We start from the raw sequence: 138931 nt of genomic DNA, 5'->3' as shown, positions 1-138931 counted from the left end.
ACCAATGCTTCAACTATTTTTCCGTTCTTCTCCACATGACACTTGTATCTGTCTCTACATTATCTTTTCGAGGTTTTTTCCATTATAGGGCATGCAACTTTTGATTCTTTGTAAAATCCAATTTGTATTTAAAATGAAAACTCAGGTTGGATTAAATGGGATCTCCCTGGAGAAAGATCCTCACTCCCTAAGTGGTGGCTACAAACGCAGGCTTGCTTTGGCAATCCAGTTAGTAAGTACTAAGTATATCTATATTAATTGACACTTATCTCTTTGCATGCTTTAACCAGTCTTTGATAACTGTATAACGGTGCTATTTGTGGCTTATATATGAGCAATTTATTTGCTTCGACGTTTAGGTACAAGCCCCTGATCTGTTGATATTGGATGAACCTCTTGCGGGGCTTGGTATGAATCTCATCCAGTTCTTTTTGGTTTCTATGTCCGTTTGTCTTCCTTGTATATTTTACGGTTTATGAAATATGAACAAAATGATCAAGTTGAAACAATCAGTAATCAAATAAGAAGCCTGCAAGTTTCTATAGATCTGCATATTAATTTTAGCCATTTAATCTTGTGCTAAGGTCTATCTGATCATAGCCAAAAGACTCGCTGAAGTTGCATGATAAAAGTTTTTCCAACCATGCTAGGGATTTTTCTTTTTGCTCTCTTTCTCGTCATCAGCGAGCAGCAATAATGAGTATCTTAGCTGCACAGCAGCTGTAGTAATACTCCCTCTGATCCAGGGCTTGGACCCATAATAACCTCCATTAAAATGTGGAAAATGCAGCAACTAATTACCAGGATTGGTTGGGTTTTAGTACAGAAAACAAATGGAAGTTTACTTGAGCCCATAACTTGCAAACTAAAAATGCCAATACTTAACCTTGTGACCATTCAAATATTAAATTACTTCCTGAAGCTCTAAGAATTGGGCATATTAGTATTTATGCCTCACTGCCCCTTTATGGTCTACTGTATTGTTTAGATTTTCAATTTGAAATTATCATTTTCAAAATGTTGGAGTAATGAAATGTGTTATATTTTTGTCAATGCTGCTATGGTGGCCAGATTGGAAGGCGCGTGCAGATGTTGTAAAGCTTTTAAAGCAGCTAAAGAAAGAATTAACCGTACTTGTTGTCAGTCATGACCTCAAGTAAGAATAAAAAATTCAATATATATTTTTTTACGTTTTCCTTCTAATCTTTTTTTTCTTTGCTGTTCCTATGGTGATCTTTTTAGCAATTACTGATGAAATTTCCTTGAAATCTCCTATTCCTATGTTTGATAAAAGAGAGCAAAATCCAACTGAAATGAAATGCTAAAAGGTTTATGTTCTTCAAATCAGTGGACGTTCTTGGCAACTTATTACAATCTAAATACGTATAAGATGCTTCCAAAAAAAAATCGTATCAAATTCTTGTGTTGCTCTTTTGTCTTCTCTACGTCTTGGGAAGAGTACAACTTTGTATTTTGAGGCTCGGAAGAGTACAACTTATTCTTATGTTTCATGTGCTGGGAAGAGTCATATCAGAAGATTCATAACTTTGGGAAGAAAATAATTTTTGAGGAATTATAGTTAAAAAAGTGCTAATCATTACTCTTTGCTGCTTTCAAGACAATGAAGCATATCTTATCTTAGTGTATATGTTCACCACAATATAAAACTTGGTCTAATATGCTGTTGGCACAGTAATGGATGGCTAGATATGTTCACCACAATGATTTCATTTAGAATGTGTCAAAAGGATGATTTCGTTTCCATAGAATAGGATCCATATCCTGTAATGCCTTATTGCATGCAGGTTTACGATTTTGCTTAATCATTTAGCTCAACAACAATAGAACCCGATAGACCGCATTTCTTCAAAGATAGAAAGAAAAACAAAAGGATCATTTGTGGTATTATACATCTTCTTAGGTGTTGCTCAAGTCCTAGTTGTGAGTGTTGACCCAAACCTGTCTTTGTGAGAAGAATCTATACACAGATAATGTTTCCCTATTGGACAATCCTTACAAGAAACCCAGTAATTAATTTCAGGCTCTTGGTAAAGTGTTTATCTTCTAGTAATTATTTTATAAGTTATTTTACCATATGAGTTTATCGTCTCTGTGAGCATTGACATTTAGTTTACATTTAATCATTTTGGCTTTGAGAACTCAGGATTGAAGTAGTACAAACGTTACTTGAGTTATTGTATTTCAATACAATATTCATTTTGTTCGATATGTCTGATGTGATGACTTACTCAACCTTATCTATCTGCAATTTTTTATCTATACTTGAACTGTTTTCCTGAATGCAAGAATTGATTCATCAGTTTCACAGCTTAAAATGTTGAACCTTAATCTTTCTTGCGTCTTTCGCAGAGAGTTGGCAGCTCTAGTTGATCATTCATGGAGGATGGAGATGGGTGGATTTCTGAAGGAAGAGCTGCTTCCAATATGACACGGGTCTATTCTTCCTACCTTACCAACATTTTATGGTATATGGTTACAAATCGAGTTCTTAGAGTCATTTACTATGAAAAAAATGACTAGTCAAAGTCCATTTAATTTTTCTCTCATAGTGCTTACTGCTTAATGTAGGCATGGATGCTAGGTATAGAGTTTTTCTCCATGTGGTACACACATTTCAAAACCTTTGGTCTTTCTTATGTTTTAAGTATAAAATTAGATTTGGCGGGATTATAGTTTATTGATATAAGGGTTATTTGTCTGCACAAATTTGAGGTGCCTAACAGCCTATAGAAAGAGAAGCTGTGATGTAAGGGGGCTTAGAGAACGGGGCATATGGTGCTGGAAAGGACCTTGCTTCAAAAATGTCTTTCTGTCTCACCTAATTTTCTAGTGATACATTAAATATAGCATCAATAAATATACCATTAAACAAGCTTCCTTAAATTGTAACTCGCTCCCTACTAAAGAAAAAAAATTAATTTTACTGTAAATATGAAATTTGATAGAGGGGCGAGAAGGAATATTAGCAGCTTCCATCTCTGGTTTTATACAAAGATAAAACTGCAAGTGCTTACAAAAGTTGATTTAGCCCCTTTGGCAAGTACCACCATTGATGTTTGCTAGCTTATCAAAATTTTAGGTGTAGAGAAGAGTAGCTGGTAATTCTAGGCTTACTTCAAATGAACTAAAAATTGGTAGATGAGTTAGAGGAACATCCACAAGGAGAGGCTTTAGTTTTAAACATCAGCAACTTATTTGCATCTGTTTTTCTCCCCACAAACCCTCTCTTTATTTTGTTCCTTCACAAATTAATAGAATATTGAAAATTTTAAGCATGAACTTTCAATTGTTGGTTAACATTGTGCTTTTGTACCCTTTTGCATATACCGGTAATTTTTACCACTTTGCCTGACGTTTGATTTGTGATCAATTGCTTTAACCAGACTCCTGATAATATATTATAGGTCTGGTCCTCCTAGCATTATTTCTTTTCATGATTAATACTATTTTTTATGAAGACTGAACAATTCCTTACAACATCAATGACACTAACATATAATTCAAATCATGTTTGCGAATTTGAAGTTTACATGATATTTAGCACCCACAGGCCACAATCATTTAAATACACGGGAAATAAGATTCTTTCCAGTTACTTGAGTCATTAACCAATCACTCACAATACACAAGAGTATAGGTAATATCAGTCGACACCACATTGCACCTCTATTTTAGCTCGTCCCCTACAGCTCCAGTACCAAGTCTACAAAATCAAGATCAGGAAGAATAGCAATTTATTTATTAGTACACTTTCAAAGGTAAATTTTTTTTGGCAGCAGTCAATAATATGATTGCATAACTTGATACTTGAAAGGGTAGTATCTAACAAAATCAACATCAGGAAGAATAGCAATTTATTTATTAGTACACTTTCAAAGGTATATTTTTTTTTTGGCAGCAGTCAATAATATGATTGGATAACTTGATACTTGAAAGGGTAGTATCTAAAATTAAAAGTTGATATTGGACAAACTTTGTAGGCTTATAACTGGATATTTAGTTTAAGCTCTAATAAATCATTTAACTTAAATGTTCACTAACAAAAATATTAATTATTGTTATTTTTAATTTGTAGGTTGACAAATGCATATAATTGTGATTGTTTTTATAATATTTTAATATCATTATTCAATGCAATACAGTACGATTCATATTGGATCTCGGTACTGATAACATTTAAGATCCAAATTCACACCATTGTGGTTTGATTTGGAGAAAATCAAAAGTTAACAGAGATTCTCAAAATTAGATATTTTCGGATCAATTATTCAGTTTAGTTCGGGAGATTCAGATCCATGCCTAGCCTTATGGATCATAGTTAAAATAAGCTATGTTATTTGAAAAGTTAAGAGGTGTAAGCACTTACAGTCTGCATCTGTTTTGATCCAGTGTTCTCGGTTTCCACTTGAATCACTGCCACTCAGAACATACTGTGATAGATTCAAGGTGTTCTTGTAGCATGGCATCTCTTCCATTGACTTTAATCCTGGAGAGAACTTTATATGTTCTTCATCCTGTGACTGGATGAATTCTTTTTCAGCTTTAGGGTTTTCAGGATGAACTTTTCTATGAAACATTCTTAGAACCTGCATATCAACACTGAAGAGAATCAAAACTCTGGTGGAACTAATTAATTGTAAATTTTGATGAGATTATGGTGATGGTATTTTGTTGGCTAATAGAAAGTTTCAGTTAGATGTGTACTGCTTGGTCATGGAAACGAGACATGTGATAGTCTATGCAGAGCTGGTAAACGCACCTTGTTAAACTTTTTCTTGGTTGAAAAAAAACTGGCGGCATTATTACTGGCAGCATGCTCCGATTTTGTTGATGAAGCATAAAGTTTTCTCAGTATCTTCTTGATGAGGTGTTTAGCAGGCTTATGTGCTTGCTTTGCATGCATCTTCTCATTCCCCTCCACTTCTGGACAAATATCCTCTGTAATCTTTGTTCTTTGAAACATCTCTCCAAGTGATGCCTTTTCCTTCTTTCCATCAACTCCTGTTTCCGGAAGTTCTATTAATGAGTTAAACAAGTATTCTTGAAGGGGAAATAGTGCTGTCTTTCCATTATCTTCAGTATTTGCTCCCTCCATTTGCATGCCGCTGAGTGTAATAGTGCTTACATAACTGCTCCTTGCCAATGATTCATTGAAACCTTCTTCTTCAGCTTCAGCTTCAAGAAATTTTTCTAGTTCATCATTAAGAAGATTCAATTCATTCTCTGTCACCTCTGTTTTTTCATCTACACTATTTTCAAAAGACAATGGAAATGTTGGTGTTGCCGGCTCACTGTTGATTGGTTTTGAACCAAGAGTTCCAATTGCAAGAAAGCCATGAAAAAGCTCAGACATGGCTGTAGAGGTTTCATCTTCATAGTTTGCATCCAATACCTTGGCTTCAATTTCAGATATATTTTTTCCTCCTTTGTTGTATCTAGAGTCAAACCTTGGTCCTGAATGGTGGACTTTCTCGTCAGGGGATGTTGTTGCTGAAAGACAAGAATAATAGGTCCCTGGAGATGGTCGTATTGTGAAAAGTTAGGATATGTAAATAAACTGTTATTTGTGAAACTATGTGGAAATACTGATAATTGATTACAAGGTTAGGTCTAATAATTTCTGATCATGGTTTGGTGAGAATCGTCTAATGTCTGAAATTCTGAAACAGGAGAGATAGCCACACTTAAACTCGGTTACTCTCTCCTCTTGAGTTATTTTTTATTTTATAGGAAGTTCTAGTATGCATAAATGTTTGTGCGTGTCAAAATTTAGAATATGGTTGGGGTACCTATTGTCAAATCCTTGAATGGCGGCGTGCTAGTATGCCGTAATTTATTGTGCATCCAACCTAGTAACTGCAAACAAAAAAATTACATAGATGAACTTGAATGATCACTAATATCTCTGCTATTTAAATTTTGGTCGAGTATAATGAACTTACCCTCATTTTGATCTTTCTTCAAACAGCTTGATGTTTAGATTGCTTTTGTTGATATAAGGGATCAAATAGAAAGAGAGATATAGATATGCAAGGGAAATAGGGTTTTAAAGCAAGAGAATAGGATCATCTAAACAGGATAAAAGTAAAGATCTTGTCATCATGATTGTTGAATGAGTTGGAAGTCAGTGGGTGATAGAAGGGTCTGGTATGAATGTCGGTAGAGAGAAACATTTAGATAGAAACAAGCTTTTAGTTGGCTGTTCTTTGTCAAGATCATATCAGAATTTGGAGTAGTTAGGAGATCTCCAAGTTGGTTGGTGCAAAAGTTTACCATGCATACTTGAGATGGCTGTTTGGAGACATGTATGGGTGCAGATTATTCATTTCTCAAAATAGGTGCAGTTTATCACGATTGCATCCATTATGTTGGCTATACATTAATATGTGCATCTGTAAACACATATATTTGCTAATGGATGCATACATAAATGTATAGATGGGCATGGGAACACAATCACATCTTCATACAGATTATTTTTCTGTGTAAAAAGTTTGTTTGTCATGTCTTTCTCACAAGGTTTTTTCGGTAAAAGAGCAGGGCAGTGTTAATAGTAGGACCAAAGAAAAATTGTGGGTCAAAAAGTGATTATGATGTGGGTCAAAATTAAAAATTTATAAATTATGCTCGCATGAACCCCACAGGGAAGGAAGAATCTTCTGAGCTATTTAGCAAATGCTTTTAGTAAAATGCTTCTAACTAAACGGTTATAGTATAATACACCCTGAAACTGGATCTTGTTTGTTGATATGTTTCTTATTATTACCATTGCTGCCATCATCAATCATCACTCTTATGCGTAATTCATGCTGTTTATCCTTGTTATGTGGCCATCTACAAATATTTTGATAGCTTAAGAGATGTGATTATTCTTTTTTTGCTATTAGACTATTCTTTTCCAAACAAGCTGTAATGTTATTTATGCGACCTATTTTGCTTCCTTGTAGGTCAGAATTTGAAGTCGTCGTTTCTATGAGAACCCCGGACAGGAGCAATATTTTTTACCATGATCATACTTTTCAGTCTTTTTATTTGAAGAACTTTCACTGACTCAGAGCCTGCTTTTGCATGACCCAGAGGCATTCAGCTGTGAGTTGATCGTGGTTTTTGTTATGGTATCATAAACTTGATTCAGCATGATTGTGACATCATTCATGACTTTAGTTGCACATCTTAAGTTGCCATTATTGCCCTTGATTTTTATAAACATTATTGAGGAGCCTACCCATCAAAGTTGCTGGCTCTGGTATGTTTTAACTTATCCTACAACTACAAGTGTCCTTTATACAGTTATCCTAGGCAGCGAAAAATGCTAAAGTCTGTTTCCACGCGGCGATATTCAATTATGAATTATATGAGTATAACTTGGAAAACTACTGATATGCACTGTTGATTATTGGGACAAACCTTGATTGATGTTCTTTATTGTACAGGATGACAATAACAGCTGCGATGGTGTTGCGAACCATTTTGTGCTCTGCAAGGTTGTTGACGCAGCAGCATAATAAAAATTTGTAAGACCTCAGCATTTAGTTGTTTGACCACGTGTCTATCTACCATTTATTAGGAGCCGATACTTGATTTCCTATTTCAAAAGCACGTTAATGTCAAATTATTGTGGAATAATTAAGAAGATGAACCGAAAATTATTGTGGAATAATTGAGTTTGTCATCTTCATAACGGTAGAGGTGTGCAAAAATCAAATCGAATCGAACCAACAAATTCTGTTAGGTTCAGTTTGAAGTTATAAAAAAGGTTTTTCGGTTTGGTTTGCTATTGGGATAAAAAAAGTTCAGTTCACTTTTCATGCAAACCAAACCGAACCGAGAAACAAACTGAACCAAACTGTTCTGTGCATCCAGGGATATGTTTCGATTGCACTGTTACGAAGATGACAAACTCAAACCGTGAAAGATCTCCTGGAAAACGTTGCAAATTGCGAATGCAGGAAAGCTTATATACTAATGACTTCTTCCTATTATGTTTTTTTCAATACTTATTAGTTTATCTCCAACTTTTTGTTCCTTTTCAATGTCTTCTTTCACATGAAAATTCCACTTTGCATAACATTCTAAGACTCGGTTCCTTTTCTCATATATAAGGGTGTTCGATTAAATTTTCATTAGATGAAAACTAAGTTGAAATCTTAAGCTAATATCTTATGATGATGTACTGGTGTATCTTTAGACTTCATCTTTTAAATTTGTGGTTACAAATATAGAAGGAATGTCATGTAGGATGAAAAATTCCTAGTAAATTCCTAGTTTAATGTTTATTATCTAAGTATAAAATAATTGGAACCTACGTAAGTGTTGGGATGAGCAGCGGTTGGTTCAGTCACTGATCTGTCCCACCCCATAACCCTTTGGTTATTAATTTTTTCGTTGATCAAATCAAAGTAAACTAACCTTTTTTTGGTTGGTTATAACCGATTGGTTATTGAATAACAAAAATAAAAGAATACATAAGGTGCTAGGATTAGAAACCATAACCCCTATGAATAAAATATATATTTTTAGCACTAGGACACATTAAGGTATATGATGCATATTCAGTATCTTATAGATATAAAAATATTTCGGTTGGTCCGGTTAAATTAAAATTTTCCACATTCAAAACCAAAATAAAACCATATAATATTTGGATTTCTTTGGTTTGATTTAGTCTGTCAATTATACTCGTAAATATATTTTTGTCGGTTTGGTTAAGTTAAAGTTCTAAACACTCAACCGAAATCAAATCATATAATTTACGCAATTTTCAATTTGATTAGATTTGGTCTGTCAACTCGGTTTTGATCGAATACTGCATAGCCCTACGTCGACTCATTGAAGGAATGATGTATATCATGATCGATAGGTATTAATAATAGTAATTGGGTGAACTAAAGTAAGAGCCAGTCGCATACTTTTATCAGGTGACTTGTCCCAGTAGCTTTTCATTCCATAACAAGATACTTGAGACAAGCTTGACCAAATGTGTCAAAACAGAGCAGTAAATGGGTTAGCTGGATATTGAAGGATCCTCATTTTTAGCTACGGAACGAACAACTATAAAACAAATTAAATTCACCACAAATTAAGCTTTCTTTGGACGGAAAAAAAGTACATTCTACTTATATGAAACACGCAAGAGACTTGATTCTCTTTCATTTCTTACGTGAAAATTATTAATCTCTTAATGCCGACGAGTGACACGCTTTCATCTTTGATCTATACAAAGATCTATTAAATAGAAAATATAATATAAAACGTATTGAATAACATATTTTAAAGAGATATTTTTTTTTGATGAATATTTTAAAGAGATATTTAACAGATAAAAATTTAAAAGTACGAAGTCTTTTTGATGGGTTAACCTTTTTTAATTTTATTATAAATTGTGCAAACAAAAAAAGACGAACACTAAAGTTTCAAATTTGTGAGACAGTTTGGATTGGTCTATTATAATTTTTATGCATCTAATCATGACCATATAGCGACCATGTGAATTCCACGAGCTGGTTTGTGAAATGGGTATGGTTTATCTAATTTCTTATTGGCACACGAGCTTGTATTTATGTAAGTTTATAGAAACATTTATTCCTATTGCCAATCGCATCGCATTACACCTAATAAAGGATTGGCTCCATCATAAATCAAATCCTACTTTCCACTCCAATGTTTTCCAAACACATATGTCCATTTTGTAACACTTTTTGCTTGATTCGAAAGCTTATCAACCCCAATATATAAGGGTGTGCAAAAAGCAAACCGGATAAAAAAAATCAAATCAAACCGAATAGGAAATAATAGGTTGTATCATATTAACTCCGCAACCCTACTTTTCAGATTTGGAAGGCGGTTTACAATCAAATTTTTTGTGTTATAGCATAGACGTCTTATTCTATGTCATTTCATCAAAAAAATTTCGAATCGTACGATTGTAATTGCTATGGTTTAGAGCTACTATATATTTCTATGTTGATTTCAAAAAAAATGAATAAAGTAGCTACCCTTTTTTTAATATTGGTTTAAACGTCGAACCGTGGCCGAACCATAAGAGCCATTAATTTAATAATTTAATGTAGTAGATCGGCTTGATTTGGTGTTTTTATATAATTAATATCTTATTATTTTTTATTATTTTACCAATCTATTCAATGTAATTTTTAGTTGAATTAGTCAAAAATATTGAAAATGGTCGAATTTAGGTCTTTTCAGGACTTTTGTGTTTGATCTTCTTTTAGATGGATCCGTCCATTGGATTACGGCTAAAAACCCACCTAGTACGTTTTTGAAAATAATAATTTGAATTGCGTGTGAATCTGTTTGATAAGAGTATCTCTAAAGATATTTTAAAGAGTAATTTTCCCTGAAGGTAACATTATCATTTTTTTATATTCTAACGACCAAATGTTAATTCATTTTAATTTGGTTACTAATTGTTTTTAATTTGATCATTAAAATGCAATTTTGTTTCGACAAGAGATTTTTCGGTTAAAAAATGCATATATCACAACTAGATTTTACTTTTTTTTTACCTAGAAACTTGATACATATGCTTAATTTGGTCGAAACATTCCCTTTTAAACTGAAATTATGCTCAAGAAATAAGTCAATAATGATTGCCAAGTGGAAAAATTCGGCCGTCGCATCATCATGATGACTAGAAAACCTTTGTAAAATAAAAATAAAGTTCAATACCAAAAAATTAAAGTTCGGTCATGAAATAAAGCGATAGTTTAGATATACCAGAAACAATTATCCATATTTTAAGAGACATTCTTTAACATAAAGAATATATTTTATAGAGTGAAGATATTATGGTCTATTTAATTCTTCAAATCATTTGAACCCAATCGAACATATCATCAATTAATGTTCTATTTTCATAATTTTAAGGGTTAATCGAGTAGTTTATACATAATATAAATAATCATTCAAGTAAACATGTTATACACACACACACACACACACACATACATTCATTTATGTAAATGTGTCGATTACATTGTGTTTCTATGACTTGCATTTAATTATTTTGAATAAATATATTAAATAGTTATATTGTTAGAATTATTTAATATTCTGATGGATAATCTTCTGTTGAAACAATTTAATTAGTTTAGTATCTATTTTATAACAAAAATCGTGTAATATCCAATTTGAGATTTTTGTATAGCGTAACGTCCTTTCAAATAAAATACCCGACATCATGAGACCAAAGATGTTTATGGAGCAAATTACTTTATGGTTCTTGAAGTATATTATAATTAATAGTTTGGTCTCTTGAATTAAAAATTAACTTAATGGTCTCTCAGTTTCAATTCCGCTAACTATAAGACCCCTCCATTAATTTTGACATTTATTTTTAAACAATTTGGTACTCCAGTTTTAATTTCGTGAATGATTTAGTCTTCCACTTTTAATTTTATTAAACGATTTGGTCCCTCATTTGTAGTGCATTAAACGATTTACTCCCTCAAATTAACAGAAGAGTCTCTCAGATAACGAAATTAAAACTAAATGACCATTAAGTAGACTTTTAAAATAAAAGATATCAAACTGTTAATTATGACATATCTCATGGAACTCAACCTAATTTGCTCGTGTTTATGATGAGCCCATTTGAAGATGGATTTGTGGGATAAACGCTAAATCAACAAGCCCATCAAAGCCCAGACTTTTGAACTGAGAAGCCCAAATTCTGCTTGGCCACTGACACTACGTCGAGCCGTTTTATGCTAATCCTTGTAATCTGTAATCATCAAACAAACAAAGAAGAAGAAGACAGAGCAGAGCAGAGCAAAAAAATTAAAAAAATAAGTAAAAATGGGGGGAGGAATGGAAGCAAACAAGAACAAATTCATTGAAGATTGGGGTTCGGCAAGAGAAACTCTCGAGCAGAATTTCCGTTGGACTCGTCGGAATTTTGCCCTAATCGGCATTTTCGGCATCGCTCTACCTGTTCTAGTCTACAAAGGCATCGTCCGAGAATTTGTAAAATTTCCTCTCCGATCTTTATGATTCAGATCCGTATTTTTAATTGTATTTTTAATTTATTGTTGTAGTATTATGTTATTGATGTTCTTCTTGATATGATTAAATTAGGGTTTGGAAATTTCTTCTACTTGAGATGATTGTCTGACTTTTATAGATAGGGATAAACTGTTATATTAGGGTTTTGATTAACTTGTATGGATAAGTTAAACAGTAGTACATTTGACTTTCATTTTTCATGTTTTAGTCGAACAAGTTATAATCGTCGATAAGCATAGCTGCCGTTGTACAAGTGCTCAGCCTGATCTCCCAGGAAATTTTGTCGGTCTAGCAGAGACTAGTTAAGAGTTCAATTAATCTGATCCTATCTGGTTATTCAGTGTTCTTGAACAACCATTTAATTAGATAGATAATATTCTTGAAGCTATTGTAAGAGAATCCGTAAATACTTTGAAAAGATGACCTTAATCATTGTCGCGATCTTAGGTTTGTTTTGTATTGTATTCCAAACTTTAGATAGACTGGTAACTGTCTGATCATATTTTCTCAGTTATTCTTTTCTCAGAGGTGGTTGAGTGTGCTGATTACTGAATTTTGTCTTATAGGATCAGAAATTTGATTGCTTCGTGCAATTGACCGTGGAACTTAGTTATTTTTTTATCTAAATTCTGTAAGAATATGTGGAAAATGATGATATTAAATTTAGTCTACTGGTGGTATCCAGTTTTTCCGAGAAACTGAGTGAAAATAGAATGTTAGGTTCTCACTCAAAATTAATTGAGTTAGAGTTTGGGGTTTGTGCATGTATTTTTAGCTGCTCAAAGTTACTTCGCCTAATGGTAATTGTTTAAGCCTTTCATTGCCTGTTTACCAAATCATATAGGTTCTGCACCGATGGATGAGTTAAAATTGCATTGGGTTTTCCATTCAGCAGCTAAATCATTGCCTTATGATTTTTTTAGCTCTCTATTACCTTTATTTGGCTATAATAGATCACCGCAATGCTCACGTCTGGGGAATTAGTGCTTTTATGCATGAATAAGTTTGTTCCCTGAACATGAGCAGGATTTGCACTCTTAGATCCAGTATGCTTCTGCTCTCATCAGAGATTACGTAGCAGTTTATTTGATTTTTGTAGATCATCCTGTAGCTCAAAACTGACGTTTGCTTTATTTCTTGTGCTTAACCTGTTACTAATTAAACGTTCTTATCATGCCCACCGACAGCACATGCAAGACGAAGATGCAGGCAGGCCATACAGGAAGTTCCTTTGAGTTTCTTCTACAAACTGCTTGATATAAATTGCACCTGAACTCAAGTTGGGCGCTCAGAGCTTTTTCTTTTTTCCATATCTTGGGATTGCTTTGTTTTTCTTTGTAGATCCGGAAGATTGTGCGCTTCTATGAAGCGTCTCGTACATTTTGAACTTTACCAATTTGCTGGGAATGCTGATGGATATGTGATTATTAAAATGTTCTAATAATGTTCACTTCAGCATCTCTTCTGTTTAGATTGAAGTTTCATCATCTGAAATATGAACTTGCAAATAACAATATTTTTCCCTTGTTTGAAACCTTTATTAACAATCTAATTCAAAGTTTAAGAAAGATAATTGCCTAATCGTCTGTTGTAGAGTCAGTTGCCAATGTCACCTTCAAGTTGACCTAAGTTTTTATACTATTTTTTTTATGAGAAAGTATACTACACTCTTTTTAATTGTTCCTGTACAATAAACTTATGCTTTGCAGGTTTAACTCTAAAATTTAAAAATTTGTAATTACAGAAAATTAAATGGACTGATAGTGATATAACAGCACCCTTTTATTTGGACTGAAGTAAAATTTTAATGTGTGCTTTATATTTTCTATTCAAACATTTGCCACAGTTTGAACACCACAAAGCTCCAAATCATCATATAGAAAATATGAGAGATTTATTTACTAATTGTTACCAATCTCCTATTATCGGATTTCGACTGGTAAGTTTCCGATAAGTTAATCCCGCACATTTTTCACTCCCTAGAATTCAAGAAGTGGATCTCACGTTGCTAACCTGTGCGATACCATATACAGTCCGTGGTAGGTTCAAATCCGGGATTCTATTGGAATTTTTTCGAAATTTTGAAAAGAAGAAGATAAAATTTATAGTAAAGCGAGGGCTATAGAGGTTAAGTTGATATTGTTAAAAGATTGTAGACGAATTAAATGGTGAGATGAAATTTAATCGGGACTGGTATTACAGAATTGTTAAGCAGTGTCATATTCCATAGGCTCAACGTCACAAATTCTTGAAGTCATAAAACAAAAGAAAACTCGTCAGCATAGTGAAAATCAATGCAAGCATATCCAAAGCCACCCAGTCCAGGAGGCCCATCTTCATCGAACCCCTAAACAAAAATATCAGTTACTTTGCCGCCAAGCCCAGCCCATCAAATCACGACACGTTCCTTATTACCCGCCAGCCAAATTCTTACATAAAGTACTGTTCCCCATTTTCAACCACCTTTCAATCTCTTAAATTTCCTCCTCTTCACTTCATAAACATTCAATCTTTTTTCAATTCCAAACACACCCCTCCTTTTCCTATGGGTACCGAGATCTCCGAGCCTCTGCTCCTTCCCGTCAGCCCCTCCGACGAAAAAACCGCCGCCGTCGAGTGCGAACACGTCCCAGAATGGGAGGAGCAGATCACAATCCGAGGGCTAGTAGTGAGTGCAATTTTGGGTACCCTTTTTTGCATTATAACACATAAACTCAATCTCACCGTCGGAATTATCCCGTCGTTGAACGTTGCTGCTGGTTTGCTCGGGTTTTTCTTAGTTAAATCTTGGGTTGGAGTGTTCTCCAAGTTAGGGTTTAGTGTTGCCCCCTTTACCAAACAGGAGAATACTGTTATTCAGACGTGTGTTGTTGCTTGCTATGGCCTTGCTTTTAGTGGTATGGAGATTTTGATTTTTTTAAATTTTTTTGTGATGATGAAAATTTTTTGAGTTTGATTTTGTGTTGGATTTGTTGTAGGTGGATTTGGATCTTATTTGCTTGCTATGGATAAAAAGACTTATGATTTGATTGGTCCTGATTATCCTGGTAATAAGATTGAGGATGTTAAGAATCCTGGATTGTCTTGGATGATTGGGTTTATGTTTGTTGTTAGTTTCTTGGGACTTTTTAGTCTTGTTCCTCTTCGAAAGGTACAATTTCCCCCCTTTTTGAAATAAAATTATAGCGCCCTAGGTAGCACCGACACTTCATTCGTTCAACCTATCTCGTTCCGGAAATGTTTCGGATACGAAACTTCATTTTTGGCTTCGGAAACCTTTAAATAACATTGTTTTGCCGTGTTTGAGTGTATTGTTTCCCCGTGTATGTGTCTGTGCTACCTATTGATTTTAGTAATTTTTTAGTATTTAATAGCTGCTTTTTAGAAATATTTTGTTTTTGAATTCATTATGTAGGTTATGGTGATGGATTATAAGCTTACATATCCTAGTGGAACTGCCACAGCTATGTTGATTAATAGCTTTCACACTAACACAGGAGCTGAACTTGCAGGGTATGTTTTTTTATGGATGGTATTATTAAGCTCCTTGTTGTATTATATAGTTACTCTTGAAAGTTTTTAGCTGCTAGAGAATGTTACTAGGAAATAGACTTAAACGAAATGTTACGGAAAGTGGAACTTTATTGCTGCTTCGATTGTTTTGTTGTTCAGTAAAAGTTGTTTTGAATTGTCAGTGAAGTAAGTGAAGCAAAAAAGAGAGAATGGTAAATCCTAATCACCATGTGTCGTGTGAACTTTTCACAGGAAACAAGTTTCTTGTCTTGGAAAATACTTGAGCATAAGCTTAATTTGGAGCTGCTTTAAATGGTTCTTCAGCGGAATCGGAGACTCATGTGGATTTGATAATTTTCCCAGCTTGGGGTTGGCACTATTCAAAAACACGTAAGCTTGTATTGCTTTCAGTTCTCATTCAAAGGAAATTTTGATTTGCCATGTAGTCGATGTTGTCTATTTATTAGCAAGGAATATAATTTCATCAGCATCCCTTTTAGCTTTATTTTTATGCTTTTGAGGATGATATATCTTTTCTAAAACTTAGTTATGGAATTCGATTTCCTTCAGTATGCTTGTTTGCTTAATTTTAGGCTGTGTTTATTCTCTAGTTCTTTTTTGAGCTTTTTCTTTAAGAAACTTTGCAAGAGGCTAGCAGATCCATTTTTTGATTTATCACCAACATATAGCGAGTTTATACAATGACGTTAATTGCTCGTTTGATGCTATTCTTTCAGGTTTTATTTTGACTTCAGTCCAACTTATGTTGGATGTGGTCTGATATGTCCTCACATAGTGAACACCTCTGTTCTTCTTGGGGCTATTGTCTCATGGGGCTTTCTATGGCCCTTCATCTCCCAACATGCTGGGGTCTGGTATCCAGCTGATCTCGGTAGCAATGATTTTAAGGGTCTTTACGGATACAAGGTACAGTACAGCGTTGTGTCTTTTATGGAAAAATCACCTCATGTGCATATAATTTGACTTATTTTTAGGATTATTTATGGAAAAGCAATGTCACAATTTGCCATCAGTTTTTCGACTCTCAGCTTTCTTAATTCGTAAAAAAAAAGTGCTTCATTGGTACCAAAATGAAATGTGTATTTGATATCAAGTTATTTTAACTTCGCATGTATGCTTGTGACCTGGTAAAATTCTTACTATTCTCTGGGCATTTTCCTCCCAAACTGTTGGATTGTCCACAGGTATTTATAGCCATTTCCCTTATCCTTGGGGACGGACTGTACAATTTGATCAAGATTATTGCCATAACAACTAAGGAAATTTGCAATAGCACCAAAGAAACCCACCTTCCGATAGTTGGAGAGATTCAAGGTAAGACATGATCTTTTTCTATATTGCTCGGCCCGTTTCTTGCTTGCTGTGGTTGTTTCTCATGTCGTGCAGTTATATATCTTCTACATGATTTTTGAAATGTTAATTTATTTCTCAGCCTCGTTTTGATGCCAAAATGAAAATAAAGCAAGTTAGCAACCACTCTATCACATTCAGCTGGCCTTAATAACAGTTTTGTGAAACTGTCAGAAAACTATTTCCTGTGTTATTTACCAACAACAATTGTTAACTTTGCCTTTTCTTGTTGTTGCTCGGCATGTTAAGCTGTTCTCAAAAACCGTTTTAGGAGGTTGACAAATGGAAGAGATGAAATAGGATCCTAAACTGAAAGCAATAACAGTTGTAATTGATGCTTTAAATTAGGAGCTCATTAACTTGAGCAAATTATGAGGTTTGTTCTGAGAAACTGACAACTTAGATAAAACCAAGAGGAGCTTAATTTAAAAGGATTCATTAAACTAACATATTCTTAAGCATATGCTTCTAGCTGTGATCTTTATTGAGGACTGCTGGGTGCATATAGAATATTAGCTGCTTCTATTTCAAAAAGCATTGCTTTCGCTTTAGATTGATTGTTCTAATGGTTCCTCGGCAGACAATGAGACTTCCAAGTTGATACAAGAACAGAAAAAGAAAGACGAGGTATTTCTGAAAGACAGGCTACCCACTTGGGTTGCAGCTTCTGGATATGTGGCACTTGCTGCTATATCAACAGCAACAATTCCGATGATCTTTCCACCCCTCAAGTGGTATTTTGTTTTCATTTCATACATTATTGCTCCAGCCCTTGCCTTCTGCAACTCCTATGGCACTGGGCTAACAGACTGGAGTTTGTCATCAACCTATGGAAAGATCGGTCTTTTCATTATTGCTTCGTTGGTCGGGACTGATGGTGGGGTTGTGGCTGGCTTAGCAGCTTGTGGTGTGATGATGTCAATCGTATCTACAGCAGCTGATCTGATGCAGGATTTCAAGACTGGTTACCTCACTCTATCGTCAGCCAAGTCGATGTTTGTGAGCCAATTGTTGGGCACAGCCATGGGCTGTGTTATTGCCCCGTTGACATTTTGGATGTATTGGACTGCCTTCGATATTGGCGCACCTGATGGTGCATACAAAGCTCCGTATGCAGTTATTTTTAGGGAAATGGCCATAATAGGTGTTGAAGGCTTCTCCGAGCTGCCCAAACATTGCCTCGCCATGTGTTGTGGATTCTTTATAGCTGCTTTAGTCGTAAATCTTCTTCGGGATATGACTCCTGAGAGAATCTCACAGTTTATCCCTATTCCAATGGCTATGGCAATCCCATTCTATATTGGAGCATATTTTGCAATCGACATGTTCGTTGGGACGGTGATATTGTTCATCTGGGAGAGAATAAACCGGAAGGATGCAGAAGATTACGCTGGAGCAGTGGCATCGGGTTTGATATGCGGTGATGGAATCTGGACAATACCATCAGCAATTCTCTCCATTTTCAGGATCAACCCACCAATCTGCATGTACTTCGGTCCTGCGTCGAGTAGATGAGCCAGGGTAATTGCTGTCTCTTCGCTCTGTTGTAAATATACATCATTTGAACCGTACTCTTCATTGAATTCTGTAAATGGCGGTGTGTTGTATGTTAGATTGTTTATGTTTCGAGCATGGATTCTTACAAAAAAAATAGAAAAATTGATTGTTAAATGTAAATAAGAAGTCAAATCTTTTACTGCTGAGTTTAAAAGCAGAATCCTGAAGCAGTCGTATCCTGAGTGGGTGGGATAATATTCATTGATATTCTGTGAACTTTCGTCTCTCGTTCACCAAAGTCTCTAAATTTTTAATTCTTTATTATATTTTCCCTCAACTTTTATTTTATATCAGCTGTGTTTTTATTAAAATTTCATGATATAATGGTACTATAATGTGAGCATGAAGCAAGTGTTTTAAAGTGATATTAAATTTGTTGGTTTAAATAGGACTCCAACCTACTTTCACAATATTAAATTTTGACGGAAAGAGAACTGGAGTGACGTCAATACAAAATAGATTGAGGGAAAATAGAGTGAAAAAATAAAGTTTACGGACTATGATTGAGGAGAGACGGAAGTTCGAGTAATGGAAAAACAAGAAAAGCAGTGTAGAATTTCAAAAGTAATGGAGAAATTGCTTTTATAAAAGCTCTCTTTAGACTGCTTGCTTTAAATCATCTCCAGGAGCATAATCATGTATTGTAACTGCGCATTTTTCTAAAGTTAATCTTGTGAAAAAAAAATGAGTCTGTCTTATGCCATTTTAATTGGATAAATAAACTAGAGATTTGAACTTCATAGAATTTTTTTTTGGCAAAACTTAGCATTTCTGCAATTCTCTATTAGGAATTTAGAAATATAATGTTTCTTTGACGAAATACAATTCATATTGCTAAAAAATTGTAGCTATATACTTAAAGGGGATTTTTTCCCCAACTATTTAATCTTGATAAACTTGATTTATACTTAAGTATTTGCAACATACAAGCTTGAGTTATTGTATAAAAATCTTGAATACAAATCACGAAAAACACTTGAACAATTCAGAACATATCGAAAAATATGGAATTGCCAAAAAACAAAAACAATAAAGCCCAAACATTAACATAATCGAATTCATGACGACAAACATTTAATACAAACTACCGTTATGTAACAAACAATATCAAAATATTTCAAAAACTAACGAGAACTCCACAACATAAAATGTATTGAAAAAAAACATATAGCTATAGTTTGTTATTCCATGCATAATGCATTCAATAGAAATAAAAGTTCCTACATGGCTATCACCATTTGTCGATCAAAGAGCAGGTTGATCGGTATTTTTACTTTGTAAAAATTATGGAGATCTCGAATTCGAGTTTTCGTATTAGATAGCTCACGTGCATTAAAACACGCATTTTAATTTTGTTATAGGGAAAGCAAGTTGGAAAATACATATAAAGCGGCCATTCTTGTATATACTCCCTGAATAACCGGAAAACACTTCATTGTGCACTGAAGGGACAACTACGGCAACGAAATACAGAAGATGACAAGTACAAATACTGAAATACATACACATAAGGTAGAGTAAATAATTTTATTGAATAACATTATTATTTTTCACATAAATCTATTTTTTTACTTTTCAACATAAGAGAGTGATTTTATAAACATAATAATGTTATTTTATCTCTTTTAATTATTATTTTAAAAATAACGGCGATTTTTTAATCTATATATAGCAATTCCTAGCTACTCAAATAGAATCCATATTCTTACACGAAATACAATACTAAAGTAATGTTCGATTCATTTGTTGTCGTCGTTTTTATGAGTTGTTGAACAATTTCATCGATCGATTTTAAAAATATTTCATTTTTTTAACTTTAATCATTAAATTAATTTTTAATCTCTTTTAATCTTTTAAATTAAACAGGATCCAGATCTTTTGCACATCAAACATAGAAGATGACAGGAATTGTGAGTTCATATGAATCCAATTTAAAATAAATGGGAATCCCTCCAAACTTTGATCCACTAATGAATATAAACCAACCATTTCCCACCCTTTATCTGCAGTGCACTTCTGATTACTATATATTTTGCCAATTGATGATAGTTTCCACACATGTCACTTCTTAATCTTGACATCTATCATGGCAATAATTAATTTCATAAATTCTAAAACTCTATATTGGTGACAAGAATTAGGTTCAATCAAATTGCTTTTCACAATTTTCTTATAATTTTTTTTGTGAAAATATAAAATTATATTATATATAATAAAAAAATTAAATATTAATTTATTCCCAAACTTTATAAGCAAATAACATTAAGTTGTTAAGTAGTTTTTGCCTGGTTGGTAAAGTTCCTATGTTATCCTTCAGAAATCCTGGATTTGACCTATATCACTGCAGACAGTGAACTAAATTAAAAATAAATTTTTTAATTAACTCCTGCTAACCATTATCAAATAGAGTAGGTTTGTCAATAAAAACATTAAGTTAAATTTTTTTATCAGTAATTTTTACTATTGAGACCAAATTTTAATCAATTAATTCTATTTTTTTAAAATTTATACATTTGAGTAATTGATAACTATTTAAAAATTCAAAGAGTAATTAATAAAAAAAATTAAGTTAAATGTTAGTTATTCTTTGTGTGTAAATTAATTTAGGAAATAAATTGATATTTAAATTAATATAAGAATTGAAAAAAAAAATAAGTTTGAAAAATCAAAGTAAGAGAAAAGGATAGGTGATAGAAGTGTAGATGTGACATAAGGATACTAATAGTGAGGTCCTTCTTATCAAAAGGAGGCATTCAGTTATGGATTCTGGCCTTATTCAATTATTTTTGAAGTGGATGCTCCTATTTTTAATTATTAATGAGATCGGGGTAGAAATTTTCTTATTTTATTATAAATTTTTATTTTCATCTTAAATATTAACAAAAACAATTTACAAAAAATAAATTATTTGGAGTTCTAGTTAGCTTCTCTCTAAATATTTTTTTGTACTAGTTCAATCTTACATGTTGGAGATTGTTATTGTTTTAATGGTTTTTTTTTTGTAAGATTTCAAGTTTGTGTGTTGCTCTTGATAAATTAAATTTTGAATTAACTTCTACACCATTATTTAATCCATTTTCTAGAGGTTGCAAGGTAGATTAGTTATTAAAATGTTAATGAATGTAATACAAATTTTTATCAGGTCGTCAGATTTATCTTGAACCTTATATGCAAAATATTTGTGATTTTAAGTTTGTGTAAAAATTATAATATTGATCTAGAAAAATTGTTTAGAGCTCAAATAGTTGAGAATCCGGATGAAGATTGAGATTGAAACTTAAAAGAAAGCGTTTTCGATCAATTCCGACCATAACGGAAGCTATGAATTTACCAGTGTGGCTCCTTCGCTAATTGATATCACATCATTGTAATGGTAATGTACGTAGAAATGGATTAAATGTGAAAATGAGAAGATATTAGAGCTTGACATATTATAATCGTATGCATCTTCTAAATTGTTCCTTTTTTCTCAATTATTAGTTTCTGCAGACTTAATTTTCTTCCAAAATAAATGCATCTCTCAACCACTCTTGTCTTCTTCAGTCTCTTGATCAAAGTTACTGGTTATAATTAAATTGTAGCAATCAAAATTATTACACATATTTTATATATATATATAATATAAATTTAAACCTCATGTCATGGTGATAGATAATTTTTAGCCTAGCCAGCTTAGCCAACATGAAATTTGAGAAGAAACCAACCTAACAACCAAAACCTAATATCTAGAAAGGAAGGAAAAAGAAAAAGAAAGTGAGTTGATTAAAGAAAAATAACATCAAAAAATATTATAAAATAATCAGTTTGTAATTGAATTAAAATTTATGATAAATTTTTAAAAATTCAAAATAAAATATTGTCATAAAATTGTCTGATGACAGTTTTTATCACAAATTCGTCTTAAGATTGTCTGACAAATTTCGGCATAAATTTCGCCATTACAAATCACTCGTTATTTATAGTGCAACGTCGAACACTCGAAAAGACGACGGCTCATCATATACCCTTGATTCCGGCCATGTTCTATACCAATAGTCCATGTTATAAGATCAAAGAAACAATTAAAGAGGTAATTTTGCTAAATGAAGGAGAAGAGAGCACTTTAAAAAACAACTTTAAATAAAGATATGAAGTAGAAGGCTTAAATGATTATGAAAACTTAATGTTGATCTAAATTGTATTTAATGGGAAAATAAGTCCTGAAGGACAAAGTTAATGAATATAAAAAAGCAAAGGCATTTTCCCATTTGAAGGTTTGAATTAATGGGATATATGAACATAAATTCAAAAATAGCATTGAAAAAAGGGACCTATTTTGTCTCCATGATGGGAAACACATATGACTACTAAAACAATCACCAACACACACTTATTCACCTTCCTTCATAATTATCATCATTTCAGTCTTCTCTGCATCAAACCAAAGTAATGAACTTATAAGACAAAAAAGATATAAATTAATTTGTGTAAAAATGATAAAGTCACTCTGTCTCCGTAATTAACAACTAACTAAACTCGAAACAGTCGATTTTTATTTTTGATAAAAAAACAGACTTTTTTCTATGACTCGTATATTCTCAGAACTAAAAAGTTACTTAATACTCTCTCCGTTCCAATAAAATTGTCCACTTTACTTTTATCACACAGTTTAAGAAAAGTAATTATTATTTATGAATTTTGTAAAAACTTTCTTACCTTTTTTTTATCATACCTCAATTTAATATAAGGTCCATTTGCAATTTACTTTCAATTTACTCATTAGTAGATTTTAAATAGGAATAATACAGAAAATTGAGTGTAAAATTAGTTATTTTTTGAAAGTTCACAAGAATTTAGGACAATTTTTTTTAAAGTGAACAACTCTATTGGAACGGAGAGAGTATGTAATTATCTTGGAAAGAAATGATAAATGACAAAATAATATTTATTTTATTTCTCAATGTGTTCAAGAAATCATGGATATATATCTCCATTATAGGTTATTTTATTTTTCAAATCAAAATATGTTCAAGCAATCAAGGATATAATCTCCATTATTGGTGAATAAAAATGTACATCCAAATCGAACCGAATCAAATTGAAATTTAATCCATTTGTTTCAAATTAAATAAACTAAATTCATATTAAAAAAACATTTGAAATCAAATCGAATCGAATAAATTGGTTTGGTTGGTTTTTCTGTGCGTGCCACTTGAACTTATGACACATGATCATTTAATCCAGTTTTTACTTTTTGACCAACTAACCCTAAAATTCTTTAGTTTTAAGTCAGATTATCCCATAATTGTATTTTTCAAACAGGTAAAATACAAATTGAAAGCGAGGGATGCGATTTTTTTAGAAAATTCCCTAATTGTTACGATAAAATTATCCTCAACTTATTTTTTTGCAATGCATTAATATGTTCTAAAAATGAAGAGTTTTGAAATTACTTATTTAAAAAAGTAAAATCGGATTAAATGTCCCTATGTCACAAGTTCAGGAGGCGCGCTGTTCCTTTGTTCTTTTTTTATTTTATTTGCACTAAAGCTTAACTTGATTGTCTATGTCTAAAACCCAACTAAACAAATTAATTCAGCTCATCTTTTAGATCGATTCTTTTATATTCAAAAACTAAATCAAACAAATAATAATAATAATAAATTTATAATATTAAATTGAATTAATTTGGATTTAGAATTAATTTTATATAAAATTACCATCTTTACACGTTTTTTTTTATTTTAATCATGTTTTTTAAAAAGTGTCAAATAAAATCACTACATTTTATTTTTTTACAAATCTATCACGAATGTGAAAATTCGGTGTATTTTTATTGACTGGACAACCGAAATCAACAAAGTAAGATGAAAGTATCTTTTGTGTTAATTAGGACCCAAGGTAGATTATGATATTTATTTGAGAGGAAAAAGACACCGGATTTTTTCATCGGTGATAGATTTGTAAAAAAATGAAAGGTGATGATTTTATTTCACACTTTTTAAAGGACATGATTAAAATAAAAAATATATAAAAATAATAATTTTATATAAAATTAACTTTTAGATTTATCGATTCTAGTTGGTTTGATTTTTTTTGGCACATTTTAATAGTAGTAACCAACGACTACATAGAAATTTCATGAAGTGGCATAAAAATTGAGTGAGTAAAAGTAAGTTTGGATTCAAATCACGTGTCACATGAAAATATTTCGGCCTAATTATTTAAAAAAACCCCACCTTGAAACAATTTTTCGTTTATACCCTGATCTAGGAAAAAGTTCATTTGTACCCTTTTTTTGATTTTTCGTTTTCAATTGTACCCAAATTTTATTTTTTGCCAATTTAATTAATTAAAGGATGAAAACATTAAAAATAATTAAATAGAAGGGTTATATCATCTTTTTTTATTTGAAAAAAATAAATAAGTTAAAAAAATGAACGATTATTTTAAGCTTTTTCTAAATAAAAAAAAGTTCAATTTAGTGCTTTAGGGTAGAGTTGAAAATGAAAAATAAAAAAAAGGGTACAAATGAACTTTTTTTAGGTCATGGTATAAACGAAAAAATATTATAAGGTGAGTTTTTTTAAATAATTAGGCCAAATATTTATCATTAGTATGCGTTTTCTCATATGTTGGAAAATAAAATAAATTAAAGTTAGTAATTCAAAGGTGCAATAGTTTTAAGTATTATTATATTTTACAAAATTTAAATAAAGACAATATAAGAAGATTAGATTAAAGACTGTGAATTATTAGAAATAAACAAGTATTTGAAAAATAAAAATGAATAATTATATTAAAAGAAATGGGTGTTTTTTTGAAAAATTAATTTCATTAGATATTAAATTTAAAATCTGTAGTTCTAAAAATGATTCTACTATCAATAAATCAAAGGTACTTTAGTAGGTCCTCTAAATTGAAAATGACTAAACAAATTGTGTTAACTTGTTAATGCATTATGGACATGAAAATTGATTGTTTCACCAAAATGGGTTACTTAGTGCTAATTTTGTTTAAAACTTTTTAACCATTTGATTAGTATTAATTAATAGGTGAGACTTTCTTTGATAGGTGATTTTTGTTTTATTTCTTAGTGCAAAGAGGAAAAAGATTTAATGATACAAAATCATACCTACACATGTAGCTACCTCAGCAATTCCAATCTTTTATCTCTCTCGGTAGGTCTGCATAAATTAGTATAATTAATTAATCGGAGATTGAGAGTTGAGAGATAATAAATGAACAAAGGTTCATTTCACCCTTACACATGACACGAAATATTAAATACACTCAAATTTATAAAAGTGGATCAAACAGACTCACAACTTAACAAATCGTATTAAAAACATCCCTAAAAGAGTGAAATACCACCTTCCCTAAACTTCGCAAAATCGGATCAATTTATCCCCCCCAGCCCCAGCCCCAGTTCCACCGGAAACCGCCGCATCCGCATGAAATTGTCGTCGACTTCGACACCAAGTCAACCACACCAGATACCACCGACCACTGTCGCTGTAAAAAAAATTCCCTACTGGAAATTCTTTTATACTTCACGACGAAGAACGAATTCCATGTGGGATCTGCTCTTCGCCAGATGGGTCTGCTCTTCACGATGAAGAGCAAACCAAATGTGGGCGCCAGAGTCGGTGGAAAAAATAATTCCGGCTATCGAAAAATATTTTTCTGGCAATAGTGATTGGTCAATTATTTATATTCCAAAATTTGAAAAAAAAAATAAGAAATCATTAAGTATTAATTTGAAGAATTGCAAAAAAAAAGATTATTTTAATTTTTTTATCATGGAGTGTGTGTTTCAAACGAGGGTTGAGAACGGATAAAAGTGGCCGAGGGATGAATTTGATCCGATTTTGCCAAGTTTTAGAGTTATCTGATCCAGTTTCACGGACTTGTGTATATTCGATACTTCGTGCTGAATTTAGGAGGTGAAATGATCCTTTGATCCATAATAAATCACTTTCGAGTTTGGACTGAAAATTGGGCATCTTTGTCATAGGAGAGAATTAAGGGAATTGGTGTCCTTTTCTTTGCGCTGTTTAAAAAAGCATCAAATCAAACTAGTTGGATTTAATTGCTTTGACAAGTGTGCATTTTGCCATAATTTCCTTGGCATAATTATTGGATAGATTAGTGGTATGTACCATATTTTTTTTTATATATGCATTACTACCAAATTTGATTTTATTTGAGGAAAAAGAATCTAACTTCAATCTTTTGAAATAATCATGTTGAATAAATTATTGAGTGATGCATTGCCCATAAAACTTCAACAACAAAAATACAGAAAGCATTGTTTAATGTTAATGAGTAATAATAAATTTTGACCAATTAACTATTACTATTTCTTAAATGATATATACGCCGGGTATTCAGTAGAATCGGATTCTTTACAAACATGAAAACATTCCTTCCGAAAAGAAAAATAGATAGTATAAGATTTTAAATTTATTTCGTCAAAAAAAGTTATTATCGAGACTTTAAGGATTATTTGTTTGATTCAAACGACAACAAAAAATTGATGTTTAACTCTTTTTTTTGATTTTCTTTCCTAAGCACCAAGACAATTATTCTAGTAATTTTATATGAAGTTTTAGTATTTTACCTTTACAATATGTTTTAATTTCTGGTCTACATAAATTAAACTATCGTACACAAATAAGCTTTGTACATAAACAAAGCTAATATTTTAAATGAATCTATATTTCTCCCAAAAATAATGAATGGAATATTTTATTAGTTGTTGAAAAAATTGCTAAGTTGAAACAAAAATTACTTATGTACTGTCAGAAATAACTTTTGAAAATTGATTTGGACCCACCAAATATATAGTATGCATGAAACTTCAAACAAACATGAAACAAGATCACATTCACAATAAAGAAAAGAAGAGGAAAGAAACCCATAATTCATGCAACTTTTATTTTTATTTGTTTGTTGATCCCATGCTTTAATTATTTTGCTACTTTAATTGTATTTTATGATATTTTTTCATAAACAATATTTTTTCTGATAATTATTTATAGAAAAACTTATTAATTAAAATTTTAATAATTTCATAAAATTAATATAAATTTTTACAATTTTACCATAAAATAAGACAAAATTACTCTGTTTTTTTTTAATATAAAACTAGTTATTCTTTATATGGACTTAGTTCATCTCGTATTAAACATTCATTTATTGTATGACACATGATAATATAATGATAATATATTAACCAATTAATATACTCCCTACGTCCCATTTTATTTGTCCACTTTCTATTTTCACACATATTAAAAAAAACATTAAATGCTAACAATTCTTTTTTTTTACCCTTTTTTAATTCTTGAGTTAATTTAGAATTACTATATTGAAAAAAGAAAAATAGTCAATACAATACTAACAACATTAAATGCCAACACAAATGTAAGAATAATACCATTAACATTAAGAGTAAAAGAGGAATATATGTGTTTATAATATAATTGTGACAATCATTTTGGGACATCTAAATATAGTATAATAGACAAATAAAATGGGACGGAGGGAGTATGTCATATCAATTTATACCAATATTTTACTACTATGGATATGGTATATAATAGTTGGTTCTCACAATTATTATTGTCATGTGTCACTCACGATAAATGAATGATTATAATTTTTATGTGATAAATTAGGTTTAAGTAAAGATTCAATCTGATCCCTTTATTTGTGATTTAGAATCAAATAACTCCCTTTCAGCTACTTTGATCAATTAAGAACAATACTCCTCAAGAATGGGGCAAAGAGTGAGTTAGAAGCAAACCCCACAAATCTACTCAAATGCAGCCAGATGGGAGCTCCTTGAGTTCCTTATAAGATATGGCACAATACTGTATAATTGCTCTTGTTGCAATAATGGCTTGCAAGGTAGACAACTACAAATTATGAAAGATACTGAAAAACCATAATCAAATTCAATTGGAATAGTTTTTTTTACTTACATACCCTTCAATGCACCTTGTCTGAAATGATGAAATGTGTTTTTAGTTGTAGTTCAAAGTATTTGCCAAAAAATCAAAATCTCACTATCAGATAAAGAGAAGTCAAAACTCAAAACAACCCCACAAATTACAGTGAAAAAAGTAACAATTAGAGTACAAAGAGAAAAGGTAAATAAAAGAAGAAGGAAAAACAGAAAAGAAAAAATTTGATTTTTCTTTTTGATTTTTCTTTATTGAAACTTGGAAGTGCATTGAGATTTTAATATTATAATCTGTTTTTCGTATATAGTTCCTGAGGTTTTCTGAACGAATTTTAATTATAAGACAATATTTTTAAATTTTTTACATTTTTGAGTAGTGGGTAATTCGTAGGAGACAAACTATAATTTTAAATTTTAAACGATTGTATGTATAAGTACAGTTGAATCTACGATCATATTTAAATTAAAAAAACATCTTATCAACTCAACTGCTTATTGGGGTTTATAATTGGTTTTGTTTGTCATGTCATCATCTTGAGTCTTCTTTTTCTTGCTAAAAACAGTGAAAACTCATGAAAGTTTAAGACTTTTGAATCCACCTTCTTCAATCCAAGAGGCCCCATCTTTTAATTTGTTTTAAAGTTGAGTTCTTTTTTCTGTTCATGGATCCCAATCCCAAGAACTCAACCCCAAAAAACCCTCATGAATTACCCAACTTCTTGAACCATCAAACCCTACCAAACCAAAACCAAACTATGGGGGAGAACAAACCAGCAAAGATCAAAGACTTTCAGATAGCAATTTCAGACAAAGCTGAAGAGCAACAGAAAAAACAGTTAGCGCCAAAGAGAAGCTCAAACAAAGACAGGCATACAAAAGTAGAAGGAAGAGGCAGAAGAATAAGGATGCCAGCACTTTGTGCAGCAAGAATTTTCCAGTTGACAAGAGAATTAGGCCATAAATCTGATGGTGAGACAATTCAGTGGCTGTTACAACAGTCTGAGCCCTCTATAATTGCAGCCACCGGAACTGGAACCATCCCAGCTTCAGCTTTGGTGGCTGCTGGTGGCTCAGTTTCACAGCATGGTGCTTCTTTATCAGCTGGGTTACACCAAAAGATTGATGATTTTGGTGGGTCCAGCAGTGGAAATTCTAATTGTAGGACCAGTTGGGGTATGTTAGGTGGCAATTTAGGGAGACCCCATCATCATCATCATGTAGGTTCAACAGGGTTATGGCCCCAAGTTGGTGGCTTTGGTTTTCAGTCATCATCTAGTGTTACTACTAGTAGTACTGGTCCAGTGGTGGCAGCAAATTTGGGGAGTGAAAATTCATCTTATTTGCAGAAAATTGGGTTTCCTGGCTTTGATTTGTCAGGAAATAATATGGGGGCTATGAGTTTTAGCTCAATCTTGGGTGCAACCAGTACTCAGCAGATTCCAGGGTTGGAGCTTGGTTTGTCTCAGGATGGTCATATTGGGATTCTGAGTCCACAGGCTTTGAGTCAGCTTTATCAGCAGATGGGGCAAGCTAGAGGGGTCCCTCAGCATCAGCATCAGCAGCAAAATCCTGCTAAGGATGATTCTCAAGGGTCAGGGGCTTAGATAGTTTGTAGTTTAGAGGATTTACTAGGCATTCTTGATGTTGAGAGAAAAACCTGAGTGATTTTTGTGTGATGCTTTTTGTATTGTATAATTGCTTTAAAGAAAAAGGAAACAAACCAAAAGAAATACTTGAGAGAATTCAATAGGATTTGGCTTTGTTTTCGCCACTTCGACAACCTTGTCTCCATAAACAGGTGCTTTTTTGAGTTTTTTTTATCTTGATTTTAGTTTTTAGTATGAAGTTGTTAATGTTTGTTATGGATCTTATATGCAGGTTGAATTGTGCACAGCGAAAAAGTTCGGATTTGGGCTTAACTTCTTATTAGTTCAGAGAGGTGTGTTGATTATAGTTTAAATTATTTTGTTCTTCACTTAATTTAAGATGGAGTGATGATCACTCTTTTTGTGAGATTTGCTTATATATTTGTCCAATTTACGTCATAGCACTACAAATCTTTTACTTCTCTGGTTGAAGAATACATTATTTTGTAAGGGAAGTGGCAAGTGCTTTTGACATTTGAGTGCCTTTTATATATATTTTACTTGCATCTTGTTTGCAGGAAATACAGTCTATATTTATCACCTTATAATGTTTAGATGAACCAGATTTTCGTCTCAGAAATGTATATCAAAAACTTCTTTATATCCGGGAACTAACTAGATTTGATATTAGACTATATGTTGCCTAAATTTTGAAATCTCTAATCTTGTTCTGTTCTTCTGTTATCTTTTGCATTTGCTATAGCTCATGTTGTTGCTCCCATAATGTTTGAAATATGTGCAAGTATTTTTTACTCTTAGATTCTCAGCTTTATGTAGGATTGCCTATCGGTGCTTTTTTTTGGAACGATACTTTTGATAGTCTTCATTTGCTTTCCAAATTGGTGAGTTACATTTGTCGGTCATTCTTCCACAGAATTCCCAGCTGGTTACTTTCTTAAGAAAGTGCAGTTGAGACGGTGCTAACGCTGACTAGCATCGGTCATGTGCCAGTAAGATTCCTAAAACTAGTTATTAAGAATTAACTTAGTCTTACACCGGAGCTTTTAAGTACATGTATCAACAACGTCACTAGCCTATGTCTCATATTTTTCTCCCAGTGAGAGACATATCAGTGAATATGAATAAGCTCTTTTAGGATTCAGGAAGCGATTTAACAAAAGGCATCGAGTCAAAATGTGAATAACGCTATTGAGCTTTCTTTCCGCTAAAGCTTAACAAGCATTACTCTTTGACTCAGATCAAATTTTGCAAACTTGTTTTGTTACATATTGTAAATTTTCATTAATGCTTCAATTATCTGTAAGCCGCATTGGTAGTATGGTACCTGGAGGAGCTGGTGGTATGGCGAGTTTTATGCATAAATATGTATCCACCAGATCAGAATGCTTCTCTCTGGATTCTTATAATGGCTAGTCGGAGTTCCTTAAATTGTGAGTCGAGTATTATTGCTTGATGATTGTAACCTGTATATTAAGCATGAAGTATTGGCAGGGAGTATCAAGTGGAAATAGATTTCTATACAGTCTTCGGACTTCAACTGTATTCAGCAAATTAGCTCGAGTTTTTGGATATGTCAATAATTGAGACTACAATAGTCGACATTCAAATAGCTTATATTTTTTCTTAACATGTTTGATCTCTAAAAAACCATGGCTACGTTATCAAGTTCTCTATTTTTCTGTTGTCATGATGCTCATTTGTTTTGGAACCACAATAGTTTTTGCTCATAATGAGTAGAATTACATGTGTGTAGGGGTAAGCATCGGCCAGTTCGGTTAAACTAAACTTTTCAAGAGGTATAACCAAAATCAAACCTACTTTTACTCAGAAATTCAATTGACTTGGTTGGTCAATTTGGTTCAGACCAAAGACTCCACACCCCTACTTATTTGTGTTCAAAACATATTTATCTTTATATTTCTGTTCTTTCGGGACTTATATATAGTTAATCTCAATACATTTCGCAGTGTGTTAATACGCAGTAGCATATAGTAAAGGTAATTGGTGCAGTGACCTGTGTGTCTATTTGTCAAAGTTATTCAATGTATGAGTTATAATCTTCAATATATATTCTACATGTAATGATTTTGATCATTGCATATCAAGCTTAAGCAATGTGAATTTCATGTATTTCACATGAAAGTAGTGTCAGATTGTAGGCAAATAGACTCATTATTTCTATGAATTTTCTTGTTTTATGCAAGTTTTGTTTAATTCTATCTGGTACTGTTATTGTTTTGGCTTACTGCAGATCCTACAGAAACTAAACTGATCTGCAGGTGACAAATTGTAAAGAGGAATAAGCTGACATATTACTTTTTCTGTAGACATTTTTAGCCTTTTTTTTATTGTCAATAAATGCAAGCGTACTGCAATATGTGAGTAATGAAAGTAGGGGTGTGCATTGGTCGGTTCTGTCACCGAACCAAAACCGAATTAACCGAAATTCATGTACCATTAAAAAAAATCATTTACTGCTATGCTATTAAATTGCGAGGTTGTGCCATGTCATATTTATAACAAGCTAATGGATATTTACGATATGAAATCTTTTAATTACTAAATTTTTTATTATTAATTTTTCCACGTGGCTAACGCGCCATTGGTTTGTTGCACGGATGACATGGTGCAACGGTTGCGTGTAATAATTTTTCTAGAAATTGCTACTTCTAATTTGATCTTCTCCTCCTAAATTTCACTCCATCTTCCATTTCAACCTTCAAAAGATATGTTCTATCTTTGCATACTTAGACATATTCATGGGCTGGATTTGGGGGAATTTGATTCAGAACTAACGGGCTTGGGGGTTCGAGTTTATGGAGGTTTACCTTTAATTTTTGGTAAAACTTAAAAACTATTCCAAAAAAATTAATCTTTAACATACGCTTTCTTTAAGTCCAAAAAAACTATTTTTACTTCAAAAATTATTTTTTTTACTTTTTATGCTTTTACTTTTACCTAAAAAAAATATTGTAAAAATATATCATTTAATTTACCGATACATCTTATAAGCATCGTTGATATACCTTTAGTACATTTTTGGTATGAAGTGTAAGAAGTTAAAGTTTTAGCTATGAAGTGAAAATATGGAGCGTAAAAAATGATATATGAAATTCTTAACCGAATATAGGCTGTTTTTAATTATTTTTTTTACCTTATTAATTAAAATTCAAATCCATTCAAAAAAAAAATTCAAATCCCTACGGGTTTGGGTAGAGCCGGACTTGAACCTAAAATTAGTGTTCAAATCCGGCTCAAGTGGATGGGCCTGGATGGGCTGAACGATATCCAGGCCCAAAACAAGTGACAATAAATTCCATTGCTTTTTATAATTTTAGAGGTGTGGAATGCATTTTTGAGATATCTGTTCTTCTGTAATGGAAGTTTCATATTTGGTTCTATTATTGACGATATCAAGTCTCTTATTCAAAAGTTTTCTAGCATTAATATTACTTTTACCTATAGATAACCTAATTTGGTCGTCACTCCGTTGCTCGGGGATCAAATTTCTATTATGGTCATTATGTTTGAGTTGGTATACTGCATGTTTTTCTTTGTAACTAACTTAGCTTTTATTTGCTTTTTTAATAGGGTTAATTGATAATTAAATCATAAACTTTAACCTAATTTACAATTACAACACGAACTTTGAAACTTGACAATGTCAGTAAACAACTTTCATTTTTTGGCAAATTGATACACCGACCAATCATGCAATGACACGTGGTGGTACATTACAATGTCCACGTCAGTGCTTTTTAGATTGGTGTACCGATTTGCAAAAAAAATGAAAGTTGGTTACTGAAATTGTCAGGTTTTAAAGTTCGTGTTGTAATTACAAATTAGGGTAAAGTTCGTGATTTAATTTGTAATTAACCCTTTTTACTACCATGTTCCCATTTTAAAAAAATAACAAACATGCATACGTACGTATGATCTGTATGTGCTCTATGTAACTACTTCACGATGGCAGGTTTGAACGTACTTAGACTTTTAGAGTATATAACGTGTAATTATTCACTTTACACATTTAATTTTCAAAATTTATTATTAATATACAATTTAATAATATAATTTATTTCGCTTTAAACATTTTATTTACGCGCTTTAAAAAGTTAATTTAAATTTTCGTAAAGTTATACTAAAATATATATCATTTATAATTTTTTACTAAAGCTATTAGGAGTCTGCCATTTATTATTTCATCTTCGTATCGAATATGACATGTCATTAAGAAATTTAAAAATATTCTAATTTTTTACTCTCATTTTAGTAGGGATTTTCATTTTTCAGTTCTATTACTACTTGACTGTATTTAATTATTAATTAATTAAAAAAATTAATGAGCTAAAATTAAAGTTCATTAACAAATATATGTAATAAATTGCTTCTCAATTTAGTTTTGTTAGTGTTCATTGTTAAAATTGAGTAACATATATATAAACTCCTCATCAGCAAACTAGAACTTGTGGTAATTATAAAATAAATTAAGAAAATAAACGATAAAGACATAAGAATCCTAAAAATATCTATAAAGGAAAAGTGCATGATGATGTAACTATAACTTATAAGTTGATTGATTCAATCTTGCAGCTTGCAAAATTGGACACTTGGATCCTCTACTTGATTATTCCAGAGGGACCCTGTTACATATTTTGTTTTATAAAATATTTCTTCAATGTTAGTTTTTAAATATAATTACAAAATATATTTAAATATTATCTATGAATCTATGAGTTTTAAATAATATATATATATATGTCATTTTTTTTATTTATTGGAAAGGGAGCATTTGTGAAAATTTAAACACACGATCTAGTAAAATGCTGCACAGCGTTTATATTATTTGAGTTATAATTCATTTGATAATAATATATATCATTTTTTTTGAAATGATAATATATTATTATTATTATTATTATTATTATTAAATTACACCTTTGACACCTATTATAGGTTCGAAATCAATTTGAAACTTGAATAGTAAATTTAAATTCAATTTTTAACTTTTTTACGGTATTTATATATGGTTCCAATTAAGCCATTTCGTTACTATCTATGCATCTGAACTAAATCTATCAGGCTTGAATATTCGTTCGATCCGTCAAAATCAGCCCATTCGTCTGAAATTTAACAGTTAATTCTTATTTAATCTGGTCCGAATCAGATCCTGTTATATGATTTTGATAGGCGAGCTAGGATTGTCATTATTATATAATTTTTTACGTAGTCCATAAAAACCCGATCTGAGTATAAAAAGTAAAAATAAAACTCAAACTGAGTTCAGACTTATATAAAAAAAATCAAATTTAATTAGACCCGATTCGAATCCGATCAAACCCGATCCATGAATATGTCTAGGCTACACCGCCAATTCCTATCCATATGATTATGGTGTCTTTTCTCATCCTCACTAGGGCGGCTCTTCAATTTTCATATAAAACTTACATTAAGTATTTATTCGAAAAAGGCATTTTCTTCCTTTATGCCCACCAAAGAAAAGAAGTCACCTCATCGGATATATATTCCACATATTTCTTCCACCGAATCTATATATAGCTGGCTGTTTCTAATTTTTTTTATTCAAAAAATATATACAGATTTTCTAAAAAAAACAAAAAAAATCAAATTAATCTATGTTTAATTCATTAAATATGTCCAAAAAAATAAATATTTTATACTATAAAATATCAATTTTTTTATGTTGGTTCATAAAATAACAACTTCACAAAATTAATATTTCATAATTTTACGGAATAAATATCATTTTCAAAAAGTAAAAAATAATTATTCTATTTTATACTATTACATTCCATGAACTAATCATCGTTTTAGATTAATATGAGTTTATTTCATAATCTACTAATACTAGTTATAATTGTTTTGTCCATAAATATATAAAGATTTGATCTATATAAAACAAATTAAAGTTTTTTCTTTTTTGGGAAAAAACAAATTAAAGTCAAAAAATATGTTACTATCATTTAAATAAAAGTATGTCAAGTGTGTATTATTTAAACTCGTTTGAAAATGATTTATTAGAAGATGGAACAAATCATTTATCTTTAAATTATAAGAATTTAGACAACTCCACGTTTATAGCTTCTATATCACTCCTCTAATTATCAATTGTTTTTTTACAAAAATAAATTTATCAGTTGTTTGATTTCATTGGATAGCGGTCCATATGTTCATACTTCATCTATCTACAACCCAGTCAAGTTGCTACACTAGTTCCTTATCATGCTTATTTTAAAATAATGAAATATAGTCACTCCAATCTTTGAATTAATTATAAAATGAGTTTATAACTTAAATTTTAATCCCTTTTAACAATTTAGTATTAACCGTGAGTAGAGAAATAATTTTACAATCCAGCTAACCAATTTGTTTATACGGCTGAAGTTTCTAATTAATAATCTTATACTCGAGAGTAGCAACTCACTAAGATATGGATTTTTATTTTTAGATTAATTGACACATTCAAGACCTCAAGCTTAAGGTGACCTTAATAGTATAATTTACTCATTCAAACAATTTAAAAATATGAACTCTACATAAAATTTATAAAAAGACACGAATAATTTTATAATATAATTTCGAATATCAAATACTGTAATTTAGTAAATAATTAGAAAAGGGCTTTGCATCGTTAAGCGGTGCTTCTTATAAAACCTTCTTTAAAACTCTAAACCATTGGTGTTTGGATTTGGGGATGAGGTGATTTTCTGATTCCAACCGGAAAATCACCTCTTTTTCTCTATCAGTACGTATCTGGAGTTCTTTTTTTTTAATGACTAATACCATTTCGGTTTTAAAAATCAGTGTCTTTTATCATTTATGTTGTTATTTTTCGCTAGTATGAGTATATATTTGAATCGGTAAAATTTTATAGTGTTTGTTTATATTTCAAATATAATATTCTTGATGATTCAAGTTTTTTGGTTCGTTTAGATGTTTTTATGTTTGTTCGAATTTTAAATTAAATATCTTAAATGAATTAAATTTTTGATTTTAACAAAGTCATAAAAGTGTAGTTGAAACAGAGCAATTAAAAAATAAATCTTTTAAAAAAACAAATAACATCATAGATTTTTAACATGTAAATCCTACATATTACTATAGCCTTCAAAATGCCATTTTTCATTTTATTTTTTTTCTAATAGATTAATTGTTCAATTTAGTTGATTTTTATTTTTTTATCAATTGATTTACAACGATATTTTAAAATTAATCCCAAAATAAATATTCCAGTTAAAAAATAATAGTTTAACAATATAATTTTAACGTATATCCTTCCATAAATTTCCCAATAGAAATATGACTTTCTTTTATTCCGTATAAACAGAAAAATATGTTTTTCTTTTATTCAGCGAAAATTTTAATTAAAAACAAAAATAAATATGACGTGTGCAGCAAATGGCGGTCACCTCACCTTACCCGCTGGAACATTGCCGCCAAAAACACCCGCAAAAAGCAGCCCATCAAAACTCGCAAACTACAACACTATCCACCCGACACGTGGACACCGCCACGTCACTTTTCACTTCCACTTCACTTTCTCACTGACAGTCCCACCTCCTAGTTACTTAACCGAATATTTTAGCATCATCTGAATTTGTTAACCGCTATCTTATCCACTAAAAAGCGGACACGTAACATATCGGTTACGGTTAAAAAGGGAGATTTAAAAGGTCTCTCATTTGCTGTTTTTAGTATTTTTTAGTTTTAATTTTTTTCTTCTGTCTATCTTATTTTTGTTGTCCTTGAATTTTGGAGGATGATTAATTCTGTTTAATTTCTTGGTTTTTCTTTTAAATTGTTAATTCTTCAAAAGGGTTTTTAATTATTTTTTTAGAGGAGTCATGGATGATGAGTATGCTAAGCTTATCAGGAGGATGAACCCACCAAGGTACTGATTTTTTAATTTGTTCTTGGTCGCAGGTTTTGTTGAGTTCTAAGGATTTGATCTAGGTAGAACAGATACTTCATTCAATCAACGTGTTCCGTTGTGGAAATATTTTGTACACTTGACACTTCGGACGCGAAATTTCACCTTTTATATAGAAACCTTAAATTAATACCATTTCGCAGTGTTTGTGTCATAAGTGTCCCGTGTCTGTTTCCGTGCTACGTAGGTTTTGATTATGTTGAAGGAGGAGATGGATGAGAATAAATGAAATAGATTAGCTAAATTTGTGAATTTTTTTGATGAAATAACTGTTTTTTATATTTTTCATTGCCAAAAATTTTATCAAAGTTTATGTCTTTGATCTAGAAGAAATTATGCAACTCAAAATATTGTTTTTACTAATTTTGTTAATAGCGACTGAGGATTCACAGCCCCTTAAGCAATCTTTCAGTTTAAGAAAATCTAAGGTTTTAGCGAATTATGTGCCTGCTTTTTCTTTCTAGGCCTAATCACTCAAAAACCCCTCACCTTTAAACTTTTTTTCAATTCCACCCCGACGTTGAAAATTTGTCAATTTTACCCACTTTTGAATTTTCCATTTTCAATTGTACCCCAATATTTTAATTTTCGTTAATTTTTTTACTTAAATGATGAAATCATTCAATTAATTAAGTTTAAACATGAAATTAAATTCTTTTTTATTCAAAAAAGTACAAATAAGTCCTTTATTTTTAAAAACTAACTAAAAACCATAATCAAATTAACACTAATTTAAATTCTTAATTAATTTAACTAAATTTAAATAAATTTTAAAAATATACAATTAATATATGCGAGACATGGAGAATGTTTTAAACAAATTTCCAAACGCAAAAGACGTTAATTTAATTTTTCAGGGTACAATTGAAACACAAAAATGCAAAATAGGGTAAAATTGACAAATTTTCAACGTCAGGGTATAATTGAAAAGGGGCTAAAAGGTCGGGGTTTTTTAAGACATTAGGCCTTCTTTCTACTTATCTTAGTTCTGCTTTTAATTGCTTTGGTTAGTTCAATTTTGAGTAAAGGGTCAATCCGGGCTCTGAACTTATGACTCGGAATCAAATTAGTCTAATGTTTTCTTCTTTGCAGAGTTGTAATTGACAACGATGCTTGTGAGGATGCCACTGTTATTCAGGTAAGCCTCAGGATTTTTGTTTTCATGATTTTGATGCATGTAGCTGCACAATATGTTACTCTAATTTCGGCTGGTTGATTGAGAATTTAAGTCTATTAAATCTTGGTCAAATTAGCTTATCGATGTAATTAGAGTCATCGATCTATTTGTTTATTTTCTCTGACTGTATTGAGTTATGCTGAGAATTGATTTTGTTTGTAGGTTGATAGTGTGAACAAGCATGGAATATTACTTCAGGTTGTACAAGTGCTTACTGACATGAACCTTGTAATAACAAAAGCATATATATCATCTGATGGAGGATGGTTTATGGATGGTGAGATTTCGTCTTCAATCACTTACGTTACAATGGAACACGAATTGGTTATGTTTCTGATGTTTTTCTCTCAATTTTTCTCAGTGTTCAATGTGATAGATCAAGATGGCAACAAAATCAGAGACAAGAAGACCATTAGTTATATTCAAAGAGTAATAATTTATATGCTGCTGCTCCTTTTCATTTGTTATGATACGTTTTTCGCTTAATTATTTGATCCCTGAGATATTAGTAAAGCAATCTTTGACTTGTTTATGTTTCATAAACACATTGTTTTTGACACGTCCTAGCATTTCGACATGTTTTTGACTTTGATTCTGTAGAGACTTGAAAATAATGCGAGCTTTGCTCCTTCATTGAGAGGGTCCGTTGGAGTGATGCCCTCGGAAGATCATACATCAATTGAACTCACCGGTTCCGACAGGCCTGGTTTACTGTCGGAAGTATGTGCAGTTTTGACAGATCTCCGCTGCAATGTGGTAAATGCTGAGATATGGACTCATAATGCAAGGGCAGCAGCTGTAGTTCATGTCACAGACGATGCCACAGGACATGCTATTAAAGATTCGAAGCGACTCTCAACGATAAAGGAATTACTTTGCAATGTTCTCCAAGGAAACAATGATTTGAAGGCAGCAAAAATGAGTGTTTCACCACCTGGGATAACAAGTTGGGAGAGACGATTGCATCAGATCATGTTTGCTGATCGGGACTATGAAAGAGCTGAACTAGGGAGTGACGACGAGGATAAGAGCTCAAGACCCCATGTTACAGTGTTGAACATCGAGAAAGATTACTCTGTAATTACTATGAGGTCAAAGGATCGCCCTAAACTGTTGTTCGACATTGTTTGCACTTTAACCGACATGGAGTATGTCGTCTTTCATGGAATGGTCAACACAGGAAAAATGGAGGCTTATCAGGTATGAATCAGGTCCGAAAACATCTTTCTTTAAGTATATGTATTTTATTAGCTACCATTATTTAATAGTTTATGAGAATTGATCTATTTCCGTCTCAGGATGGATCTTCGATCTTAATTGAGCTCAGCATAACATGCTATATTTCTTAATGCCTAGTTAACTAGTTTTCTCTTGCGTTAATCAGAATTGCTCCATTTTCTTGTAGGAATTCTACATTCGACATGTTGATGGCCTCCCCATAAGCTCAGATGCTGAGCGAGAACGCGTTATACAGTGTCTTGAAGCTGCAATCGAAAGACGAGCAGCTAAAGTATGAACAATGAATTTAAGCTATAACTTCACTTTCATCTCCACGATTTGATCTTTTGGTATTGACTTATACAATGCTTGATCATACAGGGACTTGAGCTCGAACTCTGCATAGAGGACCGAGTTGGGCTCCTCTCCGACATTACCAGAACATTTCGAGAAAACAGTTTATGCATCAAAAGAGCAGAAATCTCGACAATATCCGGTAAAGCCAAGGACACATTTTACGTCACAGATGTGACCGGTAATCCAGTTGATCCCAAGATTATTGATTCAATCTGCAGACAGATTGGACAAACTAAGTTACAGGTGAAACATAACTCAACTCTTTCATCAAAGCCTCCACAGGAAACTACATTCGGGTATCTATTGGCGAACCTGTTCAAAGCTCGAACGTTCTACAATTTCAAGCAAATCAGATCATACTCATAATTTATTTGCTTAAAGTTTTCATCAGTTTACATTTTGTACAGAAATCTTAGATGTATAACTCAGCAGAAAAAGATACACATAGCAGGCTTCAAGAAACAATGTCAAAGGCAGAAATTGGACTAATATAAGGTTTACACCAAAGTGGTTAATGTAAATATCATGATATTGTATAGAATTATCACAAGATTAATTACTAGATATTTGTAAATAGTAAGGGGATTATTTGTACATATATAGTAAGATTGCATATGATAATTAGTTTGTACAGATACTTAAGTTTAATGAAGAAAAGGTGTTGGAAATATTGTACATGGAAGTCTCTACCATATGATAATCATATCTTCAATACACTAAACTATCTTTTTATAATGTTATTCAATTTTTTTACAAATTTATCATAATTTTAATCTTTTATTGCAATTGTATCCCAGTTTTAATTGATTTAGAGTGTGCATGATTGCTGATATAATTGTGATGCCATGTTAGATAAGCTAAATTATAACTACACATGATTCATACATCACTCATAGAGTCGTGTCAGTAATTTCATACAACTCTAAATTGTGTTGAAAAATGAAACACAATTATATATGATTAAAATTAGAACAAACTAGTCAAATAAAAAAAGTTTTGTTAAAGTTTTAAATATATCAAAATATCTGTTTTTTTAATACTTGGCATTTTATCTATGGTCAATTTTTAATTTAATAATATTGATGAAGTACCCAGTAAACGGTTAAATAAAAATTAAAACACTCAAAAAATGTGTTACATATTCATCAAGGGAAATTATGTAGTGCAATTATTCACTACTAAAATTGCCTACTAAAATTAGCATTCGTTACATTGCTATAAGTGTTAATTCTCAAATTAATTACACTTTTCTTAAACTTAGATACAAGACTAACTTTTTATTAATTATGATAAAAAAAAAACTTGCTATTAATTGAAACATATATACATGATTCAAATTAAAATAAAAAGACTTATATAACACTTCAATAAATCATGAGGGGTTCTTTTACTAATTTGCCTCTTTTCCATGACGAAGAAGTTTTAAACTTCTAAAAAAGATTGGCGCGTTTAGCTAACTGTCAACTCACCATTTTCAAAACCATGAAATCCGCCTCCGAGTTCGCAACTCGGATAAGCCGAGCTCTTATCTCCGCATCAAACAACACAATCCCCGCACAAATTCGACCATGGACACAATCACTCGAGTCAATCCTCCACAAAATAGTCTCCCGTGACTCACTGAATCCGTCACTCGTTGCTCAGGTTATCGACCCATTTCTCTTAACTCACCACTCACTCGCACTCGGGTTTTTCAATTGGGCATCACAACAACCTGGGTTTACTCACAATTTACTCACTTATCATTCAATTCTGAAATCCCTCTCACTCTCACGTCAATTTAATGCAATTGGGCACGTCTTAAAACTGGTTAAAACCCAGAAATTGACTCTCAATTCATCAACTAATCGTAATGTAATCAGCTCTTTAATCAAAGGGAGAAAAACCCAGACCGCTTATTTGGTTTTTTATGAGGTTAAGTCACAGATTTTAGATATTGGGCCGGAAATTTGTAACTCGCTGTTAGCTTTGTTAGGTTCTGATGAGAATTTTGGTAATGGGTTGAAAGTGTTTGATGAAATGCTTGTGAGAGGAGTTGGTTTTAGCACTGTAGGTTTTGGGGTGTTTATATGGAGATTCTGTAGAGGGGGCGATTTAGGTGAAGTTTTGAGTATGTTAGATCGAGTTAAGAATGGTAATTCGGAGATTAATGGGTCGGTTATTGCGGTTTTGATTGTTCATGGACTTTGTCGAGCTTCTCGGGTAAATGATGCTTTGTGGGTATTGAATGAATTGAGGGTTAGAGATTGTAAACCTGATTTTATGGCGTATAGGATCGTGGCTGAAGCTTTTAGATTATCGGGGAGTGTGGCTGATGTGGATAAGGTGTTGAAGATGAAGAGAAAGTTAGGGGTGGCACCGAGGAGTAGCGACTATAGGGAGTTTATTTTGAGTTTGATTGCGGAGAGATTGGTGGTCGAAGCTAAAGACCTTGGCGAAATTATTGTTAATGGGAATTTTCCTATTGAAGTTGATGTGCTGAATGCTTTGATTGGATCAGTTTCCGGAATTGACCCTTGTTCTGCCATGTTGTTCTTTCGTTATATTACTGGAAAAGGGATGCCACTCACTCTTTTAACTTTGAACAACTTGAGCAGACATTTTCTTAGGCATGGAAAAGTTGATGAAATGTTGGAAGTTTATAATGTCTTGTCGGAAAATGATTATTTCTCTGATATGGAGAGTTATAATGTGGTATTCTCGTTCTTTTGCAAGGCGGGCAAGATAAGAGAAGCTTATGGGATTCTTCAGGGGATGAAGAAGAAAAGGCTTGGTCCAGATATCTCAATGTACAATTGTTTAATGGAAGCATGCTGTAGAGAAGATCTAATGCGTCCTGCTAAAAGGCTTTGGGATGAGATGTTTGTAACTGGATGCGGAGTGAATTTGAAAACTTACAACATCCTTATTGAAAAATTCTCAGAAATTTCTGAAGTTGAAGAATCTCTGAGGCTCTTTAATCACATGTTGAAAAAAGGGATGGCACCTGATGCTACAACCTACACATGCATTCTTAAAGGGCTTTGTCAAGAGACCAAGTTTGATGCTGCTGTTGAAATCTTTTGTAAATCAATTAATCAGGATTTAATGCTAGCACGAAGTATATTGAGCACTTTCATCATAAACCTGTGCAAGGAAGGTATGCTTATTTTTAAACTCAACCATATTTTTGTGTATGTGTTTGTATTTCGAGGTTCATTGGTTCAATTATATCATTTCATTGTTGTTATTTCTTTTCAATCATCATTTCTCTGTTGCTTAAGGCTTTACTACACAGTCTTTGTTTACTGATGTACTTATGGCCGCGTAGGTCAATTCCTTGCAGCTTCCAAGCTGCTTTGCGGCCCTGCTTATGACATAAGCCATTCAGATTCCCATGTTGTTTTGTTGAAATGTTTAGCTGATGCAGAAGAGGTTGCCGTTGCTCTTGAACATCTCAAGTGGCTTCAAGATACCTCACCTCCCGTGTTGCAAGTCATTTCTACTGAGCTTTTGGCCTTGCTTTCTTCTTCTTCAAAACCAGAATCTATCGTTTGCTTGCTTCAAGCTGTTTCTAAGCAATCTTTGGAATCCAATGGTGACTCTTGGAAGCATTTTTACCAAAATACATTCAATTGATGAAGCTAAGCTTGAAGTGTAAATTTTGTCTCCATAGAAACTGCATTTTGAGAATTTGGCTAGCATGTTATTTCTTCATGTTATTCCCTAATTTGGATGGACTAAGCTGAATCAAAATTAATCATCTGAAGATAAAAGGTAAGTAACAACCATCAGACTGTTTGAATATTTGTTTTCTTTCATTTTTTTGTGTCTAACTAACTACCATGCACATGTAGATCACATGTCATATTGCTTTCAACGCAAACTAAGCGACTCTACTATAAATTGGAAGATGATCTGATTCGTCATCTCTATCAGTTCTTCCACTATCCTGTCTAAAAGTCTGACCACTTTGCCTTGCTATATTGGTGTGTTGTTGCACCACCAAGATTGTGGTGTTCACCATGAACTGTGCTGAAGCAAACACATCTCCTATTGTTCCGAGCTCCTTGAGATCATTCCAATCTACAAGCCCTGATAATAGTTGTGATTTTTTATCGTGATGCTTACCCACTATGATAAGATCATAAAGGTCTTGCATTGATTTGATGACAGAAATAGTCCCTGTTCCGTCCATGACCACCTCCTCTATGTACATCACTCGGTAATTTCCTGCTGTAGCACTTCTAATTTGACTCACCATTTCATTATCAAGCTTCCTTTCAGTTGTATCATCGCTGGAAATGCTTCCGTTCTCAAGTAGCCGTATTATTGTCAGACTGATATTTGGATGTCCAGTCATTCGTGATGCTATGGCCAGTGCCTCCCTGTCATCAGGTCCGCCCAAAAACATAACAGCAACACGGTAATTAGAATGGCTGTTCAAGATAGATTTTGGAGCATTCAGGAGCCCATGGTTAACAAGGATTGCAGTAGAGCAAGGTGCTTTTTCGAGGATTTTCATGTTTGTCATCTTAATGTTTTTTCTGCTCAAATCAATTGCACCGTTTACTTGGAATCTTTTGTGGAAAGGTATTATAACAAGGGAAGCCCTCCTGTCTAGCGCCATTGTGCAAGCATCATCATACATTGATTTAGTAGGACAAATTGCAGTAAAAGGGTAAACCATAACAAGACCATGGTTTTTGTTCTCAAAGCTTCTGAATGCATTGATCACGTGTTCGGAGTGTTTTGCCTTCTTAGAGGTTCTTCTGCTCAGCTTGTGGGGGATGAGTAGGGCATTCACACGGCCAGCGAGGTCAATAAAGTGAAGAATGTAAACATATAAAGGGCTTCTTTTTGTTGGATTTAAGGCCTCAAGGAGGTCGATGGCAGCAGGAGCATCTTCATTGTCGTGAATACAAACTACCACCCTGAGTTCAAAGTTGGGTTTTAAGTTCAGTACCGTTCTTTTCCTGTAAACAGCATACCTCCTCGAAGGATCATATAGGCGTTTTATGACGGGTGTGATAGCACCTGTTATGAGCATCATGGATATGCACATTATCACAAAAGTCTCGCTGTCAATTGCCTGCACATAATTAGAAAGTCGACGCATTACATTAGTTGAGGTACGATTATTTATATATATTTATCAAGGATGCATTTATGGATGTTTGTTGATGATTATATGTAGTGTTCAATATTAATTGCACTTCAATGCGGTGGTTCAATACTGTTCATGGTGAATTTTGAACAATTACTATTTCTCCCACATATTAGCTTTCTTTAACTAAAACCCTTTATGAAGAGGTTTCAGACTTTTAAGTCATATAAAATATAAATGTCAAAGGGCAGATAGTGATATTTCAAAATTGAGGGGGAAACCGGTAGTTCGGACCTAAACTCATGGGGTAATAGTAATTAATCCTAAAAATTATGAAATAGTATTAACTTACAGTGTTTCTCTTCAACATTTTAAACAAGCCAAGCTCAAGCACACCCTGGACGTTCATGACAAGGCCGAGTGCTGCAGCATCCTTGGTTGGGATATTGGTGAATCGAGCAACTACAAATGTTCCGATGAACTTCCCAGAGGCACTGATGAGGCCAATAGATTGCACTATCAGGTAATTTTTCAACTTAATGCTGAAGATATCAATTACTAGTCCATTTTTAACCAGGTAGAGGGGCATAAATATCCAATTACTCAAAATATCAAGCTTATCTACGAGGGTCGAACCTATTGGTCGCCCTGCCGGTATAGTAATGCCAAAAATAAGAGGTCCTAAGTAAAGATGCAAACCGAGAGTATGACTGAGGAAACCAGTGACGAGAACTGTTAAAAGTAGCCAGATCACATAGCTCTCTTTCAGCGGCTCTCCCTCCGGATTATTCTTTACCATCCACATGACTCCAGGACGAAGGACAAAAAAAATAACAATGAGAAGGACAATTGTGTTAAATAGCGTTTGAAGTGCTCGGAAGTTGTCTCCTGGCGATTGTTGCAACAACACATTAATTGTCGTCACAGTGAAACTGCAAGCCCCGGCTACAAAGGAAGCAGACAAGGCTACTCTTCCGAATTCGGAATTTATAATCTTGAGCTCTGCCAAAAAGTAAGCAACCACTTGAAAAGAATACACAGACAACGCTTGTGCTACCGCCGGAAGTGATCGAGCAATATTCTTGTCTATATCGAAATGTGATAATATGAAAAAACTTGTGGAAACGCTGGATACCATCGGCACAGCGACCCCAAAGAACCCTAGAGCAGCAGCCTTTCTGTCAAGATATTTGAGTATCCACGGATCCGTTTGTACTCCGATAAGGAAGAAATACAGTATGAAGCCGAAAGAAGCCACAATGTCCAGCATTATGAATCCTCTCACCGGGAAAAATGTGTTTGCCAGAAAGGGACTCCTGCACATAACCGACGGACCTAGAATTATGCCTGTCTGAGAAACTGCAAATCAATAACCCGAAATAGAAAATTGCAGAAGAAAAACTGTACGAAACATTGAACAGATGAAGATTTGTAGGTTTGGGGCTTACAAGCATTTGTCTGACCACAATGGGCAAACCAAGTGGCCTGAAAAGTTTAGTAACGAGCAGAAAAGTTCCACAGGATAGAGTCATTTGAAAGAGAAGCAGAGGAACCCAATAAGACAAGGGATCTGAATGATTAAAAACTCCTCTTGAAGATATCTTTGCTAAACTTGTGCAAATTGTAGTTATATTCTTTTCTCCATTCAAATAACCTGCAAATATTGCTATATCTTCAGGTTCCGTAATAATCGAACCCATCGCGAATGATCGATGAGGACGATAATGATTACAACGAATCGACCAACCAAATGATCAAAATTTTCAAAGATATGAATGATGAAATAATAATAATATTACTTGTTCCTGGATGTTAACAATTAAATTGAGGTTTCTTTCAATTTAGCAAAAATAATTTGCTGCTTTTCTCCTCCATAAATAGTTGCTATTTTCTAGCAAATCATTTCTATGTTTAGGCTCCAACTAGACATCATTTCAATATATTTTTTTAAGGGAATATGAAGAAATTGGGAGATTTTTTTTTACCAAAGATTGGAATCATGAAATATGTAGTCAACCAGTCAAATATCAGAAAATTAAAGGGTAATCTACACAAATCCCTCAAAAGTAGTCATGTATAATATTTTTACCTCAGTTTTTTTATTTTTACAATGATCTCTCAAAATAATAGAAAAGTTTTCACAATTCTCTCATGACAAAAAATAAGCTGATTTTATGTTAAGTTAGGACAATTATAACCCTTCAAAGAAATATTTCACTACATGAAAAGACAACCTGCACGTGGTGCATTTCGTTACTTATATCCCTTCTTTGTCTCTGCCAATATGAATTGTGCATGTCTCATGCCCTTTTCACTGTTTTTATCCCAATTTCTTTTTCAATTTCAAACATTGTTTCTTTAAAGAGTAGTGCTATATAACCCTCATTTTTAACCCACCTGCTTTAACCCACCTGACGTGGCAACAAACTAATGGATGCATTAAAAATTGTTTTTTGAGATATACACTTTTGGAGGATAATTGGACGAATTAAATGCTGTCACGTAAGGAGGGACAATGAAGAAAGTACAAAATGGTGGGTTAAATAGCATTTTCCTTCTTTAAATGTTGCATTGTTCAAATAAAAACTGTTATCCACGTGGTAGAAAATCACTTATAGTGGATGTGTGGTGATTATTATCTACGTGGTAGAGATTTTGTTTCTTCATAATAATAAATAGAGATGATATCTTCTATTTATTTTTAATTTCATTTTTTGTTTGTAACATTATATGATGAGATTAGTCATAATCATCAAATCATATAATTAATATAAAATAAAATTTATTTATTTTCAAAAAATAAAGTCAAATAGTATTTATAGAGAATTGTTTAAAATAAAGTTACTATCTGAAATTATTTTATTTACTTTTAATATAATTTAATTGTAATTTTCTAATTCAATACGACACATATGATTTGATACATGCTATTTTATTTTATACTATATTTATATTAAGTTAGACATTGAGTTCATGCTGAATTTATACAAAATATACTTTTAAAAAATAATAATTAAATAGAGATATTATTTTTGATGTTCTAATATAAGAGAAATTTACTATTTTAATTTGATCAATTAAGTTAAAATATTACTTAATATTTATTTTATATGAGTTTATTTTAAGTTTATATTACGTTCATACCGACCACCGTAGAATTTTTAAAATATTTTATTTTAAATTTACTATTAGTTTATTTATCACTTTATAAATTTTATTTAATAGTGTAAATTTTTAATAAAGTAATTTAATTAGAGTAAGTAAATTTTAGATTTATAATCATTTATTAAAAATTTATTTTAAATTAGTTCACATTGAGTTCATATTAAGTTCACATTGAGTTGATATTAAGTTTATATTGAGTTTACATTAGGTTCATATTGAGTTTATATTAAATCTACACCAACCAATGCAAAAAACTTTAAAACTTTTGTTTTAATTTATTATTATTTTATTTGTCATTTTAAAAAAAATTATTTTTGAATTATTTTGATCAGACAAAATTAATTTTAAATTTATAACAATTTATATCAAAAATTACATTAAGTTGACATTGAGTTACATTACGTTCATACCGACCACCGAAAAAAAATTATTTTCAATTTACTATTAGTTTATTTGTCACTTTATAAATTTATTTTTAACCGTGTAAATTTTTAATAAATTAATTTAACTATAGTAAGTTACTTTTAGATTTATAATCACTTCACTAAGAATTTATTTTAGATTACTTTACATTGATTTGATATTAAGTTTACATTGAGTTGATATTAATTTTATATTGAGTTTACATTAGATTCATATTGAGTTTATATTAAGTTTATATTGAGCACTGCGGAAAATTTTAAAAAGTTTAATTTCAATTTACTATTAGTCTATTTGTAATTCTAAATTTTTTTTAAAAAATTATTAATAAATTAATTTGATTAGCCTAAATTAAATTTAAATTTAGACCAATTTACATAAAAATTTATGGTAAGTTAATATTGAATTTATATTAAATTTACACCGACCATCACGGAAAAATAGATATAGTTTACTTTCAATTTATTATTAGTTTATTAGTCACTTTTAGATTTTTTTTACATTTAATAAATAAATTTATTAGAGTAAATTAATTTAAATTATAACAAGTTTATTAAAGATTTATTTTATACAGTTTACTTTGAGTTTATATTGAGTTGACATTAAGTTGAGATTGAGTTTTCACTAAAATATATTAAAATTATATTAAATTTACAGTAAAACAATAATAAGTTCAATAAAAAAATTACTTTAACATAGTTTACTTCAAGTTAATGTTCAGCTTACATTAAGTTTTGTATTTTATTTACATAGACTTAGTCAAATTTAAAATTATAATCAGTTTAATAAAAAAATTAAATTATTTATTTTAAGTTGACTTCAAATTTTTATTAAGTTTACATTGATCACAACGGATCAGACCACCACATATCTTGTCATAAAAAATATATAAAATTATGCAAAATTTATAAAATTAATATTAATGATTAAATATTATTATAATAACATAATTTTCTGAGAAAAAGAATGAGATCAATTCATAAACTAAGGAATAAAAATAACAAATTGCATATATAATAATAATCATTTTAAATTGAATAAGAAGGTGTGGTAAGCTAAACAAATAAATAAGCAGGTTTAAGAATAAATTAATGAACAGGTGTAAAAAAAATTGATTGAGCAAGGAATTAAATGAGCAGGTGTTAAAAAGAAATTGAATGAGCAGTGGACCGGGATAACAATCATGTGGTTATGCATGAGTAAGTAAGGATATAATTATTAGGTGTAGTAGAAACATAATAAAAAAATCTACCATAGGGATAAAATAGGAATGACAATTATTAAAAGGTAGGAATGAAAACTTTTTTAAAAAATTGAGAGATTTTTGCAAAAAGAAAAAAGCTGGGTGATTAACATAAACATTTGGAATTTTGGGTGATTTGATGTAATTTTTTTAAAATTAAAGGTTAATAAAAATAAAAATAAGCCCAATAGCAAAGTAAATTCAAACTTTTATGGACTATTGTAATTTTATTTAAATTTTTTAATTTTTATAATAATATCCTGGTTTTATTATTTTGTTGAATTCTAGCTAATATTTTTCAATTATTATCATATTTATTTTGATAATTTAATTACGTTCATAAACAGTTATGAAACAATAATCAATTGATTAATAATCTATAAAAAAAAATTAAATACTACTAACATTTTGCTAAAAGATTTGCTATCAAAAATAACAAAAAACGAAAAAGATGTCCAGGAAACGACGTCGTTACACTCTTCTTCCAACTAATGACAAGTGACCGGTGACCGAACATTTGAACAAAAATAAAAACCGCCATCGAATCGAACCAATCGATCGGAGAAGAAGCAATAAGCATTTAAAGTTTTACATGGACAACAAAAACGTCGTCGTTTGCGACAATGGCACTGGGGTACATTCCGATCTTATACTTGATCTTGCTGGTCCTTTTAATTCTGCATATTTAATCCATTTTTTCTTAATTTTAACGAATTAAACGCATATTAGATCAAAATGTTGATCTGATTCAAGAATTTTAGGTGGTTAATTATTCCACTAATTTGTTATTCTTCTTGGATTTTGATTAACATGATAGTTTGTAAACAATCCAATTCAATTAGGTTTAGGTTTCGGTTTCAGTTTTGTCAATGCTTATGTTTTGGAAGTTTATAATTGAAAAAAAGTATTTCATGGAAATGAATTCTTGCATTTTTGGATACTTTTATATCAAAAACCAAATCATAATTTAAGTTTGTTCATTGCAGTATGTGAAGTGTGGATTTGCCGGAGAGAATTTTCCGACCTCTGTATTTCCTTGTGTGGTAGGACGGCCCATGTTACGCTACGAAGAATCTCTTATGGAAGAGCAGCTGAAGGTACATTTTTACTTTAGAAATTTCACTGTGAATGTTATCTATTAGCCTCATTTGTTTTGATAATGTGCTGTCTATTCTTGTCGCAACTTAATTCCGATAATGTGCTGTTCTTTGTTGGTTATTTGATTATTAGGATACTGTTGTTGGAGATGCTTGTGCTGACTTGAGGCATCAACTGGATATATCATATCCTGTGAACAATGGAATTATTCAGAATTGGGATGATATGGGTCATGTTTGGGATCATGCCTTTTTCAATGAACTTAAAGTAAATATCTTTTACCTTTGTTTTTCACCTTGGCGTCCTATGTTTGAGGGCGCTTTTATTTTGCTACTTACTGAAAATTCATTAGATGATGCATAACTTTCTTCTTCATCCTTTTTCAACAGATAGACCCAGCAGAATGTAAGATTTTACTTACTGATCCACCTCTTAATCCCTCAAAAAACCGTGAAAAAATGGTTCGTGATCAATTTTCATATTTGTGCTGTACAATTACTCTTGGTTCTCGTATATTTCTGAACTCATTTTATCTTTTTTTATGTTTGAATTATGACTTGACATATAGGTTGAGACCATGTTTGAGAAATACAACTTTGCCGGTGTCTTCATTCAAATTCAAGCTGTTTTAACATTGTACGCCCAAGGTGCTTGTGGAGATGATTGAAGGTTTATATTTTATTGATTGGAACCCTGTCTTTCTTGATGTGATGGGGAATTGGAGAACAGTCTATTGAATATTGGAAGATAGTTATTGTTTTTTTCTTCTGCTGAAGATGGGTCATAAGTCATTTCTTATCTTGTTTTTGTTACAGTTTGCCTGTCCTGTTTTGTTTATTTGCCCTTCTATTTCTACTTGTGTTTCAGCCTTTCATTGAATTCTCACAGGTTTGTTGACGGGATTAGTCATAGACTCTGGCGATGGCGTAACTCATGTGGTAAACTACTCAAGAATCTTTCGTAGTCTTTTCCAAAACAAAAAATATTTATTTAACTCAACCTTTTTTGTTTCCTTGCATGTTTCCTTTTTGTTACTTTGCAGTTAATTAGCTTAAATGGTGATTTTAACCATATTTATGTAGTATTTGAGCAAAATCATATTTCTTTGAAGACCTTTATGGTTGAGTCACAGTGGGTTTCTTAGTATTTCTGCCTTTACTTTCTAATGATGAGTTTATTCCTTTTTCGTACCTCTCGAGAGCTGGTTTGCAATTATTTCACTATTTAGATTCCCAATTATTCCTAGGTTCCCCCAATTTAAGCATTGACTTGAATCCATATAAAAAGAACTTATGACAGTCCTTTAACAAATTATTAAGCACAAATACGTGAACTTTTCCTCCCAGGTTCCCGTTGTTGATGGCTACTCATTTCCTCATTTGACTAAGCGAATGAACGTAGCTGGTCGGCACATTACCTCCTATCTTGTTGATTTGCTTTCAAGGAGAGGGTAAATGCCACTTTGTAGCACGATAAATTTGGTAAATATGAGCTTTGGTCATTAGGTGGTATATCTTTTAACCGGTGCAATACTGTTTTTTGTAGGTATGCAATGAATAGGACTGCTGATTTTGAGACTGTTAGGGAAATTAAAGAAAAGCTTTGTTATATAAGGTGAACAAACAATGTCATTCTGTAGGATTGAAGCGTGAAAAATTGTTCATATAAGTGGTTGGGTACTCATTTCATTTTCCTCCAGTTATGATTACAAGAGAGAGTATCAGTTGGGGCTTGAGACCACGATCCTTGTTAAAGATTACACTGTAAGTTAGATTCTTTGATTAATTTCAGTTGGTATTTTTGTCTGTGCTTAATTGTGAGGCTCGACATATTTATAGGAGTTAATTTTCTGAAAATCGAAGTAACATGACTAAGATTTTAAAGAAATAGTTTTTCTCAGTTATTGGGTTTTGCATTTGACATCACCTGTGCTATCGACATCATATCCACTTTCTGTGCGTCCATTCCTGTTTTTCTTTAATTAAACATATATATCATATATATGATATATCATGTGAATCTACAGGTTGGGTAATTTGAACCTTGTACCTCCATGTATAATTCAGTCATTCCTACCATCTGCTCCTCCGACATGGTTCATTTAATCATTTATTATGTGAACGTGATTCAAGCTTGTAGTTCTATGGTAATTCATATTTTTTGTTCTTCAATATACTCACAAGTGTCCTATGAATCAGCTGCCAGATGGACGAATAATAAAAGTAGGCACTGAGAGGTTCCAGGCACCTGAGGCTCTTTTTACACCAGTAAGCCTAAGAACCTCATGTTTATGTGTATTTAAGATTTTTTATGATAATGCACATAGCTTTATTAACGGCTGTCTAGTCTTGTGCTGTCAGCATCCACTGTTGTATTAGTTGTTCATTAGATTTAATTATCTTATGTCCTCAGTATGCTTTTGATAGGTCATGTTATTAGTGGGAGAAAACTACATAATAGATATCTCTACTTCTTCAAGGGGTAGCCATTTTGGGCTTAAGTTGAGAGCCTGATTTGCAGTTCCCATGGTTAAATGTCCACTCTGGAACTTCTGCTTTTTGGCTGTTTTAATTTGACTTTAGAAAACAGTGCAGTGAGCATTGTTTTTTTATATTTTAGACCATGCTAGAGCTGGTGATGTCATGCAATCAGAAGAACATATGGATAGGTGGAAGACTAAGAAACTAATGAGGTGCTTCCAATTTGCAGGAACTTATAGATGTTGAAGGCGATGGAATGGCTGATATGGTTTTTCGCTGCATCCAGGAAATGGATATTGACAATCGAATGATGGTACTTGGACTCAACACTAATACTGTACTTCTATTATGCATGGTCATTGACTCGTTCATTTAAGTTTTCATTTATGCTTCTCTGCTATTGTGGAATATTTCTTTTCCTACGTTTAAACTATTGCCAGATTGATTCTGATGTAAGATATTTATATTTTGGTTGGGGTTTTCTTGAAAAATTAAAACTTGTCTTATTCAATGCAATTGTTAATCGTAGAGGATGAAACCAGCAATTCAATTGGTTTGGATGATCATGTCTCATGGCATGCTTGTTTGCAGTTTTTTTATCAGAATAAAATCACTAGTCCTTTTCTTTTCTATTTTTTCTGCACACATACTCCCTCTTTATTTAGTGTTCTCGTCTTTCTGCGTGACTCTGAATTCTGATGGAGATAATATTTGAACTCATATTAGTATAATTAATTGTTGCCCTAGAAGAGTCCGAGACAACTGTTTGTCTCATTCTTGCCATCGTATCTGCTGATCTTTTTACATGGGACTTTCTTCTATAAAGTTCTAATGGCCAGTTCACTTCACATTCTGCAGCTATACCAACATATAGTATTAAGTGGAGGAAGCACCATGTATCCTGGATTACCTAGCCGGTATTTTTTCTGGTTTATTTGTCTTATGGGCTGGATTTTTATTGCATGGCTTACTTTGTTATGATTCATAAATATGATTTGCATGAGCTATTTTAGGGTTGTATTGCGCAGCTAGATGTCTTGGAATACATCATTTTCAATTTTACATGTTGACGTCCCATTTTGATGCACATATGGCTGACCATTTGTGGAATCATTTGCTATTATTCTGACCAACAATTTAGTTAAGCAACAGATGACTATGTGGAAAGAACAAAAATCGCTGAGAAATTATTTGGTTCGGATCTAATCAACCTGTATTTGTTATACATTTGGTTTTTTTTTCTCTAGGTTACGTATGCTTGAGGACTTCAGGAAACATAACTGTTTTGAAATATGGATTTTGTTGCTTTTCTTGTATCTGTGTGTATTTTAAGTTTGATTATTCAATTTCATGCAATTGGGAGAAATTATAGAGCATTGAATATTATATGTATTGGTCCAGCTTGGAGAAAGAAATACTTGATCGCTATCTTGAAGTTGTTCTAAAGGGAAACAAAGATGGACTGAAGGTAAGGTCCAAGTTCCTCGAGACAATTTATTTTTTTTTACAACCGTGAACTTGGCCAATCTTTCTTCTTGTTATCTATCTCCGATGAACAGAAGCTGCGGTTGCGAATTGAGGATCCGCCGCGAAGAAAGCATATGGTGTACCTTGGAGGTGCAGTTCTTGCTGGAATTATGAAGGTTCATTTCTGTCTCTCCTCTTGCATTTCTACCATTTTTTATATCATTAATTTATGAAATAATATCTCTGTCTTTATATTGGAAAATTATGCAGGACGCTCCGGAGTTCTGGATTAGCAGAGAGGATTATCTAGAAGAAGGAATTGCTTGTCTGAACAAGTGCGGTTAGCCTACCTATCGGAAGCGTTCTTCGTCTACACCGGGAGACGGGCATATACAAATGCACATGTCAAAGACCTAGTTAAAGGGATTGCTACTCATCCTGCCTTGTGCTATAGTGCAGAAGGAAATTGATAAAACTACCAACAAAAGCTTCATGGCGTGGTTTATCTTGCCAGGATGAAAAGAAACGACGTGGTTCAGATTTCTTTGAATAATGCAATTTTTTTTGTTAGAAGAAATTAGTTCAATTAAGGATATATTAATTTTTTTTATGTAATTAACTACTTTCTAAATGAAAACAAGCTTATAATTTGGGACGTTTAAAATAAACATCAGTCTACATTTTATGTACATAATTATTTATCAAAATAAAATAAAATAAAGAGTCAATGTTAGAAATTTTTTCGAACTACGTTTAGTACAATTTTTTATTTCTAAGGCGCTCTATGATATAAAGAGTATCATTAGAGATGCTCTAAATTCATTAAATGCCTAATTTATGGTTTTTAATTACACAGATGAATTTTCGATGTGTTAGAGAGAAAGGCATACCATACCAATCAATTGTTACTATATCCTATGGTTTTTAATCTATATTTATACTATACTAGTTTCGCATTACGTGCTATGCACGTGGCTCGTAACATAACTCGTCAATGAACATATTAAGAAATTTATTATAATTATATTAATTTTTTAATTAGTTAAATTTTTTTGTAAAAATAAATATAATATATTCGGTTATTAAATTTTTTTTCTTACTGAATTTATTCTTCTTTTGTTTTTATAATAACAATAATTAAATAATTAACTTAATTTTATTAATAATATCTTAAAAAAATAAGATAGAAATTTAAATAATATTATATTGACCAAATGCAGTATTTTAATTTTATAATTCAATCAAAATAAAAGATAGGTATTCCTACTAATTTGGAGACAATTTAGTTATTTTTTACATACTAAAAACTAAATTGGAGATAATTTAGCTACCTATTCTAATTAGGACTTTAATTATAATAGTGATTAATTAAATAACTAATTAGTTAATAACTATAAAACCTTTATTTAGTAGTGAACTGGAAAGGATTATTCAGTAAATTTGTCTGTCCTCCCCCCATCTGTGCTTTTATATATAGTATAGATATAAAAGCATAGATAGGGGGGGAGAGGTGGCATATTTATGTTAATGTCCTTTGGGGCACATTTACGTTAGTGTACTTTTTGCATTATAAAATATAATTATTAATTAAAAATATTAAAACAATATTAAAGTTAGAGTACTAACTAAAACAAAGTACTATGTTAAGATAACTATTAAAATTAGAATACTAATTTAAAGAAACTACTATGTTAAGATAATTGTATAGAGTACTAACTAAAATAGACTATTTAAAATATTTATTAATTACTATTTTAATTATCTTTAAATCATATGGAATTTTAATTAAGATAAACTACTTTAATTATTATTTGATATTTTCTATTTAAATTTTCTATATATATAAAATTTAGATATCAATTAAAAATGTTAAACTATTAATTATTTAAAATATTAAACAAAATAAACTATTCCTAATTAACTACTATTTTAAATATAATTTCATAATTGACACTGCAAGTCACGTGCGAAACACGTAAAGCGACACTAGCATGTTAGAGGTTAAAGGTGGCCATGTTAGGTTGAATGGTGAACCGGTCCGGAATCAGTGCAGTCAAATTCGGTTTGGAACTGGAAAAACACTAAACCAGGTTTAAACCGGCCCCAAAGGTCGGATTATGGGTGGTTCAATATATTTTAGAACCGAAATTGTCTGTCCTGATTCCAAATCGACGATTTTGATTCCAAACCGTATGTTCATTAAAATATAAATTTTAAATTATTTAATATATATGTGTGTATATGTATATATAATTAATTACTAATATATCATACTATATGTATTTATAATATATGCAACTATAAATATAGAATATTAATTTTTTTTATTCCTTTTAAATAATACACTCTAACTTAATTTAATTTTATAATAATGTATGACTATATCTACCATATAAAAACAATCAATTATCAAAATTTATGGTAAATTAAATGAAATTTTTAAATTTTAAGTATGATAAATCACTTATATAAAATTTAATTTTAATTTTAACTTAATTTTAAGTATTTAAATTTTACTTTTATAATTTTTTTTAATTATTTTTTAAACCGGATAAAATCGAAACCGTGAATCAGAACCGGCCGGAACCACGGGTTTGTGGATTGTGACCACCCTATTAAAAGTTATATGGACTATGAGTTATGCAGTAAAAAGTAGTTATACAAAATTTATTCTTTTATATTTATGACAAAGATAATAAATTCAACCTAAATTTCAATGTATTAATCAGATTATTTACGAATGCTAACAACATTTTTAAGTTTTGAGAAAGTTAAACTGTATGGATGCCAACCTCACCAAACAGAACCCATAATCAGTGGCCTACTCTCACCCATCAAAAACAAAATATCAAACAAAAATTACTAAAATATGTTTAAAAAATGTTCCAAAAATTCAACACAAGCTACTAAAATATTTAATTAAGGCAAAATCTCTGCAATCAAACAAAGACACGTGTCCATTCTCATGCTTATATAAGTAAATCAACTTGTGACTGCCCAATTCAAAACCTGTGACTGAATTTCAGGTTTTAAAATAAATACAATCATCATTTTCTTTTCTGTTATTACAGTACAAGATTTTCTCTGTTTTCTTCAGTTACTTCATTTGTTAATCACACATGATTTGTTGTCTTAAATCAATAATTTTTGTATTTACACTCTGCACACAATTTGTCTGAAAATTTAATCACAATTTTTTTTTCTTTCAAATTTTCTGATTTTTGGTATTCTGATCAATGGAGAATTCTAATGGCAATGTTCTTGAGCTAATTGTTAAACAAGAAGAGCCTATTCTTGTTAAACCAGAGATCGAAACAGAGAAAGGTTTATATTTCCTGTCGAATCTTGATCAAAACATCGCGGTGATTATTCGTACGGTTTATTGCTTTAAATCGGAGGGAAAAGGGAATGAAAATTGTGCAGAAGTTATCAAAAATGCGTTGGAAAAGGTTCTTGTTCATTACTACCCTCTTGCCGGCCGGTTAATGATCAGCCCCGAGGGGAAGCTTATTGTGAATTGCACAGGAGAAGGTGCGGTTTTCGTTGAGGCTGAAGCAAATTGTGGAATGGAAGAGATTGGTGACATAACAAAACCTGACCCTCATACTCTTGGAAAGCTTGTTTATGATATTCCTGATGCTAAGAATATTTTGCAGATGCCTCCTCTTGTTGCTCAGGTTTGTCAACTCTATCTCCAAATATAACTTATGTTGCATGAAAATTTTTCGAGTTTTCATTTTCCAACGCACTTCTTCAACTCCGAAACTTCATATATATAAACTATTCTTGAAAAACTATCGTTTTTTTGTTTCGTATTTCAGTCTGTCCGTTTTTCGGGGTAAGTATAACTTGACAAATGCTTCCAATTTATTAATTTTGCGCTGAACTTTTTTCAAACTTGTAACCTCATAGTCCCCGAGATGGATGCGATATCACCTATGTAAGATGGAAATAGTAATACGGAAACGGAAAAACACTAAATGAAAAACAGTGAAATAGTATTTTTTTTAGTTCCTTTAATATCCAAAAACTACTCAACAGAGTGTCCGAAATATTTCTAAAGACGGAAACAAAACGCCTAAACATAGGACTTGATAAGTATCCGTGCAACATAGGATGCATAATCCCAAAAATTAACCTTCCATGCTAATTTCAATGTGAGTGCCAATTTGTTTCTCTTTTTCTAGGTGACGAAATTCAAATGCGGAGGATTTGTGCTTGGATTATGCATGAATCATTGTATGTTCGACGGAATTGGAGCTATGGAATTTGTAAATTCATGGGGAGAAACAGCAAGAGGCTTACCACTTTCCGTTCCACCATTTCTAGACAGAACCATCCTCAAATCCCGAAACCCGCCAAAAATCGAGTATGTCCACCAAGAATTTGCAGAGATTGAAGACAAATCCAACACCAGTAGCCTCTACAAAGAAGAGGAAATGACCTATAAGTCCTTCTGTTTCGACCCCGAAATGCTCGAACACATCAAAACAAAAGCATTACAAGACGGGGTTATCGACAAATGCACGAGTTTCGAAAGCCTGTCAGCTTTTGTATGGATAGCAAGAACAAAGGCACTTAACATGAAACCTGAGCAACAAACAAAGCTGCTATTTGCAGTTGATGGAAGGGCTAAATTCAACCCCCCATTACCAAAAGGGTATTTCGGGAATGGAATTGTGTTGACAAACTGTATCTGCCAAGCAAGTGAATTGTCAGAAAAACCATTGTCATATGGAGTTGGAATTGTTCAGGATTCAATCAAAATGGTGACAGATTCTTACATGAGATCAGCTATAGATTATTTTGAAATGACCAGAGCTAGGCCTTCATTGGCTTCAACTTTGCTTATAACAACATGGTCAAGATTGTCATTTCACTCCACAGATTTTGGTTGGGGAGAGGCAATTCTGTCCGGACCGGTTGCCTTGCCGGAGAAGGAAGTAATTTTGTTCTTGTCACATGGTAAACAGAGAAGAAGTATTAATCTGCTTCTTGGTTTGCCTGCTTCTGCTATGGAAATTTTCCAAGAACTTGTTCAGATTTAAATAAACAATTTATTATATATTTATATTTATTATGTTTGCTTTTATTTATTATGTTTGTAATGGACTCTGTTTATGGTCTGATTTGGACAAAATTATTGTATGAAACTCTTTGTTTTCTCATTTTATGAAGCAATTCAAGTTCCTCGTAAAGTCTCAAATTTTGAAGTGATATCTTCTGTAGTAGGTAATAGTACAAGGACTTAACTGCACAATATTTTCTATGGAGAGAACTTAAGTGTTACTTTTACTAGATGTCAGGAGTTTTTAATGATTATCTTACAGAAACGGATGTTGTATCTGACTGACTGACCGACCAACTTTACTAATATCTGTAAAGTTGGGTTAATTTAAGTCCCTGAATTTTGTATTTTGCTCATTATAGTGATTTTTCTTTAATATATATCAATAAAACCCTTTAAATTTGATTTTATTGCACCAAACATCCTACCATTAGTTTGACTTCATTTCCATTCCTTTTGATAACTTGCCGATGAGTTAGATACCTACATACATAATAAAATTTAATTTTTGAAATCCTCATATAGTTTATTTATAGATTAAGATTATACATGTGACGCCACATCAGCCGACATTAATATTACAACGCCTGTTTGGTTCGGCTGTTTTTTATAGCTGTTGGCTGGTAGCAGCGGCGGATGTACCTTTTGTAGGGTGAGGTCCATGGACCCCATTCTTTTCTGAAAAAAAAAAATTTCCTACCCTTGTATATTGGTGTAATCAGAAAAATGAAACTGAGCAGACCCTAATTAATCCAAAGTTAACAGCCTCAACGTGTAAAAATTAAAATTAAAAACTTGACAATTGAAAAAATAGAAACAATATAGAAATATTTAAGGGTTAATTCCTAAAAAAATCACGAACTTTACACGAAATTTCATTTTAATCATGACCTTTAAAAGTTGCCATTTAAAGGCACGAACTTTTATTTTGTTTCAAATCTATCATTTCAGTGTATTTTTGTTGACTAAATTCTTCAATAAACCATTAATAAAAGACCCAAATTATAAATCGACATTAAATCTTATTATCTTTTAGTTAGAGTATATAGGATTAGGAATTTTTGATTCGATAAAATACACCGGATTTTACTTTGGCGATAGATTTGAAACAAAATGAAAGTTCGTGCCTTTAAATGACAACTTTTAAAATTCATGATTAAAATGAAACTTTGTGTAAAGTTCGTGATTTTTTTAGGAATTAACTCAATATTTAAAAATCATTCTTATATTTTAAATTGAAGACTTATAAGAAAAAACTCTAACCTATCAATTCAATTCAAAAGTTTGAGTTACATATATTTTTTATTTACTGGTATTTATCAGATTTTAAAAAATACTCCAATTACCAATTTAAGTTTCATCATTATATATATATATATAGTGAATTGTTATTATTTTGATGAATTTATTCATGGAATTATATTATAATCTTACAAAAAAGATCACCAGAAATTAAATTTGATAATTTATCAATTGTTAATCATCCGACTTGATATATATTAATATAAAATATAATTTTTTAATTATTACGTTAATATTTTTAACTAAAATTTATATATTTTATAATTTAAATTGTTATTGTAAATATGGACCCCCACCATGTAAAAGTCCTGCATCCGCCACTGGCTGGTAGCTGATAGCTGATAGACTATAAGTGTTTGTTGAGATTTAATTCGTTGTAGCTGTTTATATATAAAATGACCATAAATGGCATAATTTTTATTTTTATTTATTAAATTATAAATATATTATATCATATATTATTTAATAAAAATATTAATAATTATTTTTTTATAAAAACAATATTTAGTTTTTATTTAGTTATTTTTTTGATAAATTTATAATAATTTTTTTAAAAAATTATTAAATTATAGTTGTTTTAATATAAATAAAATAATTTTATATAATTAATAAATAATTAGAGTATTTAAAAATAATTTAATAATTTTATTTATTAAAAAATGATATATTCTAGTAGGGGTAATTTTGTCTAAATAATTAAAAATACTCAAACAGCTATCAGCTGTTAGTAAAAAGCTCCAAAATGGAGGTTTTCAAACAGCAGCTGTTGGAGGTTCAAAAAGCTCCGAAAAGCTCTAAAAAAATTCTCACCAAATACTTTGGTGGAGCTTTTTGAAAAGTAAAAGCTAAAAACTTTTCCAAAAAGCTGAACCAAATACTCTCTAAGTTTTATATTGATGCAACGCTACGTGAATTTAATATGTGACGTGATTTATGTGAAGTAAAAAATAATATTATTATTTATGTAGGCTTTAGTTGTTCGTCACGTCATCTAAACTTAGCGGAAATAGAGTCAAACTAATGGTACAAAATTTTAATGCAATAAAATCAAAATTAAGGGATTTCATTTTATAAATCAAAGAAGAAAATAGAGAAGGAAGTTACCCGAACTTCTAAATTTCACAGAATTTAAGACAATTTGTAGTAAAATTTCGAACAAACAAACATATAATAAAGAAAAGGAAATTAACATTTAGCCCCAAGATTTATACATAATTAAACAAATCCACATTTATGTATAAATAATGAACAAATAGGTCCTTCTCAGTTTCCACATAACGTAAGATCAGTTTTTGATGGTCTAAAATTCATGGCATAAAGGCTATAAATGCAGAGATTAGGGTGTTTAGCTTTGATAGAGATTTGATCAGAAGTAGATTTGAAACCAGGAACATTGCATGATGTAGATGAACTGTGAATTAAAGAAGCTTGACATGATGATTCAATGGCCGCTTCTGCACATGAAATTCCGTCAACGGAAGGTATTTCTAATTTGTAAACTCCGTTCCGATTTGTTGTTCTGTTTACGGAGAATGAAACTTGTTCTTTCACTTTTGCTGAGCTTGCTTTGAATTTGCAATCTATTTTAACTCCGGCACCTGAAAATTTAATGCCCAAATCAAACTAAGTTACGAACAATTGATTTTGATTTGGATTTAGTTGTTTAGTTTTGAAACAACGGGGATTTATTTGTGCACGGAAAAAAGGTTAAAAGCTTATGTGTACTTTTGAGAACACTATAAGGGTTTCTTTGCACCTTTTACTTTAGTAAAATAGTTAAATATGAGTTAATTGATAATGACAAATATATTTAAGGACTACTATGACCCTTTGCTCAAGATAATTCTGCTTCGTTGTCAAACACGTAAAAAATTAAATGAGCTAAGGGTCATTTTGGTCCCTAAACTTGTGTGTCAGTCAATTAATTTATAAATATTCATTTTATTTTTAGTTCAATTAAACATAAAATTATACATAATGAACAAATTCAGGAACTAGAATAGCTCAATTTTGTCCTCAATTGATCAAAAAATTGAAAAATATCTGCCTTAATTGATTAAAAGATTAAATATAAATTAAATCACGGATAATTTTAGCGTGATTTGTAATTACAGCACAAACTTTAAAAATTTGACAAAATTAGTCACCAATTTTCAGGATTTGGCAAATCAATACACCGACCTATTTTCCGTTTAAAAAATGCTATGTACCATATCGACTTTTTTCAACGGGAAATATATCGGTGTTCTGATTTGCCAAAAATAACTAAGTATGAGTTAATTAATCGCGATGCACAAGTGTAAGGATCACAATGATCCTTTATTCAATATTAAAGTTACATTATGACAAAGAGAGAATTTATTATTTATATATAATATTTATGTGATCTGTTCGATTCAGCCAAACCAAATTTTAATAGTTATAAACTGAAAATCAAACCAAATTGCATGGAGGTATTTTGGTTCAAACATAGAACTCGAGAAGTTTCCGCGCAATAGCCAATCAATCATAAAAGTAAAAAATGTGCTAAAATAATAAAACAAAAAATTCAGGTTGGAGTAATTCTGACCTGGTAAGAAGTAGCTGTGCCTGGTGAAGGTGTTGTTGGAGCAGATATCACAGTACACAAAACCCATCACAGTAATATGAGCATTATTACTTTTTGCTGCCTCAACTTTTAAACATAATGATTTCAAAATCAAAGTTGAGAGAATGAAGAGATAAAACAGATTCATTTCAGCAAAGTTTAATTTTTTTAGAAGAAAAATAAAGTTTGAGTAATTTATGTGGTTTGTATGAAGAGAGTTGGATTTTAGTGAATGAAATTACTATTTTTGTGGATAAGCTGCATGAGATGAGAGTTGGTGGAGATCCAAGTGTGAGCCAAGGCTGAAGAAGAAGTGTTCATTTATTTATCTTTTACAAAATGTACAAAAACATGTGAATGTTATTTGGATTATGTGAAGTTAAATGATTTTTTGTAGGAAATATAGAGAGATAAAATTTATTTGTGTTGGGCTTGATTGCTGATAAATTATGCTATAGGTTCACTTATTTGGAGGTTAATATTCAATCAAGTAACAAAACAAGATTATAATCATTTGAGTTCAATCATAGAAAAAAAATTAGGCAAAATGATTTCTTACATTCATTACAATAATCAAATTGTTAAATATATCTTAATAATAGTTGGGTTTGTAACTAATGAGTTATAACTCAAAAAAATATATGTCTTGAGCAGAAAACTGATAGATTGTGAGTTCAAATCCTCTAACAAACGCTTCCCTTCTCTGATTATTAAAAACAAAATTGGGTTTGTCAATTTCATATTTTAAATCAATTATATCAAATAAGAAAATAAAAAAAAAACTGAAAGAAGTAATTGATAAAAAAAAATGCAACTTAGTATAATTAGTCAATATTTGGAGGAAAATCATATAATATTTTTAAATAACCATATAAATTTAATAACAATATACTCTTTATAATTAAATTGGATAGATAATCTCTAAAAAAATTATTAGTTTTTTTTAATTAGGACTAATTTATAGAAAATATTAAGTTGAGAGACTAAGTGATATTTTGTTTTATATACGTATTATCTTTTTTCTCGTCAATTGGATACAATTGACATAATTAAAAAATTACTTGACCAAACTGTTAATTCATGAAATATTTAACAAATGAACTATAATTTATATATATAACTTTATAATGGGAAACGAAAAATCGACCATGAAATTTGATTAACGTAAAGAAAAAGGAGGTTGGACGTTTGATTCTTGCGATTAGTTTTCGATTTAGACCTCCTTGTAGCAATCATAGATTGCAAGTTTGAAACAATTAGTCAATAAATACGTTTATATATGAAATGTAAGTATTTCTGAATTTGAACAAAAAATATTTTAAATGTTAAAGATAAGGGAATGGAAAAAAAGAAGAGGATAAGAGGTATTTACTTGGTAGATATGGACTGTTCATGGAGTTCATGTGAGCTTTAAATGGCAAGCATTAAAAGGTCTCACAAGAGTTGCATTTAAGTTTCTCTGAAGAACAACATTTTTAAAGAATAGTTTATCAAACCTACCTTGCATTTTCTCTGAAATGGAATGGCACTCGCACTTCTTATTTATGGTTGGAAAATTACCGCTTTTTTGAATTTTTTGCAATGTTTTTTTTCATATAAAAATACACTTTTTATAGAAAAAAATAGAAAGATATATTTTTAAAATCTATTAAAATTTACTGAAATTCTACCAATGATCTACTAAAATCTAGCAAAAGCCTGTCTCTATCTATAGAGGAAAAAAAAATCAAGCGTGTTTTTGTAAAAACATAATATGAATGTATGTTGGCAAATAATTTTACGAAAATAGACAAAAGAAAAAATAATTATATTTTTTTATACAAAAAGTCCTTTATGGTTTGCTCTACCATGTCTTCATTTTGCTCCTTTCAGAAGGCCCAATAGATTTGGACTATATTTATTATTGGGCCTTAGACTTGTTGTATGATGGCCCAGAGATCAATATTCCTAAATTGCACTTCATCACTTAACTTAGTTGGTAAGGCTCTATGTACGTGAGATCGGGGGTTCGGCCCCAACCCTCCGCAGCCTGTTGTTTAGCCGATCGATTTAAATAAATAAAAAACCGGTACTAACTAATTTCCGGTAATTCCAAAAAAAATTAAATTACATTAGTAGTTACGAGCGATCAAAGAACTTTTAAATTATCTTTAAAACCTCTTAGATTGTAAAAAGACCAATTTCAACTTGTAAGAATTGTCCATTTCCATTTAGTAAAGGACAGTAGTTGCCTAGTTGGTATCGGATTTAATTTCTTTTTAAATCGACCTTAAATCACTGACTCCGATGAAACTCGAAATCGAAACTTCAAAAATGTATTTGAATTTTTTTTATTTATTAGGACTAAGTTCTCACTGCAGTTTATCCATTATTTTAAAACATAAATTTTGACCCCTTTTCATTTCTTAATTCGGCCACTACTCAAACTAACTATAATCCTTGCAAAGAAATTATAAAACAACTTCATTGTCTTTCTTGCAGGATTATACTTAAATCTGAGAGGAAATTGCTGGAATATATGACAAATTTGCTCTCAGATGTAAAAGTTCCGTGTATCATAATCATGAAATTTGTACAAAATCAACAATATATATAATATATTCTCTAATATTAATTATTTATCTTTTAGTTTGTTGAACAATATTGGCAGTAATTAGATACGCTTCCATTAAAGAAATTCCAAAATTCATTCCTGATTTAGAAGCTTAATATGGAATAATATATGCATGCAAGAAAAAAAAGAATTTTTTGTTTTTGGATCCAATATGATATTAAGATTGGTGATAACAAATAAAACAAAAAATGCAGATCATTCTATTTGGACAAATGTATTCGGTCCAAAATATTGAAGAATAAAGATGTTTCCATGGCAAGAGGCAGCATCATATCAGTGCCGGAGCCGCTCATGGACGGGCCTGCCCTGATCGGAATTATTCGGAAGCACAAATGATTATTTAAAATCGATTCTAGAATAGACCCTAGTTGGTATAAAAATTATCGATTAGAATATTCTCTCATACAAATCATTTTCCGATATTATTTTCTAGCTACGCTACCGCAACAGATTATTAAATAAAATAATCAAATTATAGGTAGAATTATGCAAAAATTATATAATTACGTAAATATTATTAGCACGCACACTTCATTCATTCGACGTGTTCCATTTCGGAAACGTTTTGAACACTTGACATATGAAACCTTAAAATAATGTTTTTCCTTGTCTGTGTCTAATTAGTGCCCCGTGTTTCCGTGTCAATGTCCGTGCTACTAGTATTAATATTCTTGATATTTTTAAAATGCAGAAAGTTGATGAACAGTAATGGGAGGAATGGCATTGCCGGCTAAGAGACAAGAAGGTAACGGACAAACACTTCATTCCTTTGACAAATCCAAGGTTTAGGCGGCGCCATCGACGCCATATCCGACGACCTTGCCTATGTCTCCTTTTTTGTCTTCTTTATTAGTATTACCTAATCCATTTCACGTAAACTTGAACAATTACTGTTTAGCCAATTAAATTATAATCATCTTACGTGTGTAATGATTATAGTTCCTGTTTATAATTTGTGGTTTTTTTTTGTTATTGTACCTAATATAATTAGCAATATGAAAATAATGCATCAATTTATTTTGTTACATGCACCATCCACTTATATCATTTTGAATTTTTAACAAAAGGAGATTATGGTAAAGATTAAAATCTTAGCACTGTAGAGAGGATGTGCACCCAACCCAACAATGCAACTCGAAATAATGTCAACAATGCATGCATGCTCAAGTAAATGAACATATATATAAAGGTGAAAGAAAGAAGAAAAACAATTTTAATTTTTAAAACTTTAATTATTCGATAATTTTTTTTTTCATAAGTTAATTGTTAGAATATATAAGATAGATATGAAGTTAAAGCATGCTAAATTAGTGTGATGAGACTCGAAACCGAGAATTTAAGAGTACACTTGAAAAGTTTAGCTACATATGTAAGTTTTACTGGTAATTATTTGATATATATATATTAATAATTAATTTAGAGTTTTAATCATTATATTTAATTATTTAATATAACACAAGATAAAGTATTTGTGTATGAAAATATATAAACTTAATTAAATTAAAACTTCATTTAATTATTTAAATTTATTAATTAATTAACAATTTGACAAAATTTGAGAGCCTTTTTGTTAATATGAAATTGACAATTTTGATCCATTATCTTCATATATAGAATTCTCCAAGTCCTTTTCAAAACTTTTTGTTCATTGTTGAACTTTTGTCTTATCATTTGATATAATATATTATTTAAATACTTAATACCATTTTTTAAGTAATTTATTTTTGCGTTGTCTGCAATTTTTCCAACTCAAAGCAGTACATACAGTGATTGCAAGTTTCCTTGTTATCAAGTGGGCCGGCCCAAAAAAAAGTGGGGCCCTGCCAATTAATTGTCACTTAGTAGAGTTGCAAACTGAGGTTACCCAATATGACAAAATTAATCCTCTAGGAAACTGCTAAACTTTGATTATCAACTTTGTGAAGTTGATAAATTGTAGGCTGTTTAAACACAAAAATCCAATCAAATGATATTAGATTTTCATCTTGTCTCTTTCTATTTCTTTTTCAGATACAAACTGTACAAAAGACAATTTTACAAATTAAAATTAAAAACAAAAAATCTCCAACTTCTAAATATCGAACCAAAAACCGAACTGGCCCAAAAAATCGAAGTGAACTAAATCGAAGTGGTAAAAAATGTTATGTTATTACAAAAATATGGTTTGATTCAATTCCTATTCTTATAAATGTTTGATTTGAATAATTTTTGAACCAAAATAATCAAAAAACCAAGGAAATAATTAAAAAAATTAATATAATTATATGTTCATTGATAATTATTAAAAAAAATATGAATCGTTTTTTCATATATATATGATACTAATTATATTTGAACTTTTTTTAGGTAATAATTTTTTAATGTTAAATGTACAAACAAATTAATAACCAATTTTTTTACCAAACCAAACTCATCAAATAATTCGATTTAATTTCATGTCAGTTTAAACTTATAGTCCAGTTTGGTTCGGTTTGAATATTTCACAAACTTTGGGTGGAATTAGACCGATTCTAGACTAAACCGACCAATGCATACCCCTACTCATCATCATTACTAAAGAAAAAACTTGCACCACTTTGTCTAGTTTTCTTCTGAAAGAAAAAAGTTCTGAAACTATGGGATCAATCAAGAATGAGATTAGTTCATCGTCATGCACCATTACTGAAACATCAACACCTTTTGAATCCAAGAAAACTTCATTATCTTCTGATTTTGAACATATTAACCTAACCCCACCAAGCCTGAGCTTCCCAGCTGTGAAATTCGAGTTGGACGCAGATGTTGAAGTGCAGTCACCGGATAATAATTCCATGTGGGAAACATTTTTCTCCGATCACTTGGATTCCGATTTCATGGTGTTATCTCCCGTCAGAAACTTCCCTTCACCGGTTGCTTCTCCTCCACGTCAGTTTAGCAGTGTTCATAAAGGGAAAGGGCAGAGTCCGCTGCATAGGGTTTTTAACTCTCCGAATAATAATCAGTACATGCAGATTGAGAGTTTGTCTTCTTTGCCTGGTATTGAAGATTTCTTGGATGATTATCGGGATCATGGACTCGCCGGCGTCGGAGGTGGTGGTAGTATTTATCAGCCCACTAGATTTTCTTCGGTCACCGGAAACTCTTCGTCATCGTCTCAGCTGTTTGACATGCAAATAACGGATCCTCCATTGTTGGATTGCTTGAGTATGCCGAACTCGTCGAGGTTTGGTGGATCGGCGATGAGTGAAACGTCGTCGGCTGGCTCTCAAGTTCTTGCACGAGACAGCGATCATATATTTCATATGGAGTCTCTGAGAAATGCACCGCCGCTGTCACAGCATTTTCAACTCGAGAATCAACAGCTGCCGCCACCGTCAACCACTCCTCCACCACCGTCATCGACGCCGTCGCCTACTGAACAGCAGCAGCAACAGCATGGACTGAACCACAGCTTGATGGCACCTCTCCCTATTGGTTCTGAGCAGGTATGACTCTCTGGAAAACTTTCTGGTTCCTAAATTTTGGGATATGTTTCAAATTGGTACCTCAACTTCGTCTCATTAAGATAGAAAAAAATTACACTTTTACAAAAGTAACTCACTAATTATAGTTCATTTATTCAAATATTTCTACAGTAACCATTTAATTTCTAAAAAATAAATTATTATAAAGTTATTATGTTTAATGCTATTATGATTTATGAAGGTAATTTGATAATTATTATTTTAAATTAACATAAAAGTGACCATTTTTCTATATTTGACAAGAAAAATGACTATTTTTTCTATATTTATAAGACGGAGATAGTAGTATTTTCAATCAAATTAAGTTGGCGTTATAACGAGCTAAACATATTTTTCAAAAAATATATTGTCACATGAATTACTATATTGTCATATTACTGAAATGATCTCTAGCATATGACAGTTGGTGTGATTATATATTTCAATAAGATTTAGCTCAGTTTTTCATGTCAGTTTAATTTGATAAAAAAATCACTTAAAATTAAAATTAATACGTAATAAGTACTAAAATGATAATAAATCAAAATTATTTATTGGTTCGAAATAAGTGGAAAAATTTAGGTATCACAGAAGTACGTATTTATCTGTGGTAACTTTCAAAACTACAGGTTCTACTGATTGTATCTATTCTACGTTTTTAGTTACTCAGATCATAGGAATACATCTCTCTTTCATTACATATTAAATGTGCTATTTTTTTTCCTTTCTTTTAATTCTGACATAGTTCAGTTTCAAGTATAAGCTTAAGTTGATAAATGTTTAAACAGGAGCAAGACAGTGGACTTCAACTAGTTCACCTCCTTCTTGCTTGTGCTGAAGCTGTAGCCAAAGAGGACTACATGTTAGCAAGAAAATGTCTGCACCACCTCAATCGGGTGGTCACACCTCTCGGCGATTCTATGCAGCGAGTCGCGTCCTGCTTCACGGACGCTCTAAGTGCGAGGCTAGCTGCAACAATTAGCACAAATCCTAGTTCCTCCACCACTAGTCCAAAATCTTTCTCTCCATACCCACCAAACTCTATGGAAATCCTGAAAATATACCAAATTGTATATCAAGCTTGCCCATACATAAAATTTGCTCACTTCACTGCTAATCAAGCAATTTTCGAGGCCTTTGAAGCAGAGGAACGTGTTCATGTTATTGACCTAGACATTCTCCAAGGGTATCAATGGCCAGCTTTCATGCAAGCCCTAGCTGCTAGACCTGGGGGAGCTCCGTTTCTCAGGATAACAGGAGTAGGATCCTGCATAGAAACTGTAAGAGAAACCGGACGGTGCTTGACAGAGCTTGCTCATTCTCTTCATGTCCCATTCGAGTTTCATCCAGTAGCTGAAGAACTCGAAGACCTGAAACCCCATATGTTCAACAGAAGGGTCGGTGAAGCTCTTGCTGTAAACTCCGTTAACCGTCTCCATAGTGTCCCTGGAAACTGTCTACCGAATCTTTTAGCCATGATTCGTGACCAAGCACCGAACATAGTAACACTAGTCGAGAAAGAAGCTAGCCACAATGGACCATACTTCCTGGGTAGATTTCTCGAGGCATTGCACTACTATTCAGCAATATTTGATTCATTAGATGCAACATTTCCGCCGGATTCTGCACAGAGGGCGAAAGTGGAGCAGTATATTTTTGCTCCGGAGATAAAGAATATAGTAGCATGTGAAGGGGCGGAGAGAATAGAGAGGCATGAAAGGTTGGAGAAATGGAGAAAGATAATGGAAGGAAAAGGATTTAGAGGAGTACCATTAAGTGCAAATGCAGTGACTCAATCTAAGATATTGTTAGGCTTATACTCTTGTGATGGGTATAGATTGACAGAAGATAAAGGTTGCTTGCTTTTAGGGTGGCAAGATAGAGCAATTCTCGCAGCTTCTGCATGGCGATGCTGATCGAAGACCATAATGATAATTATTATTATTATCTTCTAATTTCCCTTTTTTAAAAAATTTACTTGTATGTGATGATCATATTCTTTAAGGCTTCTTTTGTTTGTTTATTCAATTTTCTTTCTTTTTAAAATATTATTTAGTTAGTGAAACATGTCTGTTGCTTCCAGGTAGAAAAATGATATGTCGTTTCACATCAGCTTTTATAAAGAACTCTACAATTCTTTTTCAGATCAAACGTACAGCACAGGCTACTGTTATGTAGAGCCTATCATGTTGTTAAATTTGTATTCTGGCAACAGTTACAATTGCCTTAACATTCGATTAAACAGATAAAGCTTCAACAGAAAGGGGTTTTCCTGATAAAACAACCGTGTTCATATTTCACGAAATCTATAGAAGACGAAACACATAAAGGATTGGTAGATGGGGCTAAAATTTATGTTGGAAATTAGATAAAATATGTTTCACAGACAAGTATTTCATGTTGTATAAGGTATAGAAAATACAGGAACACGCATTTTATAGAACAGAAAATACAGAATTACCAGCATATTGTTACACAAGATTTCCCTCCAACTAACACACCACACCCCGGGATGGCGTCTTTTACACCATTATAGTCTTGTCCAGCAGATGCCAATTTCCGTGGCCATGAGATCCTAACAGCATCAAGGAAACCTGTGCACAATAACCTGATTGGAGACCTTGTTCTTTTACAGTATAGAGCATGCACAGAAATTTCTTCGAGGGGGATCGTCAACTTTTTTCTCTGTTTCAACAATAAAACAAGTCCTATCACTGAATAGAAAGCATATTTTCTACTTTTTTCTGGATATTAAAGCATATATTCTACTTTTTGCCGGATGTTCCGGTTCCAAGACAGGAGGGGAGTTATATTGAAATAAAGGCTATTGGCAATTCCTTTTTGTTATTTCTAATCAATGCAGATTGATAAGAACAAAAAATTGGAAAAGAACTCAAATTCATACTAGAGATATCAATGCCAGAAAGTGAAAATAAAAGCCTATTAAAACGACGTTCCTTATTAATAGGGTTAGATAAGCATATAAAAAATAATACCTGTTTTTGCCTTCACTATAGATGGCTGAACAACAACATGCATAGTGATAACACCTTTTGGAAGATCCCCAAAAGGAGCCTTACACTGGCTAACAGTCTTGTTGTTTTCTAAAATTTTCCCCGCATTTATAATTTTGATGTCATTTGCTGCCTTGGGTGCTATTTTCTTATCTGCAAAAATGTGACTTCATGTTAATACATAAAATTCAGAATCAAATACAAATTATAGAGTTTGCTACAAGCCTAAAAATGTGACCATCTCTCTAAAAGCTAAAAAAATGAAAAAAGACGAATCTACGCAAGAAAATCAAACCTTCACCAATAACATATCAATTATGGGAGAGAACCCAACAACACTTGACTTGAAGGAATATCCAAAATCCAGAACATCCTAAGCTAAACAAGCAAACAGAGTCGAAAGAGAGGACTCTTTCAATACACTAATACACTTTTATAGTTTTGTGTAAAACCCTTTTGAATGCTCAGCTATTTTTTAGAGATAAAAGTTTTACCTTATTTTTAATTCTAAATAACAGGGAGAAACTTGAGCATGGGGAGAAGAATTCATAGTAATTGTTGCTAACTGACCTCAGCAATATTTAGCCTTCATCTTGAGAAGGCAAATTAAATCCAATGAATCATCATCATAAAGACTATTAATCAGAAAGATAGGTCTTGTATGATTACCTAGGGATTCAATACAAGACAAAGTTCAATTTCAATCATGCACAAACTGAATATGAGACAGATGCCAAGTTTTGGATGGCTGAATATGAGGAAGATGCCAAACATTGGCATTCACTAGGTCTTGTGATGGGCGTATTTTCAGGACAAAAATTGGTATAACTTTGCGAGTGCAAGTTCCCTCACCTTTCTACAAACCCATGGGATCAGTAAAACTGCAAGGAATCCAATCTGATATGCCTCTCATGTTCTCCTGATGTGAGGGTCTTGCCCACTAGAGCGACATTAGTCTCAAGAGAGTTCCAAAGACCTCCTCTTGCTTTAACTCTCAATCAGGAATAAAACCATAATTTCGTGAGAAAGAGTAATTTATTTGCAAAACATTTGTTCAAGTAGAAAAGGAGCAACATTGTAGATTGAATAGTTGAGAGCATAGATATTGAAAAGAAGTTCTATGCCTATAATTGATCTAGAAATAACCACATGAAATTAAACACCACGAGATGAACATTGTTCAGAATTAACTTCCCCCTTTGATAATTGGTCAAAACTCTAACAGAGAGTTATAACCCAAAAAAGTACAACTAAATATAACAAATTCATATGAGGACACAGAATAATCTTAATTGTTCCAACATTACTTTAATGAGGATCGGGATAACAAAGTTCACATCCAAATAAAAATATATCTAATCCCCAAAAGAAAAAACAAACTCATAAAATTTAATGATGGCAAGAATCGAAAAAGGGTAAAAGCAATACAATTTCTGTTCTTGGTTAATATGGATTAGTCACAACTCACACGGAGTCCAAATTGCAAAATGTCTCCTATAATACTTGTCCTAATACTTGAGGAAAAGAAAAAGGAAAAACCAAAAATTGGAGAATATCAAGATCATTCTGTGTCCTCATATGAATTTGTTATATTTAATTGTACTTTTTTGGGTGATAACTCTCAGTTAGAGTTTTGACCAATTATCAAAGGGGGAAGTTAATTCTGAACTATGTTCATCTCATGGTGTTCAATTTTTTTGCCATCTGGTTTCATGTGGTTCTAATAATCCAAATAATTGGTTAACATGAAACTTCATACAACAGTTGCCAGCCTACTGTGTACCAATTTATTCTCAACAAGCAATGCTAATGCTAGAAAGGTTAGGATTTCAAATTGATAGCAAGTATGAGCAAAGGTCTGTGTCAAGAAAACTGTAAAGATAATTCAGCATGGAAACTTCTGATGTATACTTCTAGTGGGCCAGGACCAGAGCCAGACTAATTTGGTGGGGAAGCACAGTACTTATGGATAAGGATAAAAAAGTACAAGGAAAACATGGCCAAGGAATGATGACCACAGAAAAATGTTTCTATCAGCTATTTCTTCGAAAGTCTACTATATGGATGAGAGAAATGGTTGTGATTTCTTGAAGGGACCATCAAAAAGTTTGTTGTGTATGATGTGCACAAAAATGTAAAATTTGAAGCAAAAAGATTTTCACAAGAACAATTTAACTTCACTATTTACCATGTAAATGGCAGACTCTCAAAATCAAACATTTATAGACCCCAAAACAATTTCTACCAAGTTTCAGCTGATCAGCAATTGCATAGACTTTGAGAGCCAAAAGGACAGGAAAAGGCAAAGAACAACGGTAATGATGACAGTGAGTAGAAATTAGGAAACATAAAAAAGAGGAATTACATAACAAAAACAAGGTTATTAAACAAGATGAATGGTTAAACTAATTTAAAGAATTAGTTGCTTAGGAATAATAAAAATATATTCCACGCACATGGTGTCCCTGTACAAATACAAACCTATAATAGCTTGAATGCCGATGTCAAAACACAAGCTAGATGCCTATTTAACATTGTGGTGTAATTTCCCCAGTCAAGCCTAAGGTTACGTGATTTTTTTTACACCTACGTCAACTGAAGCAAGAAGAGCTTATGTTCATAAGACTATCCACAAGATTAACTATTAATCTCAATCATCTAGGTGAGAATGCAAAATCTACAAAGGGCACAGTATGATTAAGTATAGAGCAAGAAGCTAGAGATACCATCCAGGAAGCTTCCAAACACCGTGGCAATCATTTTACAAAGACTTTCTGTTATCCTTTAACAGAGCTTATCACTCATGAAGCACAAGTGACCAAACATACTGCTCAAACTACTCTACTTGATGATCAAGTCAATCCGCCTACTCAAGTGACTCATGAAGATCATGCTCGCTGAAGATATTGTTGTTGATAATGCTGAGGCTTAGTTTTACTTTCATGGTCTTGTCTTTTGGATATTTATTTTGGTTTAGTCACACACAATGCATGTTTGCATACTTATGCTTTGTTTATTTTTTCTGTTTGTATAACAGACTCATTCTGTTAGTTTGCATCAGTCTTGCATAGCTAGTATATAAACTAGCATGATCTTTGTAATTAGTTCATGATGAATAACAAGGATATGGTTACAGACTCATTATTTATCAAGAGTATGTAGCTCTCCTCTAGCTGTTAAGTTGTTTTGCTTGAGTGATTAGTTGGTCTCTCTTGTTTTAGCTGGTTTTCAGGGGTATGCCCCTGTGTTTTGTTGTTTCAGCTTTTTCAAGTAATGAAATTCTCTTTTTTGGTGCTTTGACCAAAAAAAAAAATTTATGCATTAAGAATTACTTTTAGGACACTTCTAATCATTCATGTTAAAAAATACACATCACTACTACAACAAAAAAATGCAAAATCAATGGAAGAAAGTACTGTAAATAAAATTTACGACAAAGTATAGACAAATGAAATACCAAAACAGTTAAAAAAACTGCTAACCTTTAGGCCATTCAGTGACAATTCTTTCCTTAAGCATAGCCACCGTAGACGCAGGCGAATACCTAAACGGTCCAATATCCGATCCATCATACAATCTAAACTTCAGCTCTACCAACTCTTCCTCCGGCATTTCCCTAAACCTCTTCCTTAATTAATTCCGCTTCTCAATTCCAAAATTCACCACAATTTTCACCTAAATCAATCTCTTTAATCAAATCCACTTCAACTAATTTCATACAATCTCCTTAATCCTACAAACAACACAATATATCAAACAAATTAACATAAATTCAACAAAATTAAACAAAAATTAGATAAAACAGATTCAAAGTGAGTTACCTTAGGGTTTATAAGAGCTGAAAAGTGAAGAAAAACCCTAAGTCATCACAGGCTCCGATCTCGACGCGTTTCACTGTTACTTTCTGAAATTCAGGAGCCGAACTGCTTGCTTATTAATGGCGGTTGATTATTTGATTTTCTTTTCAATTTTTGTGCGCTACGATACAAAAATGATTCAAGAAAAAGAAAAAGTTGAGAGGATTTACTTTTTTATTTGTTCTGACAGTAAATTTGAAATTTGTTTCAGTAGAAAATGAGAGTTGAATTATTAGTATTATTTATTTGTTGGAACACCAAAAGCTTATGGTTGGGTTGGTATTTCTTTTTCTGATGGTGTTACGTGTTTGTTTTTGATTGGATTACTGGATGAGTTGAACCGAATTTGGCGCTCACCGACCCCCTGAACAAGTATTTTGAGCGTTTTATTTGACCGATTCGATTTTACGGGAATTGTTGCCTAAACTAAAGTGACTTACTTCAAATAAGGTGAATGTACTGAAATGGCCCCTCTAAAACTAAAATTATACTCTTTTGGCCCTTCTTACGACTTTTTTTTGCCAAAATCCTTCTTACGACTTGATTACTAATATATAGGCTTAGTCATTCAAAAAAGCTAGTATATTTTTTTTGTTTATCGCCACATCTTTTAAAATCTTCAATTTTAGATCATTTTTCAATTTTTACTTTTAATTGTAGCTAAAAGTATAAATTGAAGTGAAAAAAAAATTAAATATATTGTTTATATTATTTTATATTATTTCTATTTGCATTTTATATTATATCAAATTTTCAAAATGAAATGATATAAGATGTTTAGTTGAATTTTTTCCCGCTTCAATTGGACAATTTGATATAAATTATTTATTGCTATTTTTTCAAAATAACTCATACTAGTAGATTAAAAAAATAAGCAAATATAAAAGTAGTATGAATATGGAGAGTTTAGTAAAAATGTCTTATAAACCAAAATACATTTGAGTAAGTATAATACAAAGCTTAGTTTCCTATATTCTATTTAATGAGTAGTCAAATAACATTAGTTCTTACCAATGGGAGTTGGTCTAAGTGGTAAGCGGCTTGATATCGTTTAAGTAAGGTCTCGTGTTCATGCCCTTGCGAATGCAGAAAATTTCCACTGGCAGACTCACCCACCATGCCAGGTGCGCGGCGCGGCCGGATTAGTCAGGATAAAACCTTAGAAACCGGATGGGTTTACCGAAGAAAAAATAAAAATAGTTCTTCTATCATTCTTGAGAAACAAGAATAAGACTTTTGTAAATATATACAACCAACAACTACTAGAAAACAGGGCATTAGCGTCCATAAAAATGCAGATTCGGGACGATGACATGAAGAATCTATACGAAGCATCAATAAAAGGTGATACATCTATTCTAAACATTTTACTCCAAAAAGATCCACTCATTCTCGACAGAATTTCACTCTCCCCCTTCACTGAATCTCCTCTCCACATATCATCCTTGCTCGGCCATGCAGATTTCACCAAATCTCTTCTCAACAAGAAACCCAAACTCGCCGCTGAGTTAGACTCTCAAGGACTATCTCCTCTTCATATGGCCTCGGCTGAGGGAAATTCGGAGATTGTCAATGTCTTGTTGAACATTAACGCTAATGTTTGTTCGGTTGCTGATCAGAATGGAAGAGTTCCTATTCATTTAGCGGCGATGAGAGGACGAACGGAGGTCATGCAGCAGTTGATCAGTGCTTGTCCTGAGTCAGCTCGGGCAAAAACGAACGGTGGCGATACAGTTTTGCATTTGTGTGTTAAGTATAGCCATCTGGAATCGTTGAAATTGTTGGTGGCGTTTTTTAGTGAAGATGGCGATGGTGATGGAGAAATTCTCAACTCTACGGATAATGATGGGAACAGTGTCTTGCATTTGGCTGTGATTATGAAACAAGTTGAGGTATTATTTGCACTTTACATCACTTTACATCACTTTTTCTAGGAAAATTTAAATTTGGGAGGAAGAAATTGATTTAGTGTAGGCAATTAGCATCAAAATTAATCAGTTAGTCTTTTTTTTTTTGCTGGAATCAGTTAGTCTACATTTTGAACAATTGATCCCAATTTTTGATTAAATTAGCCCCTAGAGTTGTTTTCGAAATTCATACATTTAGCGTAATTGATACAAATTAAAATGTTCATTGGACTAATTGATTAAATAAAGCTTATTTTGATATTGATTGCTCACTGCGTGCAAGTTCAAAGGTTAAACTGACGAGAAATATTTGTATGAACCAAACTTGCCACGTAGGAATATAAATCATCCATTTATCGTGTGACACGTTGCATTAATAAATGCTATAACCAATCAATAAATATCACATTAATTATAGTTAAAATATAAGCAATTAATGTGATATTTATTGATTGGTTATGTCATTTATTAATGCCATGTGTCACACGATAAATGAGTGGTGTATAATCTTACATGGCGAACCTGGTTCACGTAAGAATTTCTCCAAATTGACATTTAAACTTAACTAAATCCTTAAGTTAATGAAAAACAGTGTTTAAAGAACTAGATCTGTCTTGCAAGTTTGATAATTTCAATTCTTCTTTAAAAACTATAGAAAAATATGGTTCAACCTTTTAAACAAGAAAAATTCATAAAATTTGAAAATGATTAAACTGGTTAAACCCTAGAAGTCATATAGTCTGTTATTTAATTATAAGAGTGTAATCAATTTACTACTTTTTAATCTATTCATTAGTTAGAATTAATATATATTTTAAAATTTAAATATGTGGACTATTCTAAATTAATTTATTATGTATATGATGTATAAGTATATCTATATTTTTATTTATTTAGTATAACTAGTTGAATCGTGAACCAATAATCACGGGTCAAAACTTTACAAGTAACCAAACTTTTAACTTATTTTAGAAATATTATTGAACTTTTTTTAAGATAATTAAACTTCAACTTTTATTTTATAAGGTTTTTCTGACATTATTTTGTTTATGTGGCGGAATATTTATAAATATCGGCAAATATTACAAAATTATATATTTTATTTGATAATGGATATCAACTTTCATGGTGTATAATTGGATTTTTAATATGATATATATTTTCTAAATAGTCTAATTGGGATGGTCACATCAGTAATATTAGATTGGAAATACCTTTTTGAAACAAACTAAAATTAAAGTTCAGTATTTTTTTTGAAATAATTTGAAAGTTTAGTGACCCTCGATGTATTTGACCCAATAATCACAATGTAATTCTCCATGTTTGCAGACAATCAAGTACTTGGTCTCAATACCTGAAATAAAAGTGGAAGCTAGTGCATTATCTTCAATCTTCACAGAATTATACCCAACAAATCTCAAAAACTACCCGTCAGGACAAAACTCAGAAAATGGAGAAGACTGGTTGGAAAAGACAAGAGGAAATCTTATGGTTGTAGCAACTGTAATAGCAGGAATGGCATTCCAAGCAGCAATAAATCCACCAGGCGGAGTATGGGAATCAGATAACAAAGAATGCTTCACATCAGACGGAATAATCACAACATGCAGAGCATGAACTTCAATATTAGCGTATACAGATCAAACAAGACACCGTCAATTTATCCTGAATAACACAATATCTTTTTCTTCATCCATAACGACAATTGTTTTGCTTATTAGCGGAATTCCTCTGAAGAAAAAGGTTTACATTTGGATTTTGCTGATGGGAATGTGCGTAGGGTTGTTTTTCACGTCTGCTACTTATTTAGTCACAGTTGCAGCCATTAAAGCCCCCCGGTGATGAAGTTGTTGATCATCGTATTCAAACCTACTCATGGTTTTGGGTTGTGTCGGTTGTTCTTATTTCTGCATTTTATTCATTTAAGTTCTTTGTTCATTTCGTCAAGAAAATATTTGTTAGTTTATTCCATGGAAAATTCTCTTTCTTTAGGACTGTAAGCAACAAACGCTCAGTGATGGTCTGAGAAGATTAGTACGAGCAATTGATGTATTTTTTTCTTATATAATGAAGCAACTATGATTCTTGATTTTCTTCATTACTAGTACTTTTAGGAGATATGGGTTTGTAAATGTCAAACCAAATCAATTTCGTTTATTTTAAATTTAAATTTAAATTAAATACACACCCTTATTTAGGGTTGTGCAAAAACCGAACCGTACCGAAAAATGAAACAGAACTGAAGTTCGTTGTTTGGTGAAAACGGTTTGGTTCAATGAGTAATCTAGAGAAGTTTGGAGTTTGATTAATGGTTCGGTTAGAGGGTTTGTAAAATCGAAATAACTGAAAAGGTGAAGAAACTGAATTTCTAAAAATTAAGAAGGATTCTTTTACTTTATATTTGAAATTCGGAACTTTTTTTTATTTTGCCAAATTTTTTAAGGCTCTTAGTTGAGTTTGTGTATAAATTCAAACTGGATTTATTAAAAACCAAACAGACTTTGAAATTTAGTTAGAAAATTATAGTGTTTGCTAAAAAAATTACGATTCAGTTAACCATATTTAAAAAACTTCAGTACATCGATTACGGTCGATTTATAATTAAACCGAACCGATCGATGTCCGCCCAATCCTCATTAAAGAGAATATGTTATATACTTTTGATTCACAAGTAGAAATTGAATTGGTCATACATGTAAAGTAATATCAGGAAGTTGAATTATATAATAGGTTGCAGAAATACTTTTGATAGTGGCAGATGATTTTTTTTTTCTCATTGAATGGACATTCACACTATGTATTATATAAACCAATAGAAGATTTTATAACGATACAACAATATATAGGTTTCTCACCTTACAAAGACTAAAAAAATCTTACCATTGCCCATTAAAAAATAGATTCGTTTAATTCATTGGTATGTGGACTTCAAGAATTGCTTACTACTTAATTAACAAAAATATCATAAATTAATTAGATGATACTTTCTTAGAAAAAATAGATGATAGCAACTATATTCCTCGTCAATGGAGGTCGGACTTGCACTTGGGCACTTAACTGTGATGGCTAAGGTTTTATGTGTGTAAGGTTGTGGATTCGGCTCTGACTCCCTGCAGTCCGTAATTTGGCTTATTTAAAAGAATAAATTAAAAAGCTGGTACTAATTAATTAATCCCCCCTAATAATTAATTTAAAACAGTTCTACTTTTGATAAAAAAAAAAACAAAGGACACCGTTGACTTAAGAATTTCTTCTAGACTAGAGGGATCATTGCCCTCTTAAGAGAAAAAAACATACTCCCTCCGTCCCGTTTAAGAAGTCCCATATTCCATTTTGGGATGTCCCATTTAAAAAGTCCCATTACTATTTTTAGGATGTTTTTTTATTGAATACCCTATTTTACCTTTATTTTAGTTATCTTAGAGGAGTTCTATGGAAAATTCCACTATCATTAATAGGGGCAAAACATGAAAAAACATGAAAAGACAAGAATAATTAATGTTTTCTTAATCTGTGTGTAAAGTCAAATGGGACTTCTAAAGTGGGACGGAGGGAGTATAAATTTAGGTTCATACATTTTTTCAAATGAAATTAAGAACAATTGCCTCAAAACATGTATATATTGAGGTGCATAACCTTTTAAAATTGAGATTGAGAACCATTACGATGTTTAGATTTCATTATAATATAACAAAACTCTTGTTTTACTTCGAAATTTATACATTCTAATAAAAAACAATAACAAATAACAATCTGAATAAAATAATTAAATAATATATTTTATTAGTTGCGTATTAGTAAGTTTTTTGAGGATGTATTAGTAAATTAAGATAACATGAATTTAGAACTAAACACAGCAAATTAGCTAAAGCACCACAGTCGAAAATCATTTGGCAGCGACCCTCGATAAGAAGAAGGGCTACTTCCAATAAGCATCTTGTATAAATAGATATAAACATAATTAGATAATCACATTCTTTCTATTAGATATTAAATTTGATAATTATAATCATAAATGTATAAAGTTACTTAATAATTTTGATTTAGCAGCTTAATTCAAAACAAGTTATTACTCCCTCCGTCTCAATTTGATAGACAATTTAGGAGAATACGGATATTAAAAACGAGGCAAATTTTCAGGCCTAACCTATTGGATTTTTTCATTTTTTTAAAATAAGTTTAAGTCTGGCCCGAGTCGAGGCCAAGCTTTATTTTTATTACCCAAATCTTTGCGGGGTCGGACTGGATTTTTTCGGACTTATATGCAAATTAATAAAAATAAAAATCTAAATCTGTCCATTAAATAGCGTATTCTTTTCGGATTTAGATTCAGGTCGGATTTGGACCAAACTGTTCAAATCCGGCCCTAAAGAAACGGACCTACAAGACCCATGAACAAGTCTGAAGTTTGTACACAGTCGAGAATCCACAAGTCCCGTTGGGCCTATACCTCTTCAAAATGTTACTGTAATTGGTGCTAAGGACTAGGCTAAAGAAAAGTCTGATATGGTTAACATTAGGGTATGCATTTGGTTTCAATTAAATTAAATCAAACCGAGCCAAACTAAGTTTTATTTTCAAAATTAAGCCAAATTGAGTATTAAAAATAACGCTTTTTAAGCTGAACAAAATTAAGCCAAATTACATAGTAGACCAGTTTAAAACTCAAATATTATGGTAAAACTTCGTTTGAAACGACGTGATAAAAAGCAACGTGCATCTTTGACACGTAAATGAATGAGTTAGAATCAAACTTGTTTCTTACCTAAATGAAAGAATACGAATACAGCTCGTTTAGCACCAAAACGAACGAACATGAATTGATGAAACACTTTCTTTAAAGCTCATACAATTATGAACTAAATACGAACTCATTCATTAACGAGTTAAGCATGAACAAATTAAAATTTCTGCCCCGGTACTAATTTGAATACATGTTGAGCCAATTGTATGGATTTGAATTTGAGTCAAAACTAAAAATGTTTAAATTCAAGTCAACAAATATCCAAACATAGCATAAAGTAAAATAAGTAGAAAATCATTCAGTAGAATAAGTAGAAAATAACTAAAGTAAGTAGATTCCTTTTTCTATACAGAGGAGGGAGCCATTACAGAATACAAATTAAAAAGAAAAAACAGAAACACTAATGAAACATTAATGGAACCAGTAGCACTCCTCTTCCTCTGCACATTGCTTTAACTCTAAAATCATTTTTCATTTTTGTATCATTCTTAGAAAGAAACACTAAAAGGCAGCTATGTCGCACGGAAACGGAAACTACAGAAACACGCTAAATCGAGAAACGTTAAAACGACATTTTTTTACAGAAATAAATTATAAATATCTTAAGTTTCAAAGCGTTTTTCGTTAAATAAAAATAAAACGCAGAAACGCAAAACTCGATAAGTTTCCGTGCAACATAGCTAGCTAACTTCAGAGCCAAAGAGCGCCAGCTTGTTTAAGAAGAGGAACAAGAGAAGCATTAATATGAGAAGCCATAACTCTATCCATACCACCAATAAGCTTACCACCAATAAAAACAACAGGAACTCCACAACCAGAACCAGAACCAGAACCAGAACCAGAATAAAAACTATTACCAGCCAGAAGTCTATGAAGAGCTTTTTCCATTTCTGCCCCTCGTGGATCTTCATCAAGCTCATGCACAGTTGGGTGCACACCCATTCCACAAAATAATCTCTTAATTGCATGGCACATGCAGCATGAACTTATACTAAAAATCACCACTGCATTTTCTGATGCCAGCCGCTCTATTCTCTCAAACGGGTCTCCGCCGTGGCCTCCGCCGTTGTTCATGGTCATGGTTCTCGCTGGTGATGGCATGTAATTTGCTCCCCATGAGGATGACTCTGTTTGATACATTTCGTTTATTCTGTCGAGAAATTTGAAAGGTTGATAAGGTTTTTGTTGGTGTGAAAGTGAGAGTTTTTTTGGTGTTGATGGATTATGAAGAGAATTGAAGTATTTATAGGGTAGAAAGAGTTTTTTTTTTTGATAATTATTCTAGTTTGGCACGTTGTAATTGTATTATAAATTTTTCATTAATGTTAAAATTTATATTCGATATGGGTCATATTAATTAGAGATTTGTACTCAGAATAAGATCTTCTTTTTGTTAATTATAGATTTTCATTAATTATATTATATGCCATATTATTATTTTTTTCAGGATATGCCATATTATTGATGAAGGTGAATCTGATAAAAAAAAAATTATAGATAGTGAATTCGGTTTATTGTGCGCAAATGAATGCATAGTTTTGATGGTGAGACCTCTCTATATAAATCCGATCCGACCTCTGTAGTCTATTATTTGGATGATTTAAATATGCAAGCTTTCCGTTGGGCAATCTAAAAATCAATTTTTTATTTAAAAAAATTAGATAAATCACACATCATTTTACAGCAACTTAATGAGATTAGATATATGCCATAATAAAATATTCAACGTTTGTTTAATTTTTATTATCAAATATATTATTAATATTAATAATGTTACACAATAGTTTGTGTTGAATAATTCTCTGAAATAAGGGGAATGTGGCTATCTAATCTAAATCATATCCATATTGTATTTATGGAGTATATTTTTTACAAATAAATTCAGCATGATGTGGAATTGTAGGATTGAGAAGGGTAGTTTGGTAATTATAGAAAAAAGAAGGATTGGAGTAGTGTCATGTAGTCGTCAGCTAGTGAACGCATGCTAAAAAGGAAGGGATTTTTGATAAAGATTGAATTAAAAAGGTCTGCTTAGGTTTGACGATCTTTCACTTCAGTACCCATACTTTCCACCCAATTTTACACATTTTAATTCTTCTTTATCAAAATTCTAAATTATATTAAATTCGAGAGTGATTATTAGACAAAATTAGATTTAAATTCGATAATTAATATACAAACTTACATAAAAGTTTAATTTATTTTTTAATATTTGTTCTTTTGTTTTTTGTTTTGAAGAATGAGGAGTGTAATTAGAAGAGACATGAAGAACAGGCTTTATCAGAGGTGAGTTGTTGGTTTGTAGACGGCTGTTCAGTCCTTCTTGTCGGCCCTCATTTAATTTCACAGTTTTTATTTTGGTTTTTTTGGATATTTAAAATAGGGAATTTTACACTAGTGGTTATTAAAAAATTTCAAATCTATTATTTCAATGTTGAACTTTTACTCTTTTTTTTTAATTGGTGTTTAAATTTTACAAAATATAATAGCAAACAAGTGTTTTTAACCAGTTTAGACTACTTGATGTGCTAAAAATATATACAAGATGCTTTCTTGCTTAATTTTTATTGTTACATTCGAAATATGATAATCATAGTACGTAAAGTGATATATTTATCTATATAAATGAAAATGATAATAATGAATTTAAAATTTATTCTTAGTTTGCTACTTTACTTTGTTGTTCGATGACAAAAAAAATGGCTAGTACTCCTTTGAAATATTTTAAAAAGACAAAATATTAATTTAAAAGAAATACAGTTTAAATGCTAAAAAATAACAAATCTATAAAAATTTAAATTGAATCGATTGATAAAAGTAATTAATCTAAAAATTATAATTTATTTGATATGGGAAAAGGAAAGAGTCAAATCGGTTATTGAATTTGTGACTCGATGTCAAATAACTCATTTTAAACTATTTTGATCAATTAAATATAATATTTTCTAATTTTTAAGTCAATTAAAGACAATAGTCTCTATTCTTAACTAAATTAAAAGGACAAATTTAAATAGATCGTATTCTTAAATTTTTAAAACAGTTAAAAAAAGGAAAAGAAATAGTGTAAAAATGAAAAGAGAGGAGGAGGAACATGGAGAGAAGAGAGATTAGTTACTTTGCATAGACGTGACCTTCATGCGCATATTAGAGCATTGTTTTTTTGTTTTTGTTTTTTTGTTATAATCAAGGTCAAATCAGTCTTCCTCTGCATCATATGCATTCCAAAACAAAGTCAAATTAATCAATTTTTCTATTCGGATTTTATAAATCAGCATGCTACTATTCATTGAATCGACCCGTATTCACGATGAGTGTTAGTATTATTCTGAATTTTTAAAAATAATTGGTGGGATTGTCTTATTTTATATTCATATCCATTTTATTTTTGTTAATTAATTATATAAATATGATGAGTAGTAGGGTAATACTATTACCAATATTCAAATATCGGCATTATTTTTATATATATGAACAAAGGATCATTTTTTTTGAATTTGGCACGAAATATTAAATACATCTAAATTCATAAACCGGATCAAATCATCCCAGACTTGGCAAAACCGGATCGGTTTTACTCTTTTGAACAAAAAAGAGAGTGGAATAAGCTAACTCATAACTCTAATTAACCTTAATTTGAGCACTAATTAATTTTTTAATTAATATAAAATTGGGGACTTTTTCTATCTTTTTCTCTAATTGACTCTAATTACTCTCATAATCAATCATAATTTATCAAAATTAATATTAATTAAACCCTAAAATACTATCGAAATATGAATTTATGTTGTATATAAAATAAAATGGGCTGGGGCTAAATGATAGGGTGTGATGAACGGTGTTTTTTAACCGCAGTTTATCGGTCTTTGATTGTTTTTCCATTCATTTTTTAATTATTTCATCCGCTTTATTTTTTCGTCACCAATTTCTTCCATTATTGTCTAATTTATCCATTAAAAACAATCTTCATGCTTTAATTATTTAAAAGAATTAAGATAATTTAATTCTAAAAAAAAATAGATAGTATACAGATTAATAAAATAGAGAAGATTAGGTCGAATTTGAGATGCGGACACACATTGTGAAATGGATGGAATGAGTATTATTTATTGTGTTTGATTGATCTTCTCTTCATGGGATGTTTTTCTTTGGACTTGGACGCTTTTTTCCCCTATGATCTGATATGAAAGAAATCTAATCAAATAAAAAGTATAATTTTTCTTCCTATGAATATTACTTAAGTATGTTGTTGGTATCCCTTTATCAATACTATCCAATAAAAATCCAATAAAATATTTGCAAAAGGAAGAAATTTCATACACCTGTGAGTTAAGAGATGCCTTTCATCATCTCATTATTATTAATGTTTTTTCTAAAACAAAATATAATTTCGTTCGGGCGGCTAGGTTAGTTAATTATTTCTAGTGTATATATGGAAAAAGAGTCATTTATATCTTTAAGATTTGATTTTAGGATCAAATAAACCCTCAAAGTCCGGAAAGATTCAAATATGCTTCCAACGTCCTGAAAAATGAACAACCAGCTGGCCCTCCAATTTCGACAACCAAACTCTCAACGTCTCATTTATAAATCAAAATGGGGTCTGGTTGTTATCTTTTTAAGACGTTGGGGCATATTTGAACATTTTTAAATGTTAGAGGGCTTACTTGATTTTAAAAACAAAGGTTAGAGGCATAAATAACCTTTTTCCCTATATAATTAGGGAGGGGGAGTGAGGCTCGAACATGAGACATTTTACCAAAATGTCTATGGCTATTATCACTGTGCTACAAGAGCACGGGCATATATGAATAATGATAATATATCAATCACTTAAATGATAAATGATACTTTATAATTTGAGACTAAAAAAATTTAAAAATTAATATCTATCAATTTGAGGTAGGCAGAGAATTGTAGTATTTTACTCTTTATCTTCTGCAAAAAAAAGTTGTTGGAAATAAAGTTTTGTGGCATATATTCCTCAATCTTTTTGAACCCTCTTTGACTAGTATTTGTGATAATATAATTGCGAAAAAGATGTTACTTGCATGAGCAAAAAATTATCTACTGTCTGATTCCATGATAAACATTCAACTAGTTGAGTATTATTATTGGCTAGTCTAATTATAAATAATTTTTATGATTTTTTTTATAAATGCAATTCTATTTAATTTATTTAGAAACCCTAACAATTACTACTACACTCATTTCAAATAAATTTTATAATATAGTTGAATCAAATAAGGAATTATTCTACAAACTTTCTAGCTATCAAATCTTAATTAAAACAGTATAGAGATAAGACTGCATGGATGCATTAATTTATTATGATTTTTACTGATTAAAGTATCTATTATAATCAACCGAGTTGGTCCAAGTGGTAAGGAGTTTAATATCGCTTAAGTAAGGTGTCGGATTCGAGTCTTGTAAATGCAGAAAATCTCCGCTACCAGACTCACCCACCATGCCAGGTGCGCGACGCGGGTCGCATCCAGATTAATCAGGGCGAAACTTTAAAAACCGGATGGGCAATAAAGAAAAAAAAAGTATCTGTTATAAATTTTACTTTGGATATTGCTGAAGGTGTGTATGCACATGATCAGGTCCAACAGGTTACACCACGCATGCCTTAAATATGCCTAGACATGTAAGCAACATGTCTAATAACAAACACTCCCTTTTGATTAAAGAAATAATTTTACTTTTAGTTCAAAGTTAAAATAGGTAATTAATTATAGTACTTCAAATAATTTTTTTTTAAAAATAAGGGAACAACAAGATTTGGAACATAAGTTGTAAGCTTAAAAAGGAGAAATCCGTACTCATGCTTCTTTTAATAGAAAACAAAATCCAATTTGGAATTCGAAATACTTAAATTTAATATCAAACCAAGTTCCAATATCAATTATAAAAATTTGTGAGATTCACGAGTTAAAACAAACTCTATATATTTTTTTTATTAAATTCGAATTCGAAGTACATCTGATTCTCTCTCAAGCGTCTTCATTTTTAGACTCCAATATATTTTCTCAAAAGGTCAACAAGATCTGACCAAAATTTTAATTTATTAAAAAAATTAAATATGAGTTTTGGACAAACTCTAAATAATTTGGATTACCCGAAAATTAACACCAAAAAGCTAGACTAACAAGTTAAAAACAAACCAAAATCGCACAAATCATATGAACTATACATAAACATGTGTAGAACAATAATTTTTTGACCAAAGTTTTTATTGCAAGTTTCAACACCCTCAACGAAATTTCAAATCAAGAAAAATTGTTAAACCTGATTTTTTTAATGTAGATAAAATTTCAGTATGTGATAAGGATGCACATATGTTCTTTTGTGTTAAAAATATTAAAATATATAGTAGTACTTTGTAAACCTTTTATAGTGAAACAATGGGAGATTTAAATAGCATGTCTCAGTCCAATGCCGGTGCCTATTTAGGGCAAGTAGAGATTTTATTGGATAAGAAGGAGATCTGAGTTGTTTGCGTCATTAAAAAATTCAAAGTGAAATAAAGTTAATTTTGTGAATTCCCTTGCTTAATTTAATTGCTAATTAATTGTGGACATATATATATATATATATAAAAGTTTATTTAATGGTTTGAAGACTTAGATAAACGATTATTTAACATATTATTTTACTTTTTATAAAAACACAATAGAATATATGCTTAATAATTCTCATATTTTTAATTGTTTAAATATGGTGCGCATTTTGCATGTAAAGTTATATAAATAATATAAATTATTGTCGAAATCTCATCTGACATAGTATTAAATATTTAGATGAATTTATTATTAACAATATCACTCTAAGATACAACACAATTTCTATAGCGAAATTATATCTTTAGTTATTATAGTTTTCCGAGAATAATAGTCTACATGAAAAAAAATTATTAACTAAATATCATCATATATGAGGAATTTGAGCAATTTTTATATTTTATGTATCGGTATTGGGATGTGACGGTGGGTTTGTCTCAATTTGAGTTTAGACATTGTCATGAGGGAATGTCTGTCTGTCTTTTCTTTTCTTTACTCTCAAATTTGGTTGTTGTATGATCATATTAAATCATATATATACATAGTGGTATTATTTATTAATTATTTGCTAATAATGATGACTCTTTCATACAATGCATTTCTCATAAAAGATTGAATAAGTTAAGTTTTAGATCTAATAAAATAATTATATAAATTTGTTTGAGAAAGGGGAGCGCTTTCCTATAACCTAACAGTTTGTTATTTAACGTTTACCATTTGACTTATAACTTATTGATATAATTCTACAAATTTGAATATAATTTTTTTTTTCATTTCTTTAAAATAAATATAGAAAAGAAATCAAAGCATGTGTAGCAAAACAAAGATTTGGTCCCCTAAACTAAGAATATTAGCAGTATATAAATTTTGTTGTGTTAAAGTAGTTGATGACAACATAGTCCCAAGTAAAAACTTGACCAAAACTTGGTTTACAATCCCAAAAATATGGGAACTCAAACTCTTTGAGCATTTCTTTTTTGACCACAACTATGAATGCTTATACTGTTATGATGGCGTTTATGCTGATATTCTCCATATTTGAGCAACAAGACTAGACAAAAAGCTTCTATTTGTGACTCAACCCACTCCAATTTCTTCAAAATATGTCAAAATGTTCCTTTCAGTAAATTTTCATAGATAAAAATTTAAAAACTATATCCATAACGCAAAATAATATAAAAACTTTATAGCTTGGTTCCTAGAAGCTTTTTGCATTTTGGATATTAATCTAAAAATATAAAATAATGTTTTATTAATATCCAAAACGCAAAATTTTCAATGCTTCTAAAAAGAAAAAGATTGACCGAATGAATGAATTGTGCGCACTACCTCAGTTGAGCTTGAAAACAACATTGTTCATGGCTTCATATGCTTTTACTTTATCATTACATGTCATCAACAGGCAATACGTGACCGTTCATCAAACGAGTTCTAAGTGTAAATCTATTTTTCGAGCAGCCAAACTTAAAACTTCTATGAAAATTGGAAGATAAAAAATCAATATACAAGCATTCCTTGATCCCCTCTAACTCCATCATTGAGTAAAACAGGGACAGTATTTCAACTGAAAATGGAGCAAAATTTGTATCCATGCTTCTAATTTTTATGTAAGACGACAAAATTGAATCTTATCCAACAATACAAGTGACAACCCGCAGAAAATGCAGCTTATAACCCTAAAATTAATTAACTAAAATCTATTTCTCTATGGATCAATCCATAAATTTGCTTCAACTCCCAGCATCGAAGTTACAAACATTTACATACCTAATTTTGATGTATGATTGATGAAAGATAAATAATAAAAAAAGACTACATTAGTTTCGAATCATCTTATGTTTCCTCCCTGAAACCTCGGCAGCGTCAGCCTTCAAAAATACCATTATTGCCTAGAAATTGGTGCCATCGGCATTGATGACGGTTGGCTATACAAATTACCATCTGAGCCTTGGTAATTTTGGTATGAATTTGTTGGAGGTGCTGTAAAGGAAGCCATACCTGTCATTTGAGTTCCGACTCCGGGATAGCCCGGCAAGGAAGTTGGTTGTTGCTGGGACATGCTGTAGTTGTACGGCACAGCATTTATTGATCCAGCAGTCTGCATGTACTGGGATATTGAATATGGCTGCATAGGTGGTAGCGGTGGCAACGGTGGAGGAGGTGGAGGTGAAGATGGAGGAGGTGGTGGCTCACTCAAAGTTAATTGCTGACCAGCGGTTGTGACTTGGAAAGGCAGGAGTGGTTGCTGCACAGGATTCTGGGTCGGAATATAAGGCTGGTCATGATTCTCATGCTTAGCCCGCTTCTCGGAGGGGTATTCACTCGATTTTTCTTTAACCGGATTTCCAATGACACCTTCCGATGCAAGAGAAGAGAGTACATACGAAAGCATTTGGGCAGAGGATGTCGATGCAGTTAATTTTGCAGCCACTGCAGCAGCTGCAGATTTTCGAGGATCTTCCTGAATGTGGCCAGTTTTTTCAGGGAAAGACGCCTGACCGGCATACATTGCTGGTGCAGACTGTTCCCTACTTACAGTTACAAAGCTTTGAGGTGCAGCGGAAGTACTGGCCTCCTTCGAACTTTCAGGAGCAGCTAACTGCACATTATTAGAACGTAGCAACTGCTGGAAGATTTTATCAGCGTGTTCTGACTGGGATTGTGCTGCCTGCAAGATAAAATTAAGTTTAGGAAAAAAAACAGACGTGCTTAAAAAATTGATATAAATAAGAATTCCCGATCCAAATCGGCAGGACCACTAGCAGGCTGATAATGAACTACTTGTCAGCATTTTGCGAATATCAAACAGCCAATATACTGATTGAAGTGAATACAGAATAAAAAGGAAGCTTTTTATCTGTGCTAATTCACAAATGAACTACATGATGAACAAATCATTGATGAACACATGAAAAATCTTCGGCTTTTATTGAAGTAGATAAATTTCATATTTTTAGTACAATTTCTTTTTCAAATCAAAGCTAATGATAATTCGATCAAGATAGAAATATAAGGGGAGATCACATAATTCAACCGTTTGTGGCCATTATCAATTAAAACATACTGAAAGAGAGATATCCAGTGTCGTATACATAATTAAAAGCTAATTTAAGTAGATGCCAAACCTGAAGCTGATTGCGAACTTGTTCAAGCTTAGATTCCTGATACAAAAATATTTCAGCTTTAGTATGCTATCATGCAAAATCATATAATCATTATGGCAAAGTAAATTTTATTCATGTCTTGAACCTGCTCGTGGAGAGCCTCTCTCAGATGAGAAACAAGATTTCCCCTTGATGATTCAATTGCTGTCAATTGCTCAATGCTGTCTCTCAATATAGCACGCTGCCCTTGCAGCTCTTCCACAAATGGAGTTCCATGGAATTGTGCTGTTTAAGAGGAAGTATAAATCATGAATAAATTCCAGTGAAAAGAACAAAATGGACCACTTGGGAACTTCCTAAGTTCTAAGTTCTACATACTTTCAATCACCGAACTGAAACAAGATATCAAGCTATGATGCACGAAAGCCTTGAGGAAAGCGCGTTTCCCTGTTTCGATAATGTTTCTGTTTCCAAAACTCTCAAAAACTCTTCGTAATGTCTCGGGACCGTTTATGTAAATAATAAAAGTTAGATACCCATTTCCTCGAAGAAATAACTTGAAGAACCTATAATTTTTTAAAGAGTTACTTATAATTAAAACATGTATATATATAATTATTCACCAACAAACTTTATTATTCACATTAATCACAATAAACAAACAAAAACTCTCTTTCTTTTCAAACACAAAAATCTAATGTAATAGTAATTTATTTATATAAAAGTTTATTTTCTATAAGTAAATTTTGATATATATAGAATATTATAATTTTTAATATTTATAAACATATCTCACGTTTCCCCCACCTTTCCGTTTCCTATATTTTGGAAAAGGCCATTTCCCGGTGTTTATTTCCATGTCCGTTTCCGTGCAGCATAGATATTAAGTAAAAGCAAACCGTCACTGGAACAAGATACTGTAACCATAAAACGACCGTCTTTATTTAATTACGATATAAATTATGAATTAAACATTTTTTTTATTTCAGTTAATGCATATGATATATTAGATATTTCTAACTCATTTTTAATTCATTCTCTAAATTCTATTAATTTAAATTTCACGCACTTTTCTATTTTTTCTTAAAAAACTGTCTACGACAGGCTATTTACGTTATGTTATATAACTCTTATGGGTACCACAATCATGACTGCAACGTGATTACAGTCATTACTGATAACTGAGTCCATTTTGTGCTCCCAACTTCCCATATATAGGTCACAACAGTCCACATAAGTCAATTTGATTTTAATGGGCTAGTGTTTTGCATACTGATACACTTTACTGTATTGACAACTAAGTAAATGAAAACAAAACAAAGCAAAAATAATAAAGTTAAAGAACAGAGCTAATTTCAATATCATCAGGTAAAATAAGTTTTCTATACTATAAAAGTAAAATTGAACATGTTCAAATGTTCTTGAAATTTATGATAAATGACAAATCTGCAGAGCTTAAGAGTTCCATAAATGGACGTATCACTATTGCATCAAAATTTATTTTGAAAGCTTGAACATTTAATGCAAAGCAAAGAAAAGCTATATGCGCAAAAGAACAGAATTATATAGAACGACGTCAAATCAACAAACAGAAGCTCAACAATATGTTATAAAGATTTAAAGACAAGAATTACCTAAATCAGAATTGCCACCAATTTCCTTTTCAGCTTTCTCAAGACGGCTAATAGCACTCCTACATTTGCTTATTATAACACCTTCATCTACATGGCCACCATGAACAACTTGATATCCTGATATTATTTTGTCTAATATACTTCCAGAAGGCTGCTTCTGTTTTAAGAAAAGATAATGAGGATTAAAGTCCTTTAAAACATCGTGGAAAATAGAAATCACAGGAATTCAATGTACCAGCTTGGGGCCTAAAGGTTTTTCATTTCTATTATTATGTTCTGAGTGCTTCCCCACAAGCTCTTCCTTGAGTAATTGCCCACGGGAACCAAAAACTTTTCTTTCTTCCCATATGCCAATCTGAAGGCAAGAACAATATAATCGATTATAATAACCAAAGCAAGCTAGTTAAGAAGTTAGTATCATAATCAAGAAAAAGATCATCAATGTGCACAGGTCTCTGCATTTTGCTCAAATTTGCTAAAAAATTTCTACCAATTCCAAATGCAAACTGAGTGCATAACTCTTGTGTCTATAGTCCAATCCAAATGCACCATTATTCACAGAATCAAACAGCAGAGGCAGAGGGCAGTGCAGCAAAAGTATTATGTTGGCAATGATGTGAAATAATTGAAACCAAAATGAAATGCTCAAAAGTAATCAGATTATAATAGTGTGATGAGCTATTAGCAATTACTCCTTGGTAATTGCTAATAGATGGTATATTTAAGAAATTAAATTGAAGTGTGTCCATATAAAACATTATTTTACAACTTTAAATTATTTTCAGGTCATTTTGGCTTTAAATGATCAGATGGAATAAAGGGCACTTGTACTATTACATATGGCAGCTGTGTACATGGCAAAAATGCATTAAGAAAAGATAGAACAACAGTCATTTAGTAAAGATATAGTAAAACCAGTACTAGTTACCAGTCTTAGTGCGGCATTTCTTCCAACTTCATCACAATTGTCAGTTACGTCGCGTAGGGCTTCTGGAAGAACTTTCCAAAATTCACCAACAAACTCTGAACCCTTTCTACGGCTGTTCTGCAAAATGTCATTTGCAAGATACAGAAAAGCCAATCTCTGCTCACGTGGGGAACAATGAAACTGTCTAGCCCATGTTTCAACAACTTGCTTTGCTTTATTCATATGGAAAATGCACCAGTGCGATAAAGCTTAGCACATTAAGGATGGCAAAGAGCAACAACAAAAACAGTCTACTAAAATTGCAGGTCACAGATGCTAGCACAGGACGCTGATACATATATACTGAATTTACTGCGACCATATATCAGGAAAATAAACTACATAGGAAACAGTAAGTAGCATACAGTAAATGACTTCTAAAACCCGATACTCTGCTTCAAATGAACAAAGAAAGAGCCAATGACCAGCAGCATAATTCAAGGTCTCGAGTCATAGAAAATGCCAAAGGCCATTAAAAACAAAGTTACACAGCTTTTCATAAGCTGACACTAATCACAGCTTAAGCACAGAGGACTCACTGTTAAGAAACTGAAAGCCTTGAAATAAATCATTTTAAATAGACACAAAAAAGCAACATTAATAGGAGAAGAAGCATCAGTGGCTCCCCATATCAAAAGGATACTTTCTATGCTTGCCTGTGAATGGTTGAGCTTGGCAAGCTTTTCCATTAAAATCTGAGGATTAAAAGAACTACCCATCGATTCTCCCAATAAACGATGCAAAAAGCTGATCTTTAAAACTGATGAAACCTTGACAAAAGGAAGAGATAGAAATAGAGAGAAGAGAGCAAAGTTAATATCAATTCACTGTTTAGATGTTAATCTCAACTTAGTGGTCATAGAACGATTCAAAACATAATGCAAGAAAATAAGTATGCATCAAAACATAATAGCAGCTAAAACCGAAACTAGCAAAGTTGCTTCAAGTAAGCTATGTCATATTTCACTAAAAATGCAAGAAATAAATCTTCAAAGGGCACATTCCTTTTTAGCACACTTGCGCAATAGTACCTCAACTTAAAGAGAGCAATCTCATAATTGCAACAATAGAATGTTCATAAATGTTCTTTTCGATTTATACTTCCTTTATTGAAAGTAATATATTATCACTTTCTGTAGAATAACTGGAGTCCGACCAAATAGAGATACATTAAGACACAGAAAGGGAAATTACAACCCTAATTAGTTAACTACTTTATGAGGGCTCCGCATCAGGGTTTTAAATAACGGGCAATATATTACTGTCCATCTATTATGGAGGGTCCTATTTAATGATGCGTTACGAAGAGTTTTGACTAATTCAATTTCATCTGTTCTTTTCCAAACTTTACCAACATCGACCATCCTGCCCACTTCTTTTTAATGCATTTTTAAATCTATCCGTTTCTATGGAAATTTCCAACAAGGATTACAGAAGGATTAAAACTCAACATAAAGACGGGAGTGTCAGTGTGATACAGCCTGATTCATCTGCACGGTTTCAAAACCGATACAGCTAAGTCCCATTATCTAGAATCACGCTACATATACCGTTTTTGAAATGGGTTCAGTGGGAAAACTTATCTACTTTCCCTATTAAAGATGAAACATTTGAGGACATATTTAATGACAGTTTAATTTCTGGTGGTTACCAGCTCACTTGTTGGCGGCTAGTGGCCAGTGCTTAGCTTAGCTATTATTGGCTTGGGGGGAAATTTAGAGACTGGCGATTAGCAAAGAATATATTAGGTATTTTGTAGCTATTTAAATTGCATTTTATATGCAAATTGACAAAATTATGACATGGTATAAATTATTTACAAATAGAATGATATATGTGCTAGTACATTAAGTTTCTTTGGTAATTTATCAGCTTGAGAAGTCTTTCTACATGAAATTCCACCTTTTGAATCCAAATGCTAAAATTCTTTTCAACATTTTAAGAAAACCAACAATTCACTCATATCCTTCAATCACTAGCATGAATTACTGACTCCCGCCCTTCAAGTGGTTCACATGTAAACTGTCAAATGCTAGCTGAACCATAAATATTAAGGACACAACAGTTTCAAAGCGTTATTTAGATTATCCGAATCGTAAGGAAACCATTTATGTAATTGAATTTGATCTTATTCTTTCTTTAAAGTTGTGGTTGGGCATTTGTTGCTACTATAAGAAAGCAATCATTCAAATATGTCAATGCCTACTATTTGCTAAGTTTCATCACCGGAGCTAATTACGGGCATAATTGGGAATCCAATTGGATTAACATTCACTCATGGAATAACTATGGGAAAGAGATTTTGAATCTTGAATGAGAAACTAATCTACATGAAAAGAAAGTGGAAACTATCCAAACCCACTACCGCATTTATCAAAACTAACATTCGAAAAAGCTTAAATCTTTCAAAAATAAGAAAACGAAAACACCAAACAGCTATAAGTTTCTCATAGCACACATATATACAAATTAAGCAGATGCTCTTAAGTTTAAATTCGAACTCATAAAGCAGTTAATTTTAACAGCAGTATTCAAGCGTATGAAAGTAGCACGGACACTTCATTCAATCAACATGTCCCGTTTCGGAAACCTTCCAGTCCGAAACTTCATTTTTTACATAAAAAACCTTAAAATAACACTGTTTCGCTGTGTCCGTGTCCGTGTCCGTGCTACCTACTACATCAAATGATAACAGAACAAAGATAAAACATTATACAATTTTCAAAACCCTACAACTCTTAAGTCTTACCAATGTTTCTTTCCTATTCTATTTTATTTTTGCCCTACAAAATAAAAATCACCATTTTTTAGCTACTCAACAATATAAACTCAACTCAAGCAACAACAGCAAATATAACTACTACTACTACGCACAAACAAGTTCCAAACAACTTTTAACAACGAATTTTCACATAGACGACAATAAACTTAAAAGAGTGAAAAAACAAAACAAACCTGCAAACGAAATAATGCGAGGATTAAGGAAAGCGGTTCTCCTGATAGAAATTTATCATCAAACTCAAGACTTCGAAGAGCAAATTAAGGGTCTAAATTATCGTCGCTAATAACTGTGAATTAATTCTGGAACTGTTATCGGAGTTTTATAAGCTAAAAATTACCGGCTCCGGGAAAAGGAGCGGTCGTTGTTGGTATGGTGTAGTTTTTGAGTGTGGGCTCTCACGATTTTTTTGAGTTTTTTCGTGTGTGTTCTTTTTGGTTTATATATTCCTTTTAGCGACAAAAGTACAACCAAGAGAGACGAGTTGGGTTGGATGTGATGACGATGTAATGGTCCAAAATATTTTTGTTATTTATTTAATTAAATACTACTATATATTAAAATTAATAAAATTATATATAAATAACTATCTTTTTTTTACATCAAAAATTATATCTAAAACAAAATTTTTATTATTAGAAATGTACCTATTATATGTTATTTGTTAGAATGGTTAGCGGAGATTAATTATTAGTATTATATATACGGCCTGAAGAGAGTCATAAATTTAATCCACGACTTCATGCACAAAACAAAGAGTTAGTAGACCAAACTTTTAAGTGTTGTAATTATTTTAAACCTGATAAATTTGATTCATCTATAATTTAGAACATACAAGCTCGAACATACAAACTCCGCAACATGTAAGTGCAAACTTTGCGACATACAAGTTTGAATTATTATAAAAACAACTTAAACGAATTAAAAATACATTAAAATGTCTATTATCATAAAACTTGAACTAAAGTTCGAACAAATATTGGAATTTAAATGCAATAAAAAATTAAAATAAATAAATGTATATAAACACATAATTTTATTACGAAACATTTTATTTAGAAAAATTATTACACGCAACCGTTGCGCCATGTCATTCGTGCAACAAACCAATGGTGCGTTAGCCATGTGGAAAAATTCATAATAAAAAAATTAAGTAATAAATGAAAGATTCCCTATCGCAAATCCCTATTGGCTTGTTGTAATTATGACATGGCACAACCAATGCATGGGATAAACACTCTTTTATTTATTAAACGGATCATAAAAAGATATGATATAATGATTCTCGAGTCTCCGCTAAAAGCCATAAAATCACCTTCTCCCAAGTCCCAGCCTCAATAGTTAATTATTGAAAAGTTCCTCCCTCTAAAATGTATATTTCTCTCTTTAAATATTTATTCAAATTTATTTATTGGGACTTAGAAAGGGCATAATCGTTGGGTATGTTCGTTGTGTAGGGTTTTAGCCATTGTGGGCTTATATTGGTAACCTAATAATTAGTGGGTACCCTACATAAAATTCAAATCAGCATCCCAAATGATTTATAATCACTCTTTAATATATAGTGTCACATTTATTTTTTTAAAAGATTACAATTTATAAGTGTTTTTTTTTTTTTATAAGTGTTTAGTATGGAGCTAAAAGAACATGCAAAATATATAGCTACATATAACTTGTAATTTTTTAAATTAATTGATACATAATTTTTAAAATAAGTTAAAATTTATAGTGCAATTTCATTTAATTTTTTTATTAAAAGATTTCAATTTATAAGTGTTTAGTATGGAGCTAAAAGAACATGCAAAATACTATAATTACATTTAACTTGATAGATGTTTGAATTAAAAAAATACGTTTTTGATTTCTTTAACTTTGTTCTATTTTTCTTGAAATTTACTTTTAAAAGGTTTTTATGTTATTTGTTTTAACTTTTAATAGTTTCTAAAAAATTTAAACAATTATTTCTTAACAAAAAAAAACAGAAAAAAAAAATCCACCGACTGGAGTAAGAACGAGATTCTTTCAGAAGCTGCATTAGAAGTAACCACACACACAGAGAAAACAACAACAAGAACAAGAAAAATGAGGCGGTGGTCGTTATCTTACGGATCCAAACGGAGAAGATTAATATCCGTACACTCGTTCATCATCACCGTAGCATTAATCTTCTTCTCCGGCGTCGGTTTACTGTATTTCACGCTTAGATCCGACGATCCACCAAACGACAGCGTTTTCCACCTCCAACAGCAATTGCTAGATTATCAGACTGCTGCTGCTGATGATACTAATATTTACATAACCTCCGCCTCTTATCCAACCGGCAGCGTAACGGAGATGGATAGAATTAGATACAGGAATAGCAGTGCAGCTGGTTCGAAATCTTGCGCTACCGTTGAAGAAATGGGAGAGAGTTTCAACGGCGGTGACGTGTGGAAGGAGAGCCTACGTGTCAGGAGTATTATTCACCGCCACTTCGCCGTCAACGGTAGCTTTTTTTATTTGATACATCATTTACTGCTCGGTTCTGTTTTGTTTTGGTGAATATGATTAGCATGAAAATACTTAAATACAGCACGTAATGAAGAAATTATGCTGCTAATGGTTGAATGTAGTTATAAAAGTGACGTAGTAATCAAATTTCATGCTTATAATTTAATTTTCAAAGTGGATTAGATTTAGCATTGTACTGATTAATTGTGAATTGAAATTAGTCAGTAATCTATATGATTTAGCAATCATGTGGTTAGGTAGCACGGACATGGGAAACAGGGTTGTTTTAAGGTTTCCTATGTTAAAAATGAAGTTTCATATCCAAAACCCCATGTTTCCGGCACATTTTCAAAACGGTAAACGTTGATAAAACGGTAAACGTTGATTGAATGAAGTGTTTGTGCTACCTGAATGTGATCTTTTAAGAAGGTCACTGAAAGAATATTTTCCTTAAGAAAATACTTGCTGGAGCTGAAAATGTATATGTTTTTGGCTCTGTTTCAGGTGCTTCGATGGTCCGAGATTTTCCTCCGGAACAGTTCTGCAGACATGGTTTTGTTTTGGGGAAGGCATCAGAAGCAGGCTTTGGAAATGAGATGTATAAGATCTTGAATGCTGCGGCTTTGAGCATATTGTTGAACCGGTCCCTGATCATTGGGCAGACTAGGCATATTGGTTCTTTCTCAAGCCTTTCTATATCTGTTTTATACTCAATATACATTTTTCTACATGTTTAGGGTTTCTATTTGTACTGATAGTTGGCTTTACTTGTACATTTTCAGGGGTAAGTATCCTTTCGGAGATTATATATCTTATTCCAATCATACATTCACTTTGAATGAAGTCAAACATCTGTGGAGACGAAATGGCTGTCTAAAGAAATATGGAAGGCATTTGGTTATAAGGATTGATGATTTTGATAAGCCAGCAAAAACAGATGTCCTCTGTAGTAATTGGAGAAAGTGGGAGCAACCTATTATATGGTAAAGTGTAAAGACTGGATTTTTAAAGTTAACTCATTCTTTTGCGTTATCTCTGAAACTTAACTATAGGACTGCAGGTTTCAGAATACAACAGATGCTGTGGCTAGTCAATTTTTCTCGAAGAATGTGCATGCAGAAATGAGTAATGCTGCTTTTGATTTATTTGGACGGACGGACCTTCTCCAATCTAGGCCTAATGTTTTTGGGGAGCTGATGAAATTTCTTATCTCCCCTTCTGAAGATGTTACAGCAGCTGTTAACTTGGTACTTGGAGGTGGAAAAAATCCTGATATATCACTGCATATGCGGATGCTAATGAACAGGTATCCTTCAATTTTTATCATGTTCTATTCGAGTTAGGAATATGAAGCCTTATATTAGCATGTAACTGCTGAAGAAAGATATCAGCCTCCTATGCTGCATGAGCCTTGTGGTTACTGATGAATTGTACCAGTTCATTTACCTAGTTCGATCACAAGCTTATGAAATTAGAAATCATCCTGAAAATAAGACTTGAGACATGCATTGCTACCAAGTGAGGTTCATAAACATGCATGGATAAGCATATAAAGATTTATTTAAGATGCTGCTGGATGTCTGAATATGTGCAAAGATTATAACTTCAAAAATGATTAGGGATTAAGTCTCTTTATTTTTTGTTTGTCAGGCCTGTGAGAGCCACAGGAGCAGCATTTAATTGCATCACCAAAGCCATACAAAAATTACACCAGAATTCGAAACCTAGAATGGTTTTAGTATCAGATACTCCATCATTCATAAGCAGTATTCTTCCGAACATAAGCGAGCTTGCAGAGGTAATTTACTTGCTTTATTGAATACTGCTGGGCTCACTCTGGCGTCTGGCCTTGAGCAGAAGAAGAAAAAGAATGAAAAGTTTAATATTTGACTAAACCTTTCATTTGCTCTCATACTTTATAACACTTGTGAGTTCATATTATATAGATCTGAAATCAAGTTCAGGTCGGAAATCAAATTCAACATCTTAGTATTGCTTACTGGTTTCTAATTGATTCACTTTTTGCAGGTTCTTTATTTCGATTATAAACATTTCCAAGGAAATGTCTCTCTAGCTATCAATATGTCACCGGGTTTAGAGTTTAGAGCGAAGGACTGGGGCCCTGCACCCAGATGGGTTGCCTTTGTGGACTTCTTTCTGGCATCGCGTGCAAAGCATGCTGTTATTTCTGGTGCACACAGACGTGTCGGAACTACCTATGCACAACTAATTGCAGCGCTGGCTGCAGCTAACCACCTAAGTAATCGACACCCTCCTTCCTCTATTTTTTGTGTGTCCGTACATTGAGCTTTTTCTTTAGTGAAATCCTCTGATTATAGCTACTAACATAATTTCTCTCTCTTGCAGAAGAAAACTCAACTGGTTCAAGTTTTTCATTCTTGAGCAGCTTCCAAAGTAATTTACTAACAGATGGTTTAAGGCTACAGGTTGGTTGGGGACATGTTTGGAATAGATTTGCCGGTCCTTTGAGTTGTCATAACCAATCCAATCAATGTGCTTTGACACCTCTTCTCCCTCCAGCTTGGTGGGATGGTCTTTGGCAATCTCCAATCCCTCGAGACGTCCGTAGGCTAGCATTACTCGGAGTCAAACTATCCGGGTTTGGGACAGTTGATGAAGATCATCTACGATCTGTCTGTAGTTCAAAGAAAAGTACAGTAAAAACTATAATGATTATATGAAATTTGATTCCTGCAGTTGCATTTTCCTCTTTTAAGGGGAAAGAAAACGGATTCAGGCGAAAACCGAGATGCTTGATTGAGCGAGCTGGTATCTGCAGGAGAGGAGAAGATTGATGTGATCAAAGAAATTTTCATTTCCTCTGTTGTGAGATATGTGCCAAAATTTAAAAAAATTGTTTCCTTGTAACATAGCATTTATTTCCTAAACCATAATTATTCATTTCACCTTTTACTCTTGGGTGAAGCTTTTATTTTTCTCCCCAAGTCTTAATGATTTTGATTTTGTGCACCTGATATTACAGGAATGCTAACATTACAACTTTTAATTATTTAAACTAATTTTTTTTTTGGGTTCCTATCCGTTTTTCAAGGTTTCGCCCTGACTAATCCGGATCCGATCCGCGTCGCTGGTATGGTGGGTGAGTCTGCTAGTAGGGATTTTCTGCATTCATAAGGTCAAGGCTCGAACCCGAGACTTTACTTAAGCGATATCAAGCCGCTTACCACTTGAATCAATTCTGTTGGCTTATTTAATTAATTTTTAACTTATCATAACTACATCAAATTTTTATATTAGTAGCATGAAGTACCAATAAGAGACTTTCATAGAGAGGTCAAGTCAAACTCATATAGATAAATATTAAAAGGGTTAACTTCTAAAAAAATCACGAACTTTACATGAAGTTTCATTTTGATCATGATCTTTAAAAATTGTCATTTAAAGGCACGAACTTTCATTGTATTTCAAATCTATCACTAAAGTAAAATTCGGTATATTTTATCTGACTAAAAATTCCTAATTCCAGATACTCTAACTGAAAGATAATAAGACTTGATGTTGATTAATAACTTGGGTCTTTCATTAATGGCAACTTTTAAAGATCATAATTAAAATGAAACTTCGTTTAAAGTTCATGATTTTTTTAGAAATAAACTCATATTAAAAAATGACGTTTTCAACCGCCTACACACTAAATATACATATAATAATGTCCAATAAGAATGTATATTATACACATTATACTTAATACTATAACACTATAATGTTTAAATAACATTTAAGAATGTATGGGGATATAAAAAGAAAATCAAATAAAACTATATAAATTGATATGAAATCAATTGTATTTTGTTATTTGTATGTAAAATTAGAGATTTTTTTTTTGAAATATAAATAGTAAGTTAATTTATAATTTGGGAAGAACTTTATCAGCAGTGTCCGAACTTTTCATAATATGCTATTTAAATGTCTAAACTTTTGTTTTGTAAAGTTAATATTCTAACTTATCAAAAATGTATCAAACTTATATTTTTAATTAATTTTCCAATTTTCAAAAATAAGTTTAAAATTTATTGCTATAGTTTGTCTTTAATTTTATATATACAAGTATTCCATTTCATATAACATCATCGTTTATTTTACTAATATATAATGAAGAAATTTAAATAGAAATGAGGTGTATATTGGTCCTTTTAACACATCTATAATCAGAATTACAGTCCTACAAAGGAAATAAAAGTTTAAATATTTAAAAAAATTAAGTTCACACACCATTAATATAATTATATATATATAATATTAGTTTTTAACTTAATTTTTTTTTCAAAAGTGTCCACATTAGATGGAAATATATTAAAGTTTTATTTAATTATTCGGTTATAAATATGTTTCAAATCCAAAAAAAATACACAAATAAAAGTAAAAAAGAAAAATCTATCTCAAATCCAAATTATGATATCAAATTATGAATGTCAAACATAAATACCAAAAGAACCTAGATTTTCTATAGAGAAAACCGTGTACGGAACTAAATCCATCATGCTTTTTATTTCTTTAAGGGGAAAAGCGTGTAATATTTTTGTCATGAAACTCTTTTGTATAAAAATAAATGTAACAACTCCTAAAACTTCCTCTTGTTCTTCTTCTTTCTCATGTCTTTTCAAAATTGTTCATATATACATTTAAATAAAAAATATATATGTAATTCTCAACATGTAAAATTCCATTGAATTATTTCTTCTTTATTAACATTTTCTTATATATAGTTATATCAAACGGCGGTGTCGTCTCCACGGGATTCCCTTTTCAAAGAATAAATCTTGTTTTCCATTTTCATTTCCGATCAAGAACAAAAAAAAATTATTAGTATATCTAATTTTGATTTTCATTGTTGTTTCTTGAAATGGGTCATTGCCCTTGTTTTGGTATGTTGAATAGGAAGAGGCTGAAACATGATATTATCATTAAAGAATCCTCTCATGGTAAGTTTTAAATTTTTTTTTGTTGAATTTTATATGTTCATATGAGATAAATAATTTATATATGTAAATTATGTTTATATATTTTATATTTTCTTTCATTTCATTGGCTTTTGTTGTTTAGGCTTTAATGGAAGGTATTGAATTTGGTGCAACTTCATGAAATTATGTTATTTTATTTTTGTATTTGTTCTGTTTTAAAGATTGTTTTTAAGGGCTTTAGAATGTTAATTGCCATGCCATTATTATATGACTATCATTTTGATAATTAATTTAATCATCTTTGATAAAATCTTTTGTTTATCTATGAATTATGTTTCTGATGATAAAAATCTTAATGTGGATGTATGATCAAAATGTTAGCAAGAGAACCTCAAATTAAACAAATTTAATTTTGTTTTTTAGCTGAATTTAGCTGAATACACCATTGTGTTTTTCCATCAAAATGATAATTTGATCATTAATACGGCTTTCCATAGAATTCTACATATGAGATCAAATAAGAAACTCCGTATACTCAATTTAATTTAATTTTTGAGTTTCAAAATAGCATAAAAAGAAGTGTTTCGAAATCTAACATCCATTTCTATTGAAAAATAAATTCAGGTTCGGGATCGAAAACACGAGCATTGTCGGGATCAAAATCAAGATCGGGTTCCATGTCGTCGAAAGTGAATGTAGAAGTGAGACAAGAACAATCTGTTGCTTCAAGTCATAGAACAAATCCTTCAAATTCTTCTCATATGTCTCCAACATTCACCTATGAAGAGCTTGCAATTGCAACCAATAATTTTAGTTCTTTAATTGGCAGAGGCGGTTTTGGTGCTGTTTACAAAGGAAAATTAGAATCCACTGGTCAGGTAAAAACAACAATTAGTTTAATTTTTCTTGGAATTAAAGTTTTTTGTTAAAATAGGGGTGTTAAATTTTTAGGGTCATTAAACTTTTGTTTTATTTTATTTTGATCAACGAACTTTAATTTGTTTCAATTTAAACAATAAACTTTAAAATTACAAGTAACGAAGATTTCCTTAATAGTTCAGGCCAAATTGAGTCTATATGGCAATCGGATATTGTCATATCATATTGTTCGTACATCAGTAATGAATATTAAATTTTCACGGTCATTAAACTCAAACACTCTGTATTTATAACATATTCTTATTAAAACATCGGTTTTTTTTCGTTTCAGCATTTTCATTTCCGTGCAACATAGCTAGTATTATGTTAACATTAGTCCGATCTTGATTAAATGTTGATGATCAGGTAATAGCAGTTAAGCAGCTAGATTTATCAGGCATACAAGGAGAAAAAGAATTTCTGGTGGAAGTTCTAATGCTGACTCTAATGCATCATCCTAACCTTGTCAATCTGATCGGTTTCTGCGCCGAGGGCCAACAACGTATTCTAGTTTATGACTACTTGCCTATGGGATCATTGGAAGATCACCTTTTCGGTATTATATTACCTTCGCTCTCTTATTAAATTGTAGTATTTTTACAGAACGGTTTTCGACTTTTAATCTTTTAACCAAATTTCAATTCTGCTAAAAAAACAAGTCAAATAAATAGTTTGATTACCTTAATGTAAATAAGACATGACGAATTTTTGTCGGCTAAACCCATCATAAAATCCCTATACTATTCGCTTTTATTTCTTTTTGTCCTTAACAAACTTTTTACATACTTTAACTATTTAGTTTGTACACTTATGATACTACAAAAGAACGTCGTTTTAAGTGCATGAAATAACGTCGTTTATGATATAAAAAAAACCATGTGTATAAATAAATAATTAAAGGATCATTTAAATATAAAAAGTTCATCCAGGATCGAGTGAAATAAAAAACAATAGAACAAAGGCTTCGGAAATGAGTTTAGCCTATTCCATCTTTTGTGTTCATGTAAGAAGAAATTCTAACGAAAATCATTTACATTATGTTAATTCATAGAAGGGAATCACATTGGATCCTTTTTAAATTTTATAAGAAGTATGCATTCCAAGCAATATTTTAAAGCTATTTCATGAATTAAAGTAAAGAATAGTCAATTTATTCGAAATAAATATTATATTCCGCACTTATTTCATAAACCAAATATACGTATGAAATTTTAGTCTAATTAGACGAGTAATTATCATTTTTAGGGTTTATGAATACATGAAAATTGCAGATATTAGGCCTGGCGTGGAAGCCCTAGACTGGAATACAAGGATGAAAATCGCCGGCGGAGCAGCTAAAGGATTAGACTATTTACACAGTGCAAATCCTCCGGTGATATACAGAGACTTAAAAGCATCAAACATATTGTTGGACGACTGTTTCAACCCTAAACTCTCCGATTTCGGACTCGCAAAGTTCGGTCCGATCGGAGACGATTCCCATGTCTCCACCAGAGTTATGGGCACATATGGTTATTGTGCGCCGGAATATGCCTCCACCGGACGGTTGACTATGAAGACTGACATTTACAGTTTTGGAGTTGTGTTTTTAGAGCTCATTACTGGCCGGAGAGCTATCGAGGAAATTAGCCCTAATCGTCATAGACATCTCATTCATTGGGTACGTATTTATATTATAAACACAATTAGCTAGTCCACCGACGACCTGTATTGAGTCTACCTAAAAAGTAAAAACAAATCTAAAAAAAACGGGTTGTATAGGTATAAATTTGTCCAACCAAACCACATGATAATCAAACCAAACTCAAATCAAATTAATTAATTTTATTATTTTAAAATTTATATATATATTAATTAAAAAGTTATTAATACTTTCAAATTAACCAATATGAATTCCAATTAATTTAATAAATCTAATTAAACTTAAATTTAAATCAAATGAATTTATATAATGAATTTATTAAAATTAATTTAAAATACTAATTAATTTGATTTAATTTGATTTTGATTTGGTCATGATGTGGTTTGGTTGAATTTATATAATGAATTTATTAGAATTAATTTAAAATAGCTACAAACGGAGAATATTTTAAGTAGACTCGGTCCACCACGTCATCCGTGGACTAAGCCTATAGCATTATGATATGTCATTAAAATAGTGGCAGTATCGTAATATTACTATTCAAATGTGTAAAAAAGTAATAAAAAAATTACAATAATGCCACTTTTTAATGACGTGTCATAATATAATAGACTAGTTCACGTATGACGTGGTAGACTCAGAATTTCTCGCTATAAAAGATAATAAATATGCTAAAATTGACTAATTCTGCCGATTTTCAAAGGTTTGGTTATAATATTTTATTGGGATTGACCCTAAAAAATTTAGGGTTAATGTTAAAAAAATCATGAACTTTACAGGTTTTCTCATTTTAATCACGCAGTATAATTTTTCTCATTTTCATGCACGAACTACCACTTTTTGTCAAATTCATGCACGATGCTGAGGTGTCACAGTTCCATTGGTGTAACTCGCTGAGATGGATATTATTTTACACCAATGAATGAGTGCCACCTCAGCATCGTGCATAAATTTGAGAAGAAGTGTTAGTTCGTATATGAAAATGAGAAAATTTAAATTACGTGATTAAAATGAAAAAACGTGTAAAGTTCGTGATTTTATTTTTGACATAATCCAAAAAATTAATACTTTAACGATTTAACTAGTTCAATAATTTTAAATTTTAATAGGTGTGACTTTTGATTCACGATCAAATTGGTTAAACTATTTAGTCCGAACTGCTAAACCAAATTTCTTTGATCGATCTATAATTTATTTATGTGACATCTACAGGCACTTCCTATGATGAAAGACAGATGCAATTACCTGCAATTAGCAGATCCAAAACTGAAAGGACAATTCTCAATGTCGGTATTCACCAAAGCAATAGAAGTAGCATCAACTTGTCTCAACGAAAATGCGAATTTAAGACCTTCAACGAGCGATTTAGTGTCTGCTATGGATTTTCTGGTTACGCATAAATTCGAAGCGAAAAAAGGAAATTCAAATTGGCCCGACATTGATTTTTCCCCGAGTTTAACCGCAGTTGTTTTAGAGAAAGATTTAGCGAGAGATCGCGCTGTTGCGGAGGCGAAAATATGGGGAGAAAGTTGGAGAGAAAAGAGAAAACAAAGCACACATAGTATCTCTAATAGTAGTACCAACAGCAGGTTTCAACCTACTATTGCTTAACGATTAATGTATTTCCATGAGAAAAAACTATTTAAAATGAATTGAAATTTTTTCTACTAAGAACTTGTTTATGAGTTAAAATGCCCATTTAAAGATCAATAAAAACAAAGAATTCTTAGTGTATGATGATGAAAAATAGTTTTACTAAATCATTGAAAAGGTTTAGCATAAGATGCTGTTGTTCAATATTGTATTTCACAAAAATAACACTACTATATTATTATGGTATATGGTGCACTAAAACTTTTTGAATAGTCTCTCTCGCATTTCATGTCCATTTTGTAATATGTATTTACAGGGGTGAAGTAGGATTTCTTTAGTCCGAATTTAACTTTTAATTCATATATTATGATTTTTCGGTAGTCGGGACTTAGCTTTCATCAACCCCGCATTTACTATATATTTATCTTTATTTTTAAAATTTTACCTCTATCTTCTTTAAAAAAATTGATACGCTAATTTGAGAATAGTTCCGCCCCTAAATATCAGGAGAATAAATATATTCAGATAAAATTGTTGAAGCATCAGTATAACCTTTGAACAGAATTGATTATTTCACAACTACAAATTTTGAATTTCAACATATGTAGTTTCTTTTGGTCTATTGGTCAAGTTTTATTTTATATCATCATTTTTTTTGTTATAGGGTGCATGAGGTTTTTTAAATTGTTCTCAACTATTAGACGGCACCTTTAAATCTTCCACACTCAGATTAATCCCTATTCGAACCGTGTAGGTCCTTTGCGGGAGGCAAACTCTGACCCCAAATTTTAAACAGCTGCATACATGAGTACGGTTCGAACTCACGACCTCACTTAAATTAAAAGAGCGCCTTACGAAGTTCCAACTTTCAACTTCTGCAAAATTTCAAATGATAGGGATTTAAAACCACTCAATTTAACATTACATGGGATAAATGATATGAAACTTCCGCATGTTCTGCTTTTCTGTCTGCTCAACCTGTTTCTTTGATTTCCTCTGTTCCATCGGCCTCTTCTGGTAGTGCTCTGCCTCCTTCTGATTACATAAAGATTAATATAGATGCAGCTACCGATAAAGTTCATAAATTTGGTACGATTGCAGCTATTGCTAGAGATTATCATGGCCGCGTTATTGATCAATTTATGGCGGCTTTTCGTTCTTTTTGGGATCCAGGGATTCTAGAATTTCTCGCTCTCCGTGATTCGATGAATTGGGCCAAATTAAAAGGTTGGCAAAAAGTTATTTTTGAAGGTGATGCTCTTCAAGTAATTCAGTCAGTTAACTCACATAACATTCAACTATCGGCTGCCTGGGGTATTTGCAAGGATATTTGGCATCTATAAAACACCTTTACTGATATTTCTTTTTGTTATATTTTTAGGGCTCATAATAATTTGGCTCATGCTTTAGCTAAAAATTTTAAACACTCTATGATGTCGCAGTAGAGCCATTTGTAATCTTCAGTTTAATTCTATTTATATCTCTTTCGACAAAAAAAAAATTAAGGGATAAAAGATAAAAAGGGGAAAAACAAAAGAAAAAGGTAATATTTTTAGTAGGCTTAATGTTACCTTATATTTTTTACGTTTTCTTTTATTTTAAATACAAACTGCAATTTGTCTCATTATTTAGCACAACATTTTGAAATTTTTCATTTTATAATCCGGTTTGCGTTTTATGCTTTATTTTTTATTAAAATAACGTCGTTTTTTGTCGTGTGGATGACCAAACGACGCTGTTTAATACATTTATGCTATATATGCCACATAATAAAAAGTTACGATATAAAATGAGATATTTTAAAAATTGTGTTTAAATTAAAGAAACCGCAAAAAGTTATGATATATGGTGACGTTGACCGTTTTTAGTATTGTAAATTTAAATTCTTTGGAAATTGTGTTGAAATTGAAAATACCGCGAAAAGTTATAATATACGGTGACATTGACATTTTTTAGTATTGCAAATTCGGAAGAAAAAAAATGGAAAGAATGCCTGACAAAAAAAAGGTCCTACCGGGAGTCGAACCCAGGTCGCTGGATTCAAAGTCCAGAGTGCTAACCACTACACCATAGAACCTTGGTGATGCCATAAACAAATTACCAGCTAAATCTAGGTACAACTATTATTATGTCAAAAAATCATGAACCATTATTATGTTTTATTATTATAGGATTGAATTAGATAATTATCAAAAAAATTCAGATTAAATATCCATAGTCAACGAATAGATGTGAGAATTTAATATCATATTATAGCACTTGTATTAAATTAATAAGAAAATTGTACTCCCTACATCCTACAAAAATAGGCCAAATTACATTTGTGTGGAAATTTAAAAATACAATTTAAATTAGTAGTTTTAATTAACTTTCTATTATACCCTTAAATTAATAATTTAGATATTTAAATAATTTTAATTATATATTTTGAAAACATCAATTATTTATTGAGATTATAAATAAATTTTGAAATATTAAATTTGTTATTAACTTTTGTATTGAAGTATGTGATAGTGGTTGAATTGATGAAGAGTAAAATTGACATCTTAACTGAACTAACAACATTAAAAAGAAAATTTGGCCTATATTTTGGGACGTCCAAAATAGCAACTTAGCATATCTTTATGGGACGGATGGAATAATAATTTACTACTCCATCTGATTCATAATATTTATCGTATTTGTCTAATTCATATAGATTAAAAAAATCTATTTTAATTTATATACACTTTTATTGATAGAGATAAATTTAAAACCAATAGCAAGAAATATTTTATTGATGTCTTAAAATGGCAGATACTATGAAGTGATTTTTTTTTCAAAATGCGATAAATATTATAGATCGAAGATAGTATTATTTAATCAATACTAATTCATAAATATTGTTTTTATCTTTTTGAGAATGCCTAAAATAAATAAGTGCAAGTTTGTAAGGATTAATCCTTATTTGCTTCAAATTAAGGATTTAAAATTTAAAACCTTCATAATGATAACTACAATTGATGGGGTCGGCCTATGAATTAAACTTTAATCAGAATATGATATAGGAGGGAACCTTCTTACATTAATTAATATAGTTAAATTAAATTAATTTTATTAAGTTAAAGGAATTGTAGTAATTATTGAATTAGGTTAGAGTTGATATAAATTGAAATTTTAAAATAAGCTACATCTCCACCTGAAAATTTTGCAAATTTCAATGTCCATTTTTCTAAAGTTACCAAGTGAGTGCATTATGAAAGTTAATGCCATAAGAAGAGTGTCATCATTGTGTAAGAGGTAACTACATTTTCTTTAAACTAATGCTAATACCACATTCAAAAATAATGATGATTTTCTAAAATTCACAAGCTTTACGATATTTTGAAAAAAATTAATATTTAAATAAAGTTATTCATATCCAAACTAGTTAAATTATAGACCGAACGATATCCCATACTGAATAAAACTAAAAGGTGTCTACAATTTTTTATCATTATATCCGATGATGTTTTCATACCAACTAAAACGGTATTCATAACGAAAACATTTTAAAAAACTACATTTTCGATTAATTCCAACTAGGGCCTTACGTGATTAGCTTCTCCACTAAGTGAAATTAGTCTATAGATTATGAATATTTTGATAATTACTAGGAATCTAATAAGTATACAATAAAAAATTGCAAAAATCATTGTCAGATTTATGGTAGGATTCAGGTTCCATGTGCGCTACTAAGTGTTAAAACACTTTAATTAAATTTAAGATACCACAACTTTTAGACTAAAATATCACATTTCTCTGTTTATGTGTCGGGTTAAAATCCAACCAAAACCCAGTCCACATCCACCTCAGCCCGGTCCACCTAACCCCACACCCAACCAATCATTCAACGCCACATCACTGTCTCCCCACTCTTTGAATAAAGTCACAGACACACCCAATCCACTCCTCTCTCTTTCCTCTTTTGTCCGTTAACTCAAAAAATATCAAACAATTCCCTCCACTTCTACCACCGCCGCCGCCGCCGTCACCGCCGCCGTATATTATCTCTCTACGTTCTTCCCCCGCCGGAATGACATGAAAACCTAAAAAACAAAACTCCGAGAGAGAGCTACGCTCTCTAATTATTGTCATTTTAAATTTTAGGGTTTGTTTAAAGTGATCCATTTGAGAAATGTACGTTGTTCCGCCACCTCAGGGATCCGATTCGGGATCCGTTGGCGGCGGGTCGGGTGATTTACGAGTTTATCAAACTTGGAAAGGCAGTAATGTAAGTATAATTTATTTCATTTATTAAAGATTCTATTTATGGTTACTATAAATAACTATTGGTAGTTCTTTTTATGTTAGTATAAGAAATTTAATTGTGAAATCCAAAATTTAATTGTACTTTGTTTCTTTTTGGTTAAAGATTGACTGTCAATTAAAATTCTTAGTTGAATTAAATTGTTCTATTAAATAAAATAAAGATATAGAATTTATGATTTTAAATTTGTTTTGAAGCTTAAGATAGATCAAGAATGTTTGATAAATATGAAGTTATTTGATTGATTAGTCATGATGAACTTAATTTATTTGTAAAGTTGACAGCTTTTTTTTTTAAAAAAAAGTTGATTGAGTAGGAGTAGTAATTTGGTGACTTGGGTTTAGTAAAACTTTTTGCCATTTTGCATATTAACCTATAAAATGTGAGAGTTGTTTTGACTCGGGTCCTGGATGGAATTTTGGGTCGAGAAGTTTTTAATGGAAATTAAAGAGCAAGAAAATTGATTGATGAGGTTTTAGTGGCTGACCTTGAATCGTTTGATTTTCCGTTTATTGCTTTATGTGAGAGCTTTTTCATTCGTTGAACTCTGTCTCACATTGCATAATATGATGCTGTAATGATTTTTATGTTCTGTTTCAGGTATTTTTTCTTCAGGGGAGATGTATATTTGGACCGGATGTAAGATCGCTTGCGCTGACTATATTCCTGATTATAGCTCCTGTTATAGTTTTCTGCATCTTTGTTTCCAGAAAATTGATGGATGATTTTTCTGATAACTTGGGATTAGCGACAATGGTGGTTGCTGTTGTATTCACTGTTTATGTGAGCTCTCTCTCTCCCCCCCCTCAATTATCTTTAAGATTTGATTCACCTAGTGTATACCTTCTTCTCTGTATTTTACCTTTCATAGTATTGATGGCAATTTCTAAGGATAATTATTGGCCTTTCCGATCTTAAAGTCACTGAGTTTGTGAGAACAGAAAGGTGTACCAGCATTTTTTGACAAGGTCTAAAGTGTATTATTTTCCTCAACATTTGCTTGCAATATGCAACTTCTTGTGTTATAGAGAGCAAGAACGGTGTGCTTTTGCTGGAGCATGCACTGTTTTTTGAACAAGATTATTTTTTAAAATATGGATTCAATAATTAGCAATTGTTTTTGCCTTCTCTATTCTAGGATGAGATTCTTATTTATTTGATCCATACGAGGAAAGTTGCATCAGTTCACTTCTCCAGATTTTAGCTGAAACTGCCATTTTAAAAGTAGTTGTATACTTGTATCTCATTTTCAGTGAAATAGGCACATGAAATAAACATTACCGTGCAAAAAAATTTAACATATTTTTCAGCCTACTTACTCATATGGATTAGCCGTGGTAACCGTTGCTTGGGGTATGGGGTGCGTTGCTTTTGGGTAGACAGTTTGGGCATTTTCTCGTTGTTTGATTCTTTCTTATTCATTTTTGCATTCTAAGAAATCTTGCATCGACATAAATGCCTGCGCTTACCTCTGGTGGCTCTTATTGACTTGATTTTGTAATAGTAATTGCTTTTGATGACAGTGATCTTGTTCCACTAATGAAACTGTCATATATATTCTGAACCTCTCTCTTCAGTGACTTTCATGAGCCAGAAAGCCTTTAATGAGTTCCTGTAATACTGAACTTGGACATATGTGATTCTCAGGATTTAGTTCTTCTCCTGCTAACCTCTGGAAGAGATCCCGGCATCATTCCACGCAATGCACATCCTCCAGAACCAGAGGGATTTGATGGGGCTGCAGATGTTGGTGCTAGCCAAACTCCACAGCTACGTTTACCACGCATTAAGGAAGTAGATGTCAATGGAACAACTGTGAAGATTAAATATTGTGATACTTGCATGCTTTACAGGCCTCCTCGCTGTTCACATTGTTCAATTTGCAATAACTGTGTAGAACGGTTTGACCACCACTGCCCTTGGGTTGGGCAATGTATTGGTTTGGTAAGTGTTGCTTTATTTAAAGCTGTTTTGCTGTGCAAAATTTTGAGGTCCTCCTGATGGGACATTTTGTTTTGGATTTGCATGCACTTTTATTGTGCATCTTTCCTCATGGAAGTGCACTTGATCCACAAAGTTTTCACTTTTAGGATCTTAAAACTTGATTAAATAGTAATAATGTCACGTGTTAAAATTCTTTCATGTTATGACATGTATTTGGAGTTATTATTTGGTCTTCTATATTTATATTCTCATTAATTTCCAAATGAATGTCTAAATGCAATTTTCTTGGTGCAGAGAAATTACCGATTCTTCTTCATGTTTGTCTTCTCAACGACCCTTCTTTGTGTATATGTTTTCGCATTCTGCTGGATCTATATTAGAAGGATCATGGAATCAGAGAACAAGTCAATTTTGAAAGCAATGATCAAAACGCCTGCTTCCATTGTTCTAATAGTTTACACTTTCATATCAATGTGGTTCGTTGGAGGCTTAACGGCCTTCCATTTATATCTCATTAGTACAAATCAGGTAACAAACTTATCTTGCTCGGTTGACTACCATTTTAATTAAAAGAATATTATCCACATGCATTCTTATAAGTTTACATCTAAATTGTCTTGCATTTTCAGACTACTTATGAGAATTTCAGATATCGATATTTTCGGAGAGCGAATCCATATTATAAAGGTCTGGTTGAAAACTTTAAGGAGATATTTTTCTCTAGTATCCCTCCATCCAAGAACAATTTTAGGGCGCAGGTGCCAAGAGAACCTGCATTACCAACTCGGCCCAATGGCGGAGGTTTCATGAGTCCTAATATGGGAAAAGCTGTGGACGACATAGAAATGGGTAGGAAAACCGTCTGGGGAGATATGGGGGCAATGACCGGTCTTGGTGAAGGGCAACTTGCGAACAATGAACGCATGAATATAAAGGATGGTGAATTAGGCGAAGTATCTCCGGACATAAGAACTGCGGTTGAGGAAGGCGAGTGCAATGGAATACATCCAAGACGATCTAGCTGGGGAAGAAAAAGTGGAAGCTGGGAGATGTCTCCTGAAGTTCTCGCGTTGGCAGCGAGAGTGGGAGAACCAAACCGTGTGGGTGGAAGCAGTAGTGGTAACTTGACAACTGAGAACCGGCAATCATAGCCCGAGATTTTTCTCGCAGAAGATGGAAATGGATTTGATTTGTTGAGTACAGGGTGGGATCTTCGAGTCCATGCTTCATCTCCAAACTATTGTATGTGCATTATGGGTGTTTGGACGGCCATTGTTATTTTAGAGGGGTGTGATGGGATGTGTTGATGTATGAGTGAGTTGTTTTTTTTTTTTTGTGGAAATAGTTAGAATTTAATTTTATTTCATTTTACTTTAATCTGTCATGTGTTATTTGGACTGCTACCTTTTTGACTCAGTTAGGTTTTCCTTTGGGTTTATGTATAGGTTTCTTTGATTAGAGTGGTCAATGAAAAGTCATGCAAGACTTGGGACATATAATCGCTTTGCTTCTGTAATTGGAATTATTTTAAGAATAGTTCGGTTGTGTCTGCACTAAGACTTAACTGAGTATTGTTTATATTCAAAACTTGTGAAAAGACGGATATATGGTGAAATGGTGCTATTTCAAGATTTTTTTTATGTTAGAAATGAAGTCTCAAGCTGGAAATTACAAGTTCTCGACACATTTTAAAGTCAAAAATGTTGTTTGAATGAATTGTTCGTGTTGCTTAGTTTTTTAATGGATTTCACACTTACCCTGCAGTTACTCGAACCCGGAATCTCTTGGTCTTAAGTGGTGGGGCGCTCTTACTACTTAAGTTAGCCTATCTATCTCATATTGATTAGTTCTAAACTGAATCGAATCAAAAAATAAGATAAAATAAGTGTCAAATTGAACCGAATTGAATTTTTTGGTTTGATTCGATTTTTGATCACCAGTTATTGTGACATTATGAATGTTCGGATTGAACGGTAAAGGGTGGAAATCTGAAGCCATTGTTTTTGGTCAAAATAAATCTAAAGAAAATAAGTTTGTATTGTTGGCAATAGAAAGTTTGGAACATATATAGAAAGTTTAGTTGACCTCAAGCTCACATGAACATAACCTCATGTGATTACATAATTTTTAGTTGCAGAATAAAAAATTAACAGAAAGTCAATAACTGTCTAGTCAAACACAAAGGCTATATATAGACAAAAATATTTATTGCACAATTAAACCTCAAATCTGTGATTTCAAAAAACACAAGGATCCTTTTGTAATTTAACCTAATCTACACTACACTGCACCTATACTATATCTCCACATTTAATTCCTCTTCATTATGGTAGAAATTTGTGCAGATTTTTTATTATTATCATCACCGAGTTATAAAAAAATAACTCACTCAAATTCACTCACTAGCAATGCATTTTTAGTACAAGAAAAATCTAGTTGAACTCTTAAAGAAGGTGAGTTTAATTCTTGGTCTGAATTTGAATTTTGATTGGTGTAATTTAGTGTTTATTTTTGATGTTTTAATGGCAGAAATGTTTAAGAATCAGCTCCAAGAACTAGCACAGAGAAGCTGTTTTAATCTTCCATGTTATGCATGCATTAGAGAAGGGCCTGATCATGCACCAAGATTCAAAGCTTCCGTTAACTTTAACGGTGAGATTTTTGAATGTTTGAGTTACTGTAATACTTTAAGACAAGCTGAACATGCAGCTGCTGAAGTTGCTCTTAATGTTCTGTCTTCAAGAGGCCCTTCAAGATCTTTAACTGCAAGAATTCTCGTAAGTTCTGTTATTAATTAAGTCACTTAATGTTTGTCGTGTAGATCAAGAAATTAATAATGTTGATGATGTGTTTTTATTAATCAAGGATGAGACTGGAATTTATAAGAATCTTCTGCAAGAAACTGCTCATAGAGCTGGGCTTAATCTACCTGTGTATACTACTATAAGGTCAGGTCCTGGTCATGTTCCCACATTTACGTGTACTGTGGAGCTTGCTGGTATGAGTTTTAATGGTGAATCGGCTAAAACAAAGAAACAAGCTGAGAAAAATGCTGCTATTTCCGCTTGGTCTGCTTTGAAAAGAAGTAAGAACTAAAATCTTTCTTTTCTTTAAATTTTTGGATTAAAGTTAAATTTTAGTCTTTAATTTCTTGAAAATTTCGGATTATGTGAAGAACAAATTAACCTATATTTTCTTGAAATTTTTGGATTAAAGTGAGAAAATCTTTTATATTTTTGGATCAAGTAAAGAAAAATCTTAATTTTCTTGAAGTTTTTGGATTAAGAAAATATCAAATCCTTGTTTTCTTGAAATATTTGGATTAGTTCTTAACTTCTTGATTCTTGGAATGTATTTTTTGTTGGTGCAGTGCCTAATCTTAATTCTTTAACAAGTAAAGAAGTTGCATTAGAGGAGCAAGATCAAGCAGTTGTGGCTAGGGTTCTATCAAATTTTAGATCCAAAGATGAATATAAATTACAAGAAGCAAGAAAAAGAGATTATTACAGGAGAAAAATGGTAAAAAGTTACAAAGATCATAGCTCATCTTCCTCAAATCTCAGTAATTCTCCAAATTATAAGCTTTTAGATCTGTTATTGGATTCTGCTACTGAAAATTTAAACAAGAAACAAAGCTCATCATTTGTTTCTCTTCTTCCTCCTCCACCACCAAGAACAACTTCAAGAATCTTGCCACCAGCTAATCCAATTCCTTATATTCATCGTGAAACTCAAATTCCGGTGGAAGAACATCAAAAAGATGAAGAAGAATGGCTAGGAGAAGCTGCCAAGAAAAGTTTAAGTTCCATTTACAGACAATTTCCTCATCAAGAATCAAAACCAACCACTATTAATGATCGGTTTTATTCTTACCCGAGTCATAGAATTGCACCAGCAGTTCAAATCAGGTCAGTCATTCCAGTTTGTGCAGCGCCACCAGTACAGCTCAGGCCACCACCACCGCCGCCATCATTGTCAGTTATTACTGCTACAAATTCAAAGTCTATTAAAACAGAAGCTGCATCATCACTAACGGTCAACGAGAGAGCTACAGCAAGACCAACTGAGTCATCAACATTATCAAACGAAACTCAGCTGAGTTCTTCCGAGTTCGACAAGAAGCTGCAATTAATGGGTTGTCACCTAACTAGTAGTAGTAATTAATTAACACCATGGTTTTGGTCTTATTGACTCTATGGTTAAATTTTTGCACTAGTTACTGTTACGACTACCCAGTAGGTTATGAATGGAAATGTTTTAAAAAATTAACGTTTCAGACACAAAATTTTATTTTTTACACTAATTTTTTTAAAATAACACCGTTTTACACTGTCCGTGATTGTGTGACTGTGTTTAAATATCTTGTTTTTCCATATCTTTGCTACCTAGGAGTATTTTTTTACAATTATACATAGAAAATCTGAAAATAACGCTGTTTCGTCGTCTCCGTGTCCAAATGTCTAGTTTCTCTTAAATCATGAAGATTAATTTTTTTTACAATTTGTTATCTCCGCCATTAATTTGGTGAGAGAGAGATAAAGAGAGCATTAAATGTGATATGGGGAAGTGGGTTGCAGGAGATAAGAATGAAAGAGAGGAGCAACAGACAATTGCAGCGATAAACGCAAGCCATTAATTTACCCTTTCAGACCTAATATTTATGACTCTTGTCTTCTCCATTAATGCTCTGTTTTTTTTCTTTTAAAATGTAATTTTGCGGTTCTTCTTGCTTTTCTCTTGTTTATTTTAACCTCAATCAGATTTTTTAACCTCTCTAAAAAAGAATTCAAAATGTTGGAAACTTAAAAATAGCCGTTAACCTTTTGGGATCACAAGGAGGGGAAAATAGATTTTAATTTTTTTTAATAAGGAGTGATTTCTAGTTGAAAACTAATTATATTTATATTAAATGTAGTATAAGATAAATTTATTTATAAAGAAAATAAGTCGAGTTTGATTTTAGTTGAGTCATTATGTGGTTTGATTAGGTTAGTAGCGTTGCAATGTCAACTATTCATTGAGTTAGTAGTGACGCGGTCAACCTGTTGGAATAAAATTGATCCGGTTCAAAAATAGTTACAAAAAAACATATTTATTTCACAACCGGCTATATCTAGTAATTTTTAAACGTGTAACGATAACTGACATGAATCGTAAATGTTTGGTAATTTTAGGTGATTAAGTTGAAGATAAATTATTAATGTTAAAAATTTACAATTTTTTTTTAAATTATAAATATTAAGACTAATATCATTATATATTAAACGTTTGGCAGCAATTTCTTAAGTCACAAGTTAGATTTAAACGTTTTTGCTCTTTAATTATATATAAAAATAGCTTTATAAATTGAATATTAATTTAATAAAACAATGAATTTCAAATACAGAATTACAAAAATCATCTAATTTTGTAAAGTGTAATTTTTTTTTGGTATATGGTCCATGAGGTTTTCTAAACGGGTCTCAATTATTAGACGACATCTTGAAGTCTTCTACATTCTAACTAATTCTCACTCGAGTAGTGTAGGTCCCTTACGAGAGACAGACTCTAATCTCAAATTTTAAACGGCCGAATACATGAATACAGCTTGAAAAGGAATTAGAAAAAGATGGCCACAAACTAAAAGGACGGCCAATTTCATGTCCTACTACCATATTTAATGCTAAAATAGTATTGAATCTTTTTTTATATGTTTTAACAAAATGAGAAATAAAACCTAATGATGATGGCGTTATTGAGAGAGAAACAAAATTGGTATAGTGAAAGTGACTAAAGCTTAATAGAGATGGGCCATTAGATTTGTTACACACTCACCCTTTGCCGTTGTGTTTTAGGAACAACAAGAAGTTAAGTGCAGGTGGACCCCTCTTATCTGAAGATTGGGCTAATGGGCTCTTTATAGAGCAGCCCAACGGGCATCAAGAAAATTATCCATATTGAATGCAACCCAATAGTGTCTCGAGACCATTATTTAGGCTGTAAACTCTAAATCAAGCCTTCTCTCAATACATGACTAGCCCACATTTGTAGAGGCCTACAATGAAGAATGGCAAAACCCGTTGTTAATTATTGGAGAAATTGTGTTATCGGTGTTTGAATTTTTAAAAATCTTCCTTCTTCAGTATCTAAACTTTTTTTAGTCTGTGTTTCAATTTTTTAAAAATATATCAAATAAGTATTATTAGCCTTTTGTATGAGTATTCATGTGCTATAAAGCAAAAATATCTCCTGTTTTTACTTAAATTTATGTGTCATATTATTGATATTTGTGTGTGCAATGATACACTTATATATAAAATTAAAATGGCAAATTATAACATTAAAATAACTTTTTTGACTTTATCAATAGTTTGGTGATTGAAAAATGGATAAAATCACTCATTTGATACATTTTTAAAATAAAACATTTAAAAAAGTTCAGATACCGTTGTTGTAATTTATCCTTTATTATAGCAATTTTCAATGAAATGATATGTGAAATATTTTGAAAAAAAAGAACCTACAGCTATAATTTTTCTTATTATAGTTATAACTTGGAATTAATTAAAATCTAAATCTATTACTATAACAACAATTTCAAGATAAATAGATGAAAGGCAAAACCCATGATAGTAGGGTTCTCAACTCTCAATTATTTTTTAATAAATGGATCTTCCAACTTCTGTTTATTTAATTAAAAATAAATAATCAAGCAACAAGAGAATATTAAATAAAAAAAGCTTAAACAAGTTGTACTAAAAATGATGGTGGGAGGAAAATGCAAAAATATAATACTAGCTCATAGAATTTTGGAGCCACCTGTAATTTGTATTATGGTGATTGGGTCAAACAAACACGTAAGATTTAAACAAGTAATGCCACGGCGGCTACACGTCATGTACAAACACTGTCTACCAATAAATTGACGGACAATAATCATCTTATCCGTTATCTGCCGCTGGCTCCATCTCATTGTACACTCAACAACTTTATAAAATTGTCATTTTTTGTATTTAAAATTTTAAATTAAATTTAAGAATCTTCCATCCTTTAATTTTGAAACTAATAGTATTACATTAATGAATTTAGTTTTTTTTTATCTCAAATTGTTATCATAAGTTTCATTTACGTAAGACAAGTTGTCAAAAAAAACCCTAAACCTCTCTTTTCTCTCAAAGCAAACCCTAGCCATCTAATTTTTTTTTTATTATTTCTTCTCCGGCAGCCGTCAATGGTTTGATTTTGCTATTGACGGTAGCCATCCCTTTATATATGTTAATTTAATTTCATAGATATAATAAATAGCCAATTCTTTTCCATTTTTTCTTGATGGATTAAGATTTATCAACGAAGCGCAATTCAATTACCAAGAAGCGGAGATAAATTGAAGATCATCAACAACAAAATGAAATCATTTATGAGTTATATTAGGTTTATTTATTTTTCATTGTTTTGTTTTTTTCTGAATGTTTTATTTTGTCCTTTCTTTGTGAAAGGTTTGTTGTCCTTCCTCTGCGGAAGGTTTGCTGTCTCTTTTTTATGAAGGAGTTATCAAGTGGTGGTTCAACCGGATGATGTGAGTTTGCGGGTGATGGGTGATGGATGAAGTTTGATCGAAGATTGATTGAAAACTGCACTTAATTAGCGAAACAGTTAATAATTTATTTTTATTTTCGTAAGTAAGATCTGCGAATCAGACAGCATGTTGTCTGTTCCATGTCAGGTCATCGGGTTTCGTTTTCGAATTATCCCGAATTTCTTACAAATGTAACTGTTTCATATTCGATTTAATGAGATTTAACGAATTCAAAAAGTTTCATTTACGTCTTAACCTTTCAAAAATATCTATATTGTTCCGAAACATGATTTTTGTTTCACAAATGTCCAAAAATATTTTTTAAAGTGTCCATATCATCTCGAAACACGATTTTTTGTTTCAAATATGTCCACCCACATAACGGCACACGATATAGAGTTCATCTCTCAAATAAAAAAATGAACATTTTTTTAAGGAAAAACATGAACATTTTTGAAACAAAAATCTACGTTTCATAATAATATAGATATTTTAAAAAGTTTGCATATTTTTAAATAAAAAATTATGTTTCTAAATGATATAAATAATTTTAAAAGATTTGGACATGAGTGAAAGTTTATATAAATTTTTGGCCTTTGATCATTTGCCAAAAAAAAAAAGGTAAATCTGTTACACCGTGATGTGGCAAACCATAACCTTTGGCGCTAATTATGGAATCATAAATTGCATTGCACGTTATGATTTGTATAATTTCTAGAATAATACTTGCTTTACATAATTCTTTTTTAAAAGGAAATTTCATGAGGCATCTAATAGCATATGCCTTTGCATATTCTTCCATTACGGTGTTTTCCAATGGAAAAGGAATTAAAATAAAGTTGTGAGATTGTTCATTAATTATCACATGCTCATATATAGAAGCCGTATGCTAATTACATGGCACTAATTAGTTGTTAGATATGCTATATTCATGTACGTCGGTCTTATTATTCCATTAATTTTTGTAATTGGTCTACATATACCATATCAATCTCACATGTCTTCATACATCATAAATTAATAAAAATATATATTGTAAAAAACAGTAAAACTATATCAAGCGTTTAATATTTTAATAATCCAAACACAATGTTTTATAATATATATATATAAAAATTAAATAATAAAGTCAAATAACAAATAAAATGTAAGTAACTTATCAGCAATAACCCATTTTCAGATTCCTACACTAATATGTGATTTTATTTATTTATTATTAAACGAAGAAAAAAATGATTATTTATGCCTCTAAAATTTAATTATAAAATCAAATAAGCATTTAATGTCCGAAAAAGTTTAAATATGCCCTTAACGTCTTGAAAAATGAACAATCATACACCTCAATTTCAACTACCAAACTTTCAACATCGCATTTACAAGTCAAATGAGGGTCTGATTACTTTTTAAGACATTGGAGACATATTTTTCTGAATGTTAAGAACTTGTTTGATTTTAAAGACAAATTTTAAGTGTATAGATGACCCTTTTCGCTTAAACAAATTGTACTTTTTTATTCAATAGTAAATTGACAAAATAGATAAAAAAAAAAAGTTGTAGAAAAACAAAAACGTAAATACGGATATCCAATATGACAATAATCGAACGGAACCGTTAAAGAAAACGACAAAATTAGAGGACGTTAACAACGGAATTAAAGAAAATAACACAGGAAGATGATCATCTAATCAGATAAAAATGGCGGAAACGAATATCCCAAAGCATATCACAAACGGAGTTGAAGAATATTCTCCCCCAGATTCAATTTTTGTCTCTATTTTCTTATCTACGTTCTAGTAATTTTAGCTCTGTCCTAACCAATATATAAACCATGCTTCTTCTTCATCATCATCATCATCATCTTCCTCATAGACCCTTCTTCCTCAAATCTAAACCCTCACCGTCACCATTCTGTAAAATCCCGTTTCTTTTATCGAAGAACAATTACAAAATGGCCCTTAAAGCTGTTCATGTCTCCGACGTTCCGAATCTTGATCATGTTCCTGATAATGCCTCTCTTTTCTCCACCCGATCGTTCAAAGGTTCATTTGTTGAATTATTCAATTAGTTTTCTTGAATCTTGATTTGGTATTTGTTTATTAGTGCGTTTTATTTATGGTTTTGTTTTCTTGGAATTGCAGGGGCTGATGTCAAAACGGTGTCGTCTACCTCGCCGGGGAATAAATTTGTTGTGGTGGGACATAGAGGGAACGGGATGAATATATTGACGTCAAATGATAAGAGAATGAAATATATTAAAGAAAATTCTATTTCGTCGTTCAATCACGCCGCTTCTTTCCCCATTGATTTTATTGAATTCGACGTTCAGGTAACGATCTCTCTGTTTTCGTTATTTAAAACGGTGTCGTGTAGCTCGCCGGAAATATTTTTGTATATCGCCGCGTATTATCTTGTTCTTGAGTGTTTATCCCATGCAACCGTTGCGCCACGTCATTTTTACATCAAGCCAATGAACATTTGCGATAGGGAATCTTTTAATTATTACTTATTTTTTTTATCATTCAATTTTCCACTTGACTAACGTACAATTGGTTTGTGGCACGAATGACATGGCGCAACGGTTGTGTGCAATAATTTTTCCTTGTTCTTTTGTCAGTATTAGTTAATCTGGCTACAAAAAAGATTGATTTTCAGGGGTAGTTCAGTAGAATTGTTCTTAGTTAAAACTGTGTCGTTTTAGTGCTCAGGACAAATTTATTATTCCTAGGGTTTTTAGCTAATTGGAAGCTAAATTTTCTTGAATTATAATTCAATTTTGGGGAATAAATTGAACTGATTGTGTTTATGTTTTGGTTTGGGTTTTTTTTTTGAATGGGAAATTTTCTTATAGAAATTAGCTTGAGGTGAATGAGACAAACAAAGAACCAAGAAAGTGAAAAACGATATGTCGTTTTTTTCTTGTAGGTGACAAAAGATGGCTGCCCTATTATTTTCCATGACAATTTCATCCTCTCTGAAGAGAATGTGAGTTAATTTCTCCATTTTGTTTCAACTTTTCCTTATTTTAAGGACTAAACTGACATTTGGTTGCTAAAGTTTTGCATTTTGGTAATTTTTCAGGGAAGTGTTTTTGAGAAGAGAGTGACTGAGCTATGTTTATCTGAGTTTCTAGGCTATGGTCCTCAGAAAGAAACAGGGAAGACTGGAAAATCTTTGTTGAGGAAAACAAAAGATGGGAAAATTGTGCAGTGGAATGTTGAGAAAGATGACTCAGTTTGCACTTTGAAAGATGCTTTTCAATTAGTGGAGCCTTCTCTAGGGTTTAATATTGAATTGAAATTTGATGATCATATTGTTTACCAGCAGGATTATCTCAACAATGTTCTTCAGGCCATCCTGCAGGTATTTTGTTAAGTCAAAGCATTGTTTTTAAGCAAGATAGCCTGGACACTTTATTCGATCACCGTGTCCCGTTTCGGAAACGTTTTGGACACGAAACTTCATTGTTTCGTTATTTTCGTATCCGGGTGTTCCGAATCTGTGTCTGTGTCCGTGTTACATAGTTTTTAAGTTAACAATAATAGAAGTAGACATTGTTTTATTACATATTGAGTTTGTTTTGTTCTGATATGTTGGTAAATTGTTGGTCCAGGTGGTGTATGAATACGGTCATGATAGACCAATTATCTTCTCATCATTCCAACCTGATGCAGCACTGCTTGTTAGAGAACTGCAGAACACCTACCCTGTAAGTTTTCCCTAATCAAACATTTGATGGTATTCAATTAGGCTATGTTTGGTTCAGTCTATAAATTGAAGGAAACAAAATGCACTTCCTGGAACATATTTTCATGCTATTTTCGGGTTCTCAAGGAATTCATTGTTGCTGTGTTAATGGTTGAATGATTTGAATTGAAGAACATATTTCCTTTAACTTTAATTGAACTCGGAATGAGCATCTTATGTAGACAAAGAGAGACTATATAAGTTCAAAAACCAAACACAATGATGTTATATTACCATTTGGTGCCAGACCTTTCGTTTTTCATATTATTGACATCTACATTGCACGGGAACTTGTCGAGTTCTACGTCATCCGTTTCTGTTTTTGGAAACACTAATGTAACTCTAAAACTTTATATGCATAACTTGTTCTGTTAAAACTATCATTTCAGTGCTTGGCATTTGAAAGTACGACATAGATTGATGGTTGCTGAATGATTGCTGTGCAGGTTTACTTTTTGACAAATGGCGGAACTGAGATTTTCTACGACACAAGGAGAAATTCATTAGAGGAGGCGATAAAGGTGTGCTTGGGAGGAGGTTTGCATGGAATTGTATCTGAGGTCAAAGGAATTTTCAGAAATCCTGGGGCAGTACCTAAAATCAAAGAGGCCAAGCTTTCACTTCTTACATATGGGAAACTTAAGTAAGTTCTTCTTACATATTCTATTACTATTAAGTTTAAATCAATAATATAGTCGATAGCTGGCGTGTTCATGAGCTTTCGGTGTGATTTGCAAGATATCCTAACGGTATAATTATGTTCTGCAGCAATGTGTCTGAAGCTGTGTACATTCAACATCTGATGGGTGTAAATGGAGTGATCGTCGATCTGGTTAGAGAGATTACGGAGGGGGTATCTGGTATGATAAAGCCAACTAAGAACGATGATGAGGATAGCAATTCAACCAAAAAGGAGAGCGAGATAGAATTGAAATCGAATCCCGAATTCTCACAGAAAGAACTCTCTTTTCTTTTGAAGCTTATTCCACAACTGATACAAGAGTAATACATGGTCCTTGTATACTAAAGATCCTCAATTTTTTAGAACCCCTTTGTCCTGCTGTGGTTTATAATGTACATACTATCATTTCTTGGGGCATACAAATAGGAAGAAAATATAATTCGTTAGAGGAGATTCATTACAGTGTAGTTGCAGAAAGAATTCATCTCCATGTGCTACTGTATTCCTTGGTTGCTTATTTGATCTGAAAATTTGCATTTGTCTATTTTGATCTGATTTTAAGAATTTTATTTCAGTTATAGACTAATTTTACAAATTAAGATGAGGTATTTTTTTTTGTTTACGCAGCTATTATGTCTTTTGTAATTAAATAACAGAATTTCAAAACCTTATTAAAATTGATTAAAGTAAAAAAAAATGTACTTATTTTGAGATAATATGCAGCAAAAAAACATAGTTTACTTATTTTTTAAAGCACGTTTTTTTATAATTTTTTACAAAAATACGCTTTTATGAAAATCTATTAAAAATATATGAGAAATATGCCGATTCTGCAAAATAAATTTACCAATAATCTAGCAATAAATATTTTTTTAAAAAGGTATAAAGAGAGCTTATTTTTGTTAAAAAAAAAAGGCCGAAGGTACAAAACAATCCTCGTAATTTTTTAAAAAGTACAAGATAACCCTTAAACCTCTTTTGGATACAAATGACCCTTTAATTTTTTTTAAATAAAAAAGCTCTTCCGTTTGAAATCTCTGTTAACTAGTGACGTGACAAATAAGGAAAAAAGTTCAAGAACATCCTTAATCTTTAAAAAAACTTACCAATTTTACACTTATAATTTTTTTTAGCACATTTCACTATTTTTTTTCATTTAAATATCAATAACTAAATAATATTTCAAATTAAAATGTTTATAAAACAAATCGAAACTCAATTAAACCAATCGAAAAATAATCAAACACTTCGAAATCCAATTAAATCAATCGAAACCCAATCAAAAATATCAAATTTCATCTTCTTCGGCGACCGGCTCCACTGTCGTCCGCCGTAGACATATCCGAGCGGGTCTGTTCTGGATAAATCTCCAGCCGACGACTAGAGATTTCTCCTCTGGATGAGGTTTTTTTAAAAAAAAAATGAATTCTGATTGGATTTTGATGTGTTTAATTAGATTTCTACTAGTTTAGTTGGGTTTCGATGTGTTTAATTAGATTCTGATTGGTTTAATTGGGTTTCAATTGATTTAATCGAGTTTCGAAGTATTTAATTAGAATTTGATTGTTTTAATTTATAATTTTATTTTATTATAGATATTTAAATGAAGAAGATGGCGAAAATGGTTACAAAATTCATAAATATAAAATTAGTAAGAATTTAAAATATTAAGACTGTTTTTGAACTTTTTTTCTATATACCACGTTATCAGTTAACTGAAATTTTGAACGGAAAGGTTTTATTACTCAATTTTAAAAGTTCGAAGATCGATTTTATACTAAAAATAAATTAAAAAGTTGTTTTATACTTTCTGAAAAAATTCACGAAAAAAAGCCATTCATTTTTCCTTTTCCGATCATGTCTACATAATTAAGTAAGTGATGGTTCATGCGGTCCAACTGGCCCAGCCCATTCTTATATTCAATGTCTCGATAGGGCCCGGGTGCCATTAACTATATTTTGATGAAAATCCACAAGTTTTGCGTGATTGCAATAGAACATCAAATATTTCATGATCAACTTCTTTTAAATGAGACATAATGGAAGACAATTAGCATCTCATTTAAATGTTTCATTTATATATAAGATATAAAGATTCTATAATTTATTCATAATTATGTAATTTTAAAACCGAAATTCTCAAAATAAGATATTGGAGAAAACTATGTAAAAAAAATGAAGATTGTGCAGCGGTCAACAAACATTGAAATGAGTATTCAATAAGATTACTCAAATATTAATTATTACTATTATTTTTTTGTTTTTTAAAATTGAACAACCATGATCAACACGATCATTTTTGTTTTTCAGTTATGATGAACTAGAATTTTTTTGCGATATCTGTTTTTTTCTATTATCTTCTATAACTTTATTTTAATAAGCTATCTTCGTCTCACCACATCAATAATATTTTAATTTCTCCTTCCATATTACATTTTATTTAAAAAGACTATCTAGGAGTATTTTTTTATGTATTATTTATGAAGTTTTGTTGTAACTTCTTAGCATAATTTATTTAGTTTTATTTTAAGAGTTAAATATATTTACAAGATGATTGTTCAAATTTCGAGCACAAATAATAGGAATAATAAAAATATACAAAATATATTTTTTAAATTTGTATAAAACGACAAAAGACTTTCTAAATGATATAGAGAAAACAAAATGTAACAATAGAGTTTATATGTATTTGAACAATCTTTTTTCTATTATAATAACAAAAAATATAGAGAAATGATGCATTCACTTCTCAGAGAGATTCTTAGGTAGACTCGGTCCACCACGTCATCTATGGACTAAGTCTATCACATAATGACACGTTATTAAAATGATGGCAATCTTGTAAATTCGTTTATTACTTATTTACACATTTGAATAGTAATATTACAAGATTGCCATTATTTTAATGACGTGTCATTATGTGATAGGCTTAGTCCACGGATGATGTGGTGGACCGAGTCTACCTAAAAATTTCTCCACTTCCCAATACCAAATGCAACAAATAGAACCAAAATATTACCCTTCCAACGGAAAAGATTTTTTTTAAAAATATCTTGCAATTAACATATAAGTAAATAATATAACCAACATAATAGAAGGACAAGATAAATCATAATTATATTAATGAAATAAACATAGTATATAATAAAAAGACAAGACATAATAATAAAATAATTGAATCGTGGCCTTCCATTATAACGAATCTCGTTATGCATTTGTCAACTTCAAGAATAGCACAAGACCCTAATTACGTATAGGACAATGCTAATTAAAAAGGCTTCAACACTTTAATGTGTTCAAACACACACACATCTAAAGATGTTGTGTTCTTCAAAAGTTCCACACTCTTCAAGATTAAGATAACTTTGTTTTTAAAACACTAATTTTAAACTTATTTAATGATCACTAATGTTATGGAAAGTTGATGTAGTAATACTTAAACTAATTACTATATTTCTTCATTTTAAAAAATAATTAATGATCACTAGGCAAGTATTTATAAATAGTTTTTCCAGAAAATAGCCTATGTAATACTTACACTTAATTAATGATCACTAAGCAAGTATTTATAATAATTTTCAAAAAAATTATATTAGCTCTTAGGATATTCTTTTATCATAATCAAGTTGATAATTTAGTTTTCATTGAATTAAAAACCAATTTAAATGGATAATTAATTAGCACTTGAAAATTTAATAATTATAACGGTTGAACTTTTTACCAATTTATTTTTTTCAAAAAAATATTTATATTTCTGTTATAAAATTAATCATTTTTGTATTGTAAAATTAATTAATTTGTAAATGATATAAGTTCCAAATACTAATAAATTTTGTGAACATTTAAAATACTAATAATTATTGAATTATTACTAAATAAATTAAGTTTGTGCGCATGAAGAAGCAACTTAGTACTTAATTAAACCTCCTCCTTGTATAGAGTTATGTAATGATCATGGTTATCATTGTCATTGTTGACTAATAACAAAATTAAACAAATCTAATGGAAATTGTGTGTGACCATTAATCAACCTTTGGCTATTAGTTGGTCATCCCAAAAACCTATTTTTGAGTTTAGACATAAATGGGTTAACAAAAGTTTACATAAGGATAACTAATTTATACTCCCTCTTCATTTGAACACACACAATAATTAAAAGATATAGTTAAATTGATTAAATTGACTATTTATTTATTTTTTTCAAATATTTTATATAATTCTTAGATATATAAATAATACATAGATAATGAGATTTTTATTATTGTAATTTACATTGGTATTAAAAATGATATATATTCTATGTTGAAATATAGAGTAATAATTCATTTGAGAAAATGCATATTTATTAGGGGGGAAATAAGATTTTTAAATTTAAATGTGTTCATCAAAAATAAAAAGATGGCTTATAATTTGGGGAGTCAAAAATAATAAGGCGGTCTATCAATTTTGATGAAGAAAGTATTAATAGCAATGATAATAAAAACTTTAAAATCTATTTAATCGAAATTAGGAGAGTAAACGAGTTGGGCTACTCGTGAATTAATGAAATCAACTTGAAAAAATCAAGATAGGGGAAACTCTTATAAATATAAAATAATAATTTTTTTGTTATATTTCTTTAATAACTCTTAATTTAAAGTTTTATCATATTAATTAGTTAAATTATATATATTACAATAAAAAAATTGAAATATATCAAATATGTTTATTTTTATAATTTTTTTAATCTTGAATTTGAGCCGGACTGATTTTGAACTTGGATAACTCGATATTGTTATAGCTCGAAAATTTAAATCCACTCGAACTCCAGCTCGAGTTCAAACCGGTATAACATATTCAAGATTGGTCTTGAGTCGGCCCTAATTTGGGCTCGGCCCAGCCCGTTTACGCGCTGATTGAAATGATGAAACGGTCAGCATTATTTATACTAGCTAGTCATCTTTACAAGATGCAAGATTCTAACGAAATTAATGGTAATTAGGGCTTTGGCATCCATCACTCAATGTTAGTGATCCCAAAACAAAGAACATAAGTCCAAAAAGAAAGGAATGTATAGTGGGAGACAAAAGGGCTTAAGAAAATTTGATTATGTCTTTGTAAGGGTGAAATTAATCATTGATTTTGTTAATTAGCCGACTCATCTTTAATTAATTATACTTAGTGGCAAAAATTCTTTTCAAAATTATCCTTTTATCACTTCTATATACATTGCCATTTTTGTTTGGTTGCTTGTGTTTTCATCTTGGTTTCTAATGCATCAACCATCTTCAATTCATCATCAACTAGTCTAATTAATATCTTTTGGTTAATCAACCTTGAATATCTCATCCAATGCAGGCAAGTGATGAGTACTCGAGCCGAGTCGATTCAAAACACTATATGAAATTGTAGGTCGACACTATTTTAAAATTCAAAATTTAAATATTAGTTTGAACTCGATTGATTTTCATTTAAAGAATTCAACCTTTAATTTAGTAAAATAATCAAAATCCAGTTTGAGACGACTTGACTCGATCCTTTACATAAAAAGTCCATAAAAATATAAATTAATCAAAATTTAAAACACTATTTGATATTACCGATAGATATTTCCATCGGTAATTGAACCTACTGCATATGTAATGTCTATTATCAACAGATTGGTGACATAAGAAAATTGTCGATAAAATCTTAGCTGATAAAATTTTACCGACAAATATTGCCAACAGACATTGCCGATGAACTGTCGATAGTTTATCGACTTTTCAACGGCCATCAGTCATTTGCAGACAGTCGGTAATTAACATTGTAAGAAGTTAATATTTTAATATTTTTCGAGTTTGTCAAATTAACAAAATTTAATTTAATTTTAACTATAAGTCTGTCAAATCGATCATTTTAATTTTGAATTCAAATTAACAATTGATTCGTACAATTTAAATTCAATTTCAAGTCAATTTTAAATAGCTAGTGAGTTGTCTCGATTTAATTACACTCATATATTCATAAATAAGTATTTTTTTTACAAGATTAAATCCAAAATTTTATTTAAGGAAATCAAACTTGTTACGACTTCCATCAAGTCTTGTTGATTAAATGTTTAGCAATATGTTGAATCCGAAGGCAAATTCTAGGGGCTTGCTCATGTTCCAAAATCGGCAGAAATACACGTGCGGGATTAAGCACAGTGAAGAAGCGCGTGCCATTTGACCCAAACCACTAATTCAAGAATTAAAACCTCCCTTTATTTTTGGCTTAACCCATCAAAAAGGTTCTTATACTTTCAGTCTTTTTTTTTTCAATTTTGATCCCTCTTTAAAGTTTATTACTCTATTGGTCCTTATTATTTGTTTTCTATAGGGGTGTCAAAATGGGTTGGCGGGTCGTGTTCGTGTCGTGTCGACCCACTCTGTTGACACGATTAGGGTCAACACGAACACGACCCTTTTAACTAATCATGTCAAAATTCCCAAACATAACACGACATGAATTTTAAACGAGTGACACGACACGACACGATTAATACGTTAAGATAAACGGATAACACGATTAACACAATTACACGGCTAACACGACATGACTAACACGACCCACTTAACATTTAAAAATATTTTAAATCATTTAAATATAATTTTAACATCAAATTTACCAATTAATATTCAAATTATAAGATTTTAATATAATTAACTTTATTTATATATTAATATAATTAATTTAATAATTTTATTTTTACTTTTTATATTTATAACTATTTTATTTTAATATTATTATAAATTATATAATGTGTAAACGGATTAGGTGGATTTAGCCTTTATTTTAAATCAATTGTAGTGCACTCATTACCCGTCCAAAAAAGACCTAAAAATCCAAAATAAATTAAGTACACAGACTAGAAAAAGATGCAAGTTTAAGAAAGAACTAGATAAGTAAAAATATTAATGAATAGGGACATAAAGATGGATTTAACCTTTATTTTTCTCCTCATCAGTTTGGTTCTAATAATACACGTTTGTGCAAATAATTAATGAAATTAATGAAACGACCCGTCAAATTAAAGCAAAGCATTAAGAAATGTTGTAATCAATAAGTCAAAGAAGGAAACAACTTTGGCTCACTCTTTTTATATATAAACAAACTTTGTCTTTCTCTTATCATTAACCCAAAAAACACACACAAACTCTTCTCTTTCTTTTTGGGTTCTGTTTCTTATCCTCCAAAATGGGTTTCAACTCAGTTTCTTATTAGTTTCACTTCATTAGTTTCTATAGATATATAGCTCATCAGCTTAATATTGGTTCTAGTTATTTAAAAACAAGGTTGGAGAATTAATAATGGAGAAATCAAATGTTGTAGTAAATGGAGGGATGAGATTGCCTGTTGGGTATAGGTTTCATCCGACAGATGAAGAGCTTGTTGTTCATTACTTGACACGTAAAGTCTTTGGTCTTCCATTGCCTGCTTCTGTTATCCCTGACCTTGATGTTTTTCAGACTCATCCATCGAACTTCCCAGGTTTGTCCAAATTTCACTTCTTCATTCTTCATAAAATTGGTTATTTCCATTTCTTAAAAAGTTTTTGAAACTCCATATTGTATTCTTTTCGTGTAAATGATAAGGTAGCACAGACACGTTATTCAATCAACATGTTCCGTTTCGTAAACGTGTCAGAAAGTTTCGGACACCTGTGTCCAAAGTGTCCCGTTTTTCCGTGTCTGTGCTGTCTAGATAATACTATTATTTTCGGGTTTAAAGATATTTAACTTTCAATAGTTTTCAACTTTTATACAGAAATTTATCGAGTTTTACGTTTGAGTATTACATTTCTATTTCTTAGAATATTTTTCAAACTCCCAAACTTCATATATAACATATTTTTTCAGAATTTTCATTTCTTTGAAACCTAATTTGCACTTAGTCAAACACATTGCATGATCTGATTTTTATATATTTTTTTTTATAAAATGTGTAGGTAATTTGAAGGAAAAAAGGTATTTCTTTAGCAGAAAAATGGGAAATGAGAGTGAAAACAGATGCAAAAGAGGTTCTGGTTCAGGTTATTGGAAACCTAAAGGCAGAGGGAGGCCAATTATATCTTCTTTTGGAAATCATATTGTTGGAATCAGAAAAACCCTAATTTTCTGTGAAGGAAAACGCTCCGATGAGTCGAAAACTCGATGGATTATGCATCAGTATCACCTTGTTGGAACAATCTTCTCCACACCACAGGTATTTTACATAGACAATCATCAAATAAAAAAGATTTATGAATTGTATCTTATTTTTATTACATAGACTACTCAACTTGTTTATTTGCTTCTTAGATATAATTGTCACGATTTATAAAATTGAGGGACCATAATGTTATGTAATTATTTTCAGGTGCCTAAGATGAGACTAGGAGATTGGTTAGTGTACCGCATATTTCAGAAGAAAAATAGACCTAAAAAACAAGGGTTTATTAAAAGTTCAAAGTCTTCGAGCACCGGTGAGGTGATTATGAATTCTAGTTTCATGGAGGTTGCAATGGAAGATCAAATATCAGAAATTCAAGCTTCTAATTCTTCACCATGTTCTAGTGGAATCACTGAGGTCTCTAATTCTATTAATAATAATGGGTTAGATCAAGAAGAAATTAGCTCCTCCATTAGCTTTTCTTTTTAAATTGTAACACCAATAGTACTTAGAAACACCTTCAATTTCTTGTAAGGAAAAAAAATTATATTTTATATAATAATATTAAGGCTACTTTGCATCTATCAAGACAATGAAGCCATTTATTTCTTGAAAAAAATTAATCAATATATATATATATATATATATATATATATATATATATATGAAAATACAATCAAATTGATAAATATATCACGAATAAAAAGTTATTGAATTAAACTGATATGGAAAAATAATTTTATATATCCACAACCATGATCAAATTGATAGAAATATTCCTAAAAATATTTTTGACTGCATGGTCCAAGTCCTGATAATTATATTCAAGCATTAAATAGAAAAGATGAATGGTCGAATTGATTAAATAAAATGTATTTAGTCTCTTAACTTTTTTATGATAAATTTTAGTCCAAAATTGAAAACAAGAAAGAAAGAAGTTATATGTCTAAAAATTTGTATGTTATTATTAAAATAATTTTGTTATTATAGAAGTTCCTATGAAATTTCTTCAAATATGATTAATTTGTCATAAAAATAATATAATATACATAATTATATATTATTTTTATTATTAGATTCTTTATCTTTTTTTATTTATCTTTAGATATAATTTTTAGAACTCGTAAAATAAACAGATCTTATGTTAAATTTTTTTTTAGGAGTATTTATGTGAATTTGATCATAGTTGTTGATAGAGATAATTTTTATCCAATTTATTCGAAATAAATTTTCCAATTTCCTTATAATTATGGATATATTAATTCATTGCACCTATCTATTTTAAGAGCTTATGATAAGTACTGTCTTTTTTCTTTTTCTTTTTTGATCAAACTATGTCTTTTTTCATAAAACGGTTGTGATTTAGTTTGAACTCGAGACCTAAAATGTACTATCACACTCTTTTTTAAGGAAATGAATTTCATTGCAAAATCAATCATTATATAGAGGAAGAAAAAAAGTTATATTGTTACTCAATAAACTAGCTTTTATTATTATTATTATAATTAAAAGACAAATTATTTTTGAGACAAAAAAGATGATGCAAAGTAGATGAATATAAATAAAATCAAAAGAGAAGCATCCAAAGAAAAAAGGGAAAAAAACTATACACTACTTTGTAGGAAAAGTAGATCCCATGGGCAGAATAACATATATATAAA

At 31.4% G+C, this 138931-nt stretch overlaps 21 protein-coding genes and 1 non-coding gene across 32 annotated transcripts in view; 15 read left to right on the top strand and 7 right to left on the bottom strand.

Moving 5' to 3' along the window:
• LOC126682283 (ABC transporter I family member 11, chloroplastic) overlaps positions 1–8046 on the top strand; it is a 9497-nt gene extending 1451 nt beyond the window's left edge. Inside the window, exons 7-13 of one of the 5 annotated variants that reach the window (XM_050377894.2) lie at positions 146–232; positions 360–408; positions 1072–1156; positions 2371–2486; positions 6969–7110; positions 7455–7535; positions 7885–8046. In XM_050377894.2, coding sequence (XP_050233851.1) covers positions 146–232; positions 360–408; positions 1072–1156; positions 2371–2449 — 300 coding nt within the window. In that variant the 3' untranslated portion in view covers positions 2450–2486; positions 6969–7110; positions 7455–7535; positions 7885–8046. Of the gene's footprint in view, positions 1–145; positions 233–359; positions 409–1071; positions 1157–2370; positions 2487–6968; positions 7111–7454; positions 7682–7884 lie in introns of those variants that run through there. The other 4 variants (XM_050377895.2, XM_050377893.2, XM_056105811.1 and 1 more) reach the window with 4 other exon arrangements.
• Positions 3489–6490, bottom strand: LOC126682282 (protein LAZY 1). The gene is made up of 5 exons (XM_050377892.2): positions 5964–6490; positions 5811–5877; positions 4781–5535; positions 4388–4607; positions 3489–3724 (listed from the first exon to the last, which is right to left on the bottom strand). Exons 1-5 carry the CDS (start codon positions 5967–5969, stop codon positions 3705–3707), a joined length of 1068 nt encoding a protein of 355 aa, XP_050233849.1. The 5' UTR covers positions 5970–6490; the 3' UTR covers positions 3489–3704.
• A 6433-nt stretch (positions 8047–14479) lies between the features above and the next one.
• On the top strand, positions 14480–18699 carry LOC126681180 (probable metal-nicotianamine transporter YSL6). The gene is made up of 7 exons (XM_050376621.2): positions 14480–14939; positions 15021–15193; positions 15458–15555; positions 15808–15945; positions 16293–16482; positions 16761–16890; positions 17507–18699. The coding sequence occupies exons 1-7, from the start codon at positions 14588–14590 to the stop codon at positions 18439–18441; spliced, it is 2016 nt and encodes a 671-aa protein (XP_050232578.1). The 5' UTR covers positions 14480–14587; the 3' UTR covers positions 18442–18699.
• Positions 18700–28922: 10223 nt separating this feature from the next.
• Positions 28923–30600, top strand: LOC126682714 (transcription factor TCP20). The gene is made up of 2 exons (XM_050378459.2): positions 28923–30230; positions 30311–30600. The coding sequence occupies exon 1, from the start codon at positions 29095–29097 to the stop codon at positions 30034–30036; it is 942 nt and encodes a 313-aa protein (XP_050234416.1). The 5' UTR covers positions 28923–29094; the 3' UTR covers positions 30037–30230; positions 30311–30600.
• A 7169-nt stretch (positions 30601–37769) lies between these two features.
• On the top strand, positions 37770–41417 carry LOC126683177 (ACT domain-containing protein ACR6). Of its 2 annotated transcripts, XM_050379016.2 has the most exons (7): positions 37772–37951; positions 39083–39128; positions 39330–39444; positions 39529–39596; positions 39768–40367; positions 40573–40677; positions 40767–41417. In XM_050379016.2, the coding sequence occupies exons 1-7, from the start codon at positions 37905–37907 to the stop codon at positions 41106–41108; spliced, it is 1323 nt and encodes a 440-aa protein (XP_050234973.1). In that variant the 5' UTR covers positions 37772–37904; the 3' UTR covers positions 41109–41417. The 2 variants fall into 2 exon arrangements, with proteins under 2 accessions (XP_050234974.1, XP_050234973.1); XM_050379017.2 differs by lacking the exon at positions 40767–41417 and having other exon boundaries at positions 37770–37951; positions 39768–40378.
• A 733-nt stretch (positions 41418–42150) lies between these two features.
• LOC126681194 (pentatricopeptide repeat-containing protein At5g14080) lies at positions 42151–47652 on the top strand. 4 transcript variants are annotated; one of them, XM_050376659.2, is made up of 5 exons: positions 42151–43881; positions 44053–44498; positions 44579–44946; positions 45061–45853; positions 46209–47652. In XM_050376659.2, exons 1-2 carry the CDS (start codon positions 42225–42227, stop codon positions 44358–44360), a joined length of 1965 nt encoding a protein of 654 aa, XP_050232616.1. In that variant the 5' UTR covers positions 42151–42224; the 3' UTR covers positions 44361–44498; positions 44579–44946; positions 45061–45853; positions 46209–47652. The 4 variants fall into 4 exon arrangements, with proteins under 4 accessions (XP_050232616.1, XP_050232615.1, XP_050232617.1 ...); XM_050376658.2 differs by having other exon boundaries at positions 44579–45224; positions 45315–45853; XM_050376660.2 differs by having other exon boundaries at positions 44579–45853; positions 46214–47652.
• Positions 44500–47528, bottom strand: LOC126681193 (cation/H(+) antiporter 15-like). The gene is made up of 3 exons (XM_050376656.2): positions 47277–47528; positions 46181–47179; positions 44500–45813 (listed from the first exon to the last, which is right to left on the bottom strand). Exons 1-3 carry the CDS (start codon positions 47526–47528, stop codon positions 44608–44610), a joined length of 2457 nt encoding a protein of 818 aa, XP_050232613.1. The 3' UTR covers positions 44500–44607.
• Positions 47653–51124: 3472 nt separating the features above from the next.
• LOC126683068 (actin-related protein 2) lies at positions 51125–56369 on the top strand. The gene is made up of 15 exons (XM_050378894.2): positions 51125–51290; positions 51643–51753; positions 51887–52021; positions 52144–52215; positions 52323–52401; positions 52643–52692; positions 53101–53204; positions 53300–53368; positions 53454–53517; positions 53953–54021; positions 54464–54547; positions 55093–55151; positions 55636–55702; positions 55794–55877; positions 55972–56369. The coding sequence occupies exons 1-15, from the start codon at positions 51249–51251 to the stop codon at positions 56044–56046; spliced, it is 1164 nt and encodes a 387-aa protein (XP_050234851.1). The 5' UTR covers positions 51125–51248; the 3' UTR covers positions 56047–56369.
• Positions 56370–58718: 2349 nt separating this feature from the next.
• LOC126679838 (omega-hydroxypalmitate O-feruloyl transferase-like) lies at positions 58719–60899 on the top strand. Its single transcript, XM_050374845.1, has 2 exons — positions 58719–59378; positions 59889–60899. The coding sequence occupies exons 1-2, from the start codon at positions 58938–58940 to the stop codon at positions 60747–60749; spliced, it is 1302 nt and encodes a 433-aa protein (XP_050230802.1). The 5' UTR covers positions 58719–58937; the 3' UTR covers positions 60750–60899.
• Positions 60900–63239: 2340 nt separating this feature from the next.
• LOC126679792 (pollen-specific protein-like At4g18596) lies at positions 63240–66180 on the bottom strand. Of its 2 annotated transcripts, XM_050374774.2 has the most exons (3): positions 66031–66180; positions 64641–64745; positions 63240–63669 (listed from the first exon to the last, which is right to left on the bottom strand). In XM_050374774.2, the coding sequence occupies exons 1-3, from the start codon at positions 66059–66061 to the stop codon at positions 63335–63337; spliced, it is 471 nt and encodes a 156-aa protein (XP_050230731.1). In that variant the 5' UTR covers positions 66062–66180; the 3' UTR covers positions 63240–63334. The 2 variants fall into 2 exon arrangements, with proteins under 2 accessions (XP_050230731.1, XP_050230730.1); XM_050374773.2 differs by lacking the exon at positions 66031–66180 and having other exon boundaries at positions 64641–65491.
• Positions 66181–69887: 3707 nt separating this feature from the next.
• Positions 69888–72777, top strand: LOC126682989 (GRAS family protein RAM1-like). The gene is made up of 2 exons (XM_050378797.1): positions 69888–70736; positions 71543–72777. Exons 1-2 carry the CDS (start codon positions 69888–69890, stop codon positions 72668–72670), a joined length of 1977 nt encoding a protein of 658 aa, XP_050234754.1. The 3' UTR covers positions 72671–72777.
• Positions 72778–73086: 309 nt separating this feature from the next.
• On the bottom strand, positions 73087–77867 carry LOC126682379 (membrane-anchored ubiquitin-fold protein 4). The gene is made up of 4 exons (XM_050378029.2): positions 77590–77867; positions 77251–77501; positions 73751–73921; positions 73087–73439 (listed from the first exon to the last, which is right to left on the bottom strand). The coding sequence occupies exons 2-4, from the start codon at positions 77378–77380 to the stop codon at positions 73384–73386; spliced, it is 357 nt and encodes a 118-aa protein (XP_050233986.1). The 5' UTR covers positions 77381–77501; positions 77590–77867; the 3' UTR covers positions 73087–73383.
• Positions 77868–78905: 1038 nt separating this feature from the next.
• Positions 78906–81621, top strand: LOC126683000 (ankyrin repeat-containing protein BDA1-like). Its single transcript, XM_050378809.2, has 2 exons — positions 78906–79517; positions 80862–81621. Exons 1-2 carry the CDS (start codon positions 78918–78920, stop codon positions 81147–81149), a joined length of 888 nt encoding a protein of 295 aa, XP_050234766.1. The 5' UTR covers positions 78906–78917; the 3' UTR covers positions 81150–81621.
• Positions 81622–84544: 2923 nt separating this feature from the next.
• LOC126682751 (glutaredoxin-C5-like) lies at positions 84545–85524 on the bottom strand. The gene has a single exon (XM_050378501.2). The coding sequence runs from the start codon at positions 85414–85416 to the stop codon at positions 84967–84969; it is 450 nt and encodes a 149-aa protein (XP_050234458.1). The 5' UTR covers positions 85417–85524; the 3' UTR covers positions 84545–84966.
• Positions 85525–92300: 6776 nt separating this feature from the next.
• LOC126682635 (UPF0400 protein C337.03) lies at positions 92301–99778 on the bottom strand. Its single transcript, XM_050378372.2, has 8 exons — positions 99497–99778; positions 97185–97311; positions 96503–96750; positions 95810–95929; positions 95575–95731; positions 94086–94225; positions 93962–93997; positions 92301–93504 (listed from the first exon to the last, which is right to left on the bottom strand). Exons 2-8 carry the CDS (start codon positions 97258–97260, stop codon positions 92719–92721), a joined length of 1563 nt encoding a protein of 520 aa, XP_050234329.1. The 5' UTR covers positions 97261–97311; positions 99497–99778; the 3' UTR covers positions 92301–92718.
• Positions 99779–101285: 1507 nt separating this feature from the next.
• LOC126683183 (uncharacterized) lies at positions 101286–104769 on the top strand. The gene is made up of 7 exons (XM_050379023.2): positions 101286–101805; positions 102315–102477; positions 102593–102793; positions 102871–103116; positions 103461–103608; positions 103839–104070; positions 104178–104769. The coding sequence occupies exons 1-7, from the start codon at positions 101403–101405 to the stop codon at positions 104510–104512; spliced, it is 1728 nt and encodes a 575-aa protein (XP_050234980.1). The 5' UTR covers positions 101286–101402; the 3' UTR covers positions 104513–104769.
• Positions 104770–106407: 1638 nt separating this feature from the next.
• LOC126680301 (probable serine/threonine-protein kinase PBL7) lies at positions 106408–111047 on the top strand. Its single transcript, XM_050375401.2, has 5 exons — positions 106408–106774; positions 107378–107631; positions 108038–108227; positions 108943–109331; positions 110526–111047. The coding sequence occupies exons 1-5, from the start codon at positions 106696–106698 to the stop codon at positions 110922–110924; spliced, it is 1311 nt and encodes a 436-aa protein (XP_050231358.1). The 5' UTR covers positions 106408–106695; the 3' UTR covers positions 110925–111047.
• A 1864-nt stretch (positions 111048–112911) lies between these two features.
• TRNAQ-UUG (transfer RNA glutamine (anticodon UUG)) lies at positions 112912–112983 on the bottom strand. The gene has a single exon. It is a non-coding gene; the product is annotated as a tRNA-Gln (tRNA).
• A 1847-nt stretch (positions 112984–114830) lies between these two features.
• Positions 114831–118716, top strand: LOC126682396 (probable protein S-acyltransferase 7). The gene is made up of 5 exons (XM_050378055.2): positions 114831–115158; positions 115795–115977; positions 116842–117138; positions 117433–117666; positions 117768–118716. The coding sequence occupies exons 1-5, from the start codon at positions 115063–115065 to the stop codon at positions 118287–118289; spliced, it is 1332 nt and encodes a 443-aa protein (XP_050234012.1). The 5' UTR covers positions 114831–115062; the 3' UTR covers positions 118290–118716.
• A 743-nt stretch (positions 118717–119459) lies between these two features.
• Positions 119460–121472, top strand: LOC126679955 (double-stranded RNA-binding protein 3). 2 transcript variants are annotated; one of them, XM_050374981.2, is made up of 4 exons: positions 119460–119591; positions 119668–119915; positions 120004–120223; positions 120509–121472. In XM_050374981.2, the coding sequence occupies exons 2-4, from the start codon at positions 119670–119672 to the stop codon at positions 121300–121302; spliced, it is 1260 nt and encodes a 419-aa protein (XP_050230938.1). In that variant the 5' UTR covers positions 119460–119591; positions 119668–119669; the 3' UTR covers positions 121303–121472. The 2 variants fall into 2 exon arrangements, with proteins under 2 accessions (XP_050230938.1, XP_050230937.1); XM_050374980.1 differs by lacking the exon at positions 119460–119591 and having other exon boundaries at positions 119661–119915.
• Positions 121473–126376: 4904 nt separating this feature from the next.
• On the top strand, positions 126377–129663 carry LOC126682941 (glycerophosphodiester phosphodiesterase GDPD1, chloroplastic-like). The gene is made up of 7 exons (XM_050378720.1): positions 126377–126732; positions 126832–127019; positions 127616–127675; positions 127772–128053; positions 128304–128399; positions 128884–129080; positions 129206–129663. The coding sequence occupies exons 1-7, from the start codon at positions 126522–126524 to the stop codon at positions 129441–129443; spliced, it is 1272 nt and encodes a 423-aa protein (XP_050234677.1). The 5' UTR covers positions 126377–126521; the 3' UTR covers positions 129444–129663.
• Positions 129664–136243: 6580 nt separating this feature from the next.
• On the top strand, positions 136244–137854 carry LOC126680153 (NAC domain-containing protein 83). The gene is made up of 3 exons (XM_050375208.1): positions 136244–136610; positions 137068–137324; positions 137478–137854. Exons 1-3 carry the CDS (start codon positions 136430–136432, stop codon positions 137757–137759), a joined length of 720 nt encoding a protein of 239 aa, XP_050231165.1. The 5' UTR covers positions 136244–136429; the 3' UTR covers positions 137760–137854.
• The last annotated feature ends 1077 nt before the right edge of the window (positions 137855–138931 follow it).

The sequence above is a fragment of the Mercurialis annua genome, linkage group LG5 (assembly GCF_937616625.2).
Source record: "Mercurialis annua linkage group LG5, ddMerAnnu1.2, whole genome shotgun sequence".
NCBI classification, from domain to species: domain Eukaryota; kingdom Viridiplantae; phylum Streptophyta; class Magnoliopsida; order Malpighiales; family Euphorbiaceae; genus Mercurialis; species Mercurialis annua.
Note: the sequence above shows the minus strand (reverse complement) of the source record. Positions and strands in the feature narration are given on the sequence as shown.

Excerpts from the sequence above, each read along its gene's own strand:
- LOC126682282 (XM_050377892.2), bottom strand. Across the intron at positions 5,536-5,810 it reads ATTCAAGGATTTGACAATAG|GGACCTATTATTCTTGTCTT; the intron begins GTACCCCAACCA and ends GACCATCTCCAG. Across the intron at positions 4,608-4,780 it reads CCAAGAAAAAGTTTAACAAG|GTTCTAAGAATGTTTCATAG; the intron begins GTGCGTTTACCA and ends GTTGATATGCAG.
- LOC126681180 (XM_050376621.2), top strand. The coding sequence starts at position 14,588 with ATGGGTACCGAGATCTCCGAGCCTCTGCTCCTTCCCGTCAGCCCCTCC. Across the intron at positions 15,194-15,457 it reads GTCTTGTTCCTCTTCGAAAG|GTTATGGTGATGGATTATAA; the intron begins GTACAATTTCCC and ends TTCATTATGTAG. Across the intron at positions 16,891-17,506 it reads GATAGTTGGAGAGATTCAAG|ACAATGAGACTTCCAAGTTG; the intron begins GTAAGACATGAT and ends GTTCCTCGGCAG.
- LOC126682714 (XM_050378459.2), top strand. The coding sequence starts at position 29,095 with ATGGATCCCAATCCCAAGAACTCAACCCCAAAAAACCCTCATGAATTA.
- LOC126683177 (XM_050379016.2), top strand. The coding sequence starts at position 37,905 with ATGGATGATGAGTATGCTAAGCTTATCAGGAGGATGAACCCACCAAG. Across the intron at positions 37,952-39,082 it reads AGGAGGATGAACCCACCAAG|AGTTGTAATTGACAACGATG; the intron begins GTACTGATTTTT and ends TCTTCTTTGCAG. Across the intron at positions 39,597-39,767 it reads CCATTAGTTATATTCAAAGA|AGACTTGAAAATAATGCGAG; the intron begins GTAATAATTTAT and ends TTGATTCTGTAG.
- LOC126681194 (XM_050376659.2), top strand. The coding sequence starts at position 42,225 with ATGAAATCCGCCTCCGAGTTCGCAACTCGGATAAGCCGAGCTCTTATC. Across the intron at positions 43,882-44,052 it reads CATAAACCTGTGCAAGGAAG|GTCAATTCCTTGCAGCTTCC; the intron begins GTATGCTTATTT and ends ATGGCCGCGTAG.
- LOC126681193 (XM_050376656.2), bottom strand. The coding sequence starts at position 47,528 with ATGGGTTCGATTATTACGGAACCTGAAGATATAGCAATATTTGCAGGT. Across the intron at positions 47,180-47,276 it reads TTGTGGTCAGACAAATGCTT|ACAGGCATAATTCTAGGTCC; the intron begins GTAAGCCCCAAA and ends GCAGTTTCTCAG. Across the intron at positions 45,814-46,180 it reads AAATGTTGAAGAGAAACACT|GCAATTGACAGCGAGACTTT; the intron begins GTAAGTTAATAC and ends AATTATGTGCAG.
- LOC126683068 (XM_050378894.2), top strand. The coding sequence starts at position 51,249 with ATGGACAACAAAAACGTCGTCGTTTGCGACAATGGCACTGGG. Across the intron at positions 51,754-51,886 it reads TTATGGAAGAGCAGCTGAAG|GATACTGTTGTTGGAGATGC; the intron begins GTACATTTTTAC and ends TTTGATTATTAG. Across the intron at positions 54,548-55,092 it reads ATATTGACAATCGAATGATG|CTATACCAACATATAGTATT; the intron begins GTACTTGGACTC and ends CACATTCTGCAG.
- LOC126679838 (XM_050374845.1), top strand. The coding sequence starts at position 58,938 with ATGGAGAATTCTAATGGCAATGTTCTTGAGCTAATTGTTAAACAAGAA. Across the intron at positions 59,379-59,888 it reads TGCCTCCTCTTGTTGCTCAG|GTGACGAAATTCAAATGCGG; the intron begins GTTTGTCAACTC and ends CTCTTTTTCTAG.
- LOC126679792 (XM_050374773.2), bottom strand. The coding sequence starts at position 64,806 with ATGAATCTGTTTTATCTCTTCATTCTCTCAACTTTGATTTTGAAATCA. Across the intron at positions 63,670-64,640 it reads GCACAGCTACTTCTTACCAG|GTGCCGGAGTTAAAATAGAT; the intron begins GTCAGAATTACT and ends TTAAATTTTCAG.
- LOC126682989 (XM_050378797.1), top strand. The coding sequence starts at position 69,888 with ATGGGATCAATCAAGAATGAGATTAGTTCATCGTCATGCACCATTACT. Across the intron at positions 70,737-71,542 it reads TCCCTATTGGTTCTGAGCAG|GAGCAAGACAGTGGACTTCA; the intron begins GTATGACTCTCT and ends ATGTTTAAACAG.
- LOC126682379 (XM_050378029.2), bottom strand. The coding sequence starts at position 77,380 with ATGCCGGAGGAAGAGTTGGTAGAGCTGAAGTTTAGATTGTATGATGGA. Across the intron at positions 73,922-77,250 it reads TGTCACTGAATGGCCTAAAG|ATAAGAAAATAGCACCCAAG; the intron begins GTTAGCAGTTTT and ends ACATTTTTGCAG. Across the intron at positions 73,440-73,750 it reads TATAGTGAAGGCAAAAACAG|AGAAAAAAGTTGACGATCCC; the intron begins GTATTATTTTTT and ends TTGTTGAAACAG.
- LOC126683000 (XM_050378809.2), top strand. The coding sequence starts at position 78,918 with ATGCAGATTCGGGACGATGACATGAAGAATCTATACGAAGCATCAATA. Across the intron at positions 79,518-80,861 it reads TGATTATGAAACAAGTTGAG|ACAATCAAGTACTTGGTCTC; the intron begins GTATTATTTGCA and ends CCATGTTTGCAG.
- LOC126682751 (XM_050378501.2), bottom strand. The coding sequence starts at position 85,416 with ATGTATCAAACAGAGTCATCCTCATGGGGAGCAAATTACATGCCATCA.
- LOC126682635 (XM_050378372.2), bottom strand. The coding sequence starts at position 97,260 with ATGGGTAGTTCTTTTAATCCTCAGATTTTAATGGAAAAGCTTGCCAAG. Across the intron at positions 96,751-97,184 it reads TTCACAGGCAAGCATAGAAA|CTTTATCGCACTGGTGCATT; the intron begins GTATCCTTTTGA and ends TAATGTGCTAAG. Across the intron at positions 93,505-93,961 it reads AAGTTCGCAATCAGCTTCAG|GCAGCACAATCCCAGTCAGA; the intron begins GTTTGGCATCTA and ends TTTATCTTGCAG.
- LOC126683183 (XM_050379023.2), top strand. The coding sequence starts at position 101,403 with ATGAGGCGGTGGTCGTTATCTTACGGATCCAAACGGAGAAGATTAATA. Across the intron at positions 102,794-102,870 it reads TGGGAGCAACCTATTATATG|GTTTCAGAATACAACAGATG; the intron begins GTAAAGTGTAAA and ends ATAGGACTGCAG. Across the intron at positions 103,609-103,838 it reads ACATAAGCGAGCTTGCAGAG|GTTCTTTATTTCGATTATAA; the intron begins GTAATTTACTTG and ends CACTTTTTGCAG.
- LOC126680301 (XM_050375401.2), top strand. The coding sequence starts at position 106,696 with ATGGGTCATTGCCCTTGTTTTGGTATGTTGAATAGGAAGAGGCTGAAA. Across the intron at positions 107,632-108,037 it reads AATTAGAATCCACTGGTCAG|GTAATAGCAGTTAAGCAGCT; the intron begins GTAAAAACAACA and ends GTTGATGATCAG. Across the intron at positions 109,332-110,525 it reads ATAGACATCTCATTCATTGG|GCACTTCCTATGATGAAAGA; the intron begins GTACGTATTTAT and ends TGACATCTACAG.
- LOC126682396 (XM_050378055.2), top strand. The coding sequence starts at position 115,063 with ATGTACGTTGTTCCGCCACCTCAGGGATCCGATTCGGGATCCGTTGGC. Across the intron at positions 117,139-117,432 it reads TTGGGCAATGTATTGGTTTG|AGAAATTACCGATTCTTCTT; the intron begins GTAAGTGTTGCT and ends TTCTTGGTGCAG. Across the intron at positions 117,667-117,767 it reads ATCTCATTAGTACAAATCAG|ACTACTTATGAGAATTTCAG; the intron begins GTAACAAACTTA and ends TTGCATTTTCAG.
- LOC126679955 (XM_050374980.1), top strand. The coding sequence starts at position 119,661 with ATGGCAGAAATGTTTAAGAATCAGCTCCAAGAACTAGCACAGAGAAGC. Across the intron at positions 119,916-120,003 it reads CTTTAACTGCAAGAATTCTC|GATGAGACTGGAATTTATAA; the intron begins GTAAGTTCTGTT and ends TTATTAATCAAG. Across the intron at positions 120,224-120,508 it reads TTGGTCTGCTTTGAAAAGAA|TGCCTAATCTTAATTCTTTA; the intron begins GTAAGAACTAAA and ends TTGTTGGTGCAG.
- LOC126682941 (XM_050378720.1), top strand. The coding sequence starts at position 126,522 with ATGCTTCTTCTTCATCATCATCATCATCATCTTCCTCATAGACCCTTC. Across the intron at positions 126,733-126,831 it reads CTCCACCCGATCGTTCAAAG|GGGCTGATGTCAAAACGGTG; the intron begins GTTCATTTGTTG and ends TTGGAATTGCAG. Across the intron at positions 128,054-128,303 it reads TTCTTCAGGCCATCCTGCAG|GTGGTGTATGAATACGGTCA; the intron begins GTATTTTGTTAA and ends TTGTTGGTCCAG.
- LOC126680153 (XM_050375208.1), top strand. The coding sequence starts at position 136,430 with ATGGAGAAATCAAATGTTGTAGTAAATGGAGGGATGAGATTGCCTGTT. Across the intron at positions 136,611-137,067 it reads TCATCCATCGAACTTCCCAG|GTAATTTGAAGGAAAAAAGG; the intron begins GTTTGTCCAAAT and ends TAAAATGTGTAG. Across the intron at positions 137,325-137,477 it reads CAATCTTCTCCACACCACAG|GTGCCTAAGATGAGACTAGG; the intron begins GTATTTTACATA and ends AATTATTTTCAG.